The 141,246-nt window shown below is 38.9% G+C and overlaps 9 protein-coding genes across 16 annotated transcripts; 8 read left to right on the plus strand and 1 right to left on the minus strand.

Moving 5' to 3' along the window:
- The first annotated feature begins 6,660 nt into the window (after positions 1–6,660).
- Positions 6,661–12,942, plus strand: notum (notum, palmitoleoyl-protein carboxylesterase). Its single transcript, XM_004071414.3, has 11 exons — positions 6,661–7,223; positions 9,388–9,440; positions 9,561–9,656; positions 9,956–10,016; positions 10,098–10,156; positions 10,253–10,355; positions 10,443–10,634; positions 10,712–10,809; positions 10,913–11,060; positions 11,140–11,187; positions 11,286–12,942. Exons 1-11 carry the CDS (start codon positions 6,895–6,897, stop codon positions 11,587–11,589), a joined length of 1,491 nt encoding a protein of 496 aa, XP_004071462.1. The 5' UTR covers positions 6,661–6,894; the 3' UTR covers positions 11,590–12,942.
- A 3,127-nt stretch (positions 12,943–16,069) lies between these two features.
- Positions 16,070–18,321, plus strand: myadml2 (myeloid associated differentiation marker like 2). The gene has a single exon (XM_004071654.4). The coding sequence runs from the start codon at positions 16,796–16,798 to the stop codon at positions 17,705–17,707; it is 912 nt and encodes a 303-aa protein (XP_004071702.1). The 5' UTR covers positions 16,070–16,795; the 3' UTR covers positions 17,708–18,321.
- Positions 18,322–20,628: 2,307 nt separating this feature from the next.
- Positions 20,629–24,004, plus strand: LOC101172166 (pyrroline-5-carboxylate reductase 1, mitochondrial). 2 transcript variants are annotated; one of them, XM_004071415.4, is made up of 8 exons: positions 20,629–20,686; positions 20,997–21,068; positions 21,160–21,230; positions 21,334–21,513; positions 22,616–22,837; positions 22,979–23,071; positions 23,288–23,451; positions 23,635–24,004. In XM_004071415.4, exons 2-8 carry the CDS (start codon positions 21,002–21,004, stop codon positions 23,801–23,803), a joined length of 966 nt encoding a protein of 321 aa, XP_004071463.1. In that variant the 5' UTR covers positions 20,629–20,686; positions 20,997–21,001; the 3' UTR covers positions 23,804–24,004. The 2 variants fall into 2 exon arrangements, with proteins under 2 accessions (XP_004071463.1, XP_011476461.1); XM_011478159.3 differs by having other exon boundaries at positions 20,680–20,744.
- A 90-nt stretch (positions 24,005–24,094) lies between these two features.
- Positions 24,095–39,134, plus strand: LOC101173788 (transcription factor MafG). Of its 4 annotated transcripts, none has more exons than XM_023957538.1 (3): positions 24,095–24,554; positions 34,904–34,976; positions 35,073–39,134. In XM_023957538.1, the coding sequence occupies exons 2-3, from the start codon at positions 34,941–34,943 to the stop codon at positions 35,532–35,534; spliced, it is 498 nt and encodes a 165-aa protein (XP_023813306.1). In that variant the 5' UTR covers positions 24,095–24,554; positions 34,904–34,940; the 3' UTR covers positions 35,535–39,134. The 4 variants fall into 4 exon arrangements, with proteins under 4 accessions (XP_023813306.1, XP_023813308.1, XP_023813307.1 ...); XM_023957540.1 differs by having other exon boundaries at positions 35,082–39,134; XM_023957539.1 differs by lacking the exon at positions 24,095–24,554 and adding an exon at positions 24,562–25,212.
- Positions 39,135–41,769: 2,635 nt separating this feature from the next.
- Positions 41,770–49,908, plus strand: LOC101172414 (ethanolamine-phosphate cytidylyltransferase). Its single transcript, XM_004071416.4, has 13 exons — positions 41,770–42,052; positions 46,145–46,233; positions 47,024–47,185; positions 47,272–47,338; positions 47,410–47,494; positions 47,569–47,610; positions 47,850–47,982; positions 48,196–48,278; positions 48,359–48,436; positions 48,513–48,578; positions 48,657–48,722; positions 48,805–48,893; positions 48,971–49,908. The coding sequence occupies exons 1-13, from the start codon at positions 41,922–41,924 to the stop codon at positions 49,083–49,085; spliced, it is 1,206 nt and encodes a 401-aa protein (XP_004071464.1). The 5' UTR covers positions 41,770–41,921; the 3' UTR covers positions 49,086–49,908.
- Positions 49,909–50,153: 245 nt separating this feature from the next.
- Positions 50,154–57,306, plus strand: LOC101174025 (guanine nucleotide-binding protein G(o) subunit alpha). 2 transcript variants are annotated; one of them, XM_011478160.3, is made up of 10 exons: positions 50,154–50,319; positions 50,591–50,720; positions 50,797–50,888; positions 50,968–51,060; positions 51,423–51,583; positions 54,631–54,759; positions 56,148–56,277; positions 56,359–56,430; positions 56,834–56,921; positions 57,035–57,306. In XM_011478160.3, exons 1-10 carry the CDS (start codon positions 50,287–50,289, stop codon positions 57,220–57,222), a joined length of 1,116 nt encoding a protein of 371 aa, XP_011476462.1. In that variant the 5' UTR covers positions 50,154–50,286; the 3' UTR covers positions 57,223–57,306. The 2 variants fall into 2 exon arrangements, with proteins under 2 accessions (XP_011476462.1, XP_004071704.2); XM_004071656.4 differs by having other exon boundaries at positions 50,155–50,268.
- Positions 57,307–57,474: 168 nt separating this feature from the next.
- Positions 57,475–58,759, minus strand: npb (neuropeptide B). The gene is made up of 2 exons (NM_001308979.1): positions 58,461–58,759; positions 57,475–57,857 (listed from the first exon to the last, which is right to left on the minus strand). The coding sequence occupies exons 1-2, from the start codon at positions 58,707–58,709 to the stop codon at positions 57,729–57,731; spliced, it is 378 nt and encodes a 125-aa protein (NP_001295908.1). The 5' UTR covers positions 58,710–58,759; the 3' UTR covers positions 57,475–57,728.
- A 2,074-nt stretch (positions 58,760–60,833) lies between these two features.
- On the plus strand, positions 60,834–64,668 carry LOC105353581 (B-cell receptor CD22-like). Its single transcript, XM_023957542.1, has 8 exons — positions 60,834–61,699; positions 61,791–62,036; positions 62,147–62,416; positions 63,051–63,147; positions 63,232–63,286; positions 63,541–63,644; positions 63,732–63,791; positions 63,877–64,668. The coding sequence occupies exons 1-8, from the start codon at positions 61,339–61,341 to the stop codon at positions 63,935–63,937; spliced, it is 1,254 nt and encodes a 417-aa protein (XP_023813310.1). The 5' UTR covers positions 60,834–61,338; the 3' UTR covers positions 63,938–64,668.
- Positions 64,669–66,809: 2,141 nt separating this feature from the next.
- Positions 66,810–96,938, plus strand: rnf213 (ring finger protein 213). Of its 3 annotated transcripts, XM_020705294.2 has the most exons (68): positions 66,810–67,084; positions 68,295–68,411; positions 68,562–68,713; positions 69,640–70,094; positions 70,128–70,443; positions 70,533–70,678; positions 70,756–70,923; positions 71,240–71,445; positions 71,553–71,848; positions 71,996–72,255; positions 72,366–72,575; positions 72,660–72,852; positions 73,906–73,961; positions 74,313–74,487; positions 74,589–74,744; positions 74,845–74,943; positions 75,454–75,576; positions 75,740–75,923; positions 76,115–76,288; positions 76,385–76,537; positions 76,618–77,237; positions 77,335–77,494; positions 77,580–77,797; positions 78,023–78,160; positions 78,258–78,422; positions 78,997–80,272; positions 80,361–80,542; positions 80,635–80,790; positions 80,864–84,457; positions 84,535–84,659; positions 84,965–85,081; positions 85,161–85,285; positions 85,372–85,494; positions 85,584–85,639; positions 85,817–85,970; positions 86,055–86,196; positions 86,789–86,980; positions 87,062–87,192; positions 87,269–87,426; positions 87,516–87,722; positions 87,807–87,994; positions 88,080–88,200; positions 88,309–88,409; positions 88,786–88,968; positions 89,125–89,291; positions 89,385–89,487; positions 89,570–89,684; positions 89,801–89,996; positions 90,108–90,304; positions 90,971–91,093; positions 91,209–91,319; positions 91,485–91,727; positions 91,810–91,891; positions 92,041–92,075; positions 92,163–92,263; positions 92,362–92,518; positions 92,664–92,838; positions 93,114–93,208; positions 93,292–93,543; positions 93,716–93,848; positions 93,940–94,023; positions 94,098–94,278; positions 94,458–94,659; positions 94,744–94,821; positions 94,916–95,113; positions 95,314–95,403; positions 95,507–95,685; positions 96,230–96,938. In XM_020705294.2, exons 2-68 carry the CDS (start codon positions 68,312–68,314, stop codon positions 96,384–96,386), a joined length of 15,708 nt encoding a protein of 5,235 aa, XP_020560953.1. In that variant the 5' UTR covers positions 66,810–67,084; positions 68,295–68,311; the 3' UTR covers positions 96,387–96,938. The 3 variants fall into 3 exon arrangements, with proteins under 3 accessions (XP_020560953.1, XP_011476466.1, XP_011476467.1); XM_011478164.3 differs by having other exon boundaries at positions 69,640–70,443; XM_011478165.3 differs by having other exon boundaries at positions 69,640–70,443; positions 90,971–91,084.
- The last annotated feature ends 44,308 nt before the right edge of the window (positions 96,939–141,246 follow it).

Below are 141,246 nucleotides of genomic sequence, written 5' to 3' on the forward strand. Positions count from 1 at the left end.
TCATCTTTGGTCTTCCTGTAGACCTCTTGCCTGGGAGCCAGGTATCAGGGCAGATGAGGAAAAACAAAGGCGGACATCATCTGCAAGCGGATCTATCAGAATGGAGGGGAGCAGGGAGCTTGTGGCCTGCCATGCATATTTTCTCCATCCAAATACAATCCTTTTTCAAAAAGCATTTTTTTTGTCTGCACCTGAGTCACAATAATTTTAATAAAGCCATGCTCAGAAATGCAATTTTAAGCTTAATTTTCTTTATATGTGCCTCCTGTTATAAATAAAATGCCACAAGAACATGTTAAAAACATCAAAAATATAATTTTCACCGGAGTGGATCTTTGAGGTAACTCATTTTTAAAGCATGTTTGACTTTATTTGAAGTCCGTCTTGCAAATCCAACCAAATTCTGGCTTCCATAGTATAAATTGAACAGTATTTTTGGTAGATGTAGATAGTTCCAGACACAACCAGTCAACATTTAGTTTGAACATAATCTGTATTTACCTCATCGTGGTATGAAAATAAAAAGCAGCAAAGTGTTGCAAAAAGTCATTTCTTCCTCTTAAGTCCAGTTAATGAAACCACAGAACACATATTAGGTTGTGGTTAGTTGATAACAGGTGACTCCAAATGCCTTTCAGCACAGGATAAAACACATCACCCCAGTGATATCTGAACTGAGGGAAAGATCAGAGAATGTAAAGGGAAGCGTGGCTCCTATGAGTGCCCTCCAAATCTAACGTTGTGTGGCTTCAAGGTCAAAGCAGACCTCCTTCTCTTTGATGACACTGTAAATAAAAAAAGTGAAAAAAACTGCTATTTTCCACCTTATGAGTTAGGTAATGCGCCTCTGAGTGCCAAGTAGTTTCAAAACATAAAAGCAGAGGCACTCATAAAGTCTTTTATGATGAGAAATCAATGTCGGATTTCAGATCTGGCCCTGGCAAAGTGTCCATGAGCTAATGCTGCTGTTTTACTCACAAGGCCTCAGTTAAAAAATAGATTTTAAAAAGACTTTGATCTTATATAACCCCTCATTTGCATAATTGGCAAAAGGTAGTGCAGAGCAGAGATGCCAGCTGGGTCCACTTGCTGGTTGAGTCGAGGCCCAGAGACCTTCTGTCTGTGTCCACATGTTAAATTTTACAGGCTACTCAAGGAAGTGGTGTTGACAGCCTAGATTTGAGGTCAAGAGGAGGCCAAGGGTCAAGCACGCCCTGCTGACATGAAAGCACATCCAAGCTCACCTTGTTCTTGGTATCTGTTGTCGGCCCCTCGGACCATCTGTACTTACACAATCTGGGGCTCATCGGGCCCAAACAAAAGCCATGTGTTAATTACCTTTGAAGGTGTAATGACTTCAGGGCTGCAGCCGATCTTCATCTGGTTTCAAAGTGAGGGCCAGATAGCAGGTTATGCTTCACGCACATTACGCTTGTCCTCTTGCAGCGCTACCTGCCACTCATTCTGAGCCGGAACCATGACTTCTGTCACACCTCCCCGGATCAGATCCATCAGAACCGATTCACTTTTTGCGGACCCTTAAATTTGTATTTTAACGATACATCTAAGAAACAACAGAGACTGAGCAACACCTGTCCTCCAGATGTAACAGTCTTCATTTTGAGGGAATTCATGTTGTTCTCCTGATGTTTTCTGTTATTTTGAAGTCTTTTTCTTTAACGACAACTCAGCTCGGCTCTTTTATGTGCATTCATAGTTGTGCCATAAAAAACAACAAATAAAATAGAGTAATTAGCAATCTAAAAAGGATATGAATCTCTTTTATAGTCTTATGCCCTGTTTTCACTGACTTTAAAAAGAATCCTCATCCTCAGATTCCAGGACAAAAGGTGCCGGTTGGCTTGTTAGTCATCACAAAACAACAAAACATGTCCTTGATTTTACTTTTTTTTTATTTTTTTTACTTCTGCTTCTAATGGGTTAAGTTTGACTAACACTTTCTTCTACCCACAAAACCACTGTTTCCTGACACAGGAAGGTTTAGGTTATTGGGATACTCCCAAACAGATAAGTTCTATTTTGAAAGAATGTGTCTACAAGCCAACCACAGGTGACCTCAAGACCACAGAGATCTTTTGCGGATGATGCATTTAAACTGCTCAGATGACTAAGATCTCAACCGTTGGTTGACTTATTTGTTGTTTTTTATGACAATACCTGACCAGGAAATCCGTCTTCACACCCGACTACATCAAAGAGAAGTTCATACTTAGAAACCATGACTTATGTAAAGCTTATCCCACTTCAGCTACTAAAAACACGGTCATTTTCTACATCCTCTCGGCTGAGAATAAATAAACACTGCTTCCAGTCCCCCTGAAATGATTTTTTTTTTGCCTTAAAAAAGTTCTATAGTCTTCATTCACAGGACGAGCAGACTTCCTTCTTTATCCTCGGGGCATCAGTGCAGAATTCCGTGTGATGTGGGAAGCACGAAGCAGCTCTGCTACAGACCTGCAGGTTACAGTCGCCTTGTGAAGCTGATGCTGGGCAGGGAGGCAAAGAGGGAGAAAGTGGTTATAAATATCCACCCCAACGCAGCAGTTCCCTTCTGCAAAAGCAAACACTTTAGATGCTACCTTGTAATTTATCAGTGCTGTTTTACCCCACTGAGGAAAAGCTCCAAGGGAATGTTGAAACGTTTTCTTTATTTTCTGTTCTAAAGAGTGTTTTCTCCTTAAAGCTTTTCAACAAAAACATGCTTTATTCCTCCCAGCAAGCCAAAAAATACAAAACAAAAGATGGTATTCTGATAATGCTTGATTTGTCCCTGCATTCATGCCACACATAAAGTCTCTGAAGTGTCTTTCATTTTGGAATTAAGGGTGTGAAAGAAAGAAAGAGAAAGATTTTGGATTCCTGTGGGAAAATTCCCAGGCTTCTCAGAGCCAAAAGAAAGTAATCAAATAGTAAAGTGATGTCATTGGGATGCATGAAAGACAGCTGGTGACTGTCAGGGCTCTTTGGCACGATTGCAACCATTTATTAAAGTGTCAGACACAAAACTGAACCGAATCACACCAAGTTCCAGGCCTTTCTTAGTATTATTATTGTTATTTTGGGGGGGAAATATTTTCATTTTGCTCTAAATCTTGGGGAAATTTAAGTCTTTTTAGGTTTTTGTCGCTTCTTTTTTTTTTATTTGGAGAGGCAGGGTTATGACTTCAATATAGTCTTTATCTAAAAAAAAACATCTTTAAATACAATTCCTGCATAATTGAATAATGAGCATGTTTTACAGCAGGGTGTGGACTTCAAAAGACCTTCCCTGCGGAGACTGTCAGGTTAAAGGACAGAAAGAGAATAATATGTTGAGGCGCTGCTCTGATGACCTGTAATGAGGGCCTTTCCGTGTCCTCTGGAATATCTGTGGCATAAGCCAGCATTTCTGACTAAATCGCCCGGTTCTTCCTCTGTCTCAGTGGAGATGGGAATAGGCACGGGGCAGGAGGGCTGCCGCCTCTCTGATGATAATAATAGCAGGTTCTGAAAGGTAATTGGTCTCGGTTCCTTCCTCTGTCTCTACCTGGTGGAGATCATTGCCTCGCGACGATTCAAGCACCAGACATAAATGGAAAGCTCCTGGAGGACGTCTGCATGCGCGCTCACGCACCAGCACCTCCAACACAGCCTGCTCCACCTCAATCATCCTCCAGTGAACCAACACATTCCAGCACACCCTGACACAAACATGCATCCATCTTACTTAGCATGAATGATGTGACAGGAGGGCTCACAGGCAGCAGCAGCTACTTTGTGACCATCAACGACAAACAGCTGAGCTGTCAGCTGAACTTTCTGATAAGTGCCAAACCGACCCCTATTGCAAGCTGTCCTACTGTATCTTTAAAGGTTTCATTTATATCAAACAGGACATCATCTGAAACCAATAGACATGCTCCTCTTGCAAAACCGAGAGCCTGCTCGACAGATGTCTCATGCCTCCTCTGCGCTCCTTCACTCCCCGTTTACATCCACATCTTAGATGGCACCTCTTGACTTCAGTCAGGATCAAGGTTGTTTACTGATTCTCCGGGTAAGATCAGGAACATATGGCGAGGGCACATGAAAGGAGCTCGACAGTGTTTTAACACCAAAAAGTCATCGTACAAGTTTGTTTTGGCTTTTAAAGAAAGGCTTCCATATGAAATTAAGGCTATCTACCTACAAAGGTTTGCCTCAAGGTAACACAAAACAGGAGCTCAAGCTCTAAATGTTTCCACTGGGCTGATACCCTCAAATGACAAAGCTTTCTAAAATGACAGCCAGCTACTGAATAAAACCTCTTGATGATAACCAGTAAATTAAAAATAAAAAAAAGTTTTTTTTGATAATAAATAGAGAAACTTCAAGTAATCTCTGACCCCTGGATTGCCCCGCATACATTTTCTCCTGGCTTAGTCCTTGGTTTAGTCCTTGGTTTTAAGAGATTTTCACTTATAAACACGTTGTGGAACTTAGTCCAAGGCTTTTTTGGAGTGACCTTCATGAGATATCATACTGAAACTTCATTCCAAAATAATCCGCTGCTGCTATTATGTTTCTACATCCAGCCTGGCAGAAAAATGCAACTTAAATTTGAGTTAGAAGAAAGTTGTCTATGGAAAACAACTTTTTATAGTTGGCAATCTCTACTTTGTTCTCACAGACAGGACCTCCACCTGTTTCTGATGATGTGAGCCAGAGCTTGTCCCTTTCAAGAGGCTGATCCCTCCTGATCTCTTTGATGTAACCTGACCTAACAGTTCCACTACCAGGATTTGACGATCAAGAGTGGACTCTCAACAACAGCATGTGAAAATCAGAGCCTGACGGTCTTGAGGAGATGGACGATGGGCACATGCCAGCGGAGCTGCTGGTCTGGATAGACGGAGACGGGGCTAGCAGGGCTGCGATGTGTCTGCGTGCCTGGCAGGCAGTGGTCACATGATCAATGCTGCCAGCCCAGACTTAAGCAGTAAAACCTGTGGATCTGTGAGGGCACATGCAACTGATCGGAGATGAAAGACAGGCTTTGACTTTCACAGGAGGCCTGGAATTGGGGTGGGGGCTCTGGGGGCACTTCTGAGGGACTGCCATCAGAACAGCTGGGTCATTTTCAAATGACCTAATTTTAGGATTAATCCATTCAGACTTTGCATGGTTAAATTTGCATCTGTGCGGCACAAAAAAGGATGGCGGACAAAGAAAACAAGGGGAAAGAGAATTACCGCCAAAAGCCAGAAAGGCTTAGTGCTTGGAGTTCAAACAAGGTGCACAGAACAGAGCGAGGGAGGGAAGAAAACACTTTTCACACAACAGTAGCAGAAGAGGCAAGTGTTTCAAACTTAAACCCTGTTAAGAATCCATATCCTACACATTCGGATGCCTTAGTTTGCCAGCATCTGCTGTTCAAACATTTCCCAGCCGGGGCATCTTCATGGTAGTGAATGTGTCAGAGGCCAGCGTCCATCTGTGAGTGATTTCAGGGTTACATTTTTGAAGATGACGTGTGATAAAACAGAGAGGTATGGGTCAAAGTGACTAGACTCAATCTGTGACAAAGCTTCTCCTCCTGGGCCGTACCACATGTTTTAATCTACACAAGCATGTGTTTGAAGTTCCCAATGAATACCATCAGTCCTGCGGGTTCTTTCAGATCCATCCTACCTGGCTCACAACCGTTTGGAGCCTGTTTAGGAAAACCTAGATGGTGCAGTGATGAAGAGGATGTTTTATGACAGGACTGTGCTGCACTCTACTGTTTTTGGTATTTTCTGGATCTGATCTGTCTGTACTCTGCAAGTCAAAAGTATTTGATGTTAAAAATTGGGAATTTTATCATACTTTATCGCTTTATAATCACACAAATGACACAGAGCTTTATCAGAATTGGTCCTTCCATGATATAAAGCTCAGAAAACTCAAATCAAATAATACAATCAACTGTAATATTTGTTTTCCATTACTAGAAAAGCAAACATTTCATTAGGCCAATAAAATATGAACTACCATCATGAAAGCATCACCTTAGCAAATGATCAGTTAAATATAAAGGTTGAATTTTGCCTTAAATGTGTCATTGAATGAGAGGCTGTTGGAGGGAAGTCTTCTTCAATCACAATGAAGCAATTCTGTTTGAAATGGATGCTCTGCTTCACTTAAAATACATAGAGGAGGAAAAATGGGATGGATGAAGCTAAAAATGAGTGGGAGTTAATAGTTGCTTTGATCTTCGGAGGCTCAAATTTCTTTTTTGTTTCTTTTTGGCTTGTTTTTAACAGTAATAATCACAAAATGATTAGGAAATTGTTGTTTTTTTAAGTCACAAAAAGAAGGACTTCTCAAATTGATTAAATCTCGCGTTTTTTTTAACAATATTGTCAGATATTGTAGGTTTCTTCTCAGACAAGTGTGTAACAAGATGGGTATTCTGACTTCATAAATTTATGGTGGAATGGGAAATGGGCATTTGAAGGCAAATAAAAGCCACCACATCAAATAAAACATCGTGGATCAAAAGGACCAACGTATGGAATTTTTTCCCCTAGTCTGCCACGCTTGATCATACCCCGAGCCCAGCCCCGCTCTTCTTATTGGCTGGGCAGACACACAAGGGGGGAAAGTTTGAATAAAATACAAGCGCATGGCACAACAGTTGTCGTTCAAGCTTGTGCGCTTGGTCCAGTCAGTCTTTTTAAAGGCAGGGAGAAGAGAGAAGTGTGCGCACTTTTTTAAAAATTTCTACTTTTTAAGGAAACTTAATTAGTGACGTTCGATTTGGCACAATTGAAAATATACAAGTGTTTTTGCGTCCTCAATCTAGTGCGTAATTGTTAAAAGTTCTTCAGGAAAAGTTCCTTTCATTGGAAGAAAAAGTGTCTACCGTCTAATATGAGAGCGACCAGAATGGTTTCATCTGTTCTTCTGCTGGTGCTGATGCAGTCCGGCGCTCTGTGCGCACGGCGGTTCCGGGGTGGCCGCAACCCACAACCAAGGCGCGCACCCCCTTCTCCCACTCATCGAGCGGACCGGGGCGACACCACGGAAAGCTTCCCGTTGGATTTCACGGCAGTGGAGGAAAACATGGATAACTTCATGACACAAGTGAAAAACCTCGCGCAGTCGCTCTATCCGTGCTCCGCGCAAAAGCTTGACAACGACATGAAGCTGAACTTTTTGAAGAACACATCTGTCACCTGCAACGACGGTAGTCCTGCGGGGTAGGTACCAATTTATGAGATTTGTTTCAAAACTATAGAGTGATGGAGTAGTACACGGAAGGCACGGGTCAGAGCAGGGTCATCTGTGCCGTGTGCGTTCTGTGGTTATTTGCGCCTTTTACGCAGCGGCCTCGCGGTACTTCAGCAATTTCAAAAAAAGGAAGAGCTGGTCTGCCAGGATTTGGACACCCATAAAAAGCAATGTGAACAGTTCCGAAGGTGACAGGACTTGAGTTCAGGCAAGAAGTTGGACAGCTGCTTTGCGTCAGCAAAGCGTGAAATTTGTGGAGAGCCACATGAACTGAGCTTCATTTCCTTCGCTCCAAATTAGAATGCAGGAATTGCTCTGCTGAAAGTTTAGATTGAAGTTTTCAGACCCCGCCCATTGCCTTTTTTTTCCACTCCCCAACTCTCTTTGAAGATTGCAGGCACAAACACATGTTGCTGTAAGTAGTGTACCTGATTTTAAATTTTCTATTTAATTCGTATTTATTTCAAATACACATTTTTCCAACAATAATTCAGGGCAACAGGCTGTAACACCCCAGCAAAGGTGTACGAAGCCTAACCCAAACTACAAAGCTCAGCACTTGAGTTCTGAGCAACGTTTAAAGGACAGAAATCATATTAAAGGCAATAAAAGTAGACAACAAAAGTACAATTACTACATTTACATCAGAGGACCAGCAATATTATTTATTGCAGACAGAAATCTGTCCTTTTTGAAAAGAAAAAAAAATAGTATTGGTCTACTTTAACTTAAATTGATATAATTTTTAACATAGAACTCACAATGAAATACCTCCTTCAAAGTAATATTTGTATTTTAAGGTGAAATATGTTCCCGGTGTGTGTAAAAATTGTTATTTTTCTACTTAATTTTGACCCAACTAAAGTTTATTATTGTTAAGAAATGTTTTATTTTAAGTTGTTAAAATGATAATTGTGTGGGAAAGTGAAGGATCACATATGGACTGCGCTTTAGACAGATGCTATGTGTTCTTTTATGAGTTTGGAATTGTGTCTAATTTACATTAAACTTCAAAGTGTAATTCAGAAAGAGCTGTCTCCTGGTGCAGTAAATCTCTCAGGTCTTTAGGGACACAGCATGAGGAGGCAAAGTGAGTTATCATGTCAGTCTGTCTTTCCCATCAGTTCAGATACGGATCCATTTGTCAACATTTTTGGATTAAAAAGTTCCAAAGACGTGCCCCTAAATGAAAAAAATAAAAAAAAGTTGCAATTCATTTCTTGGATTTATACCTTTGTAACAACACCTTTCTGACTTGACATATTTACGTTGCTATGGATGCCTCCACTTTGTTATGTGGGAGGAGGCTGCCTGCATCATAATCTGAAGCCCACAGTAGTAAAGCAAAAACATCAAGTGGAGCCAAAGCATGACTCAGAGTTTGACCGAGTGATACAGAAGTTCAGCCAAGTCAGTTTGTACCATAACTGAGGTATTTGGCAATCTTTGGAACGGCTTATTGGAACGCATTTCATAGTGAGAGAAAATAATATAAACATTTGCAAATAAATGTGTGCAAAATTACTTCCAATTGGTCCTGTGGTTCATAAGAATCCTCCATTTGCTACAGTTTTCTGAAATTTAAGCACAACTAGATGTTTTTACAGGCAAAATGATATATTTAGGGATTAAATAGGATTCTAACTGTGCAACACGTTAGAACTAAAGTTTGACGAGCTTGAGGACAAGATGATGATACGTGACCTGTTCCAACAAACCCCATTCTGCAGTGTACAAACATCATAGGGGACAGCTTGATGTCTATCGCCTGTTGATCACTCCAACAGTCTCCAGAGTGTAAGGAAACACACAAGCTCATTGTTCTCATCGGCGGATTTATATTTGCTATTTTCTGCTACCTTTCCCAGATAGCAATCAGCCAAATAAGAGGGCATCTTTGTTTATATGAAAGCAATGATCTCATACATGCTGCTTTTGTCATCTCTCATGCAGAAATAGTGAGGGTTTAACCTGTCAGTGTCATTTCAAACAAACTGAGTGTCGATACTTTTGTATGCAAGCAGTAAAAAAAAAAAATCTAAATCATATTTATATATCTTTAACATTTTTGAAGTATTCAGTCGGTCCTGAAATGTCAACAATATGATGATTTTGCAATTATTCTTTTTGCAGATACTACCTGAAAGAGTCTCGGGGAAGCAGACGGTGGCTTATATTCCTTGAAGGTCAGTAGTTTGGACTGAGTTTGATTCCATTTCTAACCTAAGCACCATTTAGGAATGCTATATAACTTGAGAGGGGGAGAAAGATGCATTCTGTTATGTTGTTTTTCATCTCTTATCCAGGCGGCTGGTACTGTTTCAACAAGGAAAACTGCGACACTCGATACGAGACCATGAGGAGGTTTATGAGCTCATCCAAGTGGCCACACACAAAAACAGGTGAGTCAAATTGTGCATGGTAATTCCTACCTGGGGCCCATCTCACACGCACAAAAAACAGAGGTCACTTTAATGTCTTGACAATTAAAAAAGATGGGATGTCTTCAAGCTCATTTACAGACACACAGTCGTAAAGTTGCCGCAGAAAAGGGCTACCTGGCGCCCTCTGCTATAGGAACAGAGAGGCCTCCATCAATCATTTGACTGTAATAACTGTAATTTATCTGATGAATATGAGGAGACTGTGTCTAGAGGGGAAGTCAGTTCGGCTAATGATACACGTTGTTCTGTCTCTGCAGGCACAGGGATCCTGTCGCCACTGCCTGAGGAAAACCCTCATTGGTGGAATGCAAACATGGTGTAGGTTTGACGTGTGTTTGTGAGCCTACCGATGCTTGAAATCACAGGGCAGGCGGCTTTAACTTTATGTTGTTTGTGCAGATTCATTCCATACTGCTCCAGTGACGTGTGGAGCGGCGCTACAGCAAAAACAGAGCAAAGTATGACATTAGGAGATACACACATTCAGGACAACCACCAAAGAGATAGGTTTTTTGTTTTGTTTTTTAACATCTTTGCTTCTTTGTTTTGACCAGATTTTTATGCCTTCATGGGCTCACTGATCATTCAGGAGGTTGTGAAAGATCTTCTGAACAAAGGTCTGGATAACGCCAAAGTCCTCCTATTAGCAGGAAGCAGGTATGCTGGTATTTCTGTGTCAGAAATCTTGCATGTTTTTTTTTGTGAAAGTACTGATCAGAATGGGTTATGTTTCTGTGGAAAAAGTGCTGGCGGCACAGGGGTTCTGCTGAATGTGGATGGCGTCGCTGAGCTGCTGGAGGGTTTGGGCCACACGGGGATCCAAGTGCGAGGCCTCTCTGATTCTGGCTGGTTCCTGGACAACAAGCAGTACCAGTGCACAGACTGTGGAGACACTGCCTCCTGCGCCCCCACCGAGACCATCAAAAGAGGCTTTAAGTAGGAAATCTTTGCAAAACAACATTATATTTAGTTTTTTAGAAGAAATCAAGAAACTAATGTGTCCCATCTATCAGATACTGGGGAGCAGTGGTGCCAGAGAGGTGCAGACAAACCCACGAAGGAGAAGAATGGAACTGCTTCTTTGGATATAGAGTCTTCCCTTCAATTAAAAGTGAGGCTGAGAGCATGATTGCTCAATTATGTGATTTTTTTATGAGCCTAAGCCGTCTAGGTGATAATTTTACACCATATATTCTACATTTCTCTCTGCACAGGCCCAGTGTTTGTGGTTCAGTGGCTCTTTGATGAGGCCCAGTTGACTGTCGACAATATCCAGCTGACAGGGCAACCTGTGCAGGAGGGCCAGTGGCGCTACATCCAGAATCTAGGCACTGAGCTGAGAAACACACTGAAGGATGTCCCGTAAGACCATTATTCTCTATACATTTCTCATTCAAGAAAAAATAGTTCATTGATTTTTGTATCAACATTTATCCATCAGGGCCATGTTTGCTCCAGCATGCCTGTCCCATGAAGTTATCACCAGAAAGTGAGTAGGATTTAAGTTTGAAACCACTTTGGTTCTAACAGGGAGATTTCAGTCTTTCTCCCTTTAAGCTGACAGCGCCCTCTTGTGTTGCACACTAGCTACTGGATCGATGTGCAGGTTAAAGGCACTTCATTACCCAGAGCCCTTCACTGCTGGGACCGCAGCCTCCAGGACAACAGGAACAACAAGGCTCCACCCAAAGCCTGCCCAGTACATCTGATCGACAGCTGCCCATGGCCTCACTGCAACCCCACCTGCCCCACAATCCGAGACCAGTTCACAGGGCAAGAGATGAACGTTTTTCAGTTCCTCATGCACATGGGCTTTGATGTGCAAAAGATGGCCCAGCAGCAGGGCATGGACCCCAGTAAACTACTGGGCATGCTCAGTAGCGGCAGCTAAATTGTGTCTCTCACACAAGCACATAAGCTAAAGCCAAGCAGAGCTGGCCGGTGTTACCGGTTGGTCTCCCATGACTTTTACCTCCAAACGTTTTTCACAAACTTAATGCTTTTCATCCTTTTCAATTCATTTAACTCCAGGCAAAACCTCACAGGATCCTAACACTTTGATTCTCCCAACTACATTTAAATTGACATCCTGACAAAGCACAAGTAACTGCTACTCTTAATTTTTACAATTTTTCTTTTACAAAAAAATAAGTCCATCTGTTAGGTTGATGACTGACCATCATCCTTCCTTTTACATTAAAATGTAGTTGAGAAAAAGGTAAAAACAAGGAGTGAAGTAAGAATCATGTTTCTGTATGTAGTAAATACAGAAACCTTTGACAGAACTATTTGGTCTAAGTACTTAATAAAAGATAATTAAATAGATTTTTATCCTGTGCCAAAAAAAGATTGTTAAAAGAAAAATTTTAAATCGGGAGGATAACTGAAAACAAAAAGCAAGAAAAAATCTTGTTTGAAGATAAAACATTTAAAGTAAAGAAGTCAAATTCCTAACATTTTTTTTTACCTTAATCTACCCAGAGTTTTGCTTACTCAATTGAAACCCTTTTTTTGTCTGATTTAAATATAGAATTACATTAATTTTTGTCGTATTTTCTTATGGAGCTGAAGTGTATCTACAAACATTTTGCATATAGATACACTAAAGGCCATAAAAGCCCCTTTTAGCTTCTTATTAAAGGACTGCTCACACCTTTCCACAGGAAAAGCATTCATTTTAGGTCACCTCAGTCATTCAGCTGTCTTCAAACTCAATGCAACGAACATTTAAAGGGAGACAAAAAATGTGTATTGTATATTTTTGAGTATTTGTATAGGTTCTTCTAAGTGCTCGCTCTTCTAACTCCCTCATATTTCATGATAGAGATGTTTTTAATATAATGACGATGCTGTATGTAATGTCTTTATATATGGTGTTTTAAAGGACTTCTATTTCGCTTCACACACAAAATGGAGAAGTATTACTAATTGTAATTTTATTCTGTAACATATTTTTTAACAGAAAGATAAAACTCAACCTACATTGGTAATTTACATATTTATTTTGTTATGTAAATCATATTTATAAGTGCTATTTTCACAGAGAAGTGATTCTTTGTAAATTGTAAATACAGTGGTGTTGTTTTCTTTGTGTTGATTGCATGTCTTTGTATCAGATAAAAAAAAGACATTACATACACTACAAAGTAAAACTTTTGCAGCTTTATTTTGTACCAAAATTGTTTTTCTTGACAAAATTATGATTTTAATGGCACTTGAAATACAAAAACTACTACAAAATGGCTTTGATTTGTGTCTGTGAGTAAATATGTTTAGAAGAAAAAGGATATAAAACAAAAAATGCATTTTTTAAGTCAATATAAATGACTATATGTTATATAAAGAGATGATGTGGTGTACGCATTTTTTTTAAAAAATTTTTTTAACTTGTTCTGTCCAACAGCTGGGCAGGCAGATGAGAACTGAGGGCCTCTTGCGTTGGCCATATTTTACTTTAACAAGAGGGGTTAATAATCTTCAGACCAACCAAAGGTATGTCTGAATAAACCCCTTTTGTAATTGAGGCCAAACTTTAATAATTTCAATCATGTTTGAAAATCTTTGGTGTTGGACCGGAGGAAAAGGAAAGAAGGGAAGAAGAGAGAGGGATGTTAGAGAGAAAGGGGGGGGGTGATAATAGGAGGGGGGGATAAGACCATGAAGCAGCATAGAGCAGCAAGTTTACTGGTTTATCATTACGGTAAGGTTCAAATGTAGTACAAAAAGGGCGGGGCCTGTCCACACACACTCAAATGTTATCAACACACCTGTTAGCTGCAAAAATTGTCAACATGTACACAAAACAGATAGTGTTCACACATGCATACTTATGCCTTTAAACCAACTAGTGTGAAATATTTCATTCATTCAATCATGCAAACTATTAGTGCAAAGGTGAGCTAACATTTGTGCTTAGGTGAGTGTTTATGTTCTTCTAAAATGGATGGTGGAATGTGAGGGAGAGTGCCCAGCCATCCCCACACCAAGACCCCCGCCGCAGCGGCAGCCGGAACCCCCCAACGCCACACAGCAGCAGGCAGGGAACAACCGCCCCCCCGGGCAACCAAATCCGCCACCCAGGCTAGGGCCAGCAGGACCGCCACGATACCCCCAGAGCCAGAGAGCAGGGAGGCATGGGGGGAAAGAGAGCGCCGCCCCAGCCCAACCAGGAGAGCAGCCCCCCTGCCGCGCCAGGAGAGCCTAACGCAGGGCACCACCTGAGAAGGGCGCCCAAAGCCCCAGACGAGCACCCCATCACCACCCAGGAGTTCTGGGCATCCCCCCGCCCCAACCCCAGGTACGAGCCAGGACCCCCCAAGGGAGACCCGCTCCGCACTCCAGGCAGCCACCCACACGGCCCACGGTTGGTCCAGGTAGGGGCCATCCGCCCACGCCCAGGAGGGGAGCACCCCGGGAAAAAAGGGGGCCCACAAGGGGTGTTGTAAACATGGCCCGGGGAAATTTGGAAATTTGGCGGGGCCCAGCGCTCAGGGGCAAGGACCAGGACCCACCCCCCCAGGGACACGTACACCCCCGGCTCAGGTGTAATGTGAACCCCCTTCCCGCGCGGAGAGAGCACCACCGGGCCCAGGAAACCGGCACCCAGGGGACACGGCCGCCGTTGCCAAGGGCCCCGTACACCACACCAGGGAAGGGGTAAGGAACAGATGCTCCTAGGTCCCACCTTCCTTGCAAAATGTGTGTGCGTGTGTGTGTGTTTGTGAGGGTGTGTGTGTGCATGTGTGTGTGTTTATGTTGGAATGTATATTTTGAGGGGGGAGGGGTGTGTGTACCAAGGGGTTGCAGTTAAAATTGATGGGTAGGGCACTGAGGGGACATCTCCTGATTACTCACAGTGATGTCCCCCTCACCCTCCCCTGGTGTACGCATCTAAACAACCAAAATTAGTTTTGATTCTCAGCCCACTCCAATTTTTTTTAAGAAACTCGAGCATCTTAGATTGGAAAAATGTTCAGAAAAAAAGGAACCAAATGTATATAAGTATAGAAAATAGGCCTAAAATGACATAAAGAGTCTAAAAAACAAGTTTCAAATCAAATTTGACGTGTGCTACCACATTGTCTGTATAGTCTATGTTTTAATCAAAGTCTTTGGAACAGCAAGCTTCCACATTTTCCTGATAGCATAGTTCGGTTTCTGATGACCTGTGAAGACATTGTTTTAGTTTTTATGCCTGAATTTCATTGTTTGAATTTGCTCATTGAAATCCAGCCTCACTGTTTACTACATAAAATCAGAACTAATTAGAATTAAGAACAAAGTTGGGTGTCAAACTGCAGCCTGGAGAAAAGAAAAGTCATTGAATAAAAGACCATAAACTAAAATAAAAACAGATTTGAAAAAAGAAAAAAACAGCTATATTAACTGTAAGTTGGCTGTTACCTGAAGGTTTAAAACAATAAATGATGCTAGACCAGAAATTTATATGACATAAAGGTAATTCTGGCCCTTCAAGAATGAAATATTACCCATCATGTGGCCAACAAAATGAGAGCTCATATAGATTTCTTAAAAATGTGACAATACTTCTGGTGGAGTCATTGTTTGCAACATCAAGTGAGGCAACTTTCTTCCCCTAGGAAACAAAAAAAAAAAAAAAAACTACATTTGAAATATCCATCCATCCATTTTCTATATCCAATTATTCCTGTTTGGGGTCACGAGGATGCTGGAGTTTAGTGAGCTACTATCGGATTAATGTGCTACACCCTGGACAGTTCCCCAATCCATAGCATGTAAAGACAGACAAGTCTACATACTCCCACCCAAGGGACAGTTTGAAGTCACTAATTTACCTGTTAAGCATATTTTTGGACTGGGGGAGTAAGCTGGAGGGCGTGCAAAGGATTGCCAAAAGAAAATGATTTCAAGTTCAGTAAAATATGCACAAATTTTTTACCTCAAATGTTTTTAAATGTTTGTAGAATTTGAATTTAAAAGTGTTATCTAAACTTGTCAAGACCTCAGCATCCGCTTTTCTTTGGGATGACATGTGGGAGTCACCTTGACCCCTGTAATTCAGGAACACAGCATCTTAAAACCCCCCGCTAAAAGTTTCCTAAGGAACTGCTAATTCCTTTTTATCTCGCTTGCACATATAAAGCAAAATCCTTCATCACTTGTGTATAATCAACGCTCTCAACCTGAATGTAATTTATGTCTCTAATGGGAGTCTTAACGTCCCTCTCTGTCATTACAGTGTGTAAATGCCACTTTCTTTCTGACTCAGCCTCTCTGTGAGCTCTCAAGAAATACGACTCCCATCTTGCCAGCCGCATGCAGCCTCCCACCCCTCTGTGGAATATAGACCCCCTATTTATAGTGCTGGCAAGGCCCTTAACCCTGGCCTCATCACAGACTTTTTTCTTAAATATCCACCCATGGCAGAGCGCACTGACGCGAGCAGGAGGAGTAGGATGTGCTTGTTCGAGTAGAGAAGAGGGAAGCCATGTCCAGAAGCCAAAAAGAAGGAGAAGGAGCAAGACAAAGAGCAATCTGAATCTGAAGGACCAAAAGTGAAGAAGAGGCATGTGAATTTGACTGACAGGACTACAACATCGTCCACCTGTTGGAAAGAAAAGCTTCAGCTGGAAGATTCAAGATCGCTTTAGACATAGAAAGGAAAAAAGGGCCTGGAGGTCATTTTGACTGGATCGCAGAAGGTGCAGAGTAAGCAATGGAAATTTTTAATTTGAAAGAAAACATACACCAATGTTAAACTATGTCAAGGTGATACATTTTGAGACAAGGATTTAAGAAGCATTTTATATGAAATGTTTCAGAAATAGATCCCATACTTGGATACTTAAAGACTGAAAAATTCAGTTTTTTTTTAGTTTTGACTGTATTTTTCAAGCTTCTGTGCAGTTTTTCTCCACTGCTGTGTATAAATGTAGCTTGGTCCTAACCACAAGGCTCTAATTACAAATCAAGCTTGGAAAAAAAAAGTTTCAGACCTTCATAATTATAAGGGCCATCTATAAAAGGAAACCAAGTAAAGGGCGAGGTCCATGTGATAGAAAAGAGTAGGTGGCAAGAACTCAAACAGAAAGAATCTCACTCAGAAAAGACAAACTATGGATCCTCATGGAGGACATTACCTCAACAAAGACGCTGTGCTGTCACCTTTGGGAGCAGCCCGAATGTGTCAACTACTTCTTGGCTGCACCATAATGGCCCTTGTGTCCCACGGCGCGGGCTACAGTGCCAGCTATGGAACCTTCTGCATGTTTGTCTGGTGCTTCTGCTTTGCAGTCACGCTGGTTGTATTCACCCTGGACATCACCCGTCTCCACAACTGTATGCCGATCTCCTGGGATAACTTCACAGTGGCTTTTGCCATGCTAGCAACACTCATGTACATCACCGCCTCAGTTGTCTACCCAGTCTACTTCCTCCAAGTTGAGTGGCCCGATGAAGAATGGGAGGTCCAAATCTATCGCATCGCAGTCACGGTTTGTTCCAGCATCTGCTGCTTTCCGTACGGCGTGGAGGTTTTCCTGACGCAAGCAAAACCTGGAGCTGTGGTGGGCTACATGGCCACTGTGTCTGGTCTGCTGAAGGTGGTACAGGCTTTTGTGGCCTGCATTATTTTTGGGGCCCTGGCCAACGATAGTGAATACAACAACTACATTGCCACGCAGTACTGTGTGGTTGTGTACAGTCTGTGTTTCTCCATCACCGTGATAGTGATTGTACTGACAGTGTCCGGTAGAACCTCTGCCTTAAGGTTCCCATTTGACCGGTTTGTGGTGGTGTACACCTTCTTTGCCATGATCCTCTACCTCAGTACTGCACTGATCTGGCCCATCTTCAGCTTTGATAAGAAGTATGGCACTACCACTCGACCTGAGGACTGCCCACGTGGAGAGTGCCCCTGGGACAGTAAACTAGTGGTGGCAGTTTTTACCAGTGTCAACCTCATTTTATACTTTGTTGACCTTCTTTACTCACAGAGGATTCGCTTCATCTCCAGTTCTGCTGCGTGAAAAGCTTCAGTCCTGTTGGCCATAGAAACAGACATGTGAAGGACCTACTGACTATTGAACCCAGCTTCACAAATGTATGCCAACTGTACATTAAAGGATCCATTGTGTACCTAATGCTCTTACAAGACAGTATTGCACACATCACAGACTTTCTCTATTTCTGGCCTCCACTTGAAAGCCCCCATGGTTCAGTGATTAGATGATCTCAGCACAGCAGCACATCCATCTCAAGAGGAAAGGCATCCATGAAGCTGCTGTGGTGATGTGGGATGGGCCTGGAGGAGTGTGTGATGTTTATGGCATCATTGCAATGTTATTTTTGGCAGAGTAAATCTGTGTTATTATGATGATGTAGTAAATGATAAATTGCGTTTCAAAGAAATTTCATAGTTCTTTATAACAAATATTTTATGAATGTAGATTTGGTAGTTTGAGAAATATTGTATTTTTTTTTTTTGTTCTCTGTTATTTTATAGCCCATATTTAAGTTTAGGAAGTCTAGGTTTTGTGTTTGATGGTAAATTTATTTAATCATTTTACAGTTACAAACAAGCAATAGACCGCAATTTTCAGGTATAATAAATTTTTGGTTATTACACCTAACTATGATCAAATGTGTGTGGCCTTTTTTTTTTAATTACAAATATTAAAGAATCACAATCATTAAATCAGTTTGTGGTTTCTCACTCCATCCACTTTATTTCATAGAGCTTTGAGCCTAACTTAGTGCTTAAAGTCCCACTTCAAATATATTTTTATCTATTGTAAAATTGTTCCCAGTGGTTCTTTATTTATGATCATGGAGTTTTCAGCCAAAATTTTAAAAACAAATGTCATCTTTTAACACAATCGGTTAGTTCAAAAGGGGCTCAAGTCCACAATGCTTTCAAAATAGAGATATTATATGTTCTATGGTCTTCAATGGAAAAGCTATCTGATCATGTGCAAAAAAGTCCCAAGTCTGTTGTAATGTATTGACTATGCTTGACATTTAAAATGTATTAAGTGCAAAATTCCTCTCTTGCATGGGTTTAGATCAGAGGTGGGCACTGAGGGCCGCATTCCTGCATGTTTTCCAGCATACCCCGCTCTGGCATGTTCTAATTGGCTGGACACACCTGAACCAGGTAATCAGCCATGAGTAGGGCAAGATTATTGGCTGGACACACCTGAACCAGGTAATCAGCCATGAGTAGGGCAAGACTATCTGGAAATCATGCAGACACACCGGCCCTCGAGGCCTGGAATTGCCCACCCCTGGTTTAGATTTATCCCATAGATGGCAGCACTAGTTATCCAATATGGCAGCGCCCCTGTTTAATTGAAGAAGGGCCCAAGTCCAGAGACTTTAGTTTGCTAGTCCTCTGAAATTATAAAAGTGAGATGCTTCACATTGTAGCATTTGTAAGCTATGAACTGGTGCTAAATCTGGGTAAAATATTAATCATTTGGTGTAAACTCCCTTTAAGCTATGCCTCAGAGGGGGAAAATAAAGACATTAATGTATCTATTGTGGGCAAGTAGATGCGCCAGAGTGGCGCAGAGCAGGCAGACTTTGGCCTGCCCATTTCACTTGCTGCGTCACAAATTTGAGTGTTTTTTTAAATGGCAGGGGTTTTTCTCTGCTCCAATTAAAAAAAGTTAATACTCAGAAAGAATTTTTTAATCTTACATAAATGTCATAAATGACATATTCATATATATGTCATATATGTCGTCATATATGTCCTCCATCATGAGAAAAATGCTACAAGAACATGTTAAAAATATCAAAAACCCGATTTTTATTAGAGTGGGTCTTTCGCTTAGAATGTATTTACCAAGTTATCCAAAAATAACAGTCAAAGGTATCTACTAGTTCAGTCATTTATATTCATAGGGACCAAATGTATGTTGCTTCCTGTCATTTTTGGAATTTATTTTGACACATGCTATAGACTTGCTACCTATACCAACCTACTTACAAGGTGTGTAACGATTCAATTTTAGAATGATTCTACTCGTAATTAACCCTTGTGTCTACCGATTCAATTCATACTCGATATTGGTTCATTTTGAAGGATTGATCCAGGAAATTTTGAGCCAAAATTCAACCAGTGTGATTCAGAGATAAATACCTGGGTACTGAACAGTTCAGGTGAGGTTTTCCAGATTCCTGGTAAATCTAGCAAGATAATCAAGTGTAAAGGAAATATGTGTAGAAACAAGCAAACAAGTAAACATAATTAATGGCAAATCCATTCACATTTAAGTAAAGTTTGAGTAAAGTTGTTTTTCCACATCAAAATAATACTGAGGAAAAATTATTAGAACATTACTGCACACTCTATGGTCCAATGTGTTTCCACACGTTGGACTGTAATAATAGCTCGATCATTTTTGCTGCCATAACGTGTTTTGTTCGCTGAGATGGCACTTAGTCAGTTTAATGCTATAGCGAAATACCATACCTCAATCCAAATGGTATTTTTCAATATCAATGTAATCTATTTATTTAGTTTTGAAATGATTTTATACTGGTATATTCAATTAACAATTTGCCTCAGGCAGATTGATCTAGTTTGATTGTAGGAATTAAATTTGACCCCCACTACCTACCTACCTGCCTTAGTAAACCTTTGTTATCCCCCATTAGTTCACTTAAACATCAGCCCCTTAATCCAAGTGTAACTTTTTATGATAGAAATTAATACTTTGTCAGTAACTCCTGTTTAAAAACTAATGCTGTTGCCATAAAACTTTTTCTTATCCTGATAAAAATGGTCAAATTCATCCTGAAAATGCACAACAAGCAGAACAATCTGAAGCTTTGCTGTATTTAGGTCACTGGACCACATGTTTTAAGCGCCTGGCCGCCCACCAGTACCTTCACGTCAGTGATTGGCTAAAGGTTTGTGACGTAGGCAAAAGCTTTCACCTCATTGGCTTGTTCATCTGCCAGTATTAAAACAGTTTCAGTCTGGGACGGAAGTATTCTCGGTAAGCTCCTTTCAGGTTCTTCTGCGGCGTTTCAGGATCCTCTGCGACGAATCAACCGGTTATTTAAAAAATATTATTATAATTATTTCAAAGTATTATTTCTTTAAACAAATTGTATGTGAAAAAATTTGCTTATTCGTACGTTTTAATCATTTCGTTGGGGAATGAGGAAGTAAGCTGTTGTTTACTCCTGACCTGTCCACAACAGCACACAATGCTAATTTGTTCAGGAGTAAAGAGACTTATCACCCACGTGGAGACAAAATGAAGATGTAAGTGGTTGTTATTTTCCATTTTTGTGCGTTCACAGCCAGAATGAGTGTGGGCTTCATAGGAGCGGGACAGCTAGCCCACGCTTTGGTGCGAGGATTCTCTGCTGCAGGTAAATTGGTGGCCTAGACTCCTGCTATACAGTGTTGAGGAACCCTGTCTGTATTAATCCTGAATGTTTTCCTGACTTTTACCCCCTGAAGGAGTAATTGCAATTCACAGAATCACAGCCAGTTCTCCAGACACTGACCTCCCCACAGTTCATCAGCTGCGGGTCAGTAAACTGCTATTTTGGATCATTTCTATTGGTGCATATTTGGAATTCCCATCACTTATTTTTTTTTTTAAAATGTGCTAATTATTTGCTTTTTCTTCAGAAACTGGGCATTAATTTCACCACCAGCAACAAGGAGACAGTAAACAAAAGTGATGTCCTGTTCTTGGCTGTGAAACCTCACATCATCCCTTTTGTACTGGATGAAATTGGGCCCGACATTGAGGATCGACACCTGATTGTGTCATGTGCTGCAGGCGTCACTATCAGCTCTATAGAAAAGGTGAGTAATTCCCTATAAAATGAGCAGAAACAGGGCTTTACAGTTGATCCAAGATCCTTTGACTCTGCTGTAATCACACATTTGATGTCACATTAAGCCTGTTTTTATCTGGGTAAATTAAAACTAAATAAATAAATAAACAGATGTGAAACATTGCCAAAATTTTACAATACATGAACCTTGCTTAGAGGTTTAGTCTATTACAAAACTCCTTTCAATTTTCTAAGAAACAAATTGATATGGAAGTAGGGACAAAAGTCCTCGACTTTCGAATAGTTTTATTTTTATTTTGTTTTCTTTCTAATATATGGTCTAATCTTGTTGAAAGTAACCATGCCCCCAAAGCTTTCTTACCAAAATAATGGCTCCAAAATAATGGAGCTGCAAATTCAATTACACCCTTCATATTCATACCCGGCAGGGAAAAAAATAACAGAAAGACTTCAGACATCTGTCTTTGGTCTTTTGTTTTCCACCCAAATTCCTGTTACTGCAGTGATCACAAATCAGAATATCCCGTTTACATTTACTATTAACTGATCTCATTACTCAAGAGATCATGTACTAATTCAATTTTTTTGTGCATATAAACAGGCGGACGAAATGAAAATTTAACTCTAACCTGATTACTGGTAAAAAAAAAAACAGCCCTCTAAAAAATAGTTTTCATTTAAGGATAGCATTGTTTTTTAACAATGCTATGGTGTTATAACATATTAATTGAATAATTTAAATTGTAAATGATAAATTACAGTGTGCCAGTTCATTACAGGGTCCCATAGAGACAGACAACCACAGATTCTCACATTCAAAGGACAATTTAGAGTCATCAATTAACCTATGAGGCTTGTTTTTGGACTGTGGGACGATGCTGGACTGTCTGTAAAAAACCCACACATGCACATGAAGAACATGCAAAGTCTACATAGAAAGGATCCAGACAGAATTTGAACCAAGGCCCTCTCACTGTGTGGCAACAGTGCTAACCACTGCACCCTCTTTGCAGCCTAGATAAAGCACTCAAAAAGTACAAACTATTTAAAACATGCAAACATAATCAAGACCTCAAATGATCATAATATATTCACTTGCTGTATTTCAGAAGCTGCAGCAGTATCAAACCTCTCCAAAAGTGATGCGTTGCATGACCAACACTCCGGTGGTGGTACGGGAAGGAGCCACTGTGTATGCCACAGGCACACACGCAGACGTGGAGGATGGAAAACTTCTAGAACAGCTGATGGCCAGCGTTGGCTACTGCACAGAAGTGGAGGAGGACCTGATTGATGCCGTCACCGGCCTGAGTGGCAGTGGCCCTGCTTATGTGAGCCAGTTATGCTTTACATTGTCCAGTTCATTTACCAGGGCTGCCTTACTTGGGGAAATAGGGAAAAATTAGGCTTTTTTTCCCTCATTTTTGTCCGTATCTCCATCATTGTAATTGTTGTGTTTTTTGGCTTTGCAGGCATTCACGGCAGTCGATGCTCTGGCTGACGGCGGAGTGAAAATGGGCCTGCCAAGGAGACTGGCTGTACGGCTTGGAGCACAAGCCCTGCTGGTACAACCATTATTGTAAAAAATACAAACAAAAAAATGTTTTGCTTTTTTTTCTGTGTCTACAGCCACCTGTGGTTTAAACAACAAAATATATTCTTGAAAATGGATGTAGACATTTTTAGTCCAATTTGTATTAATTCTTGTCCTTTGCATGTTCTGGATTGTTAAGTTAGTTGGATGTGACACAATGAGTTGATTTCTTTATGCTCCTTCAAAGGGTGCAGCTCGAATGTTGCTAGATTCGGATCAACACCCTGGGCAGCTCAAGGACAATGTGTGTTCACCAGGGGGCGCCACCATTCACGCTCTTCATGTCATGGAGAGTGGAGGCTTCAGAAGTCTCCTTATAAATGCTGTGGAGGCTTCTTGTGTAAGAACTAGGTGAGTTGATAACTGCAAAAAAATATATATATATGTATATATATATATATCAAGCACACACACTTGTCCTTGTGATGTGTATCATTTAGACAGCAGATGGCGCTCTGTGCAAACCGTTTTGCCAAAAGGGTTGTAATGAGTATAGAAACTGTTCAACAAATGTTTTCTTTTTTTTTTTGAAAGGGAACTTCAGTATTTGGCTGACCAAGAGAAGATCTCTGCAACTGCTATTAAGAAGACAACGTTAGACAAAGTGCTTCAGCAGCCTGGAGTGACAGCAGATGCTGTGGGAGTCAGATCAGGGGGGATCAGTATCTTCAACAGCAGTAAGCCTAGAACCAAAAAGAAGTGATCGATTTAAGACAGCAAGCTTTGATGATCTCTTTTTTCTGTTGAAATATGTCACTGAATTATAATAACTGTATGTATGTGTGTGTGTGTGAGTAGGGATTGTCCACGTGGTGTAAGCAAATAAACATAAAGGTCAAAGGTGAATATGTTTTTAAAAATTCAGACTTTTTTGTTAAAATTAAAGGTTTGCTGTTGTTTAATGTTTGCTTTTCCTTGATGGTGTTTTTTACTTTTTTCTGTGCATCTAATTTTAATTACAACATATATATGTATAATGTATATACACAGTAAACTTTTAAACGTTAGAAATATAGGTAAACATTAAAGTTTATAGGATTAGATCTATAATTTTAAATTTTATCTAAAATTAAAATGTATAAAAATAAGTAGACAAGTCAAATTTTCACAGCACTTAAAGTTTAATGTTCTTAAAAAGTTGTATTTAAAGGTGAAATTTTAAACAAATTATATATTTAAATTCAATTATAGACTCACAAATTGCGTGTATTTATAGATTTCACTTTTCCTCTGAGCAAAAAAGAGCGTCCCTGAATGAAACCACGTGACAAAACACGATGACGTCTGGCTTCGGTACAAGAAAGGAATCAACAAGGAGCGCGTGAGCCGATGTCTAAACCCCGCTTTTTTCAGATAAACCGGAATCCAAAGTGCCTCTAATGCCCGGCCGTCCGCTCGGGGGGCTCATAGGAGGAGTTTGACGTCTTCAGAGAGACTCTTCTTTTCGTAGTCAGGTGGGTCTGGAAGACGAACTGTGTTGTTATGCTGAGTCTGCATGCCTTTGCCTCGCCGCTGACAGGCGGTTAGCATAGATAGCTAGCTTGTCAAAATTAGCGCGGGTTGGAGCAGAAAATGGAAAATATCGTCGCAATTTAACGAAAAGACCCCAATGCCTGCGGATTTTATTTTGAAGTCGTCCACGTGTTGAGCTTCAAAATGCTTAAATAATCGCACGGTTAGCTGGCAGCTGATGTTTAAAAAATCGTTAGCGGCGGAAAGATGACATGATGTCGGCTTTTTCATTTCACGTGTCAGCGGTGATTTTCTCCGGCTGAGGAGCAGCTCGCCGCCGTGCTGCCCGCCGCAGCTCTAGTGGGCAGGTTAGAACGGGGATTTCCTTTGCTTGTTTTGTAGGCGGGGAGTTTGCCACTTTGACAAACTGGGGCTGAGAGGCAGGAGACCGGAGTCCTGGAATGCCAAGGCTGCCGTAGTCTGTTGCTTTTGCAAGAAAAAAAAAATTGTATTGATAGAGTATTTTTTCGTGTGCTGCCCACTGTACCACAGCGCGTCTTTGTGGTTTGTCAACTCATGCGCTTCTTGCTGGTCAAACCTGCTGCTTCATCGCTCGTTGTGCAAAGGAGCAAGCGCGATCCGAGCCAGCTAGAGGATCAGGTTGGTTCTGCTGTGACATATCCTTTAACTAGATGGATCATGATTCTGCATCTCTGCATGCCGTTGTCTTTTTGATACACGCAATGATAGAACATGCCAACAGGATCCGAGCCATCGATGGTGCTGAACCGCTTCACCTGAGGGTGACAACTCATTTACTTGAATTATAACAATGGCATCGCCAAAATCACACCCGCCGTCCTTGGGTTTATTGTTGCAGCCTATGAGTTCACATCAGCGATTTATTTTTTAATAAAATAAATAAATAAGCCAACAAGCTGTAGCGACATTTTAATCGTGCTGAATCATCACTATATAATGTCTTCTCGGAAATCCACGCCGAAATATGGCACCGCCGGACAAAGGTCTGCTCGCTGGAGAGAGGGTCGATGTTTATCATCAACATTGCAGTTAATAAGGAGATTGGCCAAATTGATGCTGATGCTGTCGTGCGAGGCGCTCGTCAGACGTCAAGTGATGCCCATCATGTGTTTATCAATAACCTCCTCAGCTTCCAGTCGAGAATCTGGCTTTATTGCAGCGTCTTCATGATGCACATCAACAAAGTGGAGGCGAGTGCATTTAGACTAAGTGCTGTCAACTACGATGTCAAAGCCATTAAAAATTGCTCGATAAGCAGTTATATTTGGAAATTGTTTGTGATGCCTGTTTACAAATGCATAAAGTAGGTCATGTGTTTTGGGGTGTGTGGAAAGGGGAAAAATTTGAAGCATTTGAAGTACATATTTTGATTGATAAATTATGCATTAAATGCTTTTTAGCTTTTTTAATGAGGGGTGTTGCTTCTTTAAATTTTCATCCCGTTTCAGATTTATTTTCTGTTATTTCTGGGCAGACAGCTGTGTTTTGTTTCCCTGTGTTTGACATGACAAGATTTACAGCTTATTAGAGTACTCACTTATAAAGGGCGCGTGTAATGAATTATCCATAGAGAGCCTCTGTGCAATTTGAAAAGTCACCTTGGAAACTATTGAGCACATATATAGGCAGGACTCGGAAAGATAGAAGTTGCTCATTCTTGCTCAGATATCCAACTTATTTCATCATCTCTGTTCATGCGATCAGGGCGCTGGAATGTGTTTGCTAGATGGGGCAGCCCTACGTCTGAAGTGCAGCTTTGCAATAAAGCGCAATGCCCATCTCTGCCTTTCTCTGCAGGTAACAAGGAAAGATGATGGTCCATGTAAGCAACCAATGGGCCAGGCAGGGCTCTGAGGCACAGACGGGTGCTTCCTCTTAGGATTATGTCTTCTTTCATTAAGAAAGCTAAATAAATAAATGTGGGATGCTGTAGAGGTGAACTGAGAGCACAATTTCTAACTGTTGGCAGTGTTTGGAATGGGCAGGCGGTGTGGGGTGGAAGAGGATATGTGAGGTTGATGAAACACGAGGCAAGACTTTACCCAGCATAGAGTACACTCTGGCCACCAACATCTCTTTATGTCAACATAGCGGTGTCTTATACATTTTATAGTGGTGTACTTATGCCTATTCAGGACAATTAAAAGCCTCCAGAAAAAAAACAAAAAACAAATGTGGGATTTGTCCACAAAAATGCTGCTTAAGCTGCACTGGGAAATAGAAATGCCTTGAGGAAGAGGGGGAAGAAGATCAATATATTTCCCCCCCCTTTTTGTAATAGGGAGGGAATGCTGGTGATGAAACCTCTTGCAAGCATAGTGCGGATTATGATTGCTAAGCATTGCAATATGCCCTCTCCGCTTCTCAAAGTGAGACTTTCATCCAAACAGAGAAGAAAGTGTTTGATGAATTTCTTGGAACTTGAGTTAGACATGCCACATTCATTAGTACTCTCTGTTTATTCATAATTCAGAATATTCACTATGAGACCTGACATGTGAGCATAAGTGCTTGCCTTTTTTATCTTATTTATTTTTTTCCTCCATGCAACTTACTGTCCTATTGGATATTTTCTGTGCCGAACATTCCAGCGTTAAAGTGACATTTAAAAAAAGTGAAGTGTGCTGCTCAGCTAGTGTCACTGCATTTTTAATGAGTCTTAGGCGACACAACTGATACCGTTCATCGTGTATTCTGATTTAGTTATGTTTTACATCTTCCAAGGTTAATATGAAAGAAAAAGTCAGAGCAGGGGGGTGTGCCAGAGTCAGGAATTTTGTGGACTTAATAGAGTAATGAGTTGCTTTACTTAATATTTTGTTTTTTTATCTGTGTGATTTTTTTACATGACTTTGTATCTTATAGGCTTCCTGCAGTCTGTAACTGTAATTCAATGAAAAAATAAAGAAATGTATGTCGTTTTTAATGTTTTTTCAGCAGGTAATATTTCTGCTTGTGGAATTTGATGAAATCAAGGTTAAATGTAAATAAATCATATTAAAATGTAGGATATTTTTTATTGTTTTATTTTATCTGATAGTCCAATACTCCCATGCTGTCATAGTCATTACACTGATTTCTGTTAGGAAGCATTACATATGTTGAACGGCTCTTTTTAGCATGAGCGCTTCACTGTTGTTTTATTAGGTCAATGCTATATTGCATTTAGAATGAATGCAAGCACTTTTGTAAAGCTCTAAGACACTTTGCCAACGTGTGGGTTGTCTGCAACCCTTACTTCCTCTGCCAGTGCAGGGCTGGAGTATCAAGAGCTATTCTCTTCCTGTTTAATCAAGTCCTTCAGGCAGATACCGTGGAAGGCCGTTGGAGTCTCTTTTCCTTTTCTGCTACTTCTAACCGAGCTGCTCGGAAAGTAAACAGGAGCCACCGAGCATGGAGCTGCGTTCTGTCAGAAAGTATCAGAACATTGGCGAATGCTAACTAAGACTTATTATGCGAGGGTTCCAGAGAAAGTCACAGGAAATCGTATTTGGTCTTCACTGTCATTTTTTAGTACACCCGTATTTCTTCTTCTTTTTTTCATACAATCTTTAAAAATGGGATTATATAACTATTGGCGAATGTGTTCTGCATTCACCAATTATAAGTATTTTAGAAAATAAATTTTAGATGAACACCAGCTTTATTCTGTTCAGGGTTGTGGGCGTGATGATGGAGCTCGTCTTGGACACTGAGCAGGAAACATGCAGCCAGGCCAGCTTAGGACTATGAGAAATACCTTATGCACCTTCTGTAGATACCTCATATATATTTATATCAGTTCTGAAATGTTTGAAAACAAAAATTACCTGTGGTGTTTAAAGCACCTGCATATTGCAGAAAAACAAAAAGCTTTCCAAAAACCTTTATTTTTCTGACTTCTTTGAAAACTTTATTAGCACGAACCATATCTGCGGAATAAACATTCCAGGCTCTTGAGAAAAATAACTTTTATATTTCTTTTGCACATTTATTGCACAATAAATGCTAAGGGATCAGTGAGCTCTAAGGCTGAAGTGTTAGACACAACAAATCAATATCTTAAAAAAATGTATGTTTTTAAAACTATTGAAGAAAGGATTTTAAAATATCATGAAAAATAAATCAATATTAAATTAAAGGTATTTTAAATTATAGACCAATGTTAAAATACTCACACATTTTTCAGAAATCTTCAAATGAGTATTCCACTCTTCGATTTAGGTGATGTAATGATAATGTTTCACCTTTTGATGCCTCCGACTTTCAATGACTTTTAGATGTTTTCTAAAAGTTTGCGGGTGTTCAATGAGTTTTAAGATTTTGGATCTACTTTAAACATTGTGTGATGATTTACAGATTCAAAAGCCAAATTATTTCTTTTACCTCATGTAATATCTCTTATCAGGCAATAGTACATTATGTAAAAACATATGTAAAAAAGATGAATGCCTATTTCTAAGGCCCTTAAATTGGTACCTCTTGCTTATGTCACATTATTTTAAAGTATTAATTGTCTATAGTTGGATAAGATAATCTCCTAAGAACTGACAGTACAGTAATTAGTGATCACTATCTTACTTTTTGGACAGTAAAAGTGACGGTCACACTGTGCAGAATTTTCTTTGTCATGTAATCCTTAATTTCAGGGGTCGGAACTGGCATAAGATTTTGGTTAGCTTCTTTGAGTCTTTCCCAGAACCTTCACCAGTCAGAAATACTAGTTATACATTTCCTCTCTACTACAAGCGTATCACATTTCCCTCTGAAAGCTGCTGAATGATTCTCCCTCTCCCTCTTTTTGTCACTCTTATTTCACGCTCTGAATACTTAGTGGTTAATAGCTTCCCTCCCCTCATCCCATCCGTACCTTCCTCATTTGTGGACACGCACACACGTGCACGCGCACTGTTTTCTCACCCTACAAATTCACACCACTCATCCCGCGTCTCTTCCTGAGCTATCAGAGGAGTCCGATTTTTAATTTGCAGTTAAATGGCGGCCGACACATGCTGCTTACTTGATAATTGACTTACCTCAGCTGACAGGAGAAATGATTAGATCTGAGTATTGGGCGTTCTTATCAGATTTGAATTAGAGGGGAGGGGCTAAAAGTAGTGCCTCAATTGGGCATAAATTGTTGAGAATGGCTCCTTAAAGTATGGCGGGTCAAAGTGTTGATAAATGCATTAACCACGTGTAGAAAGAGTAAGGAATAATAGAAAATTAGACAAACAAAGAATAGCTATTTTCTCCATGAGGTTTGTGTTTAAGTTCATTTTGTTGTATTTATATTTACCATATTCTAATAAAAGTTTAGAATGGGTGACAACTTTAAATTTTTTTTCAAGAAATAATTTTCTACATCTAGTTTTTATTTATTTTTCATTGATTTGTCATTTCAAATCAATGAAGTGATTGTGTTGAAGTCCTACTACAATCAATTTTTAATCCCATTTAAAAGCATTTTTAGTGCTCTTTTAATTATGATTATGCCTTTTTTAGGCAAAAAAAAGAACCTGTGTGGTTTTCTAGAACATAGTTTTGTTTTCTATTCTAGAACATAGTTTCTGCAGAGCGGCATGAGTTAATCAGAAATTGACCTCTTGAGTTGTGGGCGGGACTGTTTGTGGGGAGTAAGCCCATTTCCCATCATTCCTTTGTTTACACTTTCTCCTGCTGGTTTACAGCCTCTCATAACCCCAAGCTAACATTAGCAGTGCAGCAAAAATGCTGCGTAACGTCGGAGCTATCCAGCTTTACAATACTCAGCCAGATATCGGCTCAGACGAGGAAAGTTAAGACGTACATCGATCTAGTTGTCTGTAATTGGATGCATTGGAATTGAGCAGAGCGGGGAGATTGGGGCCTGCAGTAGAAGTTTCTTCGTATCAAGAATTCTTTTGTCCGCTCTTGATTCACCACAATTTAAAAAAATAGATACTTAGACATGCTCATTTTCTTTATATATGTCCTCCATTATTTGGGAAAATGCTCCAAAGACATGTTAAAAACACCATAAACATGATTTTCATTGGAGTGGGTCTTTAAGAAAAGCGATATAAACGGCACTAAAAGCTTACTTACTTTGTATCACTTGTAGCTAGAGCTTTGCTGGATCGTTAATCCTATTTAGCATGAATAGCTTTGAGGAAACTTGAATTTCAAGTGGTTTCAGTGTGGAAAATGATGGCATAATAATGACTGATATGTAGCTGTTTGTTTCAGAGAACCAAACTAGTGTTGGGAGCTGAATGTGTTTGTGTGTCTTTTTCATCAGCATGCACCTCTGCTGTCCAGTTCTATTCAGTTCATTAGCGAGCTGGCACTACCAAGTGTTTGCAATTTTCCCGTTCTACGAATTGATCAGGACAATTTCTATTTATTTCTGCTTCACTCTGTGTGTGGGTCTGTGTGAATATTCCGTGTGGGTGTATGTGTGTGTGATTAGTTGGGTGATATTCAATCCGCTGGTCTGTCTTAGCGAACTCCATCCTGTTAGTCCTTTACAGTGGTGTTTAGTATTCAGTCAGCAGGCGCTGTCGTAATCTGGATTCCAAGGCAGGTTGCTGGGGTTTTTGTTTGCTCTCATGGCCCTGATAATCTTGTTACACCGTTGTCAAGTGGAGCTGGCCCTCCCTGCAGGCCTGAGCCACCATGTATGCCACCTCTACCACCAGAAATATACGCCCGGCCCCCCTACCCTTCCGCCATTTTGAGACAGTTGTTGATGGAGAAGCCTTGGATGTACCCTTGAAGAATCACCTCTTGAACATCTTTATTCAGCCTCCCACCCCTCACACTGTCTCCCACCGCTACTTGAGGCAGTAAACGACGGTGATAAATATTCATCAGAGTTGCTCAGTGTGGGGAAGCAGTAGCCTCAATTCCCTTTCAGCAACCAGTCCCCTAGCTAATGCTGTCCATCCTTGGCACCTCTCCAGGGAGATGCTGCAAAGGGGACGAGATCATTAAAACAGGCAACAGGCTCAAGGCCAGACCTATCATGTCACATCAGCATTTATTGCAACAGATCTTTGATTAGTCAGTCTGATCAAATATTAATGGGATCTTCTCTTTGCAGGTTAAAATGAACAAAGGCACTTTCTGATTGTTGGCTGGCTTTCTCTCATATTTGCTCCACTTGACAGCTTTTTAATTGGCATCTCAGCTTTGGTTCTTGCTGCGATCTTCCTCTTTCTTTATTCTTATTTAATCTGTTTAACACAAACTTCCTAAATGTGTTGAGCGTGTATTTGAACAGAGCTGCTTCCCCACTCTTAATCTTTTCATCTCTCTCTTTGTTTTTCTTCTTCTCTGTCTCTGCCTCTCGCCATTCCTTTCCTTTCCGTGGGTGACCACACTCAGCGTTTTCTATTTCCTGTGGGTGTGATGTCTCTCCTCCACAAGCAATCAGCTCTGACTTGTCAGCGTTCTTCCAGGCGATTCATAAAAATTCTGCTTGCATTTACCGAAGCCGTCTGTGTCCCAGCACCTACTACCTCCGGTCCTGTGCCCCATCCTTGCTGCTCTTTTTAGTTTCGGCATTCAAAAATACCTGAAGGAATTCGTGTCAAGGAATATGCTTGAGTTGTCAAATAAAAACAACCTTCTCGTGATCTGCGTTTTCCTTTGGTTCTTTACAGGAAATCCGCGGTTCGTTTTCATCTTTTTGCCTCCATGTGCATGCCTCTTTGTCTGCGTGAGGTATGAGATGCCTGATGGTGGAGGGGAGCAGCTGTGCATTGGACCTTGTCTGTGTTGTTCTGCCATGCCCTGTCATTGGTAGCCGTCTGTTGGCAGCAGCCTGTGCTGGAGGCTTGCAGCCTGGGCGCTATGTTTCCTCCATGTCATATGTTGAGCTTTCCAAATGCCAAGCCGTGCCTACTATGCTACCCTGCACAGCTGTGTGACAGAACATGCCTCCTAAACCTGCGACGTGTGCCAGTTCTTTGCATCACAACAGTTTTTTGAAGTATTGCGCTTAGAAATGAAATAGATAAGCGTCACATGAAATTTGGAAAACGTTTTCTTTCTCCTTTCTCATCCCTGTAGCTATTAGTGTGGTCCTTTCCTCTCTATTTATCCATTATCTGTGCATCATCAGGCAGACAATTAACCCATTATGTTTTGCATCTGTGGTCCAAGTGCTTACTGGAAATGAGTCACCACAAAGGCCTGTGAAAGGTAGGTGTTACTATCAGATAGCCATTTATAGTCTGCCCATCAGGGATGAAGCTATCACGTTTAAAAAGTCGTCCGGTGGATGTGACAGCTTTTTATATTGGCATCTGCTGTGTGAAGCTCTTTGCTTTTATAAAGAGCCAGAGGACTTCTTTGAAGTAAAAGCATCACAAATTCCACTCACAATCTGACCTCGTGTTCTGTCCCCAGTCTGTGTGATAGTGCCATATTCAGGTCATTTTTAACAAGCGTCTGTCTCTCCCTGTTTGGCTCAGGTGACCAGTCCACCTGTAGCACCCCGTTGTTGCCATGGAAATATCCTGGCCGTCTTGGTGCACTTCAGAGCAACGACTCTGCTTTGTTTCTTCCCTTCTCACACCGAGCTTCTCTGCACACATCACGCTTGACTAGTTTAATGTGCAGGTAGGGAGGGGATAAAAACCATGCACACACTCGACTGCAATTCCTCTCAGATTCTTCTTTTTGATGCCCTTTTCTTCTGTTCTGATGCTAAAAGTTGTGAGAGTCGGTGTGTTCAGCTGGAACACACTACTGGCTGTTTCAAATCAGCTTACTGAGGCAAAGTAATGGCTGGGCTGACTCTGGTGGGTGCTTGTGTCGCTGACACAGCAGTTACTGTGTGAGGTGTAGAGCACCCAGGGCCACAACTGTGTGTGTTTGTGGGTCCGGGTGTGTTTATATTTATCCGGTGACAGAGCTCACATGGTGGAATGCCCGACCTTCTGTCCGTGCTAACAGCGGCAGGTTAGATTTCTTGCCTGCACAGCTTCTCCCGGTCTTCCCTCAGCACTGATATGGCAGAATAAACTGCAGTGCAATCTTGTTATTCTGGATATTCCCGGGCTCTTAAGTACAATATATCCCCTTTACATTGATTTATGGGATTTTAGCTGGGTACCAGCCAAGACAGGTGCGACTGTCTAGACTGGATAGCTTAGTCAGTAAAAGAAGGTCTGTGTCCCTTTGGTGATGCATTTTAGCTGACGGCGGAGGTACAATATAGAGGCTCAAGTCTGTTTTTCCTCTGACTTGAGTTAAAGAAATGGTTTATATCTGAAAAGTTTTTAACTAACATGCCCCATGACGATTTGTAATGAATTTTCTGCTAAAGCCTTAGTCACAGGCACCCGTTTTGGGGGTTGACCCGTATGAGTGCTGCTGGTTTTTGGGTCGTAGAGAGGAGTGGTGGAATCTGAAGAGGGAGTGAAGGTACAAATTGCAGTTCCCTTGTGGCTCACATGTCTACCTTCAGAGATGTCACGACAATTGTTACTCACTTATTCTGATTTTTTTGTTTTCTGTTGTTGTTTTCTAATGAAGATAAATGATATATGGAAACGAAACAAAACCAGGACCCAAAAATTGAGATTTAAACTGAATAGCGGGGAAAGGGAATCGTTGCATCCCTGGGGGAAAAAATCGACGTGCTAGGGCTGCACGATATGAGGAAATCTGAGGAAAACTCGCGATATTAGTGATCAATATTGCAATGACGTTATAACTCGCGATACATGAACAAATATCAAAACAACCAAAATTAACATTTCCATTTCACTGCAACAGTTTATTTAAATAAGAGTCAACATACCTAAAATTACACTCCAAATGAATCTAGTCTACATGGGAGGCGAGCATCTAACATGAAAGGGCTTCATCTGATTTAGATCACATTTAAAGTATCCATTTCCTCAGATTTTCGCTGTCTTGTGGGATATGCAAATTGCACAGCTTGATATCGCGATAACGATAAATTAGCGATTTATTGTGCAGCCCTAAGATGTGCCATTTTCCGCCCACAGACAGCTCGTATCCACCCGTAAGGGCAGTTGTGACTAAGGCTTAAACTGTGTTGCATTTCAGAAGAACCCCTTCTGCAGGCAAAGATGCAAAAAACCACAAATATATTTAGTTCTTTGTAATAAATGCACTAAAAAGCCATGTGCCACTTGTTCAACAAACTTGGCATCACAGAAGTCTGAACTCCATGGCCCACTTTTTTGTATTTTTGGGACGTTGTCAAACTCTAGCTTCCTTTCCAGAAATAAAGTCTTTTGTAGTTCATTGAGATATTTTTGAATCCGCTCTCACCCCTGTTTGATACCACCGATGATTGTTGTCTCTACAGAACGACCAGCAGTGCAGGTGAACACCGCTGTTGTGGCATGACGACCACGAACAAGGGAAACAAGGCCTTAAAGGTAAACAGAAAAAAGCTCACTGATACTCCCAAGTTATTAAAAAAAAAAAGCTTTAAAAAATGAATGTTAATGTCAATCTTAACACTAAATAATCAGCATCTACAGGTGAAGAGGGAGCCAGGGGAAAATGGCACCAGCCTAACGGATGATGAGCTGGTAACCATGTCAGTGCGGGAACTGAACCAGCATCTACGGGGGCTTTCAAAAGAAGAAATCCTGCAGTTGAAGCAGCGGCGGCGCACCCTTAAGAACAGAGGCTACGCTGCCAGCTGCCGGGTGAAGCGGGTCACTCAGAAAGAGGAGTTGGAAAAGCAAAAGGCGCTGCTGCAGCAAGAAGTGGACAAATTGGCCACCGAGAATGCCAGCATGAAGGTGGAGCTCGATGCTCTGCGCTCAAAGTACGAGGCCCTGCAAAGCTTCGCCAGAACTGTGGCCCGAAACCCCGTCACCTCAGCGAGAGGACCCATGGCCTCCGTTATAGGGCCGCTCATCCCTGGTAAAGTAGCTGCCACCAGCGTCATAACCATCGTCAAATCCAAAACAGAAGCTAGGTCGTAGTAGCAGAGCGGACCAGGGGAGGATTTTCGAGGCTGAATTAGTCAGTGCATTGTAACATGGCACAGGATTTCCTTTGTAAGATCTCAGTTTACGGTAACACTAACTATATGCTTCCCACTTCACCCTCAGCAGTTTGACTCAGCAGTCTGTGCTTCCCACAGGACATTTCCGCCTGGAGTAACGGATTCCGAATGTTAATTTATAATTAGTTATGTATGTGAGGTCCTCCTTTCTTTATATCTAAGCTTTTCAATTTTCCCGTCCAAAAACGCTGACTGAAATAACAATTATTTCTACATCTCATTGGACAAACATTCCTGAAGATAGAGTAGAAATAGGGCAGACACTTCACCAAAGCATCTGCTTGAATCCCTCTGCTTGTTATCCTGCACTGACTCTAAAAGGGAGGACAAACAGTTTGTCTTTATTGGTTTAATCCATTAAATAAATCTCCAAAATTTTAATCTCAAACAGATTAGGAGTTTGGGATTTGTTTTTCTTCTGTAAAGAGTCAAGGTGTGAAACAATGCTCCCCGCAGCCTAGCATTCTTCTCTGTTCATGCAGCCACGGCGGGCTTCAGCGAGGTCGTTACCCAAGCACACGCGGTGTGCAGCCACTTCTAGCCTGTAGCCAAGCTGCAGGACCAGCTAGACCGAGCTCACGGGAACAGGAGTTTACGACTGGTAGATGCAATAATATACGTATGCACTGAAAAACAAAGAGAATCTCTCGTGTTTGTGGTCAAAATGAAAAATCGATCAGCACTTCTCAGAGATATTGTTCCAGAGATGAGTGCCATTTCTGTGTCACGGGATTCTTCTACAGTATCTGAAAAACCTGAATGTTATTAAAGTAATATCCTCATTTGTTGAGGGCAGCAAACAAAAAAAAAAAAAAAGTCAAAAACATTGTTTTGCTAATGTGTTTTTTCTTTACATTTTGTGGGATTATATATATATATATTAATATATATATAAATATATACTTTTTGTAATTGTTAACAGGACCGTCAGATATTTCCAGAAGAAGGTCTTTACGCGAGCTTTACTGTTTCAATTGTTAAGGCGTAGAAATCTTTGTCTAATGTTCCAGCTCCTCGTTTTATTTCCTTGGTAGGTTCAATTCTGTTCTTTCTAGAAATATAGATAAAGAAAAGAAAACGGAAAAAAAAAAAAAACAACCTGTGACATCTTTTTTGCAATTGTACCAAAAGTGGCTTACTATTGAAGTCTGATAGCTTTTTTCTAGTGACTAGGCGCGTACAGTGGGGTAGCGCGTGACGTGACGTGTAAAGTCGGCAGTGTCGTTCACTGTATAGATGTCAATGCTGTGCTATTTAAACAAACCTGTAGAGCTAAACTAGATGGTGTTAACAAGGTCAATTGTCTCGTGCGTATCGGCATCTGTGATATCCTCTGCTTCCTCGGTGTGAGTTCCATCATGTCGTCATTATCGGTTTACTGCACTGAGCAGCTTAAGACAGAAACGAGTCAAATGGCACCAACAAAACAGAGTTTCCAAACACTTTTTAAAGAAGTGAACATTTATCTTTTTGGGGTTGTTTTTTTTGTACCTAATGAATGCCTTCAAAATAAACTCAGTAAACCTGGAAGTGAATGACGTCATTACAGGGAACGTTTCATAGTCATTCCAGACTCTTAACTCGATACGAGTTAGATTACAGATGCAGAAAATCATTTGATAAATTCAATGAGGAAATCGTTTGGAACAGGGAAAAATCCTCCAAAAATATCGTTTTCCGGGTTTTCCACTGAAATTTAAAGCATTGCTCCTTTCCTTTGACTTGTTTTCCTATTAAAAGCAGTTGGGTTGGGCTGAGGGCTTTTTACGTATGCACTAAGCACCTGTTTGTTTTGCTCAGGACAAAACAGGCCACAAAAAAAAAAAAATACACGATCAGACAATTCTGTATTAGAAAACGAAGCAACGAGGTCGGCAGCTCTTTTTCTTCCTTCTCATGTTTTTGTAGTCATAAAGGGCTTGAATCGACATTCGGAAAAGAGATGAGGCGCTACGAGTTACAATCAGCAACTGCCAGCGGCGCTTCATCTGTGCCAAGTGTTGCTTTGGTCCCCGCTGGAGCAACTCTACACCTCAAGGTGAAAGCTGTTGTGTAATGACCTTAGGCGGCGGACGCACCTCGTGCAGGTCTCGCTCTTCCTGCTCGCCACAGCCTCGTGTTTGGCAAAGGCGTTAAACCTCCAGCCACTATCAAAAGTACTTCTCCGACTGCTGGTTTGTGACGTCCTCGTGCGAATCCCCTCCCTTTCCGGACACGCTTTGCCGCCTTGCAGTGACGGGCTCTGTTTAACTGTGGGAAAACATGTTTGTGGCTCTTGACGTGGCCCAGTATCGATGTTGGCGTCTGTTTTGCCGTGGCAGTTTTGTGGAGTGAATCTTTTCCGTGTCCCCCCCCCGAGCTTTGAATCTCCTCTGAAGGCGGCGGCGGCTTTTTTTTTCTCACACGCGCCCCGTGTATAGTCTGTAGGTATTACTGACCATTGTGAAAAAAGTGACCCTTAATATGCAACTCAGTGGAAAGGTGTGAGAGAGTAGATGTGAGACTAATCAGTATTGTCAGAGTTTCTAGATGGTGGTATCTGTTTTGGTTTTTCTGGAATCTTCTTTTTTTGTTGATTTTTTTTTTTTTTTTTGCATCCCTACCTGAAAGCGCAATTGGCCTTTGTTTACATTTAGTGTAAAGCAGTTGAACCGAAATAAAGTTTTACTGCATTAGTGTGAAATGGGTCAAATTGAAAATCGATCAATTTGGTGGAAACGTTGAAAGTGATTGCTCCCGCTTGAATAAAAAAAAAGGGGGGAATAATGCAATCTATTCTATCACAAGGGCCTCTTGCAATACTTTAGTTTTCCTTTTGTTACACCTGCAGGGGTGGGATTGGGGTGCAAGTGTTTGTGAGTATTTGTATGAGTGATTCCTCTGCTGCTGCACCTGTCATTAGTGCTCTTCGTTTGCCGTAGCATTTCTGTTCTGTGTTGTATGTACTTGAAATTGATCTTAACACTGTAATTTGTTCTGCTGATTATATTTTCTATTGGGTTTTAGTTTTTTTTTTTTTATCCCCACTAATACAAGAAACCGGTCGGGGAGGATAAATTACAGCACTTGTGTTGCGATTGTTTTTATGAGCTCTCAAGACTCTGGTTTGTTTGTTTTGTTTTGTTTTTTTCACCTGGAATGATGCTTTTTAAAGAAACTGCAGGTTTTCTCTTTTGTTTAATGGAGTGGGTCTGTGTTTTCAAGTTAATTAAAATTTGACTAACGTGGGTAATTAAAGGAAATTGATTTGTTTTTGTTATTTTTCCGTATTGAGTTGTACTAAAATGTCGCAGTACTTTGTATCAAAACAGACAATAGTGAATTGTAACTATTTATAAATTAAATTATTGTACTTTTTTCAATCTGTAGATAAGTACTATGTATTCATATACAGTAACAACTGTGGATTTCAATGTGATTCTCTGAGGTGTCTAAGTTATTGATGTATATAGTGTATGTTTGTTGATACAGCTTACTTTATTTTCTATAAGACCAATAAAATGTTTTGCAAAATGAATTTCGAGTCGTCTAAACTGTGTTGCAATTAGGTTTTGTCATGTTCTGTGGCGTCATTGACCCACTTTGATACTTGTAAAAATAAACTGGCGGGTTTGGCTTTTTCGCCGTCCAGGGTGGGTTTCAGAAGACAGCGATCATTTAGATGGCACAATTTCTTTTTCTGTGATCCAAAAAAAGCTGTTGAGCGACCCACTTTGGCTAACCTCAGCGGGCATATTTTTGGCCCGACACGAGTAAAACATTAGAGTCATGAAGGATGTCTAGGTGTGCTTGTCCTAGATTAAGAGCTAGTGAGTTAGTCATCTCTGCTCCCTGTGGAGCTCCTAACAACCCCCCCTTCTCCCCCCCGCTCAGTGCATCTCATCAAACATCAGCCTCCTCAGCAGTGTTTCAATCCCTGCACATTCCAAACACATCTCATGAGACAACGTGCACAGACAAAGACAAAGATGGCTAAAGACGAGCTCCATCTTGCAACTTCATCCTGCAGGGCAGGCGGAAACTCTCAGCGCGACTGCGCCGCCACATTGTTCTCTTAAACGCAGGCGGCCTCCACAGGTCTGCGTGACCTGTGCTTTAAAGCCGACTCCTGCTCTCTCCTTGGACACGTGCCCCAGACGCTTGCGTGCCCTCTGAAGAGTTGATTAATTTGGCAGGTTGGGTTAAGGTGAGCTGGTGGGCTATCTAGGACAGCATTCTTCATCTTCACCCACTTCTGCAGCAGGTGTCTGCCCCAGTTCGCAGACCATAACCTGCTGTACAATTAATGTTGTGCTCAGCCCCTTCCCCTATGTAATAAATTGGTTTATTGAACACAAATTCAACCACATATAATCTCATATTTATACACTTGAATGCCTAAATTCTCATTTTGTCCTTAATGATAGACATTAAGATTTACAAAGGATGAAACATTTAATTTAGTACTGTACATTTAATTGATCTTCCCCTGGCTGATATGTTTTAATTATACATATGGAAAGTTTGTGCTGCTCAGTAATTAGTTTATACTATTTGCCATGGGCCAAGTAAATTGTTGTGTTTTTTAGTTTTACTATTGTAGACGTAGGTTTCCCTCTGCTGGCAGCAAACCAATAATTACAGATGATGGGTTTTTTGACTGTAGTGTAGTTTCTATCCTTGTTACCAAGGTTATACAGACAACAAAATCCTGCTCACAGTCCATATAGATTTTCATGTTTTTTTGTCTTTATTTCAGGTTTTATTTGTAGTTTTTTCCTCCTTTTTATTTAACATATTTGTTATCAATTAAATCCTGTTACTTGCAGTCTGTACATTTTCATTCTTAGTGGTTTGAGGTTGTTGTATGTTTTATTTTTCTTAAATGGGGTGAAGGGTTCAATTTTTAGCCTTGTCAGCTTTTCTGGGTAAAACCAGTTTGTTGGGTTTTAAGTGACGATTGTAGACGGATGGAAGAATTTATCCATCATTTCTGCTGAGAGAAGGTTTGTCTTTTATTTATTTATTTGTTTTTAACAAAAATAATTTCTTTTATACCCTACTCAAACCATCTGTTCTCTGTTGGCTGCTGGTTCCAGAGGATCTTCATCCTTATAGAAGCAAAAGTTTCTCAGCAGATGAAAAAGCAAAGAATGTTAAATCCAGAAATTCCAGACCTACCAACAAAAAAGTTCCTAACAGGAAGAAAAATAAAAACATGAGAGAGAAACCGTGTCCTGCATCTTTGACCTCCAAAGGTCTAAAAATAAGGAGTTCCTTACAGACGTATCATCAGAATAAATGAATACCACAAAACGACTGTTAATCTACTAAAATGAGGGGTCATATCTTAAGAAAAGCATTAAATCCATCTCAGTATATTTCAGAATAGAGAAACCTCTTGGAGGTTAAGGTAAAACTTCTTCAATAGCAAAAGATGTATAGTAAAAAAAAATAATAATAGTGTGGATTTCACCAGATCACAAATATCACTTAATTTATTAAAACATAAAAGTTCTTAGAAAAGAAAAATGTGTCTAAAGTGCAGTTTATCTAAATGGAAAAAAGGCTACATCTTTTTTAGTGTTTTTAGAGCACGAAAATAAAAGCTCATCTATTTGTACATCTATATCTATCTATCTATCTATCTATCTATCTATCTATCTATCTATCTATCTATCTATCTATCTATCTATCTATCTATCTATCTATCTATCTATCTATCTATCTATCTATCTATCTATCTATCTATCTATCTATCTATCTATCTATCTATCTATCTATCTATCTATCTATCTATAATTATTTTTTTGCAGTTGTTTAATTAGTGCAACATGTAAAATATCTTTAGAAATGTATTTAGTTCACATTTTCTTAACAATAACTAAATATGAAAAATATTGTCACGGAGAGGAAATCAGCTCTGTTATGCAACCGCCCAGCTCGACCCAGTAAAGTGCTAAAAACGCAGGCTGGATTCTATTTTTCAAAATAAAACCAGTTGGAAGCATGGTCAGGCTCCGAGTTGGAGCACAGCGGTCTCTGTCTTTGGATGCTTCCTGCATCCTCTGACAGCTTGACGCACCGTGCGTCGTTGCGTCTCTGCGTCGCTCTTGGAGGAGGCGTTGGCGCATCGCGCCACTGCTGACGCCCCCCCCCCCCCTCCTCTTCCTCCTCCTCCTTCTCCTCTGCCACTCCTGCTACTGTCAGAGAAACCGGCTGACCCGCACCGAGAACGGTGCACGCACCCGACACCTGCGCCAAAGCCATCAGTCCAAGCGGCTCCCCCTGCCTCCACCCCAAAGCTCCTACTGAAACTCCCAGGATGATTAAGAACGGTCATCACCATCACCAAGTGAACGCAGGCGCCGTGAAAGACACCGCAGCGACCCCCGGTGCTGCAGGGTGCAGCCCCGAGAAGAGGAGGAGGAAGATCCGCGTGTGGTGCGATGGGTGGTGAGTTATTTATCGGATTATTTCCAGTGTGACGGGATCCAGCAAGGCTGCCTCAATCATTTGCTTCAGGCTGCTGTGCGTGAACGTGTCAGCCTCTCTTCTGCCTCCGGGACAGGCCTGCTGCAGGTCCCATCTCCCTGCTTCTTCATCACCCATGAAGGCAACGCTTTCTGTCAAAAGATGCTCTGACCTCCCAAATCTGCAACTTTAGGTCACATTTCTGAAGTCATTCATATTATAATTTCATTTATTCGGCTTCCTTGATGTTACATAATAGCATTAAAATACATTTGTTTATTACACTACCGTTACTCATAACTCATTAATGAATGAGATCTGGCTGTGGTCACAGTAAATATATGTTAAAACAGTAAATAAAGGAAACATTTGCATATTATAAATTTAACTATAAATTCAACTTAATTTGAGTGTAATTATCTATTTTCTACCTTCATGGAGGCCCAAATCCCATTCACACATGCACACATGTTCACATACTCTTCCGCCTGGAGGAATGTAGGGTTGCCCAAAAATGCATTGACACATGGACAAGCCAAGCGGGAATCGAGCCTGCAACCTTCCAATCAGAGGTTGACTGCTCCACCCCTGCGCCATAGCTACCCATCAAACTTAATGCCTTTATTATTTTTGTCTGGAGCCTAAAAGCCTAATTAACTTCTGACTGACCCCCTCTTTTTTTCATAATTTGTGAAAAAAAATCAGATTGTGTCTTTGTTTCTTGCTTTTGCAGTCAGAAAGAAGTTGGGATGCTATAGATATCCCCAAAAGACACTGTGAAAATGACTTATTATTCCTTAGTTTTTATCCATTATTATTATTATTTAAGTAAAAATACATCTGCAGAAGAATATTGAAAGTGTTTATGGTCACAAAATTCTTATAATCTTGTGTTTTTTCTGGAAAGGCTGATATATAATGACTCTAACAAAGACAAAAGCAGAGTGCCTTACAAGCTGTGATATTATATGGCCGGGGATTAGGCCCTTGCTCAAAGGCAAAGCAGTTGCAGCTTTGCAGTGCTAAACTTTAAAACCAAGAGCTTATAACCTGCAGCTCTTTGTCTTGATGACTAAAAAGTGTCTTCACAGTGACGTAGAAAAGAAAAATAAAGGATCAATTTGGGGTTAACATATTCATGGAGGGCCAGTATGGCGTCTTTAGTGTGACAGAGGCGATGAATGCACACACACTCAGAGCTGAAGTTCTGGTACACAAACAATAAAATAATATGTTTGGCAGAAATCAAATAACTAATGATCATGTTATAGATATAAACAAATAGAAGAACAAATAACTTATGTAGTGTGTTTAATGGTTTCAACCTTTTACTGCTTTGATTCCACATAGATTTAATAAGCGCTTTACATATTGTCAATAATTCTTGAAAACTCAAAGCAGGTAAGTCAGGAGCAGGAATCAAACTCTTCTGGTTTTTCACGGCTAAAATCGCGGTGTGATTGTTTCAATCCCTTATATTTATACTTAATCAAAATTACAGAAAACATTTTTTCCAGCTCATCATATCAGCATCAAGTTTTTAGATTATAATTGTCATATTTGATAAGCAGATAATTATAATTTTAAAATGGTGCCTGTTGCTTCAAAAGATATTGATAGAAAATTTTTATTTTAGGATCTGTTCTTAAAAAAATGTATAAATGTTTCCCACAAAAGTGAAAAATAAAATCTTACTTTTGGAAACTTTAAAAAAAACTCCAGAAAAATTACATAGACACTAAAAACACCATAATTAAAAATAACTCAAGTTGTTTTTGTGTTTTTTGTTTTTTTAACTCAACTCCGAGATTAAAAAACCTTTGGCAGGATTATTTTAACTCAAGAGGGAAAAAAAACTCAATAAAAGACCATAAACCATAAATAAAATGAAACCAATATATCCCCCAAAATTGAATTGCTCCAAACAGTAACCCAAAACACACCCATAAGCCAAGACTTGAGTTGAAGAAATAACCCAAGTCTTTTAAAAGTGTATCTGCAAAGTTTTTTCAATAGTTCTTTTAAGCAAAACCTGTAAATACTCCAATTTGATCTACCTGAGAGCAATAACTGATCCTTTATTTCTTATGTGGTGCATAATATTTATTAGAATTTTACTTTTTTACAAAAGTAAGGTAAGAGAACATATTGTTTTGTATAAATGACTATTTCCAGTTGAACTGAAAAACTGTGTAAAATGAAACTGTAATCTTGTTTGACAAAGACTTTTACATCAGCTTTGAGCAGAATCAGAATTTTTCCCGTATGAAGACCAGGATTATGTTTGCTTTTTCTAGTAGAATTCCTGGCATGTACGTGTGGCCGTGTGTTTGTGGACCGGTGGCATGTGTCAGAATATTTGGGATGCCGGAGTATTAGCCGGTGGGATGAGCATGCAAAGAGAACCAGTGTCAACAGCTGTCAGGTCATCATCCTCGCTCCCCCCTTTGGCCCACACCTGCCAAGCCCCGGTGTGGTTTTTGGTGCACTGCCTGCTGCAGAAAACGTCCATGCATGAAGCTTAAGGATGGACATTTCCACACTCTTCCTGGCATCCTCCTTTGTCAGCAAAGTAAAACAAGAAAACTGGGGGTGTCCTGAACAAGTCTATTTCATTTTTCTTTCTGCTGGTGAACGCTGTGGTAATTTATCACACCTCTAAATGAGAGTTTAAAGATCGTTTTCCAGAGAATCATCATCTAGGAAAAGTGTAAAGTTCACTTCCACTATCTGCTTAGATGTGCCTTGGTAAAGCAGTAAACACACCTTTTAGAGCCTCATTGGACTAAGGGTGTAGGGTTAGTTTATCTTAGTGTCCTGGTAATCAACCATAAACTACGAGTTCTTTGTATTTGTTGTGCTGCATATTACCTCTCAATCCACAGACGCCTGCTAGTTTATCCCTTTGGCGCTGTTTGGGTGTCTACTAACAGTCTCCGCTAGTGAATATTTCATAATCCAACAGTGATCCGATCATGATCTATCCCAGTGGGGGGAAAAAATAAGTAAATAAAATTTAGGTTTCATCTTTAAGCTCTAAAACCATTCTTATGGTTTAATCCAGTTCACTTCTGTGTTGTTGAGTTTTTCTTAATCTCTTGCTTTATGCCCCCCCCTGCATTCTTCTTGACCGGCTGTGTCACCTTAGAGTCTGAACAGAGGGATCTTATTTCCACAGTTTGACAACACAAGGATTCAGTGTTTACACGCTCGTGAACCTCAAAGTGACACGCCGTTTCTGTAAAGTCATAACCTCAAAGTGCGTTGGAATTCGTGTAAGTGCTATTTAAAAAAAGTGTAGCTATGATCACTTATAAGTAAAACATGTGACACAAATAAAGCAGAGCTAATACATGAAGATATACAGAAGATATACAGCAGTGTAGTTTTCCTATTATTGTTTATCGTGATTTCCTTTTGGTGGAATTTTGATTTAGATTTGAATTTGACAGAAATGAAAACATAAATGTATTATATATCTCCAATTTGCACCCAGAATAAAAAACTATTTCAAAATAATTGAGCAAATGTGCAGATAAATATTGTTAAATAACTAATTAATTATTAAACCTCGTGTTGGAAAAGCAATGAATGTTTTATGACATGTCATAGCTGCTGTCACCAAAAAAACAAACAAAACAAAATAAAAGTGTGAAGTCAGCTGTGGCAGAAGGGAGGCTAATGCCCATCACTTAACTGTTACTACGGCTAGATTTGTATGTTTTTGCTTTGTCTGGATATCTTGTCAACAAAATATAGGAAGCTGGTATTTCTTTGCAGCACAGAAAAAATGTAAATGGTTAACAAATATACAATAATTCATATAAATATAATGTTAGAATTCAAAATAATTGCAAATCTTTTCTCAAACTGATTTTCTTTTTTCAAAATAACTTTGTAATGTTCTCTTACAAGTCACCTAAAGAGAAAATGTGTTTAATTTGTCAACAAATGCCTCTGACTCTGTATGTGGTGGTCAGTATTTCTGTTGCTTAAACTTTATAAAAAAAAAAAAAAAAGAAGTTACAGTCATTGTAACAATATTGATGGTGTGTTTATGTTCTTTCTTTGCAGCTACGACATGGTGCATTATGGCCACTCCAACCAGCTACGACAGGCAAAAGCTATGGGAGATTACCTCATAGTCGGGGTGCACACAGACAGTAAGACATCAGATTATATGATTTAAAAAACAAAAAATGTTAATATACGGAAGAGCAGCATGACTTCACTTGCCCTTTACAACTTTGATTATCAGTTAATGCATTTAGTTTTGCAATCAGTTTGGGATTGTTTTTTTTCTGGAGCGATTATAAACATTCCAAAGTTGAGTTGCTAGAAAACATTGCACAACGATAAAGGTGTGACACTTTCAAAATGTAGTTTCTAGCTGCAGATATGATTACAATTATCCACCTTTCCCATCTTAATGAATACCCAGTTTTACATTCAGGTGCAGGTCTCCTACACATCTTGTTATTTAGGAGTTTTATTTGCTTTGGTAATTATTTTACATAATTTTCATCTTTAGACTGTCAATTTTTTTTTAAATTAGTAAGAAGAAACATGATCTTTGCGATCGATGTTTAAGTTAACTTGAAAAAGGACATTAAAATGCTTGTGATTGGCCACAGATTAGATGAATAAACTACCATAGTTTTTATTTTATTTAATTTTTTATTGTTGGAACCACAATGGAATCTCCCAAAGGAGGTTATCTATGATTGATTTAATTAGAACTTTTAATATACTAAACACAAAAAGTCTTCAAAGGATCAGGCTATATATATATACAAGGAACAACAGAAAATAATAAATCAAATTATTTGTTTTGCAAAACATGTAATTCTCAGGGTTTGACAACATTTGGGGTGGAGATGGCTTTGAATCAGTTTTTTATGTTTTTTCCCCCCAATTATCAATAATTCAGAGGTTGTTGTTGTTGTTTTTAAGGTGAGATTTCAAAGCACAAGGGTCCACCTGTCTTCACCCAGGAGGAGAGATACAAAATGGTACGAGCCATAAAATGGGTGGATGAAGTTGTGGAAGGGGCTCCTTATGTCACCACTCTTGAGACACTTGACAAATACAACTGTGATTTCTGCGTGCATGGAGGTACTGTCCACACAGGCTCATAAATGTACTCCAATCCTAAATCACACGGGACAAGTGAGAGATGACGGAGTTTCTGCTCTTTGCAGATGACATAACTTTAACTGTGGATGGGAAAGATACATACGAGGAAGTGAAGAAGTCAGGGCGCTACAGGTGAGCTGCCATAATACAGGTAAGCAGAATGTAATGCTGACAAGTAGGCATGATGCAATGTGTAATTGCAGGGAGTGTAAGAGGACCCAGGGAGTGTCAACCACAGATTTGGTGGGCAGGATGCTGCTAATGACCAAAGCACACCACAGCAACATAGTAAGTCTCTTCACAAGTCTTTCTGTGTGCCTGCAGCTTCAATTTAAACCTAAATGTGCTCTCTTTGCTTGCAGGACAGTTCGGACTATAAGCAGCATACAGATAACTTCGGAAAGGTAAATCTAAAATGTCATGCCCCCCTCACCCTCACATAAAATCCTCAGTTTATATGAAGTCAAGCCAGAAGGCTTTGAATAATGGTCACAAATATTTTAAAGTTCCCTTTTGAAGCCTTTCTTTTTTCAAATACCTCTTCTCAACACTGGGTGGCAGTGATGTAGCATCGACATAGCCTGCTATTATTGTTCAACATTTTTTTTTTCTGACCATGCTTGTTTTCTTGGGATATTCTTAGAAGGGCCACAGTCCCTGGACGGGAGTATCTCAGTTCCTTCAGACTTCCCAGAAGATCATCCAGTTTGCCTCAGGCCAGGAGCCTCAGCCGGGAGACACCATCATCTATGTGGCAGGAGCCTTTGACCTTTTTCGTATCCTTAGAGAAACTGAAGTTTTTAATGATGTAACAAGCTTTTGCGGTTTTGAAATATGTATATTTTAAAAAGCTATCTTTTTTATTGATCAAAATACTCTACTTCAGACTGATTAGTGGAGTTTTTCCCTTCAGATTTGACGTGAAAAAGACTCAATGTTCAGAGTTTATCTTTAAAATGCTCCATCCTCTTTGACTCTTGCCCTGTCAGACATTGGTCATGTGGACTTCCTGGAAGCAGTGCACAAGCTTGCAGAAAATCCATACATCATAGTGGGCTTGCACTTTGATCAGGTGATACTTTTTCCCACCTTAAAGATGTGTTTCCCTTCTCTTCTGAGAGGCTCATGGAGATTTTTATTACCTATTTTCAGGAGGTGAATCGCTACAAAGGGAAGAACTACCCCATTATGAATATCCATGAGAGAACACTCAGCGTGCTGGCTTGTCGAGTGCGTTTTGTCAGTAAAGTTTTGCCTGTTTATTGCATTTGCTCTTAAAGCTTTGTCTTCCTTTTCTGTCTTACAGTATGTATCAGAAGTTGTGATTGGTGCACCCTTTGCAGTCACTAAAGACCTTATTGACCATTTGAGGGTAACTGCAGTCAAAAGTTATTCGCTTTTTTTCTTGGTGTCCCATGGTGTTTAGTTGTGGGTCCTTTTATGTTTGCAGGTGGATCTTGTTTGCCACGGGAAGACAGAAATATATCCTGACAAGGATGGATCTGACCCATATGCTGTAAGTGTCTTTCTATTGCTTTCATTTTTTAGAAAAATGATTTCTAAAAGCAGAAAGGTTTGAGTTTTTTTTTTCTCTCCAGGAGCCTAGAAGGAAGGGGATCCTGCGTATGGTTGATAGTGGAAACAGCCTCACAACAGATGCCATTGTGCAAAGGATCATCAAAAACAGGTTAAAAAAAACAAAAAAACAAAACATCTAAATGTACAACTGAAAGAACAGATTATAAATCTTTTTTTGTAATCTAGGCTGCTGTTTGAGACAAGGAATCAGAAGAAGGAGGCCAAAGAGATCGCTGTGATCCAAGCAATGAAGCAACAAGAAGAGGAAAAGACTAAAGAACGAGCCCAGGCTGTGCTCTAAGCACTACCACTACATCTGTTAACTTGACACTGACATGCCTACCTTATAGAACTCCACTTCCGTGAAATCAACAGTTAATCTGTCTTACTATAGGATTTTTTGTTTTGTTTTTGGATTTTTTAAATTCCTCAAGTATGTCTTCTAGAGGAATTTGCCTTAAACAAAATAAATACTTTGAGTAGTAGAAACAAACAAGCTTGAAATGTTTGTTTTGCCCAACAGCAAATCAATGTTGTGTATCTACTAAATTATAGAGATGATAAACTACTACAGGACTTGAGGAGATCTCCCCGATTGTCTCTGGACATAATGTACACAACAATTATTTTAAAAACTGTCCTGTTTTAAAAGGAGTTTCTACTTTTTGTAGCCTAAAAAGGCACATTCTGGGGACCTCAAAGTTATGCGTAATGAGTGAAATTGTTTTTTTTAAATAAATTCTTTGAAATATTGACACCACTGTGAAAAAAAAGGCATTGATGTCATGACAGCTGTATGCACAAATGTTGTGTTTGTGTAAAATGGACTTAAATTATAGATAGTTTAGTTAGTTATGCACAAAAATATATAGAACATGTAATATAAAAAAGTATAAACATAATCCTATGATATACACACACATATATATAAAAATATACATTTTTATGTAGAAATATATTTTGATCACCTCCTTCTAAACATGTTTAGACGGTTTCATGTATATTAAAAGCATAACACTCTATGTTGAAATTATTGTAGGCTTTGATCTATATGTTACTGACAAGAAAATGTAGAAAACGATTGGATTGTGATGTATGATTGCTAATAAAATAACATAGTGAAACTTTTTGTCCTTTTTTTCGGCTTGTTGTTAGATTTAGTTGCAATGTGAAATAGTTTATAGGTTATGAGGGTAACTTTTAAAGACAATCCTGAAAAAAACCCAGTAATTTACCTATTGTTTGAATTACTTGTTACAAAATGAAAGTATATTTTTCTGCAATATCGATGAAAGCTTGGTAATTCATTTTTTAAACTTTTATTTTGAAAGTACCTGAGGTTTGCACCTGCAGGTTATTTAACTAATTATCAGTTTCCAGGTTTTGCTGCTTTGAAAGTGTAACAAAGATGAAGTGAAGACATCCTAAAATTATCATCTGTGGACTATTTCCACTGGAAAATAAAGGACAAGGCAGGCATTAAAGTAAACAGCACTGACAGGATGTTTTGTTGTTTGAACGTGTTCCCACTGCAGGTAGAGGAAAAGCACAAAAACATCTGCTTTATTTCAAAATCAGTTTAATTTTTGACCTAACTGCCTTAAACGTAGTTTTCAGCAGCTAAGATTTATTTTGAACGTCTAAGCTTTGTACTCTTACATATTTAAATTTATTTAGCATTATCCTGTTTCTAATAATGATCAAATTAAGGATTTTTTATACCCATGATTTTTTTATTAAAATTTCATATATTCTTAATACAATCTGCACATGTTTTGTGATGAAATATTTGGCCTTTTCTCTCAGATCTGCATGGGAATGTGCCCGGACATCTCAGAGGAGGATAAAAGAGCAAAGATTCAAAGCAGCAAAATAGAACAAGCCCTTAATGAGCATGCCAGAGCTGAGATAAACACAGTGAAAATCCTTTTACTCGGTAATATTTACATTTCTTTTATCCTTTTAATCAAGTACTTTCCTTGTCCGGTTCAATAGTTTTGTTTGTGAACCAGGTGCTGCAGAGAGTGGAAAAAGTACAGTGATCAAACAGATCAAGATAATCCACAGCAATGGTTTTTCCAAAGAGGAGCTCTCTAGTTTCAAGGTTGTGGACACTTGGAAAAAAAGTAACTATGTCAAAAGGGAAGATGTCTGGTATAACTAACAAAATGTTCATTTTAAAGCCCGCAGTATTGGACAATCTGCTAACCTCAATGAAGATTGTTTTACGAGGAATGGGAAAGCTGAGGATCAATCTTGCAAATCAAAAGAACAAGGTGAGAACAAAAAAAACAAAAAACTTGTCCTCTCTTTAGTCCACCTTTGTTGGAGTTTCATTTTATGACACTAGATGTCACTCTTTGTCAATAATCTGCAAATGAATCCAGACTTCAGGATACATTCATCCATAGTACGTTGGTAAATTGCACCTTTGGGTGCAGTCATCCTTAAGTTTGCTTTCTCTTAGCAAACACATGTTGAGTCTTGATGCAAAAGGCAGACTTCATTACAGTTGAAACCTCTCTAATCCAAACAACTTGTGGGGAAATATTTAACTGCTTTCAGCTCCTTTTAAGCTTCTCTTACAAAAAAATCATTTGTTTCAAAGTCTTATTTTTAAATGTTTTATCCCTGTCAGGTGCATGCATGCTCCATTTTGTCCTGCAGCCAGTGCTTGGGCGAGGACCAAGAGCTGCACCCCTTCATCGCTCATGCTTTCTGTGCACTGTGGGCCGACCTAGGGGTGAAGGTGGCGGCAGCCAGAGGTTACGAGTTCCAGCTGAACGACTCTGCACTTTAGTGAGTATTCTCTCACCTTAAGTGATTTAGATTGCACAACCCTCCCAATTACGACTGGTGATGGAAATGTCAAGGATAATTGCCCGGTTAGCAGTGTGTCGTCACACCTTTTCCATTGCAGTGTAACGGTGAAGGTGGTGCTGAGAAGAGCTCAGTCAGGAAATGATTTGTGACATTTGTGAAAGGAGAAGCTTAATTAGAATCACATTAAAAAAAATGTAAAACTGTTTGCAGACATCCATGTGGATGGGAAATGAGGTGGAGGAGATGAAACTGGCAACATCAAAGAGTGGATTTACATGAGGCTTAATATAAATCCATTATATGATTCTTTTTTTCATGTTTTTATTATTATACTCTTTTCCAAATCAAACATCAGTACTTTTGAATTACGATAAAGGAATTCTAAAGAATGGTAACTGCATTTTTTTTAAACATTAACCATGTGGTTGTAGATCATGCTATGAAATGTCTGATTAGACCTTTGAGTAGAAAACTCAATAGTTGTTGGTCATTAATGTTAAGCATTGTGCAACAATCTTTATGTTCCTTAAAGTGTCTGTCCTCCAGAATTAACGCACAGAAGATTCAAATTTAACCTAATTGATAACTTTGCACCTTTACCGAACATACTTAAAACATTTGTCTAATTTTCACTGCTTTTAAAATTCGAATGTTTTCCCCCTCGACTAATTCTACTACACATCTTCCCAGTTTTTCTAGTTGAGCATAAACGGATGATAATGTTTCTAAAATCTTTTTTTTAATTTTTCATCTTGAAGATTAGATCACATCTTTTAACTGAAGTGCTTTTACGTGTTTCTGTATTTTGGCCAGTATGCATGAAAACTTGAATTTTATTTAACTAGAGGTATTGAAGAGTTGAATAAAACTATTTTTTTGCTTTATTTCTCCAACTTCTACTCCAAAATCTGCTTTTAACTGTTTATAAAAATGAACCAAAGAAGCTTTTACCTGCAAACCTTTTGTTTCTGCGTGCCAGAAAAGGAGCCGTTTGGATTTGTTGGGCATGTTTGCGTCATGAATTTTTTTTTTTGTTCATCATCTCAATGGACATGTAGACAATTTTTTTGTCTGTAGGCTAGCCAAGATTTGTGACTCAATTTATTCTCTGCAGCCAGTAGCTGTTAAAAAAAATAAACAAATTATAGTTTGGTAGAAAATACTCAAGAATGAATGCATTTTATTTGCATTCCTTTAGATTAATTATAAAGAGGAAAGAATCATACTTCTGATATTTGCTGACAAAGTTACTTAAAGGATACTTCTCTTAGTTTAGAATGCATTTTTACATTATAATGTGGAAATTACTTAAACTTAAACTAATATTTTGCTATTTTTGATGTCTAAAATATTCAAGATCAACTTTATTAATCCCCAAAGGGAAATTTAGTCATTAATATATTTAGTAAAATATATAGTTTTTCTTTAAGAAAATCTTGTCTTCAAATGAACACTGAATAAATTGACACACTTATCTCTTAGGCAACAGGGAATCGATTTATCAAGATAAAATCTACTCCAGGTGCTCAGACTGAACAAGATGGAGGTGTGACAGCTTCATTATTGGAACTCAATGAAGCTGGGAGCCGCAGGATTATATGAAACTCGCCAAGCTCTCTTTCAGCGTTTTCATTCTGCTCGACCCTGCATTGATTTCTACCTCCAGAAATGTTGGAGTAGAGTTCGTCGTGACACACTTGACTCCCCCAAGCCCCCAAACGTGTCAAATGACTTTTGATACTTGTGTAGGCATGAACTCAGCGTCTAATGTCACTAAAAGTAAATTTAATGGCATACAAGCCTTTCTGGCGATGACTATTTATTAGTCATCAAATCATTTATTCCCTCCTTTAAAGTAACGGTGGAAAAAAAATCTTCCTTTTGTTAAGCTTACATTGGAATTCACTAACACGAAAAAATCAGTTGCAAGGTGTTGAGCTGGTGAAGTAGATTCTGTACTGCCGTGTTACCTTTCAGCAAATGTCAAACTTTAATGACGTTTTTTTTTTCCTCTAACATTGCAAATGCGTCCAAGTTTGTTTGAGACAATGTGCTGTTGAACTGGTGATTGCCAATTCCCATTTTTAGAGTTTGGAGGAAAATTTGTAGCAATAGTCGGTGGTGGTGGATTTTACAATCTGCTCTTTTTTTTTAATTCAAATTTAAAACTATTGGGAGAATATTGCTGTTAAATATCTGACAAATTTACAAGACACAAAGAACCTATACATTTCTTTAAAGATTTCCATCTAATCTAATTATTTACATGAGAACTGTTCTTACTTAAGGAATACTATTGAAACATTTGGAATATTGTTATTAATATTAATATTTAATATACTGGAACATGCTCTAAATTTTTTGTGACAAGCCGTCCTTGATTACCTCCAAATACGCTGAATTAGTTTAATTGTTGTTCAGATCATTTTACCTGGAACAACTGGCAAAAAATAGGAAGCTTTGCTTTCCAAACACTCTTTCGAGTGAGGAAAGACATGCTGCTTCAGTTAACGTTACTTTTTTTTAATTGGGGGGCGGGGGGGAGATACATTTTAATATATACCAATAAGATTTAGCTATTGTATGTATTGGTTTTGGGGTCCTTTACAATTAAATTGACCCTTAAATCTAACCTCTGAATAGAGTCAAAATAAAAGTGCATCCATTTAGACCTTCACACTTGCTGACCTAGTTAAATCCTCATTTACCGTTATGTGCTTTTGTTTTATGATCCTGGCATGGCTGTAGCCTGTCTTTATTTTTATTTTATTTTTTGCAATGACCAAAAATGTGTAGAACAGTTCTTCTTATTGCTAGAAAGTATTTTTTTTTTTTAATATAACCTTCAGGGATTGTTGCATTTAAACCTCAAAGCAGGTGTTGCAGGACGTTGACTGTTACATTCCCACAGTAAATAACGAGGAACATGCAACTGAAACAAAGACAGACAATAGGAAAATCTACAAAAATCAGAAACTGAATGCATCTGTTCGGAGTAATTTGTTTTTTCTTCCTTCTTTTAGCTTTTTTGAAAACATCAGTCGCATCATCGCTCCCAATTATGTTCCTACTGAGACGGATGTTCTGCGAGTCAGAGTGCGGACTTGTGGGATCATTGAAACACAGTTTCAAGTTAATGAAATGACATTTCGGTAAGATTCATAACAAGGGCTGATCTGAACTGCCTCAACACCCACAGTATTAGCTTAAAGCTTGCTTTGACATTTATATTAATTTTTTTTCATTTTGATTCAGTTTTTTTGTTCTTAAATGAAATTATTGACAATTATTAACATACATGCTCAAGTAAAACACACATTTTATTTGATATTTGTGATATTTTAATGTTAAAATAATTAATAACACCTTTTTAAAACTGCACAGTGATATAGATCTGTCAGTTTTCTTTTGCGTAACCCTTTCAAATCAGGAGGCATTAGCTGTTAAAGGTGGGATTCCAATTGATCAGAGCAGGTCTGATCCACTTTGTCAATCTGTCAAGAGTTTAAAAACAAACAGCTTAATTTCTTTTTCCTTTTCCATAATGACTTTGGCAATTACACTTGTGGTTGAAGGACTATCTGGCTTATTTCCCCCCCGTCAGTCTTTCCGTCTGCCTTTTCATCTCAAATGAAAGCTGAACAGCTCTGGGTTGAGGCGGCAGCTTCCTGTGGAGGAATCAGATTTAAAATATTGATGACCTCATTCTGCCTGGTTATCCAAGAGTATTAACTTATGTATGGATAAATCATAACTTACTGAGAATCCACCACTTTTTTGTCTTTTGTCTGTTCACGTCCATGAGTGTTATTGCTTGTGATGTAAAATTAGAAAGTTTCTCAGTTTATTTGTGGCATATTTAGATGAGATGTTGAACGTTAGAAATGCTGATTTATTATTTTTAACTTAAACACATGTATTGGACTGTCTTTTTTGCATGACACTTAAGAGAAAATACGCATTTGAATCTTTAATCCTTTAGTGCTTTACAGTTTTTCTGATGAAATTCAGCATCATGTCATCATGGTTTTAACATTCCATATGTTGTTTCAACTTCAATTTCATAGTTTTTCCTTGTCAAAAACCTAATGTCACTGGGTGTGACTGTAGTTAAAGTGAGTTTTCTTTTCTTCTTTGCATAAACTCCGACTGTGGGTTCAGTTAACACTTATTGTCCCACAGCTTGTAGAATCGGACTCCTGACCCAGAGGATAAATGCCTCATTGCCAGTGACATGAAAGTGGAGCAATCTTGCACCTGCAGCCTCTTTTGTTCAAATGGAAACTCATTACCTGTGTCATCAGGACCCTTGGCTTCACTATGTGCCAGCTCATAGGCTGAGAAAGATATTTCCAATACTTAACATGATGGGAATTGTTCAATGCCACATAATTGTAGCGACACCTTCTAATTGGATTAAAAGCCCAACTTGTATTCAAGATTAACTCAGTATTTAAAGACAGATCTTGTCTTGTTGTCTCTCCAGTTCATTGTATTTGCTCTTGAATTAATCTTGATCTTTATCCTTATCTGCAAACAGGTTGTATGATGTTGGTGGTCAGCGAGGTGAAAGAAGGAAGTGGCTGAACTGCTTTGACTCCGTTCATGCTGTGCTGTTTGTTGTGGCCCTCAGCAGCTTTGATTTGAAGTTGATGGAGGATCCTTCAGTGGTATGTCTTTCAAAATTTGGTTGGAAATTCACAGTAAACAGAATTAAGCTTCATATTTACATCCTTGCATTCTAACATCAGAGTCGGCTTCAGGAAAGTCTTCAGCTTTTTTCATCGGTCTGCACCAACACACTCTTTCAGAAAATCTCCCTGGTGAGTTTGTTGAAAAGATGACGGTCAATCTGGAAATGTGGTTCACGGTTGTGTTCATTGAATGCCACACAGTTTAAACTAATCCAAACACAGGAACATTTTACTAAACTGTTATTTTAAACAATTTTTTCTTTTTTTAAAGAGATATCTACAGCCCATTCAACTGCCAATACAATAAGATTATGACCCATAACCCATATGTCATCCTGGGTTCTTAATCTAAATGAAACATTAGTGTGTAATTACATTCTGTTTTTATTCTTGGTTGATTCTTTCCTTTAATGTTTTAGTGAAAGTGGATGTTGTTATATGATATAGAATAGATGAGTAAACAGTCTAACAAGATTGAAAAAATACTTTTTTTTTATACATTTGTATTAATGTGTTTTTATACATCCTATAGATTTTATTCCTGAACAAAATGGATCTTTTCCATAAGAAAATCCTACATTCTGGAAGACACTTGAGATTTTACCTTTCTAGCTATAAAGGTAATTTACATTTTAAAACCTTTTTTAGGAATCGTAACCATTTAAGAGATTTTTTTCCTGAAATCTGAAATTTCAATGTTTCAGCTCAAAAACTTGTCTGTCTGCATCTCTAGGAGCTGATGGTGATGTGGATGCTGCTGCCTGTCACATCACAGATTTGTTTTTTGCATGTAACAATTTTGACAGGCCAATTTACCACCACTTCACCACCGCCACAAACACTGCAAACGTACAGGTGGTCCTCCATGTGGTCCTTAATCAGATTATCGAGGGGAATCTTGCAGCTTTCCAGCCGTTTTAGGTCTCACAGCTTTTATTCATTTATTTATTCATAATTTGCCTTTTTAAAATTTTTCATCTCTTTGTTTTTATTAAAAATTTGTCAACTTTTTGTGTTTGTCTGTGATTTCTACATATTGTAGGTAAAATACTTTTTGCTGGTTGGAATTGTTTTTACTGTTTTTGTTTTTCTTGATCACGCCAAAGTAAAGTTTTAAGAACAAATGTCCCCATCTTTAACCTGTAGTGTTAAGAACCACACAATACATGCTTTCAGATTTTGCATTTTCAACAAGCTTTTTTTTATTAATGAAATTACAGCTCACATATGTACATTCATCCACAGCTTTTGCAGTTTAGGTGTTTTAAAAGCTTTTGCCCATAAAATCAATACACCAGGTAAAATGGTACATGGAAAAAGTTACAACTTCCATCCAGAACATTGCTCTCCTTAATTCTAACACTTTGTTTCATGTTGTTATATATAACTTGAATTCGCCTCCATCATCCATCAACGTTGCTGGTGTCTCAGTCTCCTGCACAGTCCAAAGAATCCAGGGAGAGGAAGACATCTGCTTTGCATTTAAATGATCCCTTGATTTCTTGGGACAATTCGCAGCTCTGCAGGTTTGGTGTAATGTCCTTGAGGCAAATGGGCTATTTGTAGAGAATGAAGACAAAAAAAAGGCATTTCACAAGTAAAAGCATTGTTGACTTCATAAACTGTATGGGCTTCATAGTGAAAAGACACTCAAATATCACATTAAAATCCACTAAGTGTATAAATGAAAATGTAAAAGTGAGTCATTTTGTTCTAATGTGCAGTTTTACTACAACTGTGATTAAAAGTTAATGAACCTAATAAAACTATAATTTCATGGTCTTTATGGAGTGCTTAAAAACTGAAAATGGTCAAATTTTATACAGATTAATGTTTTTTACGGTATTTCTACTCTACAAAGACATTATTTTATAGGATGTTCTTGCAGTATTTTTACAATAACTTGATTAAAAATGATGTCAATACTAAATGGATCATTCTCTCGTCTATCATAAACAAATAATTAGAGATTAAAGCTGTCCAGTTCTAATTGTGTAATCTCAGGATGCTGAGTGTACACATGGTGCTGAAGTGACAGCTCCTTTGCTTTTGAAACCCAGCAAGTAGTTTCACAATCTGTTTGTTCTCACCTAATGGGAAAAAAGGTTGTCTCCAGCTAAATGTTCGGAGTTGAGTTATTGAAAAAAAATAATACATACCATGGTTTTGAGGATGGAGTTGTGAGAAATCAGATCAGACAACACGCTGTTGATCTCCGTCTCGCCGCTGTCTGACGGGCTTTCCTCCCTCCTGACGTGCGGTGACCTCCGGATCCCGGACAGCAAACCGGACGCCCTGCCCACGGAGTAGTAGCTGGGACCGGCCACCTGCTTGTACCATGCCTCTGACGGACTGCAAACTGCCAGCACAGCAATAACTGCGAAGGAGAGGTGAAGTTTGGGCTGCATCTCCGTGTCCGGTGTGCGCTTTAGAGGCTCAGTGGAAACGGCTGTGTGCTCTCATCCAGCTGTCCAAGCGAGCTTTTATAGAGCCCTGCACTCCCCCTCCCAACCCCAACCCTCATCTGTTTAACAGAGGACGGGGGGGACGTCAAAGTGAGTCTCATTCACACCCTATAGAAATTGTGGCCTCTGGAAGGCTTCTTTAAAGGCTTTGTTTGTGTTGTTGTGCGGCAGCTGTCAAGGGCAAAAAAAGACTTTTTCTGTCCTGCAAAAACACAAACACTACTTTCTGCAGTAAGAAATTGACTTTAATGATGGCTACTTTCACAAAAAAATGCATTTTATAATATCAAATCTGACACTATTTGTGCAAATTTTAATCTAAATTTGACCAAAAACTGATGATAAACAGTAAAAATGTCTCTTTGCTTTATGTTTTCATCTTAAAGGGAATAAAAACTGAATTCATAAGCAATACTTCAATCTTTTTTTTTTTTATAAAGTTGGGTCTGGTACCTGAGGATGATCACAGTTATGATTTGTTACAGAAGTGACATGTTGATTCTTTCTATTGATCAATCTGTGTATTAATCCATTTTCCTTTGCAAGTCCTTAGCTGGGGGGTAAAAGAGCTTCCACAGCCTGGATTTATCACTCCTCTGCCCACTTCTGTGTGGAATTTTTCCAGAAACTCCTCAACTGGAGGTTTTTTTTTTAGTTTTTTTTTTTAGAAATTGTGATGGTAGGATGTTTGGATCAACGGGCTCCTTAAAACCTTGTTCCAAAGATACATACAGCTATTTTCTGCTGCTAGAATATTGTAAACTCAACCCTGTTGGCAATTATGTAAACTCATGAGAAGGTGAGATCTGAAATAAATGTGAATCAGCAAGAAAAGCCTTTGCAGACACAAACGACGCTCAATCAATCTGCTCAGTCTGATCCATGTATGTGTGTTCAGTAAACACTCAAATCATATGGAGTCTTGGCACACAGTAAATGATTATTTTGTTTAATGTGTCAATAGTTATCATTTTACAAATTGCCCTTTTCAATGTTAGAAACCAATCTGCAAATAGATGAGGACAAAAAGAGAAGGGGATTGAGTGTGGGAGTGGGCTGCTGTGAGTGCTCTTTGTGTTGGGGCTTTGTGGTTCAGACTGCAGAGACTTTGAGCAGACAGATGCATAATTATTGGACTGTGATGTTTCTAACTGGTTTCCTGTTAACTGCAGCATGGATTAAAATGTGCTTTTAGAAAAACAAGATTTACATTCTTTTTCAGTTTTTATGTTAAAAAACAAAAAACATATATCTACTTTTTTGGTTATAATCAATAGACTGAGAGTTGCAGGAAGTTGATATGTTTCTTTTAGCATTTTATGAAAATAGGAGTTTGGAATAAAATATATGAGAAGAGTAGTGTTGAAGCAGAACAGCTAGAGCTGAGACATTTGTTTACTTGCAGTGAATGCTGAGGGGTTGGCACAGTTGTTAGAGGGGCATAGGAAGGAGCTGGAGTGCTGGGGGGCTCTGGTATTGGTGGTGATGGGTAAGAAAGCAGCTAAGCTCAGTCTGGCAGTTTGTGGTTTGTTGGTTTTTAAGAGAAAAATACATTACATGGAGACTGATGATTGTGTGCATGCAGCAACAACCCACAGAGTAATGCACATTTGTTTAAGTACCATATGGCTTTATTGATCTTTTTAAGATTCATTTTGGAATGACTTAAACTGTCACATTTGTTGCAATAAAAAAATAAAAGGTTGCCCCACTTGTGAAGCTTTTTAATGTGCTGTAAAATTTATACATTTCACTTTCTGATTTTTCTATTATTCACCAGTTTTTGACACAACTTTAAATCTCAGAAACAGTTTTGTCATTACATTTAGAGATTTGTATTCTTTTTCTTCTTATTAAATGTGAAAGAACATCACATAAAAATTGTAGTATTTAAAAAATAAAAAAAGACTTCTCTGGAGACTAGCTAAATATTTCAGTAAGTTTTCAAAAGTAACTTCTTTGAGACTGCAGAGTTTAGGTAACCTGAAAGAACAACAATTTGACCAAACAAGAATTGTTCAAGGCGAGGTGTATAGTTAGAGCTATCTATACATGTGAGCACATCAACCCGCATCTATATAAGAAAACGTTTGATTCTGAGTTAAAACTTTGTCTAGTCTTGAACATGATGGTGAGATTTTGGAGCTTTATCTATTCTATTGTTTTTTTTAACTTAAGCCTTCGTGCAGTCAATGATTGCTGCAGCAGCAATAAATGAGTTAGCTATACCTGTGACTTCAAAAGTAAGGAAACATCAGGAGATCTGCACATGAAGTGAAGCTCAGCAGAAAGTGGGTCATGTCATTAGTCACCACCATGATACCACAGTACGTCTCTACCAGCTTGCAGAGAAGACAGAAGTGTCTTCTCTGCAGGGCCTGGTTTCATATACTTGCTTTGCTGGTGATCTGAGCCTTTGATGATAATAGATTACACGACATTGGCAACAAAGACGGCAGAAAGATTGAATAAAGACATGAAGAGGACACTCATATTTCTTTTCCTGGGTGGTAAGTACAACATTCTGTTTATCTGTGTGAATTTTCAAGGGCCTTATTGAAGTAATGTGAACATGTTGCCATGTGTTCTAGGTGCTTTTAGCAGCTCCTGGGTGGTGGAATATCCACAGAAAGAGACTTGTGCTCCAAAAGGATCGTCTGTGATCCTCCAGTGTTCATACAATTATTCTGATTCAGAGATCGTAGAAAGTGTAAAATGGGGTCACAAAGAAAATTTTTTTCACGGCCCTTTCGTTTATGACAGTGAATCAAACAAGACCTCGTCACGCTTTACATACAGTGGCGACAAAAAGCATAACTGTTCATTGACAATAGACAAGGTGGAGCTGGGCGACGCAGGAAAATATGCCTTTAGATTCATCACAAACTCTGACAAATTTACTGGTGAGGATGGCATAATGCTCAAGATTGGCGGTGAGTTTATTTTGTTGTGAATTCTAAACTGCAATGCCAGATAATTTTCTTTTCATTTTACAATCAAAAATGCCTGTGTTTTTATTTTTAGATTTGAATATTGCTTTTAATAAGGCAAAAGGGAATGAGGTCATCAAAGGAGGCGATTCGGCGAGTCTTACCTGCACCAGTAGCTGTGATGGTGGAGAACCATCACAGTTTATGTGGTTAAAGGATGGAAAAGTTATAAAGAAAGGACCTGTGCTAAATCTAACAGACATGTCCTTCAAACACTCTGGAGATTACTGCTGTACGTATAACGGTGCAACTTCAGGAGTCACAACGATTAATGTTGAATGTGAGTAAAAACAGGAACAATGTTTGGAGAAACTACATCACAAAGGGTTTTATTAAATAATCTTTCCAGTTTAATGGAATAATTTGCTGACGTCTCCTCATTTCTTGCAGTTGGACCTAAGAACACCACCGTGAAGGTTTTTCCGTCAGAAGACGTAGATGCTGGGACCAATGTCACGCTGATCTGCAGCAGCCATGCTAACCCTCTGGTGATGAATTATACTTGGTTTAAAAAGCACGGGACAAACGTAACGGTTCTCGGGGAACACCACATATATTATTTTGAGAAATCTTCTCAAATGGACGATGACCAGTACTTTTGCCGAGCCACCAACAAGCATGGCAGCTGCAACTCCTCTGCTGTCACCATCAAAATTAAAGGTAAACAATCACATCGGTTTGAATTAAAAAGTGTAGTTTGCAACTATTCAGATACATTCACAACAGTTGCTTTAAGGCTTATAAATAGATTTACACAGTTTATCTTTGACGTCTTTATACATATTTAAACATAACTAAGGGTTAATTTTGAGCTGAAAGCCATTCATGTTGGGCTGACTTTGATCAAACATTATGATGCAGTAGAAGCAAATCTAAAAAAAAGAATGTCAGAGATAATTGGTTATTGCCTTCTTTCTTTTTCTTCCAATAAATATGAAAAATTGACCATTGGCCATGAAGTGGGTTATGCTGCCCACACTCTGTGATACCTGAGGGGGTTTTGTACTCGGTTAAATTATACTTCACTGACACAAGCCTTGGGTCGTAACATTTGAAAGTGCCTCATTGGAATGCTGGATCACCATGACCCAAGAGTTACACAAAAGGAAACTCAGTTGACGGTAAAACTTTAGAAATAAATAAAGATGATGGGCTACACTGTGTTTAACTCCGTGTTAATCCACATTTATGGAATTGCCTTTCCTAAATAAAAGGTTTTATTAATCCTTGCATAAACTACTGTGTGCTAAGAGTTGCACTTCATTCTAACTAAAGTTTTGTGTTCTTTTCTTAGTCCACCCGGGATTATTTAGCACTAAACTCATCGTCATATTGACTTGTGCTGTGATTCTCGTGTTCCTTGTTGTGATCGCAGTTGCAGCCAAGAACAGGTATAGGCGACATTCCTGCACAGTGAGGTCTCACATGTAAGAAATGTGAGATTAAAAAAAGAAAAAAATCGGTATCTTTTGCAGATTTAGCAAAAACAGGACCACGTCGACGGAAACTGACTGTGAGGAAGAGACGCAGGTGAGCTTATCGTTACCGCCTGCAGAGAGCTCTGACTGCTTTCACATGTAAGCAGTAAATGTGTGCAGGAGAAGATTCCTGTATGTATAAAGCAATTTACAAAAAAAAAAAAAAAACACAAAAAAAAAACCCCAGAGTGCACTCTCTGTTGTCATCAGCATCAGATACACTTTTTTCCTTGTCGCCCTTGTCTCTTATGTTGTTATTCTGAACAGAATCTTGTAAAAACACAGTCCTGATCCCTTCCTTTTAAGGATAGTGTCTATGTCAACTTGCCTGCGAGCCGGTCACAAGAAGAGATTCCAACTGAGTCAAATTTTGTTTATACGCCGGTTCAAGTCAACAGGAGATCTGACATGTAAGATACTTTTACAACAAAATTTGTTTTTTTCTGAGTAATTTATGCTTCATCAGAGGAACCCGCCCCTCCTTTCATCACCTGCAGGGTGCAGCAGACGAACGACTATGACGAAAGCGACTCAGTGATTTACAGCGTAGTGTGCAGGTAAAGTTCATCCAGCAAACATTTCATTAATAACTGTTTGCTTAAGGCAGCTGCAGTGCAAACACATTTTGTTTTTTCTTTTCAGACCCCAGCCGCTAAAGCTTTCCTATGTTGAGCCTTTGAGACATCAAACAACCTCATTTTGAGTGATGGTGTTGCATCCAAAAAATCTATTTTTGAGTAAACAAAAGGACTTTCGTTCTTAAATGTGTAAAAATGTAGATATGTTGGTAGTTTCTATAGATTTATGGAAATAAATCATTGTTATTTGTTCCCACTTTTGGTTCAGCGCAAAAAAAGAAGTTTCTTCTTCTTTGTCTCATAACACATAAAAGTTTGATTTCCAGTAAAACTGTAAAATATACATTTGAAGAACAGTTGCATTAAGTTAACAGTTGCTCTCACTGTGGTTGGACCCAGGGTTCGTACCACGCTGGGCCACTCCTCTTTTTTTCTGCCCCCTATGACAGGAATGAGTTGCAGAAAACCTTAGTTACATGCCCTGGTCTCCTTAGCTGCCTTTAAGACATCTTTAATGGATGTGGTTTGTGATGAATGCAGATGTTTTTACTTGTTTTAATTGGTCTCCCTCTATCTTTTAATTAGAAACATTAACTTAGTGCCTTCTGTAGACTTTTTATTTTAAATATGGACGGGGGAATATGTCCTGTTTATTTGTTTGCAACTTTGTCATTGTGTTGGATTGTGGCTGCAAACTCAGGTCGTCGTTGTAAACGAGAAAATGTTTTTAATCGACCTAACTAAATAAATAAAGGTTTTAACTAGCTAACTAGCTATCAAGTCAATAATATTAACAGAGATGCCCATCATAGCCACAAATCATATTATGTTTCTTTTATTATTGACAAATCCAACACTCAATAAACAGCAGCTGATGAAAAATGCTAATTTATTTTTTAAGAAAAATGGCAATTTCCTGGTTTAGAAACTAACATGAGCCCCACAAAGAGTTTATGAGCAATGCACATAAGATGTACATGACATTAGATCCAGCAAAAAAAAGAGTTTATAGCATTTTCAAACCTAGCAGAGTCTCCACAGAGACGTGCTGCATTGCTGCACGAATTCATGCAAAGGAAACTACATCCTTGTGTTTCTGAAATTAAGGACTTTTAAAAAGAGCATTGTGTTTGTCACAAATACTTTTTGCACTGAAGGAAATCAACTCATATGACATTTTTGTTTTAATGCAATGCATCTGTATTTTGAAATTGTATTTTCATGTGCATTTTAACAAAACAACCTAATGTTGGTAATTGCTTAACTTTTAAAGTGGGGTGTAGTCTATAGTATAATACATATAATGGTACACCAAATTCATTTTTGCACAACCTTTTAACTTTTGTGTTTTAATCTTTTGCATTTTTTTCTTTTTTGAGTCGGTTGAAAAACAAAAACCTCAGCAATGAAAAAAAGGCAACTTCTCTAGGTTGCCCTGATTTTTGTATTTTTTTCTCATGGGAACTATTGGGTGAAATAGCTCTGAGACGCGTTGTTTACTGCATGTGTGTCACTGAGAGACTCACTCTGGATTTCCCCTGTCCCTTCTTTTTTTCTATGTGAATGTTTGATTTTTTGAGCTGTAAATGTCCCTCATATCTTTAGTTCTTTATGGGTCTCAGCTTTTTGATTTTACAGCATTATAAAGGATCTTGTTTTCATTTTCTTTGTCTTTGAAAATTAATTTCTGTAAAAACTAACAGCCTAAATATGGACCAACTCCTCACTTTCAGTGCAATTTAGGTTTCCATGGCAAATCCAGACGACATGAAACTTGAAAAGTCAAAGCTGACTTATCTTGCTGAAACACCTTAGATTGGTGTTTCAGCAAGATAATATAAGTTACTTTTTCAGATTACCTCTGCTGCCTTGTGTGGAAATGACACATCCTGAAATCCTGGCTGAGTCTGCCCTCTGCCGGCAGTTTGAGAGCATAGCATTTTGACCTTTTCTAAACTCCTGTCTGTCATCATGAGAGGACTGTAGAGAATGTCCTTACATGGAGGAAGTCATGGTACATTTATTGACAATAAGTACGTTTTCTTTTATCCAGTTCTCTCACTTTAAATTTAACAGCTTCATTCTACCAAGATATAGCTTGAAATGTTACAGCAACAATCGTACCATTTTGTTTTTCATATTTTACTGAATTGAATCCATCGCAGAAGCCGCTGTTTTCTTCACCTTCAATTTAAGATGCTCATTTTTCTATGTTTTAAATGATTAAATGAAGGAGTTTTTATCCATGGAGCATTGTCAGGAAATGTGCTGTACAATGAGTTGATGTGCATTATGGGAAAATTCCACTGGAACAAAGTACAAGTAAGAAAATTACACCTCTGCTGCTTATTTCTGGTTTAATGGTTTAAAGTTATAATAAAAAACAACATCAGAATTATATTCGGAGCTGTTTATATAAGAAATTGGTAGAAATAAAAGTCAATTATGCATCAACTCAGTTATGAATTAGTAATCTGAATACTCAGGCAGTTCATGCAAAATCACTAGGTAAATGTTCTCATTTGGTTTCAGTAGAACACAACACAACACAACACAACACAACACAACACAACACAACACAACAGACAGCTACGTTTGATTTATTTTGTTCCCGGTGACACATTCAAACCTTTGGTTTAAATCTAAAGAACGTTTCTACTCTTCAAGCTTAGTTTTCCTCTTTTTTATTTAATTGAAACTGAAATTTTAGGCAACATTTGTGTTGATTTATGGTTTTAATTGATGTTTTTTTGTTGTATTTTTCTCTCTAAAACAGGAACAAACAAAATTTCTCTTTGGTTATGGAGCCATAATATTATGACATATTTTAAAAATGATCCTTTCTTCTGAAAGATAATACATTCATTCTAAAAACAATAATTTGAAATATTAGTTTCCATCTTTGTTACATGACATTACATTCATCTTCAGTTTCGTCGTGTGTTTCTTGAAAAATTGTAAAAATGACTGATGTGGAACTTCAAAACGGGGAAGTCTGTTTTCGACGAAACGAAACTATTACGCGGAAATGAATATAGTGAGCTCTTAAACGCAGGGAGGTTCAGTTCGTCACAACACCAGCAATGGAGATAACCTAGACTTTTACAGGACAAGGCGTGGTGACAATTTTGGTTCAAGCCAAAAAGATATGCTTTTCTTCGGAGAACCCTGAAGAGAAAAAACACATCAGAGAGTTGTGTTACGACAACAAAGAGCACAAATCCTGCATGCTGGGAGACCTGTCAGACCGCGCTATCACCGGACACGGCCGAGTAAGTTCCACGGTGGTGTGTCTGCAGTGAGTGTCATGTGGCCGTGGGGCACCTGTGCTGCACATGATCTTGTTCCAGAACATAGGAGAAAGCTACACGTAGCTGCGCGTTTCTGTGTTTTATTTATTTCAAGCTAGTTAGCATTACTGCTCCTTGGGTTTAGCTAGGACGCTAATTTAGCCTCTTTTACTGAAGGAGAAAATATTGTATGTTAAAATGTAAAATACTTAGTATGGAAATATCTTTGTATGCTAATTGATTTCGCTGAGAACAGCAGGAAGTGACTTTATAGGGCTTTTTATAAAGTAAATATGTGGTTGGTTTCACCATAAATTATCTTCGGAAGGGAAAGATGTATCACTCTGTAAAGAAAAATCACTTTCATCGATCATTGCAATTGATAATGATAATACAGTAATTTACTACCCTCTTTTCATTTTTTTGTGTTAAAAAATGCATTGTGCATTTTAGGATATTTCCTTGTTGTCTTGTTGGATGAAAGAATGCATTAATTACATAAATAACAATGTTACAATTCATTGAAAATGCCAATTGAAAAATGTTTTTCCTGGGCGTGGCCCAAATGAAAGTAGTTGGCAAACCATGACGGGATTTCATGGTTAAGAAAGTTTCACTTTTGATTCTTAGAACATGAAAAATAGCCATAAAATTAACGGCATTTCTCAATATAGCACAAATAAAGCTACATTTTCAACTATATTAAACATAGCTCACATGCCATATGGAAATATGTAAAAAAAAAAAAAAAACATTTTCTACAGTTTATTCAATAATTTTCTATCCTTTAATTTACATTACATTGTAATATTAAAATACAATAGAAATTTGATGAAACAGATTGGTTTATATTTAAATGTCTTCCTTTAAAATCGTTTTTAAAGTGATTTTATTTTTATTTTTCATATTCAGGCATGATCTATTTTCATGCATTTTTCTGCTAGAAGACTCACTTTGCCCTGCAGGACTAAAAAAGTACTTGACAGAAGACGCAGGAGACACTATTGCCAAATATTATTTCTGGTTCCGTCGGGAATTAAACTGTTTGCTGGCCTTTTTGTTGGGCAAGTCTGTTCAAAGTCCAGATCATGCTATTGCTCAGCTTTGCAGACTTGGGAATACTGAGACCTCTGCTGGTAAAATAAAAGCGAAAGTAATGAAAGTTTAATAATAATGAGTGCCTTTTGTACAGATCGCCAAGGCTTGAAGATGAAGTGCTCGGATTGCGGTCACATTATTGTGGAGAAGCAAGCCAAGTTCTGCAGCAACTGTGGCTTCAGGCTTTCTACCCAACCTGCTACTGCACAGAGTGAGTAAACAAACTCATAAATGCTATATTAGCAAGTACTGAAGTAATATTTATAACTGTATTGTAAAGAAATATTTATAACTGTGTGTGCCCTGAAGAATAGACAATATTAAGGGAAATCTTTTTCTTCATGACATTTCTTTAACGCAGTCACAGAAAATCCACCTCATCCACAAGTCGCTCATTTGGAAAGTGAAACTCCGATAACAGATTCTCAGAAAAATGACCAGCTGTCTGAAAACAAGGAGGCCAAGAGGAGTCCCAAACGACACAATGATGAAATGCCCATCTCAAAGAAAAAGGTAAGTTTTGAATCCCAGAGGTTTTTGTGAGCACTGGTGTTGTTTTAGAGCAGCACCTTTTTTGAGCCATGGACCAGTTTAATGTCAGACAATATTTTACAGACCGGTCTTTTTTTTTTGGCCTCTAGTTTTACTTAACTTGTCAAAGTGGAAGACAAACAATGAGACATTTTTTTTTGCGTCATTTGGCTTTTAAAGAAAAAAAAATTCAAAAGATAAAAACGTGTATTTTCGAAATATAACTATAAACATGAATTCACTGTTTAAGCAACTTTATTAGGAGCATCCTTGTAACATTAGACATAGTTGCTAAATATTATACATTATTATTATAAAAAAAAACATTTTGAATAAAATAGTTAAATGCAGCTTTCTTTTTTTCCTCACTGACTCTTTTCTGGATAAAGAAACTTTCCAAATACGTTTTTTTTTCTTCCAACTTTGGCTAATTTGGGTTTTATAAAGTAGCTTTAAGAAAACATGGATGGCTTTAGGACGTGTGGCTGAGTGATTTGACAAGCGTCAAGAATGAGTTAGATCTGGCGGGAAAATTCCAGTGGTTTGCCAAAATGACTCTAATTATCAGATTATTACGAATAAAACAGAAGAAACGTAGGTAATGTTGTGTTTGACTGCAGCTCGGTACCAACTGTCCCAACAACTGATACTGTCCAAGGACCGGGGGGGGGGGGTTGGGGGCCACTCTTTTAGAGTATTTATCATCTTTGTTTGCTTGAAGTTTTGTGCCGTTTGCCATTGAGCACTCCACTTTGCATACTGCATGTAAAACCATGGGTGTGTTCGAACACCAGATTTTATTCACAGCAAACCAAGAACCAGTTGAACCCTTTTTAGTTTGGGTGGTTCATGACTCAAATGTGAATGAATTGTTAATATATATGTATATGTATATATTGTTTCCACAGAAAAAAAAGAGGAAGAAAAGCAAGAAAAAGAAAGATGGTAGCGTGTCATCAGACCAAGACCAAACTCAGCAGGACTCACTTACGTCTCTAGAAGACAACCAAGAGAAGAGGACGGAGGATGGAGGAGACTCTTCTGACAGCTATGATGAGGCAAAAGAGGAAACAGTGGATTCACTCCAGACCCACTCGCTACAGGAGGACCTACCTAGCTCATTAGTTGCTAGCAACACAGGTTCCCCCTCTGAAGACACAAAACTCACTCAGAAGTCTCCTGGTGAAGCTGAAGAATCTGCAAAAATGAAATGTCAGGAAGGCACAGATGAACCTAAAGAGGGAGAGATCAGTGAGGGGAAAGCGGATGATAATCAGACACTCAAATCTGCTGACACTCCAGAGCAACACTCCATCTTAAACAACAAAAAAACTCCTAAAAGTGATGCAGATAAGGCAGCAGAGGCTGCCACAGATAAAGACCAACAAAGTGCTGGGAAAAAATCCAAAAATAAGCAAGAAACAATCACGACAACGCAGTCTGCAGGGGTTCAATCTGCCAATTCTAAGGGAAAACAATCCGGGAATCCCAAAGAGAAGGGCAAAAATCGAAATGATCCACAGCAGAAAGGAAAGCATCTCAAGGATGAGGAAAACAAGGAAAAAAACCAGACCGATCAGGAACAGAAGAAGAAACATCAAGAGGATCAAAAACAGAAGGAGACCAATCAGAACGATCAAAACAAGACAAACAAAAGTCAAAACAAACAAAAAGGAAAAGATCCGCTGACGCATGATGAATCAACATCCGAGGTAACTTCTGGAATAAGTCTAAAGCAAGCCTGTATACAAAATAAATTTGCAGAATAAATATATTTTTATTATTATTTTTTTTATTGCAGGCTGCCAACGTAGGCAGCAGTGTGGACCCAGAGAAAATGGACGTTGAGGAGTCTGGACCCCTTCAGATGTCCTCAGATGATAACAAAGAAGGGAAAGGGGGGAGCACGGAAAACCCCACCAAGGGGAAAGCTCCACCCCCAAAAACGTAAGTTCTTCTCTTTTTAAGGAATGTTTTCTTACCTCAGCTTTTTATTGAGTTTAACACTTTTCTTCTTTGCTTAGACTGACCAACAAGAAGAATCTTGCTGTGAATGAAAGAGTCACCATCTACTTCCACGCCATTCTGTCAAAAGATTTTAAATTTGATCCAGAAAAAGATCAAATTTTTATAAGAGCAGGGTCGGTCCTTGGGTCATGGAAGGACAATATTGCTGAACTCTTTGTGACCAGGTAATTTAACCGGTAATGTATAGAACACATAGAATAATGACTATATAAAATATCCCAAATAAAAGTCTTTTATAAGTATTTTTCTCTTTTGGGAAAGAATAAAATAATTATTTTTACAAAAAGTTTTATTTTTTTTTACATGTCGGTTTTTGTCTTTATAACTGTTACTTTATAGCATCCTCCATTTATATATTAAAAAAACAAACAAACAAGTGACAAATCTTTATTTTACTTGGTTGTTAAACTATTTTGGTCCTATCAAATAATCCTTAAATATAACTCTTGTGATTTTTTTTTAAATTGTACATTTTTGCAGGGATTTTAAAGAACATGGGTTCTTGGTGACTGGCAGTGTTCAAGCCAAAAAGTCTGACGTTGTCTCTGAGTCCATACCCTACAAATATGTGGTGTATAAGCACAAAAAGCAGGAATATGAGTATGAGTTTATATACAAACTGGATTCTTCACGGTTTCACACCAACAGATGTTTGTTTGTGAAACCTCGACTCCTCACTGCTGATGGTAAATATCACCATTTTATACAAATCTATTTATAGTAGTTTTATTGTGAATTAAGCATTTGAGTTGCAGGGATCTTGACGTTTGCTGAATTCTTTTTATTTTCAAAGGGGACTGGCATCAGTATGATGACATCATTTGTGTTGAGCCATCCAAAGGGTTTCTCCAACGCCTGAAGGAAAAAGTTTTTTCTGAACAGAAAAAAGATCTCATTCAAGGCAGAATGATCGCGGGGGATATTATGTTGGAGACCATATTTGATCTGCTTACCGGTAGTAGCTGGAGTGAAACAAATCTGAGAAGTTTCCAGATTCAACTGAGCCAGTTCTTCCAGGTTTATGGGAACCCCTTTGTTTTTGAGGAGACAGGAAATAAATGGAGCTCCTTGGGATTTGGGGAAGATGATGTAAGTTCTGGAAGGCTTTTGTTAATCAGCACAATTATGGAACTTCTAATCATATTTAAAATCAATTAGAAACTAAGAAAATGTTTGATTTTGGTTTCAGTTTAAAACTTATTCAGTAATCTTTTTTTTCTAATTTGTGATTTTCAGGTAAGGAGGTTGCTGAAGGAGTTCATGTTGGGAAAGGTGATGCCCCAGCTGAGGGATAAACCTGTGGAAAACTGTTATATTCGGGACCCCCTGAAAGCTGCTGTGATCGTGCTTCATGTATGTAGACAGTATGGCATCAGACTTAATGACGCCGAGCGCCATCGCCTCTGTACTGCACTTTGCCTACCCAAGAAAGAGAAGGATGCCTTTCATGAGTACTGGACAGACCTCTCTCAGACCATCGTCCCTGTTCTACACAGGTTGGTACAATGTTCGGCTTTTATTTCTTTTAAATAAAATTAATGATATCTAAATAATAAAGCACTTTGATTTCTCTTCAATGTTATTTTATTTCTTTTTCTTGTTTCAGTTTACCACAAATGTTGGTAGATCTAATCAAGGAAGTAAAGAAAGCAGGAATGCTTCGGTGGATTTTGGTGTTACCACTTTTGCACCTTGTCAAAGACAGCATCAAACCCTTCGAGGTACAAACCTCTAGAAATACAAAGTATGATTTGTCTTGGGCTGGACTCCAAGGACTAGATATACACAACATAACACTGACCAGCGAAAAAACCAGGTTTGAGTCTTTCTTACTTTTCATATTCCACTGTATAATATTCCCAGAATAATTTTGAACTGTTTGTGCTTGCCCTGTTCTCAGAGAGGTCATCAGAATGATGAAAGATCACAGTCACTTGATGGAGGTGGATTCCCTTTTAATTCGATCCTGCTTGTATTTGATGTCATTCGATAAGCTGATGGAGTTCATGAAGGATCTGAACCCAGAGCTTCTGGAGGTTCTTCTAGTTGTCACACAGAAAGTTCCTGAGGAAATCACTGTCAGCAGTTTTGAAGTGAGTTTTCTAAACTTACCATATCCCTTTTGGGGTCACGCGGTTGCCAGAGCCAGTTCCAGTTACTGTTGGGCAAAGGCTGGGTACACCCTGAACAGGTCACCAGTTTGTCGCAGGGTACACAATCACCACACACATGCACACGGAAGGACTCTAGAATAATAAAGCATATTTTTGGACTCTGGGAGGAAACCGAAGTGCCCAGAGAAAACCCGCGCATGCACAGGCAGAACAAGCAAACTCCACACGGGGAATTGAACCAGGGCATTCTGGCTGTGAGGTGAGAGTGCTAAGCACTGCACATCAAGAACAAAATAATTAATTTATAATTAATAATTAATTTTCCAAATTTTGTGCAACACCAGCAGTAAAAATCCTCCCAAAATGTAATGCATTCATAAAACCAAAAATCTATTCTATAATATCTCAAAAGTTCAGTTGTTTTCCTGCCTGCCTCACCTCATGTCTTTTTAGTGGAGCTTCATGTCAGATCCAGACACTAAATAAACGACAAAAGTGAAATACATTACCCGTTATATGAAAAGTTAAGTCATGTAATAAAATTTCCACATTGTAAATGTAAAGCATTACATTATTGGCATTCACTGAGTAAACTAAAGGCACACCATCAATCAAGTTTACATGGCATTGTGCAATCTGCCATGAGGCAGTTTTCGGTGCTGCCACACCTGGCAGCCTGCTCCTTATTTGAAAAGAAAACATGCAAATACAGCAATTTTTAAAAATCAAGCAGATTAAAATATGAATTGCATTTATAGCATACTAGTGGACACATATTTATTTTACTAGTAGTTGCTCTCAGTAGAATCGATGCTTACAGGTGTAAGAAGCCTGACCGACCCCAAACCCATCTTAAATATGTCCACCTCCCAAAGCAATTTAAAGAATCAAAACCCTCCAATTGGGCAGAAAATCGCCCAATCTGGCAACACTGGTTCAGCTTAAATACACTTATATGAAGATGATTGCAATTTTATTATTGTAAATGACTTTTGTGAATACTAATGCTGTTTCTGTTTTGTTTTTTCCCAGACGGCGACAGAAATCCTCAGTCATATTCAACAAAATCTCATTGAGGAAAAATACAAGTAAATATTCAAAAAACGTATTTCCATATAAACTGCTTAATTAATTTCAAGATTTATACTTTATCCATAGTTGTTCTTACTGTTGGTTATCATAAAAAATATAGTTTGTGTTTAATTTAAAGCCATGGTGTTTTTATATCAAATGGGTCTTTAGACTTACTGAGGTTTCTGGTTTGCAGACAAGGCTTTTTGCATTGCATGCTACGTTGCAGATTACCATAGTTGGACTTCTCATATGTCTTTCATCTGTTGCCACAGCAGGAAACACTGTTTTTAATGAGAATTATATAATTGAATACATCTCATCATAAGTGTATATCATTAATTTTTTGTTTTGTTTTGTTGTCATAGTTACTTCACAGAGACTTACAGAAAACAGTGTCTGGGGACGGCAGTGAAACTGTTGGAGAAGACCTGCAAAGGGGTCAAACTGGGATCGTCTCTCCAGGACTTTCCTGATGTTCCTCTGGCATGCATGAATCTAGTGGCATCAGTGTCGGATTTTTTGCAGTGTAACAAGCTGGAGGTAAATACAAAGTATAAAAGGTGTTCATTAATGACAAACTCTGTGTTTTTCTGAATACTTGTAAGATGTTTGTAAATTTTAAAAGAATTTATGATCCCTAGGCTCAAGAAAATGATCCAGCAGTCCAAGATTTTGCAAAAGGCTCGATCACTCAGGCCATGAACTCAATGAGAACCTGGATGAGCCAGTCTTTCAAACAGAGTTTTCACAGAAGGGTTTGGTCATACTTATTTCAAGAGAAAAAGGCGGAATTTGAAGTGAGTTGTTTGCCTTTAGATATGAACCACATGCAAATCCTGCTACCTAAAGTATTTGAGAGTAAGCTATAGTTTTTAATCACTCAATATTTGTTCACAGTTGTGGAATAACGTGATTTCCATCAGCTTCAAAAATGAAGAATCGACAGCACAGTGGAGACAGACATTTTCTGTTGATTTTGAGGGCAAATACAAACAGGTAAGCAGCAAGAAAAGCAGAAACATCATAGGCCAAAACCGGGAGTCCTCGACCGAAACCGGGAGTCCCTCTATGCTATAAAATAACTTTATTTTAACTGGTGACCCCAACAGTTAGGGTTTTTCCCTTTTTACTCTTTAATAAAACACTTATGTTCATCTACACTTTAAAAACAATAAGATAAGCGATAAGAATTATCGTTTTTGTCCTGTCTAAGCTTATCTTGCTCACTAAAACTTCATTTTGTACCAGCGAATGTAACCAATTAGTGACATTTTTAAACTTTAATAATAGGTGATACAATTCTGAGAACTTTTAAATGCCAATGTTGAAAGGGTCAAAGTTATTACTGTTTTCCCTCCATTTATACATGTTCTGTTAAAAACACCAAAAACACAATTGTCATTGGAGTGGGTCTTTAATAGTCAAATTACATTTCAGTGTTGTATTTTCCACTTCCAGCTGATGATGTCTAACGTCATCTTTTCTCATTTCTTTCTACGCTTTTAGGAATCCGCTGATGATCAAATCAAATTCTACTGTGAAAACATTGAGGAACTTGGTGCCTCTAATCCACATGTTGCTTCCATTGTGGAGAAATGTGCTCTTGAGGCTGTTACATCTTTATGCCAGGTAAAGTCTTTAACTTTTCAAACATTCAAACGAATTAGTCTTGCAGTTTTCTTATTTTTTTAGTAACTATACAATTATTACATTGCTATTGCATACTCTAATGTTCTAGCTGCTGTTGTTAACTAAATTAAGTGTAATATTTTCCTTTATTTTATATTTGCAGACCAAGTCTGAAGGCAAGGTGTTTAAATTTTTTACTATTACTGGGAAATTTTGGAAGCTCATCTCAACCATTATTGAAAAATCCTGGCCAAGAGACAGTCAAGGACATTACCAGGATGATGAAGAAGTTGTTCTTCGACACCTCCTCTCCTGGACTGCAGCCAAAGATATTTTCCATCTACACGGTAATATTGTCCATCTTATAACAACATCTGCATGTTTGTTGGTTTTAAAGCTATGAAACATTTGTAAGTTCCACCAGATTTACAGGACAAAGCATGTCTGCACATATTAAAACATTTGTGATGGAGTATTTCTCACACACATCCAGGAAAAAACAAAACAAACAACTAAATTGTAAATTCTATGTCATCAGGAAAGGAAGAGAAGCTGTTTGAAAAGCTGTCAGACGATGCCAAAGAAAAAATTGTCCAGGCCATTTCAGCATTTACGGCCATGAACCAACAACTGGTTCAAGGACACATCAAAATCAGTCTGCTGAGGATCATCCTACAGAGGCGAGACGCCTTCTTAGAACTGCAGAAGATCGGTAATATTAGTGTCTCTAAGGATTCATGTTCATTGGCAGGAAATGCCTTTATTAAGGATAACATTCATGTATTTGGCCCGTATTATGTATGGACAGACTGCCTTTCTGAGGGTGGACAATACAGCTACACTGCCAAAATGAAGAAGCTTTTGGACCACAGACGAACAGAAGTGGAAGCTGTGTACCATGAGAAGCAGCTTGTGGATGTCATCCTAGATATGAGCCACAAACTTGAGGAACACGTGCCAGGTATGATAAACGCCACAGTGCGCGTTTGAGCTAATTTATTTTCGCAATATAATATTTTCCCTCTTTAATTTTCATTATAGTTGATGTTGACGACTTGAAAGAAAAAGCACAGATCAACATTGAGATCATGCCCCTTAACGATTTCATGAAAGTTTACCATTTTGACGAACCAGAGACAGAAATGACCGGCATTGTCAGCTACTTTGAACTGGATGATGAAATCAGAGAAATGGGAGAAGAGCTTCACACCTTTCAGGAGAGTTATCTTTTCAAAATGCTTTGGGAGAAATATGCCAGGAACTTTGCAGCTGACGACAGAGAGGGAGATGACCCCGATGAAGATGAAATGGAAGACAAAACAGCAACGCTTGATGTTATATATGATGATATTTTCAAGTATTGTATCGATGAATACAAAATCATCCATACCCGCCTGAAGAACAGCAGCATAACTCTTGAAGAAGTCAACCAGCTTTTTGGTGCCTACAAAGGAAAGCACAATGATCTATCTCAGGAACTGAGAATCATGTCCAGAGTTGACAAAGCTGGTGACACACGATGGATTGACAGCAGGGTTGAGCAGATTGTACAATATCATGAACTCCATCTAGCCGTGGCCTCAGCTCAGATTATCATGAAGGTCAAAGAGACACTTGGCCTTCAAGGAGATTTTAGAGTCTTGGAAACACTGACAAATATTGTAAGTGATCATTTTTGAAAATGAATAAATGTGAAAATAATTGTACACTGACTCATTTGCTAGAAACAAACCATAACCTTTTTTTTTGCCTTTACAGCTTCACGCAGACTTTCAAAGAGAGCCACTGAGTCGCATTGATAATGAGTTGATGCAGGCAAAAATGGTTCTGGTAGACATTACAGAGCCCCGCTTAGTCTGTTTAAAGGAACTGCACATCAGAGGACACTTTGTGAAATGGGTGAAAGATGCTCTTGAAGGTTCGTATATCTATTTATCTTATTAAATTATTTGTTAACAACAGTAGTTTTTTTTGGATAATTATTATTTTTTCATCCTTTTTAGATATCAATGAGTTGAAGGTGTTTGTTGACCTGGCCTCCATCTCTGCGGGGGAGAATGACATGGATGTAGACCGGGTTGCTTGTTTCCATGATGCCATCCTTGGCTACTCCTCTCTGCTTTATGAGCTCAAACCAGACTCTAACTTTCACGCCTTTAAAGAAGTGCTGAAGAAGCTCTGGAAAGCTTTTGAGAATGACAAAAACTTACCTAAAAAACTGGTATGAGTCACTTTATAAATATAAGTGTGTTGAAATGCTCATGGCAGCATTCCTTTGGATTATGTAATACAAAAGTCTTCAGATGTTTTGGTTCACACACAGATATTAACTTGTACTGTTTTTTTAAAATTATGACATAAAAGGGAGTCAAATGTTATTTTAATTGTTAAAAAATGTTCTTTGCTGGTTCCGCCGAATTTTCTAATATTGTTTTATCTATTTCAGTGTGACAGTGCACGCCATCTTGAGTGGTTAAAGACTGTGAAAGACAGTCACGGGTCAGTAGAGTTATCCTCTCTCTCGTTGGCATCAGCTATTAACCAGAAGGGTATCTACCTGATTAATGGGCAAAGGACAAAAAAGGTAAATAAATAATGCTGTCCCTTTTCTGTGTAATTTAGAGTTCATTTTCTTGTGGAAAGTAAATGTCATGCAAGTCCTGTTTTGTTTTTTTATACAGTTGAGTCTAGACACTGCCCTAAAGCTACAGATTCCAGAGGAGCATGAAGATGGTCGGCAGATGCGCTACTACTCTCTTGAGGACCTCAGGGAACTTCAGAACAAACTCATGCTCATGTCCGGCAAAGGGGACCAAGGGCAGAATGAAGTTGATCGTTTTGCTGAGGTAAATGTTCCTGACATTCATACACCATTTTGTTATGTACAGTGTACAGCCATTTGTTGACGATGTGATTGTATTTTGATTGAAATTATTTGAGCTGTTCAATATATGCTGGATAACCCACAATGAAACGTATATATCTTTTTAAAAACATATGAGAGTGGGAGATATTAACCCTTTTATATCAGAGCTGTCGCAGGCGACAGCAAAATTACACGATCTCTGAACGACCGTAACTCTTCAACCATTTACACAATCTGAGCTTCCTGAGCTACGGAATCTGTTGGAATTATGTTAAGTGCGTTGACGGTTGAAGAGTTATGGTAGTTCAAAGAACATAAACACGACAGCTAACGCTCTGGTGTTAAAGGGCTAAAACATTTATACAATTAGGTTATCTGTTTTATATTATTGTCAGGTATTTTAGGTTTGCTATAACGTATCTAAAATACTCTAAGGAACTTTTACCTGAAAAGGTCCACCTGTTGTAAATGTCTTAGGTTTTACATAGGCTGTAAACATGTTGGTTTTTGCAAAACATGATTCTTTCTCAGTGTAGGTGTACTTATGTTTTCAGGTTTTTGCCAGTGTCCAGAGGCTAGCTGAGGCCTTCATTGCCCTTTACACTGCCGGAAATCCTCTGTTCAGAAACTGGGAAGTACACATTAACTGCTGCGTAAGAGGTCACGAACCAAGCATTATCATGGATTTTAACTTGCACAGAGCTGGCAGTGTCATTGTGGAAGGCAGCGTTGAAGAACAACTTCCTGACCTCTGCAGGAAAATGGAGAAATGCCTTGAGTATTGGATGAATTTTGTGGACAAGCAGAGATTCCATTATTACTACCTCAACTACTATACAGCTGAACAGATAGTCTACCTCTGCAGACAACTGAGTCAACAAAATATGAGCAATGTAGAAAACCAGGTTCTAATGATGCTTTCCTTTATCAAACCAAACTGCACGTCTTTAGACTTACGGCAGATCTGGCATGACCTTCAATATGAAATCCTGACCAAATCACAAGAGCAAAATGAGGACATTGAGTTTCAGACCTTTGCTGCAGTGCCTGAAACTGAGATAGGAATTTCAGAGGTCATGGATGAAATGAATGAATTACATCTGAAAGAAGCAAAGGGCCTGCAAGTATTTGATCAAATATGGAATGCTTACATGAAAAACATGAAGGAGTTTCTCCCAAACATCATTGACATCAAAAGTCTTGGAAGACTACTGGAGATACTGGCAAACAAAGAGGACTTTCAAGAAAGTGACAGCGAAGAAGACATTTCTGTTGATGTCCCTAAAAGTTTCACAAATCGGTTGCTACCCAAAGGCCTTGCTGCTGGAAATCCAAATCTCATTATTTGCCCTCACAATGAAGTTTTGACCGCTTGTATCTCCACTTATATGAGCAGTGCAGACGAGGAACTTCCAACCTATGATGAAGTCCTGTTGTGCAACCCATCAACTCCATATGAACAGGTAGAGCTATTCCTAAGGCGTTGCCTCAGTCCAGGCTACAGGGGTCAGAAGATCTATTCTTTACTGTATGGTGATCTTCTAACTTATGACGTGAGCTCCAAAGTTGAAATATTTTTTCAACGAATGAAAATGCAGAGCAGAAAAGACTACAGTCTTGTCATCATTTGCAGTTCAGAAAGAGAACATGCATACCTGCCATCAGCTTTTAGCCAGTACAAACTGCATATGGTACCCCAAGAACCCCTACAAAATATTCAGATGTACCTCCAGAAACACTATGCTGTTCCATCAGACCAATCCAGCGCTGCAGCTGTGTTTACAGACAGACTCTGTGTTGGTGTCATCTCATCCAAAAGGGCTGGTGTTGGTGTGTATATGAGCTCTTTTCAAAGGATCCATTTGCTTTTGTGCGCTATTTCAACTATAAATTGACAACTGTTATCTTGTATTCACAGGCAAATCTCTTTACATCAAGAGGCTGTTTGAAAAACTGAAGCACTCTGCAAAAAAGTCATCAGCATTAAAATGCATACGCTTGACTGAACCAGAAGTCAATGAAACTATCATTCTTCAAGATCTGTTGAACATCCCAGCAAGGAAAGAGCTCACTATGTTCCACTTTGATGTCACGTCATCTGTAATTATGTTTTTTCTCTGTTTTATGGATCTAGTCTAATTCAATTGCCAGAACATATTAATAACAACTTGTATTTTTCTTCCCTTTTAAAGGTACAGAAAGGACTTCACGAGTTCCTCTTCAAGTTGCTAATTTTGCGCTACCTAATGGATGCTGAGGGAAAGATGTGGAGGTGCAATGACAAGCAGCTTTATGTCATTGAGATTTTGGAGCCCATCCTCAATACAGTCAAAAATACCACTCGACAGGTAGTTTATACAAAACCGTTGGCACAAGTATCATTTTGCATTTTGTGATGTTTACACTTATTTTGTTTTTTAGGCTGCTACTATCAACAGCAGCTTCACAGATGTTTTCCCAAATATTTTCTGTCGACCACCCAAAGAGGTGTTGATGTTAGAGATGAGGAAGCAAGAGGACCCCAACATGGTGAACCCCAATGACCCACTTATGGATGACAAAGAGTTCAGGAGTGAAGCATTCCAGCGACCATACCAGTACCTTACACGCTTTCATAATCATGTCGATCTAGATGTGTTCACGTATCAGGGCCTTGAGGGATCACACGTGGAATGTCTTCAGATGCTTCTCATGTTTTGTGGAATTATGGATCCATCCTGGGCAGAACTGAGAAACTTTGCATGGTTTCTTAACCTTCAGCTAAGAGACTGTGAGACATCTGTTTTCTGTGACGCTGCTTTCACTGGGGACACACTCCGCGGATTCAAAACCTTTGTGGTGGACTTCATGATTTTGATGGCAAAGGACTTTGCCACTCCATCACTCAGCATCTCCGACCAAAGTCCTGGCAGGGTGCAAGCCAATCTAGATGGAGTCAGAGATGAAGATCTGGCTCCTTTCCTGATCAGAAAAAGATGGGAAACAGAGCCACATCCATATATTTTCTTCAATGATGACCATAACTCAATGACGTTTATTGGTTTTCACCTTCAGCCCAATGGCCAGAACTCAGTTGATGCTATTGATCCCACCTCTAAAAGAGTGATCAAACGAAATGTCATGACTAGAGAATTATATGAAGGCTTAAAGCTTCAAAGAGTTCCCTTCAACATTGACTTTGATTCTCTTCCCAGATGGGAAAAAATAGAGAGAATCTGTAATGTTCTTGGCATTCAGTGGCCTCTTGACCCAGATGAAACATATGAACTAACAACTGACAATATACTGAAGATGCTAGCAATCCACATGAGGTTCAGATGTGGAATTCCAGTTATCATCATGGGAGAAACAGGGTGTGGAAAGACGAGGCTCATAAAATTCCTTTGTGAACTGCAAAAGGGGGGAGTAAGCACAGAAAACATGAAACTGGTGAAGGTACATGGAGGCACAACCTCAGAGATGATCTATGCCAAAGTAATAGAAGCAGAGAACATTGCTTCTATCAACCAACAAGACTATGGATTCAACTCTGTTCTTTTCTTTGATGAAGCTAATACTACAGAGGCCATCAGCAGTATAAAGGAGGTTCTTTGTGACAAGACAGCAAAGGGCGAAACATTGATATCCAACTCTGGATTGCAGATAATTGCTGCATGTAACCCTTACCGAAAACACACAGATGAGATGATCCGAAGGTTAGAATCTGCAGGCCTTGGATACAGAGTTCGAGCTGAAGAGACAGATGAAAAGTTGGGTTCCATCCCTCTTCGTCAGCTTGTGTACAGAGTCCAAGCTTTGCCACCAAGCATGTGCCCTCTGGTCTGGGACTTTGGACAATTAAATGATCACACAGAGAGAATATACATCCAGCAGATTGTGCAAAGAGTGATAAAAGGCAAAGACATCAATCAAAAATACTTTGAGTACATCACAGATGTCCTCTCAGCTTCGCAGAAGTACATGCGAACAAGAAACGATGAATGCAGCTTTGTAAGCCTCAGAGATGTCGAGCGCTGCATGCAGGCTTTTGTCTGGTTCTATGATAACCACGGGATGTTCTTTTCAGAGTTTCAGCAATACGAAATGATTCAAAACGGTGAAGGGAACCTGGAACAGTTTGAAGAGAGAGATCCTATTCTCTGGTCTCTTGTTTTGGCCACTGGAGTATGCTATCAAGCCTGCCTTGAAAACAAAGACAAATACAGACAAAAAATCAGCGAAAAGTTACCACATCCATACACTCCAGCAAAAATATTGAAAGAAATATCAATAATGCAGGATTTGCTATTAAATGGTGTTCCAATGGGGGACACAATTGCAAGAAACAATGCCCTCAAGGAGAATGTCTTCATGATGGTTCTCTGTATTGAGTTGAGAATCCCACTTTTCTTAGTTGGAAAACCTGGAAGTTCCAAATCTCTGTCTAAAACGCTGGTTGCAGATGCAATGCAGGGCCAAGCTGCTCATTCTGAGCTTTACAAAACACTGAAACAAGTCCATTTGGTCTCCTTCCAGTGCAGTCCTCACTCAACACCTGAAGGTATCATCAACACATTCAAGCAATGTGGCCGTTTTCAGGAAGGAAAGAACCTAAAGGAGTACATTTCAGTTGTGGTTCTTGATGAGATTGGATTAGCTGAAGACTCACCGAAAATGCCACTAAAAACTCTTCATCCCCTGCTGGAGGAGGGTTGCATTGACGACGAGCCATTACCACACAAAAAAGTTGGATTCATTGGCATCTCTAATTGGGCACTGGACCCTGCAAAGATGAACAGAGGCATATTTGTTTCCCGTGGGGACCCAGATGAGAAGGAACTCATTGAGAGTGCTAAAGGTATATGCTCATCAGATGTTATGGTTTTGGAGAAGGTCAGGGATTTCTTCAAACCCTTCGCAATAGCCTACCTGAACATTTGTGACAAACAAGGGAAAGGTTTTTTTGGACTCCGTGACTATTACAGCTTGATCAAGATGATCTTTGCTGTAGCTAAGGCCTCTCAACGAAAACCTACAGCTGAGGAGATCGTGAAGGCAGTGTTGAGAAATTTCAGTGGCAAGGATGATGTAGATGCAGTCTCTGTTTTCACTAGTAGACTGAATATTGCACCAGATCTGGAGACCATCAACACCATCGAGTTTGTGAGAGAAAACATCCAAGCAGTTACACAGGAAGACGAGTGCAGGTATCTCCTGGTGCTAACAAAGAATTATGCAGCCCTACAGATACTCCAGCAAATTTTCTTTTCGGAAAGGGATCAGCCAGAAATTATTTTTGGATCTAGTTTCCCAAAGGACCAGGAATATACCCAGATCTGTCGCAACATCAACAGAGTCAAAATTTGCATGGAGACCGGTCAAACCGTTGTGCTTCTAAACTTGCAGAACCTCTACGAAAGTCTTTACGATGCACTCAATCAGTATTATGTGTGCCTGGGAGGGCAGAAATATGTGGATCTTGGACTGGGAACCCACCGTGTCAAATGCAGAGTACACAAAGACTTTCGACTAATCGTCATTGAGGAAAGAGAAGTGGTCTACAAACAATTTCCAATACCTCTGATCAACAGATTGGAAAAGCACTACATGGACATCCACACTGTCCTCAAACCTGAGCAGAAGAGGATGGTTAATGAGCTGGACAAATGGGTGAATCTTTTTGCAACTGTGACCAGTCAGCATGGTGCAGCAACATATCGATACCAGCCTCCAGATGTCTTCATTGGCTACCACTCAGGCACCTGTGCTTCAGTGATTCTTCAAGTCATGGAGGAGCAGAAGGACATTTTGGAAGTCTCTGATTCTGAAAGGAAATTGCTTGAAGAGGCTAAACTCATAATCCTCAAATGTGCTACACCAGACTCAGTGGTGCGGTTGGACTGTGCTGCCCTACCTAAAGGGGAGTGTGAATTCCTATCCAAAGTCTACTTCGAGGAGCAAAACAACAGCTGTTTAGTTGACTACATACTTGCTCACACAAGACAGGAAGGCCGTTGCTGCTCTTTCTTCACAGAGGTAAATGACATTCCTACACCAGTTTCAGAGGTATCACACGGTTCGACACAAAGTGTAATTCTAAATTTGAACTCCAGGTTACAACCTTCTCCAGACTACTGACTGCATTTGACTTGGAACCTCTAGCACAAATGTTGAACGGCGTTGAGCTGCTCTCACTCCAGCAGTTTGACACAGAGCACTCCTTCTTAAAGAAGATCAGGTTTGTGTCTTCCTGGTTTGGGTTATACCCAAACATACATGTTACTTTTCAGTTTAAGATCAGGTAGCTAGTCTTAGACATGAGTTTTGATTTCCTAACTAGCCTTTAAAGTAAATCAGTAGTCAATGCTATTATAGATATTTACCTTTTTTGTAAACACTACCTGAGATTCAGTTTAGAGTAATAGTTGAGGTGGTTTTTATTCTCTTTTTCATGCTCTAAACGAATGTGATGTGATTTTTTTTAAATTGTTTTTAATTTGAGAAGTCTGACCATACTAAGTAGTAAATCTAATTTATTCCTAGGAGTTTCCTTAAGGCTGAAAATGGCGACAGTAGCGTTGGAACACAGAACAAGATCCTCATCATTCAGTGTGATTTTAATGAAGCGGCTCAGGGTGCCAACCTCCTTGCATCTGCAAAGTACATACAAGATGTATTTCTATTTTTTGTTTTGTTACCACTTTGTTTTGGCCATTTTAAAATCTGTTGTACTTTTCAGATATTCATCAATAAATGAAATCAACAAGATAACTCAAGAAAACAAGAGGAGCAAGGTCTTTGTCTATTTCATCACAAGACTACCGAGAATAGAAGGAGGGACTTCCTACATTGGCTTCCATGGAGGTAAGACTACTACAAACCTACACACAGTTACAACTATATTTATTACAGTAAATAAAGTGCATTTTCTTTAATCTACTTCTTCTCAGGCCCCTGGAGATCAGTCCACATCGATGACCTCAGGCGATCAAAAGACATAGTTTCGGACATCAAAACTCTGCAAACAATGACAATCAGCCAGATGTTTGAAACAGAAACAATGCTGCCTGGAGGTAATATAAAAAAATCCACACAAAATCAGCATTATTTACAGAAGAGAGTGCATTTATTTCATGAATCTAACCACAATTGCATTTTGTAGCAATGGACGTGGATGATGTGTCAACTGAGACTGAGCCAATGGAAATAGAGCAAAGTGTAAGAAAATACTTTTATTTTCCATATTATTATTATGCTTTAATATGGAAAAACTCTTTAGCATATTCTTACTGTGAAGCTTTTCTTGCCTTTTTTATTCAGACACAATTTATCTGACCATACCTACATTTTAATTGTGCTTTTCTACTAGAAAACTTTAACTTTTGCGTGTTTCAGGGTTCAAACGATGTTGTGGACACAACAGCTCTGCTTCGGAGTTGTGTGCAGAGTGCAGTCGGCATGCTGAGGGACCAAGCAGAAAGTGGCTTTCGTAGCACTCAGAGAGTTGCCATTCTTCTGACACTGTTGAGTGACGGTGATGAAATAAAAAGTAAAGATCATTTTACACTAAAGAGCTTTTTTTTTTTCTGGTGACTCTTTGCTGAATTTCTAATTCTGTCCAAATTCTTATCAGGTGAATTTCTGAAAACAGTGAAGAGGCGTCTTCACTCAGTGTTGGTGACTCATGATGGGAATGCACTGTCAAACTTCAACAGCAATTGGGTCCTTAAGGAGGCCTCCAACATTGATGCCTTGCAAGAAGGAGGGACCTTCAGGTAGGTGCATCTTTCCCAGATCAGCTTTCATATTGCAATATGTGAGACTGCTCCAACTGCCTTAATATTAAAAAAAAACCTTGCTGAATTCTTATTTTGCATACATGAACTTGGGTGATATTTGTAAGCCCCAATTATTTCTGCTTTTAATATCAACCAGAGGGACAATCTACTACATTAGAATCAAATGTAAGGATTTTTTAAATTTAAAATACTATTAAAAGTTATTAACAAAGAATAATGGTTTGGGTTATTCATTATCTTATAAAATTAGAAGCCAAAAATAGCTGATAGGTTTCAGGATGTTGCTAGAAAATCTCTATTTTCCTGTTTTTATTGTTTTTTATTGCTTGGTAACGTCACAAATTACAGTAATGAACAGTTTGTATTATTTGTTGATTTTCTTTATTGTTTTTGTACCTTGTTCGGCTACAAAGAAGTTATGTACACCTATTTATCTCCTTTTATGTATTTATTTCTTTTTTTTAAAGTTTTTATGAGCTTTTTTGTCTTGAACACTTGACATTAAATAGAACTAAAATACATGATTACTTAATTTTCCTTTTTCTGTTTTTGTTTTAATTGGTAACAGGCAAACTCTATGGAAACGAGTACAGGCTGTGGTTGTTCCCCTCTTGGCACAACTAATTTCAGTCATTGACCGTGATCTGAACATGGACCTCCTTCTTGATGTCGACTGCTGTGAGTCAGTGAAGAGGCTCTGGTTGGACATCTTCAGCGACGATAAACTGCTGGAGCTTTCACAACTGCCAATGGATCGCAGGTAAGTGGTAGTCTTGGGTTATTTTAATGGGTATTTAAGCTTACGTATTTTGTAAATAAACACTGATTTTTACATTTGCAGACCTGAGACAACAACAATTCTTGTACAGAACCACATTGCTCAAGACAGCAATATGGGCTGCAGCATGCCCTTCAGCTGGAAGATTAGAGACTACCTGGAAGAACTTTGGGTCCATGCACTACAGCATGAAGGTAAAGGTCTGATATAATCAATCATCCACCATACTTTTATTTTTATTTACATACGTGGATTCCTGTGCTTTATCAGGACAAACTCAGCAGGACTTTATTAAGTTCTTCTGGAGGACTCCACTGGGACGCTATCTTGCTGCAGCCGACCCAAATACGCAGTTGGAGTTTTATCATCGCTACCTGCAAGATTTCCTTTCCCTCACAATGAACATAACTCGTCTTGAAGATCTGCAGGTTCTTTTGCTGTTGTTGTTGTAGCTTATACATTTTCCGTGGATTTGATTGTATGTGCAGATGCTAAGAGATAAAAACGTTTTTCACAGCTTCTCTGCAGTGCATTGAACTGTGGTGTCAATGAGCTGCGACTGCAGGTTAATGACACTGAGACGGTGACATCACTCCCATGGGTCCATGCTGCTTATCACCAGTTCAAAAACCGTCTGCAGAACCTCTTAAGAATGACATGCATAGAACCTAAGGTGACAGAGGACCTCCTGGGAAACCAACCTGCCAGAAATACTGAAGAGCTGGTAAGTCTCAAGTGAAGGGGAGCAATTCATTTATTTATTTTTTTCATATAAGCTGTATTATGTCCAATTTTTCTTGTTTCACAGATGCTGGATGTGTATGCAGCTTTTGCATGTTTGGAGCGCCTAGAGCCGAATGATTTGAACACAGATGCACAAATGCAAGCCTGGCTCCGGCAGGTGAAAAAAGTCCAGGTTCCCATTGAGTTGATCTGCGCAGAAGAGAGCGTAAAAAAATACGGACAGAGGAGCAAGGTGTTTGTCAGCAGAGTCCAGTGAGTCAAGCATAGCTTAACATTATTTTAAGCAAACACAGTTTAAGCAAAGTTAGAATAACAACTATTCTATTGTGTCTCGTAGATCCAGATGGAATCGCATTTTTTCTCTGTCTTTATTTGTGGAGCACATGTTGTTGGGGAACGAAGAGCTGGAGGAAAAGTTGAAACCTTTGGTTTTGGAACAAACAGGAAAACTTGGAAAGGTCTCTCTGCATTCTTTGTAGTAACTGAAACTTTATGATATTTAGAAAACAATACATAAAACTATTTCCTTTTTCTAATTCTTTCTTTAATGTTTTTTTACCATGAAGATGCTGGAAGAAAATTCTGACCTCAAAACTCAGCAGGCCTTTGAGGCAGTGATCCGTTTGTTGAAAACCTGCAAAGAGGAAGTCGTGGAGAGATTATTTAGGTAAATTATAGCAATATTATACATTACACTCCATTTACTTTAGACAACTTTATAGGTAAACTTAATGTTGAGTAAACATGACTGAATACATTTCAGTGGGTCTTGAAATTGATCATTTTCTCCTAATTTGAGCACAAGCTCAAAAACACATAGAAAAACTTATATAATTTGTTTTAAGTTAACTCAAGTGTTGCCAGATCAGTCTTCTTTTTCTTTACATTTCTACCTTTGATAATCCTGTAAATAGTTGACATTGAAGGTTGAAATCTGCCTTTTTTGTAATCTTTTTCTTTTTTTTTAGAGCGTCTGGTTTTAAGGCTGGCATCTTTAGGTGATTTCTGAGTCTTCAGTTCATTTTTTTTCCTTGTTTAATCAGATTTGGTCACTCCATTTGTCCGGTGTGTATGGGAGACCCTCAGGATCCACTGCCCCTGCCTTGTGAACACATTTACTGTCTGGGCTGCATTAAACAGTGGCTGAGTCCTGGTCAGATGTTCTGTCCCCTTTGCTTGGAACCAGTTAGTGATGACTTCCCCTTATTTCCCTCTGATGAGATAAGGTACATTTATATATTGAAAAGAAAGTGTTTTGTTCTTCATATAGCCCTTACACTTGGTAGACAAACTTTAAATCTTGTGTGGGAAATGTAATGACAGAAAATAAGGTTTACAAACACAAAACTGCTTTTTTTCTTTTCCCTTTCCTTTTTTGCCAGGGTTTGTGTGGCCCAACATGCTCAGTTCAGAAAGCAGTGCAATGCTTTCTTCATAGACCTGGTATCCACTGCCTGTTTTAAGGACAACTCTCCACCCTGTTCTGCTGTCATTTTTCATTTGCTCTCCTTCCTCATGGTGGAAGCAAACCCGATTACCTACCTTAGAGGTAATGATACATTACTGTGGAGTTGCCCTTGTACTCGCATTCATGTCAATTGTGCCCAATCGAGTGACTTACAATAATACTCTTTGTTTTTAGCTAATCATCAGATTCATACCAAAATGCTCTCTCCGTTTGATGATTCTGTGGATAAAAATCCAGTGGTTCGCTCTGTGGTTCTCAAACTCTTGCTGAAGTATAGGTATGCATTTGCGTCATGTATCTGTAAATTTATGTGTCTACTGGTTGTTAAGTTTAAATTGTGTTTTATTTTACTTTTTAAGCTTTGATGATGTTAAAGAATATCTGCAGCTGCATCTCCTGGAAGTTGAGCAAAGCAACCTTTTGGAGGAAAGTGATAAAACTGAACTGTACTGCTTGTACATCAACTGTCTGGAGGTAGATATGTTATTATGAATAACTGTTTTAGTGGACTTAATGTTGCAAGATGTTTCCCTCTAATGCTTTTCATTGCTGTTAATGATTAAGATTCCTAAGCATGTCTTTGTCTTTAGGATTCCATGTTTGACAGGTCCAGTGCAGATAAGCAAGTGATTCTGCAAGAGGAAAGTGCCTTCCTAACCGACTTCCTGCAGTCCCATAGTCAGTCCGGTAAAGAAGCAACTGTGGAGTACCTTCAGCAGTTAGCTAGAGTGCGCATGGACCTAGATACAACTGCAAGTCTTATTATGGAAAATCTGCAAAACAAAGGTTTGTAACTTAGTGCTGCAGCATTCTCACATATGTCAAAACATGAATTCTTCACTTTAAAAATGTGCTCATATAATAAAATCATACTTTGTTCCCTTAAATGTTAACTAGGCTTCCAGAGGGAGACTCAAAGGGCAACTGAAGCCTACCTGGACAGCATGATGAAGCTGTGTGTCCAGAGTGGAAACGACTGGTATCGAGTTTATTTGATCCGCAAGATCTCCAGCCAGCGGGGAGTGGAGTTTGTCCAGAAAATCCAGAAAAAAGATCAGATGCGTTGGCTCTTCCCTGATGAAGTTCTGCTAAAGGTTTGTTTGACCTGCACTGCAAAAACAGGCCCCTTTGAAATAAATCAATATTTCTTACCACACTGGCAGATTTTTCAAACTAAGATTGTTCTGCAATTCGAAAAGCTTTGATAAGATTATTTTTCTTGCAAGACAGAATGTTAAGACAATTTTAAACAAGGGGCAGTAACAGGTTTCATTCGTTGTGTTTTTAAAAGGTATCTTAACATAAATGAAATAATCTGACTTAGGCCTGCACAATATACCGCAAATTTATCGTTATCGCAAGATCAAGCTATGCAATATGCATATCGCAAAACACAGCAAAAAATGCAATAAATGGTTACCTTAAATGTGCTAAAACAATCTTAGGGCAGCTTAAATTATTTAACGTATCAAATAAATCCCTTTATGCATTTGACCAATCGGATAGAGCCTTTAGCGTTGTTGACCAATCAGATGGAGCCCTTTTATGTTAGATGTTTCCTCCTATGTCAACGAGGGTCATTTGGAGTACAATTCTTAAACTGTTGCAATAAAATGGGAGTGATGTTTTTGGTTGTTTCGCTATTTATTTATATACCGCAAAATATATCGTTATCGCAATATTAATCCCTCATATCGCATATCGCAAGTTTTCCTCATATCGTGCAGCCCTAATCTGACTGATCTTTTCATTGCATCCAGAGTGAAGAAACCATTCAGATAGACCAATACCTCGTGTATGGTGAAGATTACCGAACTATCAGAGAGGCTGTTGCAAAAGTAATGATGGAAGGCAAAGTTGAAGGCCTGGAAGAGGTCTGTAAGGTAAAGTTCTGTCACTGTCTTTTGGTCAGTTATTTTCATGTCTGTGATCCAATTTAGAAAGCATGTTAATATTGGTGCACTGAGCCTTTCTTGATTTCCTTTCATTTTTTCTTAGGGGATCAATTGTTTGCCACAACAGAAAACGGTTCACTATCTATTGGCCCTTTACAGAGAAATCACCACCCTCTATAGAAACACCAACCCCAACCTCCATCCAAAGCCTGAGGTAGATGAATCAGTAAAAGTAATGTTTCTCCAGAGAACAGATTAATAAGTGTAACATGGCTCATAAAAAAAACACAAATATGAATGTTTTTGCTATTTTAACATCATTTTTTGCATCGTTTTCTGTAACTCACTTTGTTTCTTTGTGTTTTTTATGCATTTCCAGCAACTGGACGCTCTGATAAATTGCTTCCACTCATCTGAAGTCCTGTCCAGCCAAGAGGAGAAAGCTTTTGCCCAAGCTTTGGTCACCAACAATCTTGGACCATTGACTGTTTGTCCCAGGGCCTCTGGGGCCCAGCGTGTGATGGTGGACGTAACCATTCACCTGGCTGTTGTCTTGCTTTGTGGAAAAAATGGATTCTTGGCTCCCCTGCAGCAACTAGCAGTCACACCTGCCAACATGCAAGTATGTGGAATAACTGCAGTCTGTCATACTTTTAGTATATTTCTTTAATGTTAATCTCCTGCTTTGTCTCTGTTCGGTACAGGCATCTTTCTTGCCTACCATGCCAGAGGACATGGTTGCTCTGGCTAGGCAAGCTCTAAATTCAATGCAGTTGCAGTGGTACAGTAAGTAAAAAAGTATTTTCTCATTCTATGTGTAGTAAGGTTTTACCGCTAGTGTTTCAACGTCTAGTGTCTGTGCCTGTTGGTCTAATGGTCAATCATTCAGCTAAATTATATTCCTATGGTAACGTTCCGTTTTAAACTTTCCGCAGCTTGCCCAAATGGTCATCCCTGCACTATTGGCGAGGTTTGTGCGGCCGTTTGATTCATAAGAACAGTGGAACTGAACTGAATCCTCCATTACTGTCTTAATTTCATCATTCTGTTTCTGCAGTGTGGACAGCCCATGCAAAGGAGTCGATGTGTCGACTGTGGGGCTGTTATTGGAGGAGAAAACCACGCCCCTGTGGACGGATTTCAACATCTACAATTCCAGTACGGGAGGCAAACATTTGGAGAAAACCATAATCTTAGAATGAATCGCATCAGATGTTCACAAGCTCAAATTTGCACATTGTTTCCCATTTTGAAAGGGGCGATCGGACTCAGCCAGGCCATATTCTTGGAGACCCCAGGAACCGGGACAACCCCAACATGATGGACACAAAGGGCCTTTCTTCTGTTCCCTTCACCACTCTGCGCATGTTCACTCATATGGCCATGTTGCTCGGCTTCTGCCATCACGCACCGGTAAACAGTTTGAAAAGTTCTGGCTTCTTTCAAATGCTTTTTATTTCAAAGGCTAAAAATTGTAAAAATACATATTTTTTTCTATCACAAACACCATCATTTTTATCCAGAATAATTTATAAAGACTTCTCTTATATAATTGTAGTTCATCTCTGCAATCATCAAGCCACCAGTAGCTGACCCTGCAGCCTTTCTGTTTGAGCATTTGGAAAAAGACCTGAAGCATTTGATCAGATCTTTGGGTAAGGGGACTGATGATACCATCTGTGCAGTCCACCTGCTCATCAGCAGCCTTCTGGAACCTCACCAGCAACAGAAATGTAAGAAGAAACCAAATTCTGAGTCACCCTTGACATTATCCTCAAATGTATGTGGGGTTTTTTGGGATGGCGTGAGGAGTAAAACAGTTTCTCCTTCTTATTTTGAGACTTTCTGCAGTTGGTGCTTATTTATTTAGCTCTACTAATTCCCTAAAAAAAAGGACAAAAGAGTGATGAATGCCTCCTTAGGGGCTAATAATAATCCAATTTCAAGTATATAGTAATGAGAATGTTGAATACTGATAATATTTTGATCGTTGTGACTTTTCCTTTAGGGCCTGTGCCTTATGACAGTCGTCTGTCCTCCAAAGACGCTAGAAATGCTTGGGATGTTGAAATGAGTAATACTGTTATAACACCTCAGCTGAAGGTAGAGTAACACAATTTAACATAGTTTTGGCTCCTGTGTTTTGTTTGTTTTGTCATCCAGTGAACCTTTTTTTTTTGCCACAGAACTTGGAAAGGAGGCTAAAGGAAGTGAACAGCGTCATCAGATCTGACTCCCGCATCTCTGCCAATCCAGTCATGACGCTCGTCTTCGGAGATCCTAAACACTTTTTGGCCTCCCTTCACCCAAATTCTCTCCTTCATTGCTCTGCTGTGTGGAGCTGCAGGCAGAAAGTGTCTTTACTGAGCCTTACCCACATTGTAGAGCAGAATGATGGCAAAGACACACTGCCTGTGTTGTGGAGGTTCTTGCATAGGGTAAATAAACCAAAGATAAACATGTTAGACCTTTTTAAATGGAAACTAAAAGTTACATTCTGCATTATTTTATTTAAATCAGTTTCTGAAACAGAAATTTTTACATGGTTACATTTATTTAACCATGCATTTTAAATGCTAAATCTAATTGTTTGTATTTTTTTTCTTCCAGGAAGCAGAGATCCGACTGGTTAAGCACCTACCGGACATCCTCACACTCCAGAAGGATTTGGTCAAGAAGTTTCAAAATACGTCTGAGCTGGCTTTTGATACCATTGGGGAATTTCTTGAAACACAGAAAGCAGGTAATAAACCGTCAAAGAGCTGAAACATATTTTTGCCCAGTAGTATATTATTTTTTGACTAAAACAAGAACAACTATTTTTGTGTGTGTAGGTTCACTTAAAGCCTGGTACATGAAACGCATCACCATCTTCTTGAAAACCTGGAATCAACTCCGGGTTTCCCTGGCAACCAATGGTAAACACAAACAGTAAAGCATCTAGTCTCTTAAGCTGAAACCTTCATTTGCTAACAGTTGAAATGTTGCTTAGGTGAGATAAAGATTCCTGCCGACTTCTGCCAAAAAGACCTGGACTTAAACAGTGACTTTAAGGTGCTGTTGCCGCGACGACAGGGCCCAGGCCTGTGCTCCACAGCCCTTGTCAGCTACCTAATTTCTGTTCACAATGACCTTATCTACTGTGTAGACAAGCACACTGAAGAAGAGACCAGGTGGGGGCGCTCATGTCACACTCTTTTTTCTCCTATTTCATCTGAGACCCATAGAAGTGGCTGAACATTTTCACACCATAGAGCTTGTTGAGATGGAAAAAACAAAGTTTGAAAACAGTAGAAATGGGATTTTTGCAGCAAATGTACCTGACTAATGCCATCCTCCTCCTTTTTTTCAGCTTCAAAGTGAGCCCTGCAGATCTGACTGAGTTGCATGTGATTCATTACGAGTTGGAGCGAGATGTGATGCCTCTGGTTCTGTCAAACACCCAGTACAGCATCCAGAAGGGTCAGGAAACCATCCATGAGTATGATTTGCTAAAGATCCAACAGCAAATTATCTCTCGCTTCCTACTGGGCAAACCTCTCCTAACTCTCAATGTGAGTGAAATAAATTAAGTTTGTGTCAAAAAGAAAAAAAAAAGAATCTTATGTTTCACACTACATCTATTTCTCTACCATCAGGGCATTCCAACACTGGTGAACAGACATGAACGCAACTATGAGATCATCTTTAAAGATATAAAAACAAAGGTCAAACAAGTAAGTTGTGATGGAAAACAGTTTGTCCGATGTTAGTTGGCATTTATTGTGCACATATGTGACATTAGGGTTTTGGATCTTTGTTTCCTAACAGGAGTCTCTTCAGAATCTCACCCTGGTGTCTATTGCTGGGGAGCTGCAGTCCTACAGTGAAGTGTGTGAAGCTCTTTCCACTCTGGAGGTGGCTCTTGGCTTCCTGGCCATGACAGGGGGAGAGCCTCACATGCAGCTCTCCCACTACCTGGAGGAGGTGCTGCAGATGGGAAACCAGGTGGCCCAGCACATCCTCAAGGTTGGCCTATAGAAGACACCGGATATTCTTATCAGTCTAGACACCTTTGTTACAATTTTTACAATATTTTTTCTAAATCTTGGCCTCAATTGCATTGGTAAACATGTCTAAATGCTTCATATTTTGATTAAAATGCTTAATTGCTGTGAATTGGTTGTTATCTAGTCATGAAAGATCATTTCTCTTATCTTTTCTCGCAGACCCTGAGTATGTGTTGTTTGAAGCATTGTGTGGCGCTTTGGCAGCTACTGGCTTCACTCAAATCAGAAAATATGCTACGACTCAAGAGGGTGAGTCAGTGTTAGATAAAAACAATTTAATTGTTCCTATAGGGATGCCATATCAATTAGTATGGCACCATATCTGATTTTTGTGTGTGTGTGTGTTTTTCAGGATCCGTTTGTGGGAATTTCTGAAGACTACAAGCAGGTCCTGGGTGAAGACGAGCACCGCCAGCTGACCGCTTTCTTCTCCATATGCAATGGTGACACTTTCTTACTGGAGATGCATGAGTTCATGGTGCTGGTCCTCAAAATGCCCAATGCTACGGAGACGTACCGGCCTGACTGGGGGTAAAAACCATCTCAACTCTTTTTTTAATTTATTCTTTTACCTGTTCTTAGGTCAGAGTGAAACACTGAGTTATCATTTTTCAAATTAAACCAATAAAAGTTTCACCTGAGTTTGTTCTTCTAATAAATGCACCTTCTGAGGGAGAGGTAAGCCGTCTTTTCCTATCAAGCTGGAGCATTTGGTCCCCTGTTTTACAATATTTGGTACGACCCACTTGTGGAATTTAACCAAAAAACATCCAGGCTGAGAGCACATACTCAGCATCCTTTTTGTTTTTTGAATACATATAATTATAATCTTTAAATGGAAAATATTTGGAATACATAGAATTTGATAAACAAAAACAGTTGAAAAGTTCAATGTTGTCCCACAGAGGTTGGATTTAGATTTAAAAGCAGTTCCCTTAGCTAACATTTATGAATTAAACTTTTTCCTTGTTCTCCTTATATTCCTGCTAAACAGTTTGGTCACCTACACTGAAATTGTTGTTGTGAGAACAAATACAGCAGTTCTGATTCAAAGTGCTTTATTTGTCTCCTAAAGCTTAAAGGACACTCTGGTGTCTTATATGGAACGCAAAGACCTTGACATTCCTCAAGATGTGGAGGAGCTCTTCCCAGACGGGATGTGCCTGTGCCATTATGTGGAAGCCTGGAAGTTCATCGTCACTTTCAAGCAGGAACGAGCTCAGAAAATATGAGGATAATTCTGCACTTTTTTTTTTTTATTATTGTTGTTCTTAATTCTTTTTTGTTAATACATATCTCAGATAGAAATGTTGAATTTCCAGAAACAGTGTTGATAAATCATGTTTTTGCACACTTCCATACTAAAGAAATGTGCCTTTATAGAGTATTTGTACTGATTGGACAATGTCTTTCACATTAGTATTTTGTTGGTGCCATTAATCACGTTTAGATTTGATCAGTTAAAGCCTCGTCTCTGATATATTGTTCATTCCATCGTTTCTTTACATTTCTTTGAAATATCTTTTTCTTTTCTATCTGTGCTTCAAGACCGTTTCTTTTTATTCATAAACATGTTGCAGCATTGGTGAAACTGAATTGTAACACATTTTAGCACACTATGGATGCTGTTTCTCAGGATTACACTGTTTTTTGAATAATGCACTCCAAAAAAGCCTTAAGAACAGGAAGGTCCTGTACAACTGAGAAAGAACTTGAAGAAAGTTTTGTTTGCACTTTCCTGATGCAATAAAATTGCATTCGCCATGAATGTTCTGTGTTTGCAACATGGATCTTCTATTTTTATAGAAAAGTCATAACAAAGGTAGAGTGTTGTTTCGACTTGTGTACTCCACTCATCAGCCACTGGGTCCTGTTGTCACCACGGCATTTAAGAAATCAGCAAAAACAGAAACTTATTATATTTCAGGTAAGAACATTATAGATCTGTAAGTAATATCAAATACTTGTTAAGCTTAATCTGACTTATATTTATGCATTTGCAAAATGTATCTTTAAAATCATTTTTTTTTACTTCATTAGTTGCTTAAAAAAATCAGTACCTGACATTAATGTTTTAAAGCTTTATCTCAATGTTTGTTTTTCACTTTTACCATTTAAACAAAATGTCAATTTCAGCTGAAACGTTTACTAGATCCATTCTCACAGCGAGAAAAAAAAAAAAAAAGCTTGTTATTATTGTACAGTTTTCAACAGCCCCAATCGTGTTCCGTAAAGTAATTACGCTGTATTTACAGATTACGTCACTGCTGAGAGGCAGTGATGGCTGGACATGATGCAGCACTCAGGAAATGTCTGCATGCCAAAGGTTTTGTGACATTTTGACCCTCTGTTGGTGGGAGCTCAATGTGTTTCTGATCAGGCTGATGGAAATGATACAGACAAGACAGCCAAAAGAATGCCGCTGGACAACTCCTTGATTCAATTTCCTCTATGCCAAGGTAGTGTTTAGCATAACAATGACAAATGGAGGCCCGTGAAAGTAAACCCAGCCAAGGACCACCCTTTGGGAGTCTGCAGTAAGTAAACAAAATCTTCCAAAATACTTTGTGTTTTTACCATTGCACTTAAAGGAAATTAGAACTATATGTGTAGACATGCAAAATGACCATTAAGCTCCGTTGGGTCTGCATGTAGTGTTTTATTTCATGTTTACAGCCACTCATTTCACCCCAAAAAAGGGGTGAGAAACATCCTGAGCTAGCTTGCCGCTCATTAGTGAAGAGGTACCATACACAGGGTCAGTAAACACACCCATAAATGGGTCACAGGCATGATTTGTGCAGCTCAGTCTTGCAGAACAAACTTCACTTAGCAATCTCAATCCATTCTCTTCCACTTGGGAAGGCTTCAGACCAGCGGTACAAAGGAAAGAGCACAAAAAGGCCAAATTATTTTTCAAGGTTGTTTGTTTGTCTGTGTGTGCTTTGTAACAAAATCAACATGCATGGTGGCTCGCTGTAAACAGCATTCATGTTTGGACCTGGTGGAAGTTAACAAGATCAGCAAAACTGGACATAAGTCCTCAAATCTTTACTATTCATCAACAGTAAACGATAAACTAGAGAAGCAAAATTTAGTAAATCTAGCTTAGTTTTTAGTATGACTTCTATCAATATCAAAACACTGAAGTTTGACTTTGAATCTCCACGGTGCCTCCAACCCTGGAGAAGTTTTGAACTTAACCCTTTCCAAAACAGCCTCAGATAGTCATCAAGTTTACACATTGGGGATCCAGTATCATTTTGGTTCTTAGACTCCAGGGAGGCTCTCATAGTCAGAAAAGGAACAAAAATTTCAACAACGGTGGTGTGAAATCAGGACCCCGAAGCACCCAAGAGACCCAAGGAAGCATGCCAGAAGGCTACTGTATTTTCTATCAGGCCTGACATCTTTTTTTGTTAGCCTTTTATATTGGTGGTGTTATTGCATCATGTCAAATAAGTCTATTTTAATTGCTGCGTCATATGCAGTGTGCGTGCCATAAGGTCACGATGGGGTGAGAGCGCAGAGGCCAAACTCTCCAGTTGCCCCGCCTGCTGCGCAGAGCTGCGATGCCGACGAAAATCTCCCAGAGCACATCTGTGAATTATATTAGCTAATTGTGTGCACTTCTCCCCGCTCTCAACACTTGAGTTGTCCTCCAAGCAGAAGGAAGGAATTAAGAGCACTGCTGCCGTGTTGTTCTATTAAATACGTGAAGAAAAAATACAATTACTAGTTAAGTGGGAACATACCACTTGGGACTGTGAGGGGAGCAGCATTGTGAGATTTCACATTTTAATTCTACGCCACGTGCATGGGCAAGTTTCCCAGTAAGCAGATGCAAATGGAAAAAGAGTTTTTGCACATAAAGTATGCAAAATGAGTTTAGTGCAATTAAAAGTCAGCTTTGCATCATTGATAAAGGTTGTTTTGGCACAAAGCTCAGCTCCCTGCTGAACTCACCTTGGCCCTTGAAATCTTAACTTTACCTCCTTCATTACTCCAGCTTGAATTTCAGGACCAAGCAGTCGGTTTACAGCCAGACGGCTCAGCTTTTGGATTCCAAAACAAAAATACCACATATTGAATCAAATTGTTATGGTAAGATGATAGGATGTTTGAGAAGCCCAGGAATATGTCTACAATTTCCTAAATATTAATAAGAAAGTTATGTGTCTGCTGCATTTTATTTTGAAATAAACGCCTGTGGCGATCACTGACTGGAAGGATGCAGATCAGTAAACGCTCCAAGCTGCTCGTCTCCTCACACCGCATGGACAATGAGAATGTGGTTGGTGTTTGATCGGACTAAAGGATTCCTAGGCCTTTGATTTTTCGCGTTTTATGACCTGCCTTTTTCTCACACCATCTAAACTTTTTATGCAAATAAACATTTTTGTGCATAAAACATAAAGAAGCATGTGATTGGTAGATTATTTGGTGTAAAAACGCTCCTTGTCAAAAAACAAAACAAAAGAAACAGGCGGTTGGAAAGCTTTTTTAAAATTTTCTCTTATAAACTGTACCCCATTTGTAAAAAACAAAACAAAAAGAAACATGCATTTAGGTCATAGCAGATAACGTGGGATGGATCCATGCTTAAGGTTTCAACCATGTGATACCAATCAGACACCTGATTTGTATCACTTGTGAGCCTGGGCTCACTAATGCCACAATCACTAATCTGGACTGGACCAAATGTGCTACAGCAACTTCAAGTTGGTGTTCTAGAAAAATGTTGCTGCGTTGATTAGCAGCTGCCAGAACAATGCTACAAAGACGAAGAAGAGGAAATGTTGCTGTGGTTTTTGTTTGTTTTTTTGTCATACAAAACCCTCTCCAAACAGAAGTTTAACAAAACTAAAGTATGTGTCTCCCAAGAAACCCACTTGGTCACCATAAGCATTGAGGTACTGTACTTTGTCTTTAACATCTTTGAGGTCAAGGACTATGTTTGAATTCCTTCTCTACCCCCTAACTGCTAAGAAACTAGCTCTTTTCCAATAAGAAAGACTTTGTGTCATATAATTCCAGCCGGGGACAAACCACTGTTATTATTTCTCCTCCATGATCAATTTTCAAAACGTTGGTACTTGTGTGAATTAAAAGGGACGTCATCATTATGACCCTGCCTATTCTGAGTCTCTGATGGGTGTACGTAGCTACACATAAATGCAAGAGTTTACACCAAAGGCTGACATCAGCATTCACCTGCGTTTACATACTTTTCATTGACAATGATCACTTGAATGCTACTTGCTGAGGGCGCTGTTAACATAGCTTTAAGATAATTACTTTTTGTTTGCCTCATTTTATATTTGTCGATTTTATCTAAAAATTCTAGAAATGTGACAGTTGGCTCTAGCATAATAGCAGGATTAATGCCATCCAATTTTATGAAAGCAAAAACCAAAGAAGTCTGCTGAAAGGGAGGACATGTTCCTTGGCAAACCCCATCCAAAGTTATATAATGCAATTCAATGTGATTCCCCCTCTGTCTTCTTTGTTGTCCTGTCTTTTTCCCCTCGCTTTTTGCTTCCTATTACACTCCACTTCCTAGCTTTCTTCCATTCACCCACTTACTCTTTTTTTTCATGGATTTGCTTTGTTTCCTTACAGTCCTTGGCTGTGAATAGATAATGACTGTGCGAGAGGTTTTGTTTACCATGGATACACCGGGATTAGTATGATTACTGCTGGTGCCAGTGTTGTAACAAGCCCGGGAGGCCTTTCACTGTGCGAGGAGGTGCTGACAGTTATCCTCTGCAAGATTAGAGAATTTGGATTAGAGGTTATTTTTCTCCACCTTGTGATGAGAGACTTCAAAAAATGAACGGACATCATGAAGCTGGGACCCTCAGAAAACGTCCCTGTCTCCCGCCTCATTAGTCACCAGTTTCCTCATCCAGAGCTGCATTAGCTTTGTCTTGATGCAGTTTTTGTCCTGGCTAGGATTTTACCTCTTACTTTGACCTTTTACATGGTAATTCCCTGTTGTCTACAGGAGCACTAGGAGGGAGATGGGTCCCCCACATTGGTCAGCCCAAGTTGGTGTTCAGTTTCGCTGATCTTCTCGTCTTGGCCCCAGCACAAATAGACAACACCCTCTCTGATTGCACTTGATAATATTTATCCTTCATCATAATTCCACAGATAGGGATTCCTGAGCAGAGTACAGTGACAGAAGACAAAGCAGAAAGGACATGAGCCCACAGCTATGCTTCCCTGAAGGATACCCAACAACTGCTCTTCTCGGTACTTGTGTAAAACTTGCAATGTGGCCATTAAGAGCTCCGTGCAACTCAGAATCAGCTGTATATTTGTCCTTGAGATGAGTGCATGGATTGCCATAGTGAAACACAACACCCCCTAGTATACACAACGGTGTTCCATGGGAGGAGTGGGTGTAGTTTAAATAAATCAGGGTTTTGTTGGCCCCGGCTCTGCCAGCATTAACCCCTGCGATGAAGCAACATCAAGTGTATATGACGTAGGCTCACAGTGAGCAGAAAAACATAGATTACAAAGCCAAAAACTCGTCAAGAACACGTCTACAGATATTAAACATTTAAGTATTGTGACAGATTCTCCATAAATTTCATTCATTTGGGCATAAAATCCTAATCTAAGTGATAGCGTTGATGTAAGTGCAAGAACCGATTCCAAAACAAACCAGGTTATGTTTGTTTTATGATTCTACATTAAATAAAAAGTCACCAGCCAATGCAAATATACATACTATATAATATAGTACACACAATATACATAGTATTCCATTGCCTTGTCATAGTGTTTACACTTTAGGATAAATGGCCCTACAGGCTTTGAGTCGCATGGCTGTGAGGACAAAAATGTCTGGCTTCTCTCATATAAAGTGAAACTTGATGGCACTCTGTGGAGAAGTTCAAATAACATAAAGGCACATGGTGATAATTTATTGCGTTTCCTTCAAATTTTTACATTGCATTTATAGTTTTAATCTTTGTAAATGTTGTTTTTTTGTATTTGTCTGGTTTGAGGTGATTGATAGATTTGGAAGTTGAGGTGGATTATTTTCAGTGTTGTTTATGCACAATTTGGAAACTTTTGATCTTTATTTATTTATTTATTTATGTTTGCATATTTTGCTCATTTTTAATACAGTAAAATGTAGCTGTAGCTTTTAAACTTAGTTTTCTGATCACTCATTATTAAAGTGATTTGAAAAAGCTGACCGTTTCAATAAACTCGTCAAACAGTGTACTGCTTCAATGCAATTTGCAATGAAAATAATTTTAACAAAATTGCTTGATTAAAATACACAACATAATTTTAGTACCATTAAAAAATATTAAAATTAATCTAATACATAAGTAATAAATTTCTTCTCAATTGCAGGGAAAACATCCAGTTTTCTGGTTTCTCTGATGCAGATTTTGATCTGAATAAGCAGTGTACTAGTCATCTAATAAAGTTGGAGATGACACCAAAATAATGTAAAAAATATTTATCCACCCATTTCTTAACCCACTAAATTCCTGGAGTCCTGAGGTTGTCAGAGCATATCCGGTTGCAGGGCCACACAATGACTTAGCCTCACACATGCACACCTAGGGACACTTACAGCAGGGGTCCCCAGATCCAGGCCTCGAGGGCCAGTGTCCTGCTGGTTTTCCAGAAACCCTGCCTTATTTGCTGCTGATTACCTGGATCAGGTGTGTTTAGCCAATAAGGAGCCTCAATGGCAGGTTTGTTGAACAAAATGTAGGACACTGGCCCTCGAGGCCTGGATTTGGGGACGCCTGCTTTAGAGTAACCGATTAACCTATAAAGCAGAGAGAACACGCAAACTCCACACAGAAAGGTCCCAGCTGGCATTCAAACCAGGGCCTTCTTGCTGTACCACCGTGTAGCCCTAAACAATCTCACATAGTTTATTTGCTTGTTTTTTGCTGCTTTTTTTTTCAATATTTGCAGATAATGTTGTCCTTTCATCCATCCCTCGGTCGGTCAGTCCGTCTGTCCATCCATCCATCCATTTTCTAAACCTAATTTTGTCTTGTTTGGAGTCATTGGGATTCTGGACCCTACCAGGCAACTGAAGGATGAGGCATGGTATATTGAAAGTTTGCCAGAGTATTGCAGAGATGATGTTATATTGCACCAAAAATTAACAGAGCCTGCAAGAGGCCAAATAGTGAAGAGACTGCCTATAGAGCACCCCCAAATATAAGGTTTATTGCTGCACACGACTTAAACAAGTCAAGATGTTAGTCACTGGTGAAAGAAAAGCAGAAAATAGGCAAAATCTTTTTTTATGTCTTCAATATTTAGGGAAAGAGATGTTCTGAAGGCACATTTTACCAATCAAACCATGTTCCAGTCCTCCACTGGTATTCATTAGGGTGGGATGGGCAAAGTTACTCCTTGATATAAAGAATAGGTTAAAGAGTGCAACTCTCCTGGAGCTGCATATAAAGGAGCCAGCTGGAAAGCCTCTACACAGCTTTTATTGGAAACAAGCTTTCACTACCTGCTCCTGGATAATCATTGTGTTATAGATGGAATATTATCATCTCAATGACTGGGGGGAAAAAAACTCTCCAATGTTGTTTATTAAAGATTCATTTCACCATTTGTTGTGTTCAGAGGTGGGTCTATAGACATCCAGTTACCATCTTCTCTGGACCTACCTACAAATCCTCTTCCATTATGTTTCCAGAGCATCTCTCTCTTCGCTGGTCAGCCAGTCTCCAGCATGGACCATCAGCTTGTGATTTGTTGGTTGTCCTGGCAATTAGGGATGGCATTAGGGGAATGAGGATTTTCTAACAGAGGAAGTAGGTGGAAATAATGAGGGGAAGGAATGGCTGCCAGACTCTGATTTTTCACTCGCACACATAGAGAGATCTGTGTGGAGTGTTGTTACTGGCATACTTGATTTTGGGCTAGTCAGCAGCACTCCGTGATGCCCAGGAACGACATGAGTGTCATTTCCTGCCAGGGGCAGTTGCTTCACTATTACTGCTGCTCACTGGCAGCTCCCTGGCGTTCTGTCTCTTATTTCCAAAATGAAACGTGTATATTTTTCTTTTGTCAACAGCAACAGTTTTCCGGGCAAATCAAGACTGCGGTTGCAGGAGGTTTGGGGCCTTCAAAAAACTCTAGTTTAGAATGAAATGGATGAAATAACCAAATCAGACTTTTCCTAAATATTCTTTAAAAGTGCTCCTGGCTTTGAAAAATAGCTTGTTTACTCTACCTTAAAACGCAGAAAGAGGAAAAAAAGGATACATTTCTACACTATTTACATAACGCTTGCACAACCAGCACTGATTAATTGCCTGATATCTTAAATTACATGACATTTAGACAGTGATAACAGGAGGGTCACATGTAATTAAACATTGCAATTAGGTGTTCTGACTAAAATTGATGTTGTTGCCTCTATAATAAATCTGTGTCTACTTTCTTAAAAATGTAAAAGAAATTGGTCTGAGGCTCTGTTTGTTGGCTGAACTCATTGCAGCAACTTATTTCATTTAATCTGCACTTTCTTTTGTGGTGGAACTCCTCAGAAATCAAGAATCTGCATTAAAACTGTAAACGTTTTGCTTGTTCTGAAGCAAAGAAGTCTGGTGAAAACGCTGAAAGGGTTAAGACTCCATGCTCACAGCTGAGCATCAGTATTCCTCGGTCATCAGTGATTTGGCTCGGTCCGCAAGCCAGCCGGTGATGTGAGCTGTGTGCCAGCAAAAGGCTGATGGTTGACCTAACGTCCACAAACAGCTGGGTCCATCAGTGAGAAGGCCTGATTACACAACAGTGGATGTGTTTGCAGTTCATGCACTAAATCATAACAATGAGACCTCCAAACCGCTCCTGTTACTTTTTGTGTTTTGGGTGAACTTTATCTGTTGGGGAAGGAAGTATGATGAAGCTTCAGAGATTGTGCAGGAGGGGCCCTTGGGAGGAAGTATTAGGTCGGCCCCTTGATCTTAAGGTATCTTTGTGAGGGCTGCTTGTTGCTCGAGCAAATCCAATCAACTATGAGCTCTTGAAATCTGCAGATAGCCTTTTACAGAGGTGAAGATTACAGTTGTTGCCAAAAATCCGTTTATCGGGTCGGCAGGGGCTTCATGCAGAAAACTAAACTTCTCCGAGCTGAACAGACAGGCAAAAACAGGGAGGATGTGATAACCTAGGAAGGCCTTCAGTCCACACAGATAACAGTTTCCTAACTGTGAGATAACCAAGGTCAGCTTGTCATTGTAAAGAAAATTTGTTCAGCTGTTAGTTCGAGTGAAATTAGAACTTTAAATTCATATTTTTAGGCCACAGAACTGTTTACTTCTTAGCCTCAAAAGACAATAAATACATTTATGTAAAATTATATTTTTTTACTTTCCAAAACACAGCAAAAAAAAAAAACTCTTGTAAAAAAGGTTTTTTAAGATTGCTCTTTATCACAATGACCTTTCAGATTCCAGTTCTTCCACTGAAAATAGATTCAAAACAACAAAGGGCAAAATATCCAGATGTCGATGCAAATTTCTTATGCAGATGTTGCTCCCCTGTGCTTCTCTTTATTTATTGTAATCATCAATGGGTTATATATCTGCCTTTTAAGTATTTTTCACCCCCACTCAGAAAACAAGTACATTGAAGGAGAGGAGATAAGCAGGTTGTTATTTTAGGGACATTAAGACACATCAGCGGTTCACATCTTCTGGGTCAAACACAGGGCTCAGCAGCTCTGAGTCAGGCCCAGCGAGTCAGACCTTGACACAGGACCAAAATCTGCTCAGCCATGTAAATCTCTGACATATATTATGCAGATGATGTCTGGAATAACATTAATAAATCTGGTAAAGGGCAAGGTGGAAGGAAAGGAGGTGGCTTATGGAAAAAAAATGAGACAAAACTCAAACGAGTATTTCATTTTGCCTTGAAGTGTTGTGGCGAAGGCTCGGCATGTGCCTGCCTTACATCACGGCATGATGACTTTACCGTGCCGTCCTTTCATTCCCTTTAGATTTATCCATCTGTGGCTTCTCAGAGCAGATAAGCAGACAAAGAAGGTCAAGGTTCACGCTAAGGAGGCGTTTAACATCATGACTTTCTCACCACCGCCCGGGAGGATAGACAACAAGCCGTGGAGGCATCACTTCTCAGTTTATGATGTTTAGACTGACATGCAACACATTAACCACGGCTTTTTCCGCTGATGGGCGCGATTCTATTGATCTGTTTCACTGAACACACGTAAATCTGTCATTTGCCTCAGAGTTTGGTGGTGCTGTCACAGATTTATGCCCATCCATTTGGTAAATTTCACTCCTGCAATCCTTGATCTGTGAATGCCATTCATCTTTCTGTTTCTTTTCACAGACAACACACATTACTCCCAGTGGATCAAATAAATCTCAGTGCCGCTTGTAGTAAAACAAGTGTTATGTGTGGATATATTACGATGCAGTTTTGCATGGCTATTGTCACAACATTGCATCAGGTAAACAGCTACAAAACAAATCCCCTTTAGATGTAAATCTTTTTAAATTTTCTTATTTGTTGTAAATATGCAGCCAGTTCCAGCTGGTAATTGACAAGCTTCTGTTAAAGTCCTTTTTCTGGAGTCATCAGCGTAGATGCGGAAAGGCTGTCAATAGTAATACTTTATGGCAGAGTCTTCCGAGGTGCCGCTGACGGACTGTTTGCTTGGACTGTGCCCCTGCGATTGAGAGGTGATGACTGCCAGAGGGAAACTGGCCACCACTGCCGGTTCTAACAGGTGTGAATGTCTCACCAGCTCGGCGTCTTTAGCTGAGCCGTGTGGAGCTGCACATGTTCAGCAGCTGCACGAGGAGAAAATGTGTTTATGTGTATCCTCGTGGTACGGCGGTAGGATTATTCTCTGTGGGAGGAAGCTCTGTATCCATCGCCTTATTTTTTGTGAGTCTGTCAGCACCTCGGCTCCTCAGGGTTTCTGTGTTCCAATATAGTGGACCTGTGTGTCAAATAAATTCTGCTCCTGAGGGTGAGAGTATAGCAAAGGACATTAGGGTTCATGTGCAGCCATGGTTTTGCTCCTAAACTATTATATTCCCGTAGATGTCCTTTTTAGAAGAAAACTTGTAAGACTTTTTGGGGTTTCTCCAGCAAGTGGTATCCGTTTCAGGTACAAAGTAGATTTTTTTCTATCTACCAAAAACAAAGTTAAAAATAGTAGCTCATGATACAAGATCGATTAAGTCGTTTATTGTTAAATTTATGTTAAATCTGGAAAATAAGATCCACTCCAACAAAAAACTGTTTTTGGTGTTTTTAACATGTTATTGTAGCATTTTTCTTACAATGGAAGACAGATATGGAGAAAAATAAGATGAAAATTACATTTCTGAGAATTTTTTATTCAAATCGTTGTGAATCAGAAGCAGTTTGCAAAAGTCTGAAGTTGTTATGTAAAAGTAACAGTAGTGAGGCCATAGGCTCCCTGCTATGCCTTAATTTTGACGAATAGATCCATGTACGTCTTTGTTTTTCCTCGTCTGATTTGGCATCTGACCCAAAACTGTATGGCTGGATAGCTCAGAGATTGCTTGCCACTTTTGTTGCACCAGATAATGTTAGTTTGGAGGTGTGAGGTGGTGTAAGCTATAGCAGGAGAGAGTGTAAACAAAGGGATCATGGGAAATAAGCAGAGGCTTACTTCTGTGCCAACAGTCCTACCCACAACTCAGAAGTGAATTTCTAATGAACTACTGCTGCAGAAACTACGTTCTAGAAAAGATCTTTTGAATAAAAAGAATAATCATGATTAAAAGACCACTGGGATCACTTTTACAGTAGAACAAAAGATGGTCGGAGTGGGACTTTAGAGAAGAATATAAAAAGAAAAGGGACAAAACTGTTTATAGTTAATGGTGTAATTCTTTAATTTTTTTCTTCTTTTTGTTTTCTTTTATAGATGGGGCAATCCCATAATGAAAAATTTGTAAGGACAAACAGTATGAAAATTTTACTCTGGGGCACGTCACCACAACATCCCACGCATGAAGAGGTCTGGAGAGCATCTCCGTAGGCTTTTTACCCCAATGACTTTCCGAAACATCACATCCGGAAAAGAAGTAGAGCGTGCCAAAAGATGATGGCAGGCCTGCGGTGGGACAGTATGAGGTAATCGGTGCTCTGCGGGACTCCTCCTCTCATTTAGGGTTTGGCAACATGTCGACAGTGTGACAGAAGACTTGAGAACTGTTTTTCTGTCCTTTCTTCTTCCATGTCAACCACTTTGATTTCTTTCCAGACTTTACCGACAGCATCCGCTAGTTTTGACGTCAATATGCTTTGATTCAGTGAAAAAACATTTTTAGCTTTTTGCAAAAATTAGCAAAGGGCATGCAATATTATGCCCAGTTACATAACAAGCAGCGAAGTTATGACAAAATATTATTATTTTGATCGTTGAACAGCACGGTGGATTGCTTCACTCTCCCAGTTCCATGCAGATTTTATCAGGTCTTTGCTCACAACATGACCTTGCTGTTTACTTACTATTGTGAAGGAAACAGGCACTGACTCACAAAAGCTGTGTTTATCTGATAGCTGGATCTTAATTTTCGATGAACCTTGAAATTTCTAGTTCTTACTGAAAGAAAGCATTTCATATTTTTCCCCCTTAAACATCTGTTGAAGTTTACTTTAGTTCTGCCTGCACTGTTCGTAATTGTCATGTTGCCTTTCTGAAGCTGAAATAATGATCCGCCTGAGCATAAACTATATAAACATTAACAGTATTGTTAAACTACCACCTAAAGTAAACACCGTAAAGGAAATTTAATGAGCTAAAATTGAGGTAAAAGAGATTTACTCTCTGACCCCCACCAGTCTGCAGTACCTTTGCTGATCTTGTGATGGCAATCTGGCTCCACTCACACTGTGGTTATTTAACAGTTTTTTTTTAGTTTTTTTTTTAATGTGCTCTTGTCCGAGCATGTTCTGTCCAGGAAAAGAAGTATTACAATGCGTTTATTAAGACGTATTGACACCAGATGTGCCTTGCTTCTGCTCTGCACACCGGGGCAAAAGGGTTCACATACTAATTAGCAATCTGACCAGCCACTGCAGCTTGTCTTCAACATATGACCACATGCATGCATGAACATCTGTGCAGTCATTCATGTGTCAGACCGGCAGGTTTAAAACACCGATTGAATCGAGTCGCTCCCTTGAATAGCAAAAATGTGGACAGTTTGACCAAAAAAGTGCTAAGAAGACTTTTTTTTGTTTTTGTTTAAGCAGCATTGCAAAATGTTTTAAAATGATATTACGCAAGACGACCAAACACTGAAGCTTGACCTCCCGATGGCTTTCCTGCAGTCCTGTCATTCACGTTTAATGAATCTGTGCGTAATTCTTTTTTTCCCCCCGACTACTTCTTCAACACAGTTGTAAACTTCGGCTGATTCTACAACTGATGCCCGTGTTAGGTCAAAGGTTATCTGCTAGAGCCGTCGCTCTCAGATGATGTCACCGATAACCTCCAGAGGGTAAAATGGCTCCTTAAGATTTATGCGAGCTGGTTACAAAAGGCTCCACTGTTTGTGTTCACATACAACACAGTGGGTGTAAATATTTTGGTAATTTTTACAAGTATTTTTCTTCGATTTCTGGATGCTTACATAAAAGATAATGAATGGAGCTACGTCACTATTCTTTTAGTTGTAAGCAAAGCTAGTTTTGTCAGTTATAGAATATGAGAACTTTTTAGCAGTTACGTATACAGGAAGTATGAAACGAAACTTTTCATGTGCACATTGACAGTAGCTCTGAACAAAGTATTGCCCTGCTAAAAGATTTACTCGTGTGCTTGAACAAAATGTTCAGGATACTCAGCAAGATGTCTTTTATTGCTTGTAATGTGGGCTAAAATCATTTGTTCAACAGTAGTTTAAAACCTCCTCAGCTTCTTGCAGGCAGAAGGGGGTTGAGACTTGGCCAGTGTTAAAACAGCAATGCGGGCCCAAGGTGCCATTAGTGGCTGTGGAGCAGCTGGAAGTGATTCCAAAAACATGGTGAGGAGGAGGCTGTTTGAAACCGCACAGTTTTGAGCTGGTTTTCACACTGTTACTGAGTTTACAAGTCATGGCTTTGGCTCAGCCAGAGAGTGTCTTTTGTTTGTACTCAAAGAAGAAGACAACAGCGCTGAATTAAAGATGTGGAGCCACAGTTTTATGTTCGACACACCAGCACAGCTACTGTATTTGAGGTGTTAATAGGCTTATGGAGGGTATATGATCCCACATGGAGGGTGAAGGAAGGCCATCTGCTTCCTGTCTCTGACCCATGGAGTTTGTTTTGGGTGCCCAAGGCACGTTTTTGCAAATTGAGTTTTAACTACTGTCATCTTCTTTTTATGCTTTGACCATCATTTTTATGGTCAGTCCTGACATAAACTTAATTTAAACGAATATAAATATTTATTTATGAGTAAAGATAAAAATAAATCTATTGAACTTTGCTAAATATATATATATATATAGCTAAAGAGAGAGAGAAAGAGAGAGAGACAGAGAAATATTAGGAGATTTTTAAAGGTGTTTACTTAATGCATGCATTTTTATTGTGAGTGAAACTGAAACATTTCTGTCCTGCATTGCAGTTGCACTTGGTGAACCAACAAACCCAGGAAGCCCACATAGGCCTACACAGACCTACAAAAAGTTAAAATATTGCAGATTATGTTTCACAAGAAGCTTGCCCTTATTTATTTTAAAATGTAAGTTTTCTACTTTTTAGAATTCTCTAGCAGGCTATAAATATGTTAAATAAACTGTGTGTTTTCTCAGAATTGCAATTTTAACAAGAACTTCCTCATATTTTATCAAAGATTTGCCTTTTTTTAAGCCAAGGAAAAGAGAAACTTTATGTATGTTGTGTAGATCGTCCTATGGTTAATTTGTAATCATTAATATTTTATTGTTGCAACTTGTTTAAAAAAGTTCTTAGCAACAGAAAATAGTTTAAAAGTCTTTTTTTTTATTACAAAAAACCTAAAGAATACTGGGACAAAATGTTTTTGGATTTTGATGAGATAATTTATTTTATATTACTTTGCTATTTTTTTTTACAAACAAAATTTGGACAGCACAAAAAAACAACAACAAAAAAATGCTTTTTATTTTGAAATTCCTCCTGCGCTGCAAAGAAAGTGAGCAGTTCTGTGTAAAAAACCCACCTGAACAAACTTCCTGTGCTATCTGCTCTAATTATAGGATTATCCCTGAGGAATTCTTACCAGCACACACAAAAAACGCACAACACTTACTGTTTTGCTTGTTTTGTATTGTATTTCCAGCATGTTCTAACAGTGAAACAAGCTGGAACGTTTTATGCGGCCCCCTGTTTCTCTTACCATGCGTCATCACTCATTACAGGTGGTAATGATTCAGCAACAGGCAGCATTACGTGATGGAAAATCAATTTTTGATATATTCTGAAGACAAAGTGCAACCTTTGAATACACCTTAAACTGTTGGTCAAAGCTAAATGACCATTAATCAGTGTTAAATTCACCAGATCTAATACGCTGTGTGCAGGAGTGAATTTATCAGATCTCTAGCTATTATCCAATCTCAAGCAAGAATATTTTCCTTTCAGTTTGGCCTGACACACACACATGCAGGCTCTTTCTGCAAATTAAAACCAGGGTGGTGCGATGTCAGGCTGATCAGCTTGTTGTTTCCATCTCTTTGAACATAAATGGTCCTAATGGCACACAAATGTAGCCTGTTTGGATAATAGCTGACCTGGCTATTTCATCCCCAGATCAACAGATTTGTTCAGTATCTATGTGAATCTCTATGCGAATGTTTGCAGTCCATTAGCAAAAAGTTACAGTGGTTAGAGATGCAGAGCTGTTAAAGATTGTTCTCTGTTACTCAACAGCTCAGTGTTTGCCAGTAACCGTGTCACCAACTTTGACCATCAGATCCTAAATCGCTAATACTTTAATGATTTCACTCAGGCCATTAGGAGTTTACTGTACATCCACGATGGAATAAGTCTCAACACATGCAAGAAAGTGAAAACAAGTTTTGTGGTTACCATAAAATTCTAGCATTTTTTAAATTTTGTCAGGGGAACAGATAAATCTTTGGGTGTTCCGGCTCACAAGTGTAAACGTTCAAACGCAGGTCCACACAGATTTCTGGTTCATTTCGTTCAGTTGCAGGTCCACTTTAAGCACTTTTGCTTTCCTCTGGGTATTTTAATCAGGAAAGATGGCTGTAATACACTCCTTCACGTCGGTCCCATGAGAGTGAGGAACCACTGTGCCTCTGAAAGAAAGCACTTTGGTATAGTGGAAGTACTAAACAGGAGAAAAGTTCCACTTAAAACGATTTAAATCTTTCTGAAATCACTTCAGGGCTTCATCTGAGTTCAGCAGTGGACGGCCAGCAGCATGTTACTGCTGAGATGTTGCATCACTTTGAATCATGTTTGCAGGATCGGGGGTAATATTCCCAAAAGGCCTGTGCAGCAGCAAGGCGCAGATTTCTTTCTCAGAAAAGAAGTACTGATTTACATTTATGGACCATGGCAGCTCCACTATAAGCTGTCCCAGTGCTTTAGTAAAAAAAGGGAAGAAAAAAAATCTTCATCTTTCTAAACTCTTTCCTTTTTTTAGGGCACTAAAAAAAACATTTTTATTTTCTGAAATAACAGGAGTCAGATTCAAAATTTTTAAAATCCAAATTACAAATATAAAACCTAAAGCTATTTATTTTTAATGTGTTGCGAAGTCCGAAGAATGCACACATAGGAAACTCTAAAAGGACAAGTCTGCATTTCTATAAATGTTATTTAAGAAAATCCACAGAGCATGTGAAGTCAGAGCCTGGCAAACAGACCAGACTGGACAGGAACCACATCCCTGTTATTTTATATTATATATTTAATCTGTTGATGTCTGAAACAAGTCAACCACAATCACAGTTAATAAAATCCAAGTGGCTTTACATATATTTTTCTCCCTTCAAGAGTGAAATCATCCTTTTTTTCTGCATATTTAAATAGTCTTTAACCCAACTGTTACCTGTGTGCAGAAACTTTGAAGAATGTCCCCAAGTGGTTGAAGTAACTGTAAGGATTACCGTAAGCAGGCCCAACCCTGCTTAGCAGCCGAGATCAGGCATGTTCAGGATCACAGCTGTTTTTAGATAAATCCTTCTATTAAGACACATTGCTGTCCAAGGTGATCCTTTTCTTTCTTTACATATTTTCCTGTTTTTAAAAGTTTGAACTTATAAAGTGTCATTTTTTAATGATTAGTATTCAGGTGGACACATATCTACCATATCAGTTGTTCTAATATGGCCAGTATCTCTTTAAGTGGATTTTTGTGGGTAAGGTTTGAAAGTGGGACTTGTGTCATTGCCTGAGACACCTTTTCAGTCCATGGTGTGTTCGTAGGTCAAACGAAACATCAAAATATTATGCTGTGATTTTCTGTCTGCAGTTTTCTTCAAATGATGGCTGTAATTTCATGTCTGGGATGAAAGGATCCATTCATAATGAGAATGAGCTGGCTCTTTCCAAACTAAGTTTTACTCACAAAATTATTTGAAATTAAATTTTAAAACTTGTTAAATTAAAAAAAAGAAGAAACCTTTACTTTTTCATCACATATTTACGTTACACATTTTTTCCTGCCGGCCATGCTTGAAGCTCAGATATGTACAAAAACTCACTGATTTAGTCACAAAAAAAATAAGGTTCACAGCAACATATGTTGACTGTACAGCACTTTATGGGTGTGTGTGTGGTGGAGAGGGATGTATTTCATTTTAATTTCCTCCATACACAGCAGCTGCTATGGCTCTGCTGCTGCTGTGGCGAGGAAAAATCATGATAAGAAAAATACTGAGTCTCTTGGCAGAAATGGAGCTCTATGTGCAATTTATGAACTGCTGAAAGTCCCTTTTACAGATATTCGGATTTGTAACAGTATATATCAGCGTTTAGTACAGTTAAAGCAAAGTGGTTAATATGCAAACTTGTGGGTTTTAAATTAGCAATAATAATTAACAAACAAATGTTCAAGGCTTACCACATATTTTTCAGTCTATATAAAAAGATAGCACAATTATTAATATTTCAAAAATGCACCAACTTGAAAAAAACTGATCAAATTCCAGAACTCTGGAAATTATAATGAAAAAAAATGTGTTCCCTCAAAAAAAAATATTTTTGGCCATGAAAAAGATATCTGAGCACAGAAATTTGTGTTCAGTGGTTACAATTTAGTGTTTTGTACACACAATACAACACAACAGCATTTTTTTGGGCACCACTTTTTTTGCCCAGAAATTAGTACTGCGGAGGCACCAATAAGGATTTTAACATCTTCAGCGCTACTGCTAAATGGTGCCCACAAATTTTCCATTTATAGTCAAATTTTTTGTTTTGAATGTCATTTCCAGGGCTGTGTAAACAAGAGTATTTTAAATAAAATAAAATAAAAACTTAGAGAATTGTTGATCAGTCAAATTTTTTTCTTTCATAGGGTAATACTTTCCCACACAAATGTAAATTGTAGTAGTAACATGCAAACTTGTTATACTAGTAGGACAATAGCAGCATTCATACCTTATTTAAATTTCCTTCCTAATTGTTCACAAGCAGCAGAACACACTCAGTATAAGTTTCCTCCAGAGAAATCATTTTTACAGCCATTTTACAACTCTTTCTGTCAAACTGAACTGGCATTTTGTTTCTATACAATAGAGGTGTTTAGAAAAATGCCACAACAACATCACATCTGCTGCTGTTAACAACAACGAGTTGTGCTGCTGTTTTAAAGCCAGGGCGTGCACGTTGCTGGAGGATTATTAGCTGAGGCCCTGAGCAGTAAATGTAGTAATTAACGCCCCATGATCTGGCGTTGTCAATTTTATGAGGTGAGTGACATGAGGCAGACCATGACTATAACAGGTGGAAGCAAAGGTCAGGAGGGAGCAGGTTTCTGGAAAAGGTCATTATCAAACAGGTAAAGCAGGGAAGGAAATTCAATTTCCCTCCTGGCCACTTTTACACTCAATCTGGCTACTTACACAGAAGCTACACATTTCCAAAATGTTGCTCATTTGCAGCCATGTTGCTACCCTACTTTGAGATTTGATTGGCCTCGGCTGCAGTTCCCTTTACTACCTATAGCTTTGCATTTTTTTATATATATATTTTGGTAATCCATACTGGCAGACCAGCAGCAAACGTGGTGGTTCATCCAATTTATTGCACCTCTACAGTTCATGGAAGAGGGACTTTAAAATGCTGGGTAGGTTGTGTGCGGTTCTCCAAAGGCCTGTATGGCTCTTTTGTCCAGTATGACGGCTGCAGTCCAGCCCTGCGTGTCTAGACAGAGGAAAAGGGAGAAATATGCCAGCATGTTTGGTAAAAGGACTCATTCTGAGGTGGAGGGAGTTTAATTACTTTTTCCTTCCTGATAACCTCTTATTAACTCTGACATTTGCGCTCTCTTGCCAAATATTTAAATAAAAGACAAACAGTAAATTTTGGAAAATAAAACAATTGAGGCCTTAAGGATTTATACAGTGGACGTTTGTTGCAGCAACAAATGGTACTAAGCTCACTTTTGTGTTGAGGGCGACTGCAAGTTTTATTGCTAATTTACATTTTTCTTTATCCTATTTAAAAATAGATATATTTTCAAAATAAGACTATGAATTCCATCCTTATCTTCTGTGTGTGGCCTTAAAAAACAAACACAAATCACAGCCGACTGGACTGCTTTTTTTTAGAACCAACATCACAGTGTTTCTGTTTTCCTCGTCCCTGTCAGGCGTCCACAGCACAATCAGCCGACCTAGACGTATCAGCTTTCAGTCACTGCAGCATTTCAGTTGACTGACGGACTGAATAGACCTCGTCTTGCCTTCTCCCTGCACTTCGCTGGCTACTGAGCATCTCTTGTCACCGGGCCTCGCTCAGTAAAACCACCAGCTCAGCCAACCTGTCATGACTCGCCATGGAGGAAAAATAAACAGCCCTGGATTATGATAATTGCTTGGTCAGTTTGAGATTGAGTGCAGTGCAGAAGACATGCCCAATTAATCAACTGCTCTACAGAAACTTTTTTATAACGAGTGGAACAATAACCTTTCAACATATGTGAATAATTTTCTATAATTAAAAGCAGAAAAAGGCACGAGTCTGTGACAACAAAGTCACTCATCCAGAGAAAATTTTGTTTTATAAGCCAGACCTAATCAAGATTTTTTCAGAAATGTTTTTTTATTCATTAAGAACACTTTAACTACATTGAGTTATGAATAAAAAAACGCATATACTGTACTTTATTTCTTAACATTTGGATTCAGAATACTAAACTGTAAAATTATCAAATCATTAGTTTATAAATGTGGCTTTCTGCTCCTCAAATTAACTATTTTTGCCATAACATTTTTCTAGACAACCATTTATCTTGGTGGACTGCTTGTCTTATAAATGGTCTGCAACTGTGAATTTAAAGAGTAAAAAAGTTGTTCTGTGGAATGTGAGTTTATCCAACTTGTTTTTTTTATTGCAATCTTTATTTAATCTGGTTGAACAAACATCCCTTTGGTTTTATGGCAAACAAAATCCCATTCTGGTCAGACGTTTGATGCACTGTTGATCTTAGATGGACAACACTCACTTTAGCATGTCAGTACCTGTTTAAGCTGCATCACGTGTGCGAAGACTTACAGTATGTCTCAGCAGAAATATAAGAACAGATTTTTCCAGATCTGCAGGCCTGCTTTCTGCAGCCACAGTCCACAGACGCTGACCACCCATGAGAATAGACTGAGCATTTCTAAGGTATACTCTGATAGTTGCCTGTGTCTGAGTGTTAAATGTTTATCATTCTCTTATATTTGTCTTTTCTGAATCATACACACTCATGACGCCTCCCACTTTTCCTTTCCCCAGTCCTTTCTCAATCAAGCCCTCTTTTCCCTGTGGTACAATAAAAAATAAGAAGGCCACTGTGTCGCTTAACCACACTCAGACAGGCTGGGAGGCTGGTTTGAAAGAGTTTCTCTCACTAACTCCATTTCTCTTCGGGGTGACCTGGACCGCTGGCGCTACACTAGTTTAGAGCGGACTTTGGGAGGAGACAGACTGTAATCTCAGCCATAATCCATTTTAATCAGCAATAACACACTACATCCAGTCCCAGGGCGAGGCCACAGAGCCTCACTGAGGCCCAGATTAACATCTTTGTGAGGCAATGCTGAAATATGGCTTTGATTTATTCTGGTTTTATTTGGCACAATCTGTCTGAGTTACAGATCACATAGCTCAACCCTATCCCCCCAGGCAGCCTTACAGAGTGCTTTGAGTGGTACTTAATAGCAAAAGAAGCTTGATGTCAAAAGATCATTTTTAAATGTTCTTTTTTCTTTTCGTCCTTTTATTATTTATACTAGAATAACTGTTTAAAACTGCATATCTGAAATTTGGAAAATTGTTTCCTATAGTAATTATTAATCTCCATTTCTTTCTAACTTTAAACCCAACTATTTTTGGACAACAGCAAATAAGTGTGCTTGTCTGTTATTCTGAGCTACTTTCTGTTTTCATTGTTTCTCTATTGGTTTTTATCAATTTCTTTCTCAATCTGTCAAATTTGTTTTACAGTTTTTAAAATCCCCCTGTTATAAGTTACCAAAATAAAACTAAAGAGAGTTTAGACATTAGGTTTTATAGTTTTCGTCTTTAGTCTTAAAAGCCTTACAGTCCGGAGTGCCTTATACACTTTGTGAATTAATTCTGTTGTTCTTACTGATGTTAAATCAACTTTTAAAAGGAACACAGCGCTTTGGTAAAACGTTTTGCTGGGTGTTATTGAGAATGTATTTTTTTTAGATGTTACTAACTTGATGGGAGATGGCGTAGTCACAGCCTTAATTGTTTTAGCAATATCTTTTTTTTTCTTTTCTTTTTTTCCACATTTTTCAAACAAGTTTGATAGTTACAGGTATTGTTATGGTGGCAGAGAAGTGCCATCCCTGCAAAAAAATAAAAATAAAATAGTTTTAGAGTTTTAAAATTAAAAGAAACACTGCAGCATATAAAAAGAAATTGTGTTACAACTAAAAGAATACCCATTAATTAAAAGAAAAGCTTCTGCAATCAATAAAAAAAATGCTGCAAAAAAAGCCACAAAATGTGAATATGAATTATTGTGCATCGTTTTTGCCCATAGGAGAAAAAAGAACAGGAGCACAAATTGAAAAAACAAAACAAAAAAAAACGGGGTACAAATGAGAAAGTAAGTGAGAATGTTAATGTTCAATGTCACTATTTGTACTTTTTAATGTGTTATTTGGTTAGGCCATGCAGCCCCAGGTTTGAAGATAAACTGGAGAATCTCGGTTTACTTTCAGCTTAAGCTACCATGCAGTTAATAAAGTCTGATTGACTTGTCTCTCTGACTGTATTGTCTCTCTTGATGCGCCTTATAGTTCGATGAACCTGACATATGACATCATTCCAAAAATAGACCATCCACTGATGCTGTGCCTAAAAACCCAGTGCACCCTGCAGTGCAAAATATGCAGTTTTTGTTTTACTGCCTTTTAAAAGGAAACAGTTAAGGCTCAAGCGTCCAGTGAGCATCATTCGAAAATCAGAAACTAAAATGCGTTGCAAACCTTGTTAGTACAATATCAATCTCTCTTTCACTCCAGCAATATTTTCAGGGTAAGCCCAGCGTGGTCTGTCAACAGTGCACAGAATTAATTAAACCACTAAAGTCAGACATTACTTCTTTAAAACTCCAATCCACTTTTGACAATTGACCTCTTTGTTCACCTAGTCTATTCCAAGTGGCAGGATGTGTTAATATCATTAGCTTGATTAGATGTGATAAGTCTTGCGTGCATGTGTGCGTGTGTGTTTGTGCGTTTTCTTTTCTCTTGTGCATTAAGGCCTAGTGTCCAGCAGAAAGCTCTGCTTGCATGCCAACCTTGCAGCTGACATTGAATCGGCCTCTTTGTCTCTCCTGCAGGTCCAAATTATCAAGGCCAGCACTCTGCAGCGTCACCATGGGAACAAGGGCAGTGGCTGCCAGAAGTTTGCTGTTTGCCTTGGCCAGGAATCAAAGCACCAGTGAAGGTGGGGATGGATGGGCAAGAGTAGGAGGTGATGTGGCTTGACATGGGATGGTCGAGGTGATACAGCATCTTAAGGTACACTGCTGCTTTGTCCCCAAACTGGAAGCCTTGTTAAAACGGTCCTTCCCCGGGGAGAGCAACCTCTTTACCTGACCACCTCTGCCTTGTCATCAACCCAGCATTTAACTCCTGATCCTGACAAGATCTGCATATGTAATAGTTTACAAAATGATACCACTCCCCCTAAAATGACCTTTCTATATCAGCTCCCCCACTGTAAGGGGGGTGTTTACTTTGGCGTACATGGTGCTGAGCTCCTTGAAAACAGATACAGTGTGCTGTTCTTAATGTGACAATGTCAACAGCCTGCCTGAAATCAATAACGCTGCTGTTCACAGCCCATAAATGCAACAGATCACATAACATAACTGCGGCATGATGCATGATTCTGCTGAATATGACAGACAAAATCTTGAAGTATTAATTTCCACTAAAAACTCAGAAATATCTTTAAATGATCAACAGAGGATTGTCTACCAAACATGAATTGATTAGAATTTTGAATAGTTAAATCTGCATTAATAGTTGCTTTCAATGTTTTAATGCAGGTATATGAAGCTCCTTCACCAGAAAAAAAGTCCTGTTTTGACAGGCGCTTTGGAGGCAGGCACAGCTGAGGCTGGGACAGACTCTGTAGGGGGTCTTCAGGCTTACACGACTCCCGGCCTCAGGTCTTCTCAGATTCAGATGTAAAACCCCTCGCCTGGCACAGCGGGACCAACATTGCTTGGGACTTTCAGCGCCACACTGTCTGCAGCAGCCACTGCATTTTCCTGATCTGTTACCAAAACAGACGCAACCTCACATCAAGGCATGCTACAGTTGGGATAGATGGATTTTAATACTCTACAGATTTGAAAGTTTACCTGCTTTCAAAATAAAACAAACGTAATGCTGAGCTGATGGCAGTAACAGATTGTTTGGGCAAACCCAGTTATGTTCAGACACAACGATGACTTCTCGCCTTAGTTGCAGGAATGTAAGAGTTTCCTGCTCGAGGATAATGTTCTGCCTTCTCACACTGTATGGCCGATTCCTCTGGTGTACAGGTGGTGCTCTCTCTGCCACAATATCCCCAGATGATCAGCAGATGACTCCCTCTGCTATTCACCTCTGTTTCCTGTTCAGCAGCACAACGGATATCAAAACCACACATGTTCCTTCAGAACTCCACATTCCCTGTCTGGGAATGGCCCCCTGAGGGTCAAACTTCAGCTTCTTCCTGCTATTTGCAGGTCAAAGGCGACGGCTTGCTGCCGAGGCGTTTCCCAGTACAGCTCAACTGGATTCACATTAAAACCTACCTAAGGGAAGAGCTTGCTTTGTGCATCAGAACACACCGCAGCAGATAAAATCTGTGTGGTCCACCTAATGCTTTTAAAGTTGAGTTAATTAAAACTAGTTATACAAAAACAGAAGAGCCAAAGCCACCAGGTGACACCAGAGGGAAAGGAGCAGATGTAAGGGAGAAAAGTGATTGGAGATCCAGCCGCCTCCTGCATCTTGAGAAAAGTTTGAATCTATTAAAAAATGTTTTATTACGAGAAAACTTGGTTTTTAGTGAGCAAAAAAAATTGAAGTGCAAAGAACCAGGTTAGCCGAGCATGACATGAAAAATGTTCATAAAATATCACAGCGTGTTACACAACTGATTAATATTTAAATTTCTGAAAGATTATAAAAAAAAACACCATCAAATCAAACTATAATCAGATGTTATCAGACCTAAGAAAATGCTAATTGTTAAAGTTAGAAAAGAACAAACAAGAAGAATTCTATGGACAGATAAGCTATAAATAAATGTTGTGACCCAGGCACAAAAAACTTATTTGGTTTGTTGTCTTTCCACATAAAAACATTAGGTTTTGTCATAAATGCAAATCTCTAACTGAAAAGAAACACTCAAAGTTTCATATTGGTTTAATTAAAGTACATAGTTAATCTGAGATATTTTAAAAAGTAATTTCTATATAAATATAAACAGAAATACTTTTGGTGATGACCATGTTTGTATTCAATGTTTGGCTTTGCTTTTATTAAAAAAATAAACCTTTAACATTTACTATCAGATTTCTAATATGATGTAGAAGCTACTTTTTTCATGACATCCTGCTGGTTTAAACTTTTTTTGTTTCACTTGAGCGTTGATCATTTGACAGATGAAATCAATCTGAAATAAAACCCCTTCTGAGAATTATGAATAAGGGGAATTTAACTGGATCTCCCAGAATTTTTGTAGGACCTCATTAGTGTCATGACTGATTTCCACCCCGGTATTGAGCTTTGGTCCCCTTTAGAGACCCCTGTTGCATGGAAGCGGATCTGTCGAGAGGAGTGATGATGATGGGAGCCGTTTGACACATGTGTACTTTTACAGTGAGCGGGCATGCATAATGCATGCGGCCTTAACTAAACATCCACTGCTCTGGCTCTTCTGGGGTGTTATCTGGTGTGCGACTTGGACTCTCTTCCTGAGTGGGATGGTGTATCACATTCCTGGAGGCCTTGCTTCCTCCAGTATACACATGTAGATACTGACAGACACGCATGCATGGGTGGAAAAAAAAAAGACAATCAGACGTTTCTCAGCTGATTAAAAAACAGATGTTGCGCTTCGACATCTGCTTTATCTGGTTTAATTACAGTGAAACATCTTGGCTTCTCTTCATGAGAGAAAGGGATGATCATTAATAAATCATCAGAGAAAATCACAAGATTTGGTCAGTCTGCAGGATGAAAGACTTCAGAAGCTCTGAGGCATCTTTGGCTATCAGACAGGCCTGTCTGCTCTGTCCCCTGAGCCTCAGCGGGGTTGTGTAGGCTGACTTCAGGATATCTTGCATGACAGGGTATGTTGTTTTTTTGTCAGGGTAAGCATGCAGAGAGAAGTGCAGATGTTGGCCTAAAACTAATATATTTTAAATTATCTAACAGACAAAAAAGCAGAAATCTCAAATGAGAAAATGCAATACCTAACATATTTCAGTTCATCTGTTTTTTGTTTTTTTTACCATCAAAATAAACATTATTTATTAAGTTATAGATCTGTAATTGTTTTTCCACCACTTCTTTACTGTAAAGAAGTTCTTAATGTGTAACATTTTACTTTTTAAACGCTTTTACTCAGTTTTTGTTCAAATATAAAGAAGATTATTACCTCTAAACTTTCCGATTTGACCTCTTCATGCTTCACGTTTCTGAATCACCTTGAAGAAAAAAAATAATAATTGAGGAATATTTTTATATAATACATTTAGACATGAAGGGATTAAAAGCTGCAGGAAATCACAGCCTCTGTAACTGTGAATGCATGTTCTTTTGCCTGAAAGAGTATTTGAGTCCGTTTTGCAATCTGTTGGGATTAAAATCCTCAATGCAACATTTCAATGTGAACAGTTTAAGATCAGTCATCAGAATCTCCCATAAAATCTGGCGTGCAGTAGGTCAGTTCGGCATCTACTGGAAGTTTTCTTCGCCTGAAAAGGAACAGCACCCAAGGCGCTCCTGAAGGTCCATTTGATAGGCTTTTATTCCGCAAGTGCATTATATGTTCGCTCTGTGCTTGCAGTCAACTGTGAACCTTGCCTGAACATGAAACTATGGCAGCCAGTAGCGAAGTCATGTGTGCAGGATCACTTCTCTCGTGAAAAGGTCAGACTCAGCATTGTAAGTAAAGTTCCTCTGCTGATCACACAGTTGTAACACATTTAAATTCAGGTTGCAAAAGGTCAAGATTATCCAGTCCTCTTCAAATGCATTTTAGAAAAACATTTATGTAGCTATAATTTTAATTAGAAACATGTTCATAAATTGACATAAACAGCAAAATAACTTGTAAACGTGTCCAAATATATTTGGGAAATGTTTGTAGAAGACTTGAGTTGCAAGTTTCTTTTGTTGTTTTTGTCCTTTGTAACCAAATAATAAATGTAAAAGTTCTAAAATATAAACAAATATGTATTCATTGTTCCACTAAAAAATTGCTTCATATAAAGTTAAAGTCTCATTAGCTGGTGGGAAATTTGTTCTCTGCATTTTGACCATCCACTGGGGGAGTGGTGAGCGGCAGGCACATCTGTAGTTTAACCCCCAATCCAAACCCTTAATGCTAAGCGTCAAGCAGGGAGACATTGGGTCCCATTTTTAGAGTCTTTGGCATGACTCGGCTTTGATTTGAACTCAGGAAAGAGAGGAGAAAAATAAGAATAAAACAAAGTTGGAGAACTTTGAGTGTTTTGTAATAGTTCCACTATCAACCACAGAGGTGGGAGTGTCATGGCATGGCATTGGATACACTTTATTTGTAAACTGTTTAGAAACTCACAATTAAGTTTTATTTTTAATAAAAAGCTAAATTAAAACTAGGGGCATGTTTAATTAAGTTAGAAATTGTAATGACTGTATCAGATTTTCTTTTTTTTAAGATTTGTCCAATACAGTCGTTAGCCAGCAGTACACGAGGTCCCAACTCTGGACCAGGTTTTCCTTACATTCCTGGAGTCTCAAAATGCATTGCACATATCCAGGCTTACAGCTGCTTATTTTTCAAGGACCACTTAAGGCCAACAGAGAGCAACAAGAGCCGTTGCCAGAACAGGTCTTACAGAGGGCCATCACAGTGTCTGTCACAAGAGTAAATATAGGGGAACACCAAACTCAGCACAACTGCCAAAAAAACCCTCGCAGAACACAGAACCACCATCAGCTGCATTCACTACTGTTCAAAAACCTTCACTTTCCCACCACCAGTTTGTTTAAGAAACACAGGTTTTGCGGTAGCAAAAAACCAAGGCAGTGTATGTTATGATTTTTGTAGACATGTACTAGGAAAACATAACAAGAACTGTACTGTGTTGGCCCTGAAAGGCAGCATATGATGGGCAGAAATGACTTCCAGGTAGATCAGTGAAAACTTGGAGTGCTCAATTTGTCGGCATCCACTTAATGCCCACTCAGCATGGCCACGAAAAGCTGGACTGCAGAGTGCACATAATGTTCTGTTTATATTCATGTTTTGACTCAAAAATGTGACATTTTTCCATTTAATTAAGACTGGATTTGAGCTAGATATTTAGGAGCAAAGGAGTGGATTCAATAATGTGAAATAGAACTGTTCAGTTAAACAGTTTGACAGTCTTGCTGAAAAGGGTAGAATGGACTCTGGATGTCTCACCACAACCTGTCGGAGCAGCTTTTACAGCCAAAAAAACAACCAATTTGTATTTACTTGGTGCAAAAAAAATAGCCTATCCAGAATGAAGCACTGCACAGTCTCAGACTCTATGTCTTCACAACAGAGTCTGTCTCTGACTAGCCATCTCCACCCACTTCTTCCTCTATCACTTCCAGAGAGAGAAAAAGAGACGTCTCAGCTGGACCAGGATCAAAACGCGGGGGAGAAAAGAGAAGCAGACGATCTTAGACAAGCCCGGAACTAATCTTGTGGAATCACATCAAAGAGAAACATGCGCAGATAGCTTGTCTTTGGTCAAGTCATTGCACCTGTCTACCAAAGCGTGTCCAAAAAACAGGTTTTCTTAGAGAACCCCCTGATTCTTGTCTCTACACCCTGTTGAGACAATATTCAAATGATACCTTCAATTTTTGTCATTTTAAATGCTTTTTAATTAGTTCCTTTAAATTTAAGGTTTTCATTCAACAATTCAATTGGTAACTAAAATGGAAAAAATACACATATTACTATTTATTTTTAAATGTTTTATTTTCGTTTTCAAATAGACAAAATCACAGACAAGCAAAACAAACAGTTCAGATGCTCTTTTGACCATTACAAAACAGAATGAAAAAATACAAGGGCATAAAGAGAAGAAAGAAAAAGGCAGTCTCAATACAGAGCTAAATAATTTTAACTTTCTGAAAGTGATTTAGAAATGGTGTCCAGAGTTTATTGTGAACCTTAACTGAGGCAGGACCGCCTCATGGTGATTTTTTTCCATGTGAATGAGAGATAGCATGTCAGTGAGCCACACTGTAAAAGTAGGGAGAAGCCTTAGATTTCCACTCTCGCAAAATGTGTCTTTTTGCAGTCATCAACCCAAGTTCTAGTGGCTGCTGCATTACAGTCGGGATAGTTCTGGTACGTATGCAGCCAAAGATGGCAAGCTCTGCATCGGGTGGAATAAAGCAACCATAGGCTTTGGAATACCAGTCAAATATTCTGTTCCAAAAGCCAGCCAATGAGGTACAAGACCAAAAAGCATGAGCCAATGTGCCTTTAGATATTTTACATTTATCACAAATGGGAGTAATTGAAGGATATATTTTGTGCAATCATACTTTGGAGTAGTGGAGCCGATTGGTTGATTTGAAATTGTACCAGTTTGTGTCTGCTGTTAATACAGCAAGAGGGAATCTTGGATAAACACTTTTCCTAAATTGATTCTGATATTTCTATGCCCAACTCCTCGCTCCAAGCATCTTTCATTTTTGTCGATGTCACCCTGGTGCTGTCATCAAATAAATGCACTATTCTAGAAACCAAATGTCTGGAGCCAGGGGGACTTTTGAAAATGTCATAAAGATCATGTTCAGCTGGAAGATCTTGAAATTGTTTCATTTTGGACTGCAAGTAATGTCTAATTTGTAAGTACCTATAAATGTGTGAATTGGTAAAGTTTAAGTTTTCTTTAAGTTCATTGAATGATGCAAATTTGTTATCTATCTCTTCAAGATTTATTTATTTTTAAACGGTTTGTCCTGTATGAGTTCTTGTCTAACTGGATTCTATTCCGCATGTGCTGAAGATTTGCTCCCATCAGTCATTTTTGTACATTTGTCTGCGGTGGCCTACGCATGCCGACACAACGAATGCATCCTTTAATACTGTGGCTTCAATGCTGTATTTCCTACCGAAAAAGGGTGAGAAGTGTCACGTCAGTTGATTATATCCATAGTTTACATCTCAAGTCTGTCACACATTCCGGCCTTCACTGAAAATAATGTTCTTGCTGGGGAAAAAAGGAGGATAAATATGATCTTTTATTTGCACAACTTTAATTAGCCCTTAATGAACTTTGTCATCTCAAGACCAGGCTTCAAATCAGGCCAGTGAATTAAGACGACGCTGTGTCTATGTGCTGCGGCTCAATTTCAATACAAACTCAAGTGAGAGACAGCTGATAGAATGTAAACAGAGTGAAATATACCCTGGATTCATGCATGCTATAGCTAACATGACAAGACAACATCTGTTTTTGCAGGGCCCCCAGGTCCAGCCTGCGCACAAAATTGTGTTTTTATTAAGGAACAAATATTTCCTCTTTATCGGTTTTTAAGATGGTAGACGGTTTTGTATTGCACAATTTAATACCATTACTTGTTGAAAATTTAGAGTTACCATGGCGATGGCCTTGTCTTTGTCATTACAAGCTTTACTGAAAACCTAAACCAAGTCCCACTCAGGGAAATCAGCATTGCTGAAGAACTGCTGTAGCGATTTACAATATTATCCCATCAGAAAAGTTGAGAAATGCACCAAACCTGTGTATAATAGTAATACTAATACAGAAAAGAAAAACTTCAGTGGATATCGAATGTGTTAAAAACCTCTGTACTAAACTCCTATGGCGTCTGAGTTCTACTTCATGCTCTCATTTCCAGACATACAAAACGAGAAGTAGTCTCCAGGGCTGAGTGAACACCACATGAAGGCTGTCTTTGTCCTGTATGACTGTTTAGCTGCAGCTGCCCAACACTGCTGTCATTGCCTGCAAAAAGCAATGTGTCACTAAAGAGGTGTCAGCTCAAATGAGCCTGCAGTAGTGATATATATAAAACAAAATCCACTGTTTTTCCATGTTTGTTTGTTTGGATAATATGCCGCCTTACTTTTGTCGCCAGGGTCAGTGTTGTGTAAGTGGGTGTCACTCACAGGTTTGTCCCACTCTGAGCTCACTGTAGAAAGATCAAGTGGTATTGTGTTTGGGAAGTAAACATGACATTTTCTTAAAGTCCGTCCATTGCTCTTAGACAGACCTGTTTCAGAACAGTAAGCTGAAAATAGCTTTTTTTGAAACTGAAAAGGTGCATTAAAAACATGACAATGAAGTGAGGGTGGACAATTATGTAGCTCCACACACTTAAAATGTATGTTAAACCTAAAAGTTAGATGGTTAGGTCTTTGAATTTGTAATTAGTTTGACAGAGAAATTTCCTACACAATTCCCATATATATTATAATTAAATATAGCGATAAAGAATTATGTAAATTAGAACAGGTACATTACATGAGCTCAAGCAATAACAACATTTTGTGTTCTATAATGTTTCAATATTTATCAATGTAATAATGCAAAGTATTTTTCAAGTTTTGCTGTAACTGCTTGTCTTTTTAAAATTTAATTATCTGCAAAATTTAAAAATTGCAAGAAGAAATTGCAAGAAAAAGGACAAATAATAGCAAGTGTGATTGTAAAACTGTGATTTTATCATTGTGAAGATATTTTTCTAATGGTCTAGTTAAAATACTATGTCAAAGGTGCTTGTTTTAGAAAACGTTAGGCATTAACTGAGCAGAATTTTGTAACTCTTAGCCCATTTATTTAAAATGAAGCTATAAGAAAGAGGCTGACAACTCAGCCAGTGTTTGTCCAAAGTGTAAGAATCTTTTTAAACATTTTCTAAGTCCAACACTCTCAAATTTTCCCTTCCCTTCAAGTTTGGGGATATTTTGTAAAATCCATTTCCTGCCACAACCTCGATTGAATGTATGTGATAAGTAAACCATACAACTCCAGTTATGAGGGAAATATGACATTCAGGATCAACAAAGACAAATATAAATGGTGGTTTCATATTTTTGGACAACTATTAATAATAATATACCTGTCAAATGTAAGCAGAGATATTCCATTTCAGTTCTTGTTTTGTCTAAAGACTTTGTCGATAGAACTGCAAGTTATCCTCCATGTTTGGCATATAGACAGAACGGCTGGTGGGAACCAAGTTTCCCAATAGTCACATGACATGTTTCCAGTCTGCTGGCAATGCCAAACCAAACGGCCAACCTGCATACAGTCTGCAGAGTACATGGAGCTGGTTCACATGCAAAATATTCTGGGAATGGATCCACCAGAGCTGGTGCGTAAGTGTATAAATGTCTGCCTGTTTTTGTGTGGCGTGGTCTCTGCACATCTGTGTGTGTGTGTGTGTGTGTGATGGACATAATGAATATAATATACGCCATGCCAGCTTCTGGTGCCCACATCCACATAACCAGAAAGCTACACTAGAGCACAAGCCCGGTCTTAGCTGAGCCAAAGAGCAGCTTATCCCACTATCCAACCGCAGCCTCAGAGTTGGACCAGCAGAGAGGCACGCTCCACCTCTTAGACAAACCAGAGGCCAGATACCTTAGCACACCTTACTGAACATAATTCTACACCACAATATGCCACAGTGTGTACGCTGCGGTTCTTAGACCATTTGGAGAAAGATTTTATTGAAAAACCAGAATAACTTTAGACCCTGCACTTCTTTGGAACATTTTTGTTCACCAGTTTGACGTATATTTTATGAAATGAAGTGTCCAAGTGGAAACTTAGGATCTTGTTTTAACAAAATCCATTTTCCATTGAGTTTTGCCAAAAACTCTGTAAAAAACATTAGGTGATCATGGGAGCATCCAATATCCAGTAGCAAACCACTTTGCCACACACGGAAGATGTAAACATGTCACTAGCAACACACCTTAAACATGAAATGTATTTTTGTGATAATGCATGGATTTAATTTTCTAAAAAATATTTTTCGCTTTCCCACTGTTTTAAGAGTTTGAGACAATGCTGATCTTTTTGGAAAGACTTCCACACATCGGACCTCACAACCTCCAGAGGGAGTTCAGCCTGTAGGATTTATGAGCTAAGGTGAGAGGCTCTGGCGTTGGCTCTGACCCTAAGGGGTTCCTGCTTTCCCTTGTGTGTTGACAGTGTTCTTATGCATTTGGACCCCTGAAAGATTAGGTGTGCTTTTCGCCCAATTGTTCTGACCTCCGTAAACTATGATCTGGCCACCAATGGGCTTTTCCTCTTGGAGTATCTCACCCTTAAATGATCTCTCAGTTATAGGGGCCTCTCAACGTGTGCTTCTAGTGGTCTACAGGAGCCCCAGGACTGGGTTCATTAACTCTGCATTGATTGCCCAACCTTTGAAAGAGTCCGGTACCAGCAAGGATATTATGACTCAATTAAAGGCAATGCATGTCCCCAATGACTAATTACAAGGCAGACAAGCTGGTTTGTAAAGGTTTAATGTGCCTTGCATAGAATCTACATTTCTTCTATTTGAGTTATGAGAAGTCCTGTTTGAATAACGATTGCTGTTAAATTCTATACTATCATAGCATATTGAATAACCAGTAATTTTTCTTCATTACAGACAGATAGTATGCTTTGCAGGACTTTCCTTAACAGTAGTCTCCAAACTCACCAGTCAGTTTGCCAATCATATCGGCTCTTTACAATGATGTATGAATGACACCGACCCCCCCTTTAGTAAAGTGTCCATTCAAAACTTAATGCGAACATTAAAAAAGTTTTTAGCTTTGACATTTTTGGCTTAAAACAAACATAATGGTTATAACGTAATACTTGGAATAAGTCCTTGAAACTTTGAGAGAAGCTTCATTTAGTTTATTAGATAAAATTCACATTGTTTTGTCCTTGTGTTTACTCTATTTGTGAATTTATACATTTTTATTTTGTCTTTACATGTTTATTCCATTGTTATAAAACATAAATGCAGTCTGGTCTCAAGTTTTGTGATTTTTGAAAAGAAAGAAAGAAAAAAGAAATATTTACCACTCGGAATTTAGTTTTGTATTATCACTTTTTTTTACACTTTTGGGTTATTGGCAGAATTATTGTATAGTATAATTTTTTTAAGTGAAAAAAAAACCAGAAACTGGGATTTTACTAAAGAGATTAATAACTTCACAATTCTATTGCCACAAAAAACATTTATAAAGACAAATACATAGAGCAAATTAAAAGTATGAATTTTTTTTTGTCATCAAGCAATGTTGAATTTAAATGTACAGTAATTCCTTTTAGCGGGGAGATTTCTTGTTTTATTATGGGATCAGGTTTGTGTCTAATGTTGTGTCTGTCCAAACCAGGTTCCAGTGCTTGCTGAAGCTGCTTTGGCTGTGATTGATGAAGTCTATAATGTGGTGGGCCCTCCCAGGTGAGGAGACCCTTACAAGAGTGCTGTGAGATAAAATTAGAGCTGTCTTTACTGCCACCATCCTGCCAGGAGTCTCATTTATCATCAGCTTGGAAAACATTGTCCACCCTACGGCTAAAATATGATTCAACTTTCAATGATGAGCTGCTCTTTATCCCCTACCGGTTTCACTTACCAGTTATAAAATGAATTAAGCTTTTAATAATAATAATAATAATAATAATAAAATTAGACCTTTGTACGTGCTTGTACGTGCTTTTTTTGTTTATGTGTATCTTCCAACATATATATATATATATATATATATATATATATATATATATATATATTACTTAAAGGCTCGTAAGTAATAGGACAAATGAAATAACTGAAAACAAAATGGTCAATACTAATGTTTGGTTAAAAACTTTTTGTTGGCAATGATAGCCTGAAGTCTTGAACTCATGGACATCACCAGATGCTGGGTTTTCTTCTTCTGAATGCTCTGCCAGGCCTTTACTGCAGCGGCTTTCAGTTGCTGTTTGTTTGTGTTGTAGGCCTTTCTGTCTGATGTTTAGTCTTCAGCAAGTGAAATGCATGCTCAATTGGGTTAAGATCAGGTGACTGACTTGGCCATTGTATTCCACTTCTTTGCTTTAATAAATTAAATTGTATTCTCTCTCTCTCTCACCACTCTCTCTCTCTATATAGATAGATAGATAGATAGATAGATAGATAGATAGATAGATAGATAGATAGATAGAGTTTATTAAAGTTTATATACAGTATATTTATAAAAACGCCCCTCTCACCCTTCAGCAGGTGGTTTCTCCTCCAAGCTCGGGTTCTCTACCAGAGGCCTGGGAGCTTGAGGGTCCTGCGCAGTATCTTAGCTGTTCCTAGCACTGCGCTTTTTCTGGACTGAGAGGTCTGAGGTCTTTCCAGGGATCTGTTGTAGCCACTCCTCCAGCTTGGTGGTTACTGCCCCGAGTGCTCCAATTACCACAGGCACCACTGTCACCTTCACTTTCCAGGCTTTCTCCAGTTCTTCTCTAAGTCCCTGGTATTTCTCCAGTTTCTCATGTTCCTTCTTCCTGATGTTCCCATCCCTTGGCACTGCCACATCCATCACAACGGCTTTCATCTGTTCTTTATCCACCACTACAATGTCTGGTTGGTTCGCCATTACCATCCTATCAGTCTGGATCTGGAAGTCCCACAGGATCTTTTCCATCTCATTCACTACCACCTTCGGAGGTGTTTCCCATTTTGACCTTGGGGTTTCCAGTCCATATTCTGCACACATGTTCCTGTATATTATTCCAGCCACTTGATTGTGCTGCTCCATGTATGCTTTCCCTGCCATCATCTTACACCCTGCAGTTATGTTCTGGATTGTTTCAGGTGCCTCTTTCTACAGCCTACACCTTGGGTCTTTTCTGGTGTGGTAGATCTGAGCCTCTATGGAGGAGCCCTCCATGCATGGTGAGAATCTTTCGTGTCTTAAGATCTGTGGTCTGTACCTCTTCATTTGGCCATCTTATTATTCCTGCAGGGCACCTGATAACTGGCAGTGCATAACTGTTTATTGCCCGGGTCTTGTTCTTGCTATTGAGCTGGCTTCTCAGGACTTGCCTTACTCGTTGGGGGTATTTAGCTGTTGCAGCTTTCCTTGTTGCCTGCTCCAGGTTGCCATTTGCCTGTGGGATTCCAAGGTACTTGTGACTGTCCTCAATGTCTGCCATTGTTCCTTCTGGGAGTGAGACCCCTCCTGTGTGGACTACCTTGCCTCTCTTTGTCACCATCTGGCTACATTTCTCGAGCCCGATTGACATCCCAATGTCAGTACTGTAGATCCTGGTGGTGTGGATCAGGGAGTCAATGTCTCACTCGCTCTTAACATATAGCTTGATTTCATCCATGTAGAGGAGGTGACTGATGTTGGCCTAATTTCTGAGTCATTTTCCGAAGTTAGTGTTGTTGATTATTTGAATGAGGGGGTTCAGATCTATGCAGAACAGTAGTGGGGACACAGCATTACCTTGGTGTACATATACATTTGATGGACACTTGTGCAAGTGGCTTGCCATTGACTTCAAGGGTGGTTTTCCACAGCTTCATCTAGTTTCCTATGAAGGTCCTTAGAGTCCAGTTGATGTTGTATATCTCCAAGCATTCAGTGATCCATGTGTGTGCCATTGAGTCATAGACTTTCTTGTAATCAATCTGGGCTGTTCACAGGTTGGTGTATTGTGACCTGCAGCTTTGAGCGACTGTTCTGTCAACCAGGAGCTGGTGTTTGGCTCCTGTGGAATCTCTACCAATGCCTTTCTGTGGGTTGCTCATATATTAATCCATATGCCTATTTGTCTTGGTTGCAATGATCACTGACATGAGCATACATGTTGTGGAGAAACAGGTTATTGGTTGGTAGTTGGATGGGACTGCACCCTTTGAGGGATCCTTCTGGATCAGGTTCGTTCACTCTTCCTTTAGCCATTCAGGGGGAGTCCCATCTCTGTCCAGGTCTTCAAACCTGAGACTCTGTCTTGGATGTCTGCCACTGTGATGTTTACTGGATTCTGTTAAGGGAGGTTGCTTTGCTCCTTTTTCAGAGAAACCAGCCATTGGGCATTGCTGTTATGTGCTGTTTCTTTCTCCCATATACTTTCCCAGTACTGTTCAGTTTCCACCTTTGGTGGGTCTGCTCTTCTGTTTTGACCCTGCCACTAAGTGCACACTTTCACAGGTGGAGTTGCTGCCATGGTGGGTATTGTTTTCTCCCATGGTTGTATCTTATATTGAGATACATTTTTCCTACAATATTTTCAGACATCCCACTTTCAATTAGCTATTTTAACTTATAGCAAATGTGGAGAAGTACAAAACAATATACAATATGCAGAAAAATGTTTTCATATTTATGGCAGAACTTAAACTATTTATCTGGTGTATAATAAAAAAGGACATTTTCTGTCATGATCTGCTTCGGCTGAAGAGACCCAGACGCTGGAACCCGGAAAGAGCACAGGACAGTTAGATGGAGAACAATATAATTTATTGTTCTGGACGTGGACCAGTGACCAGCTTGGAGTTTTGGTTGTGGCGTGGAGAGGAACCGGGACTTGAGGTAAGTTGTGTCGTGGCTTGGAGTTGTGGCGTGGCTTGGAGTTGAAGCTTGGCTAGGAGCTGTGGTGAGGCTTGGAGTTGTGCGTGGCTTGGAGCTGTGGCGTAGCTGGAGGCTTTGGAGGACTGATGGAAATCAGGGTGCTAGTGATGAGATAGGACCCAGGTAGACTCTTGTGAAATTTTGTCCTGAAGATGAGCCAGAGAATAGTAGTTAGCAAGAAGCATAAACATAGAGAGCATGAAACTAAAACTTGAGACCAGGTAATGCACCATAAAGGGGAAACTAACTGGCAATGAATGCTGGAGCTGGATCTCCTTAAGTATGCAGGCAGGGGATGAGATGAGTGTACACAGCTGGGTCCAATCAGGAAAGCAGAGCAGGGAGGGGAGGGGGAGGAGAGACTTCCAGAGGCACCATGACATTTACCTACTTTTACAAATGTTATATTATAAATTACAAATGTTATATCATAAATGTTATATTATGTTAAACAGTTTGACTAAATTCAACTTTTAAAATTTACCAAAAATCTTTTCCTGAGAAGCTTATTTTAATTTTTATCTAAAAAACAAGTACCTGTGGTCCTAACTCATTTTGGGGACAAAAAATGGCAACTAAACTTACCAAAAGACAATAATTCCAATTCATTTGCTTGCACTAATTATTTTAATTGAGTACTTAATGGTCCACCAGATCTTGGAAATGGATTGGTGCGATGACATTGATATCTCACGCTGCTAATGAGGAGAAATAAAGACCAGTCTATGTTTTATTCATTGAGCTACTAATAATTCACTGACATTTCCTGTTTAAATCCTTTGCTGTACTTGACCTTACATGTTCTCAGTTAAACAAAGAGATGGCTGTTGCCTGTTGAATTGCAGTTTATGTTGATCTGGGTGAGGCAGCGTGCTTTGTGAGCAGCAGAGACATGTTTCATATTCAATAAGACAAACTAGAAAAACTGACCACACTCCTTTTTTTCCGAATTGGTCCAGGCTTGTGGAAAGGTGCGTGATGGGGTTTAAAAATGAATTTAAATGGCATCTCTCTAACACTGTGTGTGATACTTGATTTGTGTGTGTGTAACACTTGATTTGTAACAAGAAATAAGGATTATCTCATTATATTAAAGGCAGTGTTACACAGCAACTATGTACACTTTGTGCATTTTCAAAGGATGAGATTTTGGTCTTTGGTGATACATGCGTAATATACATAACTCATAGGTGTTTGTCATTGCGTTCGTCATTCATTTATTATGTGCACAAATGTCCGTTAAGGGTTTTGGCTGATGAGTCTCTACATGAATTTAGTTTCGAGCTGTTTAAAATTTTTGGCAAATTTATTAGAAGGCCAAAATAAAACGTCACTGAAGAAATAGACTCATTCTTTGAAACTATTTGAATTTGGTTCCTGAGCAGAACCAAAGTGTTCAACATGGTAAATGTACCAGGTTGATTTGCTGAAGCTGTATTGAAGTAGAATTGTGTTGATAATAAGTGAGTAGCTTTGGGATATTTTAAAAATAAACCATAATGATAAACCTTACGATACTTTTATGTGCAAGGTATATGTTTAAGACAGAAGGATGCATCTCTGGAACATGTATAGTCAGTATTTAATACAAAACACCTGAACAAAATTCTGCCAAAAACAGATGGGCTGGGTTTCCCGTCTTTAGAAAAATAGTATTTTTTTTTCTTCAGGAAAAAAAAGTTTTAAGAATAACCTCCTTTTATAAGGCTATTTCTGCTGTTTGTTTTTTGAGTTAGTTTAACCAAGCAAACAGAAAAGGCTACGAAAGTCAAAAATAAACAGTAGCTGGCTCCACTTAAACACAAAGTTGGAGACAGCAGGGAAGATGGCGTTCTGAGGCATTTTGACGAGGTCCAGTTTTCACATTCTGGAGAGTTATCAGCTGATCTGAGTGCATAAGCACAGCAGTGTCTGTCAATGCTTAAAGTTTGGGCAGCTCCAAAATATTAGTTTACTTTTCTGGAAGAAGTGGAACGGGAAGAAATACATCTTCAGTTCCAAAACAAAGTACGTCATTTTGGTTTTGTTCTATTGATCGCAAATGTAAGCATATTTTCCAATGCATTTGTTTTTATCTCTAGCCTGAACTTTTTTTTGCTGTTTTTTTGCTGGATAACAGTGAATTCTTAATGCGTTGTCAACGTGCGTCTAACTTGCTGCACAACAGAGCGTGCTCACATAATGCCTTAGAAAATTCTTTAAAAACAGCCTGACAGATTATTTTTAATCCTGAGTCAAAACCAAAAAGTTCAGAGTTCATTGTAGTTTATTACACAATGTTAATGTCACATGGCCAGTATTATATTCTATGAAAATTTGACCAGACATGTGTATTAGATTTCCTCAAACAGAAACAGCGCAGGAGAACATTTGCCAATTCTGTCAACTGAGTATGTTTATTTTAAAAGCAATGTTTGAATATTGCTTTATTTCCAGATACGTTTAGGCTCAGCCCAGCAGGTCAGTCTGCCTTAGAAAAGCGTTCGAACTAAGAGCCTGGATTCAATTCATGTACCTCTGGAAACTAATTCAAACTGGTACAATCTGATTAAAATGACAACTGTGATAAGGAAATTGAAGTCACTGCATCCTAATTAAACAGGGAAAAAACGGGTGCTATTTCTTGATTAACACTGGCACGAAATGAAAATACTGTTAAAGATAATTACAAGTGATACAACATAAAATGTGATGCTACAGATAATATTTTCTGCAGACATTTTTTTATTGACATGGGTGAAGTTTTTTGAATTTTGCAACTGTGCAAAAAGCCATGGCAATTCTGCATCATGCAAAACAATTAAGCTAGCTTGGAGAAATAAAATGGTCCAGTAAAAAAGGTTCGATTTAAACACCACTGATCAGAAAAATAAGTTCATCACATCACAAAAACAAACACATTGCCCAATATAGAGCTATTTGACAAGTGCTGCACTGAACAACCATGCAACTACCAGAATTTACTATTTGCAGAGTCAAAAAAAAGGATAATCTGACATCCTTTTGCAAGCTAAGGAAATACAAAGTAATGTCAAACTTCAGTTTACCACTGTGCTTATTCTTATCGAATACCAGTAATCACAAGCTCTGTACCTTCTCTATTTAAACTTGACATTCAACAGCACAAGACAAAGTTTTAGCACTAGTTTTAGCATTATTCTCTTGGATCAAGAGAATAATTTTACACAATTTTCAAATCAATCAGTTTGTCAGTTTAGACTTAAAATATATCAGTTTTAGTGTTGAAGAGGCCCCTTGAAAACTGAAATCAAGAACGGCTCGTTAAATCACTCAGTCAATCAGCCCTGTAAAAACCTGTAAGTGTGACTACGGCGGGTTATAAGAGCAGTCTTGTGTCTGTGCTCTGCGGTTAAGGCATTTTTAAATTCGTCCTTAAGAAAATACAACATACGCAGTGGGTATTAAGCTTCATCACAATCACTGGTTATTTGGAAGACTGTTGCTAATGGAAGCATGAACTTGAGTGGACGTCACAAGCATGGGGTTGAACAAAGAGACCCTTTTTGCAGACCAGAAGGTGGTGAAAGGCAGGGTGAGGGTGGCAGGTCTGTATGGAGCCCCACTATCATGCTGGGCACAGCAAACCTCACAGGTAAAAGTAAAGCAAACGCTGCTTGAGATCTCTGAATTGGGGTCACATCACCTCTTTGAATGTGTGATGAAAAAGACACAAATGCAGAGTAAAATTAATAGTTTGATCTTAAAGCATTCAAATGTAAAAACATAAAACAATGAACATTTTCAAAATTCAAAACGAAAAACTTTCTTCAACACACTTAGATATTGGCATCATAATTTAAACCACATGTAGCTACTGCCCTTTGGAACAAGAAAAATCTCATATAGGAGCATATATCAACCTTTCTGAGACATGTTTTGATATTTCACGTTAAGAATTGTTTTATCTTTAACAATTATAAACTTTCCAGCATTACTCTATCTTAAAATTTAAACGCAACTTTAAATATTAGTGTTGTTTGGACAAAAATTTGGTTCTAGTTCTCAGTTGCTTGTAGGCATAACCTACATTTACAGTAACAATAAATAGATTTAAGAAAGAAAAATATAAGATGACAGTTTCAACCTGTTCACATCTACTGTAAGATAGACCCCTGCAAATTGAATTATGTGGTTATCCTCTCACTTATTACTCCCCTTTAGCAACTTTATGTCAATCAATGGACGGAAGATCGTGGTCGTACGACAAAAAAAGCAAAATCCAGTAGCTGTGAACAGAGAGTGCCGTGCGTGCAAACCTAAGGAAAGCCTCTGAGCCACGTGCCAGGAACCGTGGAGCCACTCAAGTGATCCCCTTTCTACCACATGCAGTCTGGTTTTTGCCTCCCTGTGTGTTCACAAAGGGGAACTTATCTGAGCGCCCTCTCCATTTCCCCCTCCCTACTAACCTGTCATAATGACAGAGTTACTTGCCACTGCATAGTAAAAACTTGCCACCATTGCCAAACAACCCCAGCAGGTAGAGTAAGAGATCTTTTTCAAATCTGAGGGTGTGCTCCTAGTTATTGTTCACTGAAATTGAGTCACACTTTCTTTCACCTCTGGCACAAAGCTGGCACAGAATATCTGTTCATTATTAAAGAAAGTGAAACCTCTGGTCAAGCTGAGGTTTGCATATTTGTGTACAGTATTTATGTGAGTGGAACCAACATGACAATCTGAAATAAAAGTAAAACAACGGTAACATTTTCTAATGACATGTCAGGCGTTTGTAGTCAAGTTTGGTCATTTGAACTTGTCATACATGGTTAAGTTTTTATCGGTGAATTCCGTCACGTCTGATGTATGAAATCCACCTCCCTTTAATTGTGTCTGCACCACCAGGGTTGGATCTGTCACCAGCAGAGAGTACTGTAAAATGTTATGTTTCCTCTGACAGGGTATTTACAATGCAGGAGCGCTGAGGCCACACACAGCTCCCAGAGATCCAACGATGAGAGTAAATAAACCAGACCTGAGCCATCCCTGACACCATGTGTGGATATGCATCGTCCAGACTGGTAGGAAAACAAAGCTAGGTCAAGCATGATTACAGCCCCACCTTTTCAAAGACTGTGTGTGACGGTTCACTAACCCAGTGACACCCCAGTGATGTAACAATTGTACAATTTTGCGTCCCAAAAAGCTTGTCTGTTTTTAATTTATTAAATAAAAGTTAGAATATGAACTAAAATTAGGGACAGATTGTTGAGTGAACCCTTTAGCCCGGCAGAGGGGTGGAGGGTCAGTCTACTTCTTTTACAAACTGTGTGAGTAAATAATTTAGTACTGTAGTCCTGAACTCCTCTGGGAGGCACCATTAATGCTGAACGATTTGGCCTTGTTGAGCGTAAGCGATCCAGTCCTCGGGCCCGACCTTGCTTTCTGGGTCAATTTTATTTTGTAACTCAAGCTGCTTGTTTAATGTTAAATGAACGGGTCAGGATTTGGTAAATATCAGTCTTTATAGTTTTTTTTTTTTTTGGTGGTGGTGGGGGGTTAAGTTACAGTTTTTGTTTTGTCTCATTTGATGTGTCAAAGAGTTCTCCAACGAGGGAAGGTTGTAAATGCAATGCCCATAAATCTCTCCGTCTGTCGCCACTTCATCTCAAGCTTAGATGTCAGTCAGAAAAATGCTAATCAAAAGTAGTTACTTATGTCCAGGAGAGTTTTTTTTTTTTAAATCCGGCAGCCGTTTTTGGGATATCTGCAGTTTTTTTTTACAGATGTCACAAAACAGTGCCGTGAGCAAAGCAAGCCACCGTCATCTGAATTGAGAGTGACACTGCAGGCGTTTTAACCACGATACACTACAGAAAGTCCATAATCCATACTTCTAAACACGATTTGCCTCCAAATTGCTCCATTGCCTGTGGTCCTTCTGTTTGTTGTAGTACATTGCCGTGCATAGACTTTAAATAAACACAGCTTTGATAAGCTGGGGGCCAGACAGTGACCTTTGACCTATAGCAGTTCCGATAGGAGTTCAGGGCCATGAGGTTCAACAGATGACATAACTAAGCATAGCTCCTTAATTATCTGAACATTTGGAGATCGAGTGGTTTATAAACAATGAGAGTGGATGAGGGAGTGTTGGTAGGAAATTGTCTTTGTCCGAAGTATTATTTTCAGGAGGTCAGAGGTTAAGAGGCACAAGGAACAAAGCAAGTTTAGAAAATTAGATTCACATAAAAACTGTAATTTTTGAGTATTGAATATCATTCCTAATTTTTAAGCTGTTATTCTTTAAAAAAAACATCTATTTTTAAAGACTTGGTTTGGTTTCTTTATTATATTTCTAAGCGGTTTCTCCTCACATCTAAAAGCAAATCCAGGAAAATAGCTGTACGTTACACAAATATTTCCTTCTTTAGACTGAGAGCGCTTAGCTTATTTTAAATAAATGTGGTCATAGGTGTAGTTGCCCATGGGCAGTCTGAACCCTCTTTGTAGGCAGTCGAACATGCACCAAACCACAAATTATCATTGGAGCAGGATGGGCCTTCTGCACTATACCAAGGCCTGCTTCTGCCTCCCAAAACACTCTAGATTTATGGCATATTTCCAAATAAACATGTCTGCAGATTGTAGCTAAAAGGAGCTGTAGGTGTCCGATGTAGCACTTGCATTAAAAACCTATTCTGTTGTTGATGTCAGCAGACTCGTCACTTCAATCTGAAATTGACTTGGCAGAAAAGTCAGTATTCTGTCCAGAGCCCGTGCCTCGTTTCTTAATTCACAGTTTGCTTGTGTGCCTTTAACCAGGAATGTTGTAAAGTAAACATTGCTTAGAATAGTAGGAATTTGTTTCTGTATAATTTCTTGTCAGAACAGTGGTCACACTTATGAAGGGAGAGCGGTTTAGTGGAAAACTTCCCAGCGGTTTTGTGTCATTTATAACCATCTACCAGGGTGGGATTGCTCATTATAATATTGTATTTCCCAAAAGTAATGGGATTTATGCATTTTATACATTTTCATTTACATTCAATCACTTGTCTATTCATAATTTGTCTTTCTACTCTTTGTATTTAAGAAATGACTTTTCATTTGGGCTAAGCTTGAAAAGTTTAAAAGAAAAAAGTTCAATATTTTGACATTTAGAAAAACCCTAAATAGACAGCACTCCCCTTCTTGCTTTAGCTCTTTAATGCACTTATGTCCATGCAATGGCTAAATATTTTATAAAAAATTGCAATGAAACAAATATCTTCATAATCTCTGAAGATGTTAATTTTTAAAATAGTGTTACAAAATATATAGTCTGAGAAAAATGTTAGAGCTTTAATTATTTTCTTAAAGTGCTGGAACTCAGTAACAACATTTTTTTTGTAACTAATTGTTGTATGGTAGCCGAGAACATTCTACTTACCGTGCTTTTTTGCTTATTTACTAGTAATAATGACATTGATATCATATTATCATGAGAAAATATGTCTTTTCTTGATCTAATGAAATAGTAGATGTCGTTAAGTGATTGTTGTCAATTTCGTCAGTGAC

The sequence above is a fragment of the Oryzias latipes genome, chromosome 8 (assembly GCF_002234675.1).
Source record: "Oryzias latipes chromosome 8, ASM223467v1".
Lineage (NCBI taxonomy): Eukaryota > Metazoa > Chordata > Actinopteri > Beloniformes > Adrianichthyidae > Oryzias > Oryzias latipes.

Excerpts from the sequence above, each read along its gene's own strand:
- myadml2 (XM_004071654.4), top strand. The coding sequence starts at position 16,796 with ATGGATCCTCATGGAGGACATTACCTCAACAAAGACGCTGTGCTGTCA.
- LOC101174025 (XM_011478160.3), top strand. The coding sequence starts at position 50,287 with ATGTTTTGTTGTTTGAACGTGTTCCCACTGCAG. Across the intron at positions 50,721-50,796 it reads AGTGAAAATCCTTTTACTCG|GTGCTGCAGAGAGTGGAAAA; the intron begins GTAATATTTACA and ends TTTGTGAACCAG. Across the intron at positions 51,061-51,422 it reads TTGCAAATCAAAAGAACAAG|GTGCATGCATGCTCCATTTT; the intron begins GTGAGAACAAAA and ends TATCCCTGTCAG.
- notum (XM_004071414.3), top strand. The coding sequence starts at position 6,895 with ATGAGAGCGACCAGAATGGTTTCATCTGTTCTTCTGCTGGTGCTGATG. Across the intron at positions 10,810-10,912 it reads AGTCTTCCCTTCAATTAAAA|GCCCAGTGTTTGTGGTTCAG; the intron begins GTGAGGCTGAGA and ends CTCTCTGCACAG. Across the intron at positions 11,188-11,285 it reads CATGAAGTTATCACCAGAAA|CTACTGGATCGATGTGCAGG; the intron begins GTGAGTAGGATT and ends GTTGCACACTAG.
- rnf213 (XM_011478164.3), top strand. The coding sequence starts at position 68,312 with ATGAAGTGCTCGGATTGCGGTCACATTATTGTGGAGAAGCAAGCCAAG. Across the intron at positions 75,924-76,114 it reads AGATATTTTCCATCTACACG|GAAAGGAAGAGAAGCTGTTT; the intron begins GTAATATTGTCC and ends CTATGTCATCAG. Across the intron at positions 91,728-91,809 it reads TCACACCTGCCAACATGCAA|GCATCTTTCTTGCCTACCAT; the intron begins GTATGTGGAATA and ends TGTTCGGTACAG.
- npb (NM_001308979.1), bottom strand. The coding sequence starts at position 58,709 with ATGCAGCCCAAACTTCACCTCTCCTTCGCAGTTATTGCTGTGCTGGCA. Across the intron at positions 57,858-58,460 it reads ACTCCATCCTCAAAACCATG|CCCATTTGCCTCAAGGACAT; the intron begins GTATGTATTATT and ends CTCTACAAATAG.
- LOC101172166 (XM_004071415.4), top strand. The coding sequence starts at position 21,002 with ATGAGTGTGGGCTTCATAGGAGCGGGACAGCTAGCCCACGCTTTGGTG. Across the intron at positions 21,231-21,333 it reads CCACAGTTCATCAGCTGCGG|AAACTGGGCATTAATTTCAC; the intron begins GTCAGTAAACTG and ends CTTTTTCTTCAG. Across the intron at positions 21,514-22,615 it reads CTATCAGCTCTATAGAAAAG|AAGCTGCAGCAGTATCAAAC; the intron begins GTGAGTAATTCC and ends GCTGTATTTCAG.
- LOC101173788 (XM_023957538.1), top strand. The coding sequence starts at position 34,941 with ATGACGACCACGAACAAGGGAAACAAGGCCTTAAAG. Across the intron at positions 34,977-35,072 it reads AGGGAAACAAGGCCTTAAAG|CATCTACAGGTGAAGAGGGA; the intron begins GTAAACAGAAAA and ends CTAAATAATCAG.
- LOC101172414 (XM_004071416.4), top strand. The coding sequence starts at position 41,922 with ATGATTAAGAACGGTCATCACCATCACCAAGTGAACGCAGGCGCCGTG. Across the intron at positions 42,053-46,144 it reads CGCGTGTGGTGCGATGGGTG|CTACGACATGGTGCATTATG; the intron begins GTGAGTTATTTA and ends CTTTCTTTGCAG. Across the intron at positions 48,894-48,970 it reads CAAAGGATCATCAAAAACAG|GCTGCTGTTTGAGACAAGGA; the intron begins GTTAAAAAAAAC and ends TTTGTAATCTAG.
- LOC105353581 (XM_023957542.1), top strand. The coding sequence starts at position 61,339 with ATGTTGCCATGTGTTCTAGGTGCTTTTAGCAGCTCCTGGGTGGTGGAA. Across the intron at positions 61,700-61,790 it reads CATAATGCTCAAGATTGGCG|ATTTGAATATTGCTTTTAAT; the intron begins GTGAGTTTATTT and ends TTTTATTTTTAG. Across the intron at positions 62,417-63,050 it reads TGTCACCATCAAAATTAAAG|TCCACCCGGGATTATTTAGC; the intron begins GTAAACAATCAC and ends TTCTTTTCTTAG.